Source organism: Hyla sarda, chromosome 2 (assembly GCF_029499605.1).
Source record: "Hyla sarda isolate aHylSar1 chromosome 2, aHylSar1.hap1, whole genome shotgun sequence".
In the NCBI taxonomy this organism is placed as follows: Eukaryota; Metazoa; Chordata; class Amphibia; order Anura; family Hylidae; genus Hyla; species Hyla sarda.
The window spans coordinates 330,812,018-330,956,196 of record NC_079190.1 but is presented as its reverse complement, the minus strand read 5'-3'; the positions used below and the strand labels follow the sequence as shown (position 1 = coordinate 330,956,196).

Here is a 144,179-nt window from a genome sequence, read left to right as displayed (position 1 = left end):
ACAGGCGTCTCATACAGTACATAAGGTGAGTATTCTAGTGCAGGGACTATCTAGAGTTATTCCACAAAGGTATATGAGTAAAAAGGAGCAGCTATATATATACATATTAGCACAATGCCCATAATAAGTACCTGAGGACTACCCGAATATACTGCACATAACAAAACAATAGGGGTCCCAAACATACAAGTGCAATCGTGCATAGAGCATATAGTGTCATAACCAGACAACTATACCCTGTAACCCTAGCACAGATTCAGGTGAGGACCCGCCAAAAAATGGCACATATCACCTCAACATGCCATGGTTCAAGAATAAGGAACGGTCAGATGACACATGATGCACAAGTTAGATCCGGACACCCTTACCAGCAGAGACCGCCACCCCCAGGGTGTTTTAAATCGGAATTTTTCAGGGACCAGTTCAGTTTTGAAGTGGATTTGAAGGGCCTTCATATTAGAAATACCCCATAAATGACCCCATTATAGAAACTGCACTCCTCAAAGTATTCAAAATGACATTCAGAAACTTTGTTAACCCTTTAGGTGTTTCACAGGAATAGCAGCAAAGTGAAGGAGAAAATTCAAAATCTTAATTTTTTACACTCACAGTTTTTGAATTTTTACAAGGGGTAATTGTAACCCAATTTCTGTCAAGTAAGGGAATACCTCATATGTGGATTGTGACAGTGTAACAAGGAAAGAGTGTATTTCCCTAGCTAACCCTGGAGAAACCTCCACCTGTGGCAGAATTAATGAGATAGCAGAAAGGGGAAGTGTGTTTAAAAGGAAGTCAAACAGACTAATCTGGGCTCTCCCTACAAGACAGCAAGGTGGCTGTAGGGAGAGGCAGGGGTCCTGCTGAGGAACACACAGCCCGAGCTCTGAGTGGCCCCAAGTGTGGACGAGACACACAGCAAGAGGTTGCAAATGCTGTGTGTGAACAGTGAGTAGTAGGTTGCAGGAGGCATAAGTTTAACTGGCTGGGAAAAGCCCACCAGTTGATAGACAGGCCACGCTGGATTGTTTAGTTAGTGACTGGACGGTTTAGAGTTTTGTTTTGTTACTGTGTTATGTTTTTATTTATCCTGCAACCTGTCTAATAAAGCTGGCAAGGGGCCAGACTTGCATAAAGTACTGTTGTTTGCTGGTTTATTGAAGTGGAAATGTGTCCTGTGGCGGTGTCAAGGATGATCCCAGAAATATCCCCAGGGAGAAATCCTTACAATTGGTGGAGGATGCTGGCAGCACGTTGCTAAGAGTAATCAACGGTCGAGTTGCAGTGAAGTTGTTGCTAGGAGCAACTCACCCTGCATGTTGCAAGTCAGACAAGCCCAGCTGTGGAGTACAAGAGTAGGACTGAGCCTGTGGTGAAAGCATTGCTAGGGGCAATGGATCACATCAAGCGAGTGAGCACGCTCTCAGCTAAGATGGGTTGACATCAAAATGCCGTTTCTAGAAGCAACCAACATGGACAGCAACCCGGTTGTCGCCAAGATGGATGCTATAGTGAGCACCTTGATGAAATTGGCTGCAGTTCAGCAAGAGGACGACTTCACACCTGATGATCCTCTTGTCAGGAGGCCAGAAAAGATGGATGTGAGGATCCGTTAGATGATAGTGGGTGGTATCCCACTGTACGTGGAATTGGACTGTTACCAGGCATTATCCAGAGTCATGCCGGACATAATACCGTTTGTGAAGATTCAACCAAAATCTGGTAAGACTGTTCTAATTGACTTTGAAATATGTTATGGGACAGTAAGCCATAAGTGTGCAGAGCTTAATGTGGAGTTTATACTGGGCAGAGACTTCCCATATTTTTGGCAGTTGTGGAATGAGGAGAGTTTGCCAGAGAAACCACACACAAAGGTTCCTGAGTTAATGAAGACTGATGTGTTACTACTTGACTGTGTGAACTGTCCTGTAAATTTTGAACCTATGCAGTGTGATAATGTTTTTTGTCAAAAATTCATGCCTATGTGTTCTGAAGTAATATTGCTGCCAACTCTGACAGGACAAAAGAAAACCTGTGTGAGCTGGTATTAGGTGGTAATGATTGCTTTGCTATAGCCTAGAGGTATAAGTCGTCTGGTGAAGCCTGACCCTGTCATAGTGTCTATATAGGCAGTTATTTGGGCTTGTAAAACTGTTTATGTATGTTTTTCTACTCCCTATTGTACTGTGAGTCACAAGGTTGCAATAGAGCCCTCCTTGGAGGATGTAGTACTGGGGATGGATTTTCCATTTTTTCAGTAGCTATGGGAAGGCTGTCAGGTAACTAGAGCAGGAACACCTGATAGGCCCACAACACTTGACTTGCACCACACACTAGTTGAGAGTTACTCAACAGAGGCTGAGGATAGAGAGTGGCAGCAGTCACTGGATATATGTCAGATAGGGGTCTGCCAGACTGCTGGGAGAGCTGAAGAACAGACCGGGAGTCAAGTCCAAGAGGATCCAGAGACTCAAGTGACAAGTGTGCCTCTGACTGAAACAAAATCTTCAGTACAACCAGAAACAGATCAGATACAGGAACCTGGGTTCCATCTGCCAGCTGAAGATAAGCCCAAGGTGGGGCTAGAATTGCGTGGTCATCTGGAATAGTTGACCGGAAAAGAAGCTACAGAGATGTCTGTGGGTAATACAGAAGTACTGAAGAGAGTTCATGTGGAGCTGGGTGCTGCGCTTAATGTCACAGAGTCCTGAGTGAAGATGTGATGTCTAGACCAGAGATGGATCGTGACCAGGAAGGTCGAACCACTGGACCAGATGTTGTTGCAGACCCAGGAGCTCTTGACATTTCTACTAGTGAGCAGAGAGAGGGTGGTGAAGTGAAGGAGAAGTCTGTTGGAGAGAAGAGAAACAGTCCAGAGAGACTGTCCAGGGACTACCCTTAGGCCCAAGGGGCCAAGATCCTTGCAAAGGGGACGACAACCCCTAAAGGAGGAGAACAGTTGGAACAAGTTGGCTTGAAACAGCAGGAAGAAAAGCTTCAGCTGCAGAAAAATTAGTTTGCAGCTCTGCAGGATGTACTGTCCCGCTTCCAGGATCTTGTGACCAGCAAGCAGAGAGAATTGGAGAATCTGGCCAAGCAGGTCTCATTCAAGGATGAAGAAGTGAATGTCCTGTGTGTGGCATATCTGGCTCTACAAAGTGATCATAATGCTAGGTTGGTAGCCATGGAAGAGCTGGAGAAGGAGAAAGTAGTAATGGCTCATAAGGTGCAGAGCCTGGAGGCGCAGAATGAAACGCACCTTAAGTCTCACGCAGCTACCTTGGATTCACTGGGAATGCAGCTCTATGAACAAGAGGCTCAGCTAAAAGTCTATGGCCAACATTTATCATTGTCTTCAGGGTGCGTTCACGCGCTATTACTAGCAGCGGGTTGCCTGCTGCGAGTTATGCTAGAATTGATTTAAATGGGTCCACAGACAGTCCGCAATACTGTCAGATTTGCGTACTGTCCGCGGACCCATTCAGATGAGTGGTAGCATAATTAACAGCGTGTTTCCCGCATTGGGAAACCTGCGGCTAGTTAGCGTGTGAACGCACCCTTAGACAGTTTTTTGGTGTCTAGAAAATGCACAAAGAAGAAGCAAGCAGGGTTTATTTGCGCCTTTTTTGTCTTTTAGTTTACACATTTCTGCTGATTTTGAGTTGCAATCCACTGATTTTGGCATTACACATGATATGGAAGGGTTTTGTAAATTGAGACTTTTTGTGAAAAGGCGCAAAAAAGGTGCAAAGCCCTTGAAAAGTCTCCAAAACCACACCTGTCCAGATTTTGCTTAGCTTTTTAATATATGTGAAGAGAGAAATTTCAGAAAATGTGACCTGCTCGTTGTGCTGCGCGCTATTAACCCTTTAGATGCGGCGTTCAAAGTTGCATCTAAAATGAAAAGCTTCCTGGCAGCTCAGTTGGGCTGATCGGGACCATCGCGGTGAAATCGTGATGTCCAGATCAGCTAGAACGCGAGCGGAGGTCCCTCACCGGCCTCTGCCGTGTCCCATCGGCGACCAATTGCTCCAAGCCTGAAATCCAGGCTTGAGCAATCGCCTGTCGATTACACTGATCTTTCCTGTGTCAGTGCACGGCAATGAGATTTGTATGTGCAGTGAAATAGCCACCAGGGGGGGCTATAACACTGAAAAAAAAAAAGTGTAAACATCTTCCCTAATTAAGTAAGAATCACCCCCCTTTTATAAAAATATATTGTTAATTAAACCAAACGGTCAATGGCGTACGCGAAAAATAGCGTATTTTTGGTCACTTTTTATATCATGAAAAAATGAATGAAAAGTGATCAAAAAGTCAGATCAATATAAAAATTGTACCGATAAAAACTTCAGATCACGGCGCAATAAGTGAGCCTTCATACTGGCCCATACATGGAAAAATTCTAAAGTTATAGGGGTCAGAAGATGACAATTTTAAATGTATACCTTTTCCTGCATTTTATTTAGAAGTAATACAAAATCAAACCTATATAAGTAGGATATAATTTTAACCGTATGGACCTACAGAATAAAGATAAGATATCATTTTTACCATAAAAAGCACGGCGTAGAAACAGAAGCCCCCAAAAGTTACAAAATGGCATTTTTTCTTCAATTTTGTCACACAATGAATTTTTTTTCACGGTGGATGTTTTGGTAAAATGACTGGCACTGCAAAGTAGAATTGGTGGCGCAAAAAATAAGCCAAAATATGGAATTTTAAGTGCAAAATTGAAAGCGTTATGATTTTTAGGAGGTGATGACGAAAAAATTTAAATGCAAAAACGGAAAAACCCTGCCTCCTTAAGGGCTTAATAAATCTGGTGCTCCTGCACATTACCAATACACACAAAAAAGGTGTAGAAAAATGCTTCACTTACACCTACAATGACAAATACTAAGCTCAAGAGTGAGCAGCAGAAACATTTTAAGCTACTGGAGACTGAGATGCTTTTTCTAAAAGTGGCTCAGCAATGGACTCAAGAAACGGTAGAGTCTGAAGACCATGAGAGGAAGCCATATGAGAAGTTCTCTTAAGCTGAGACTTAGGTAAAACCCTATGAAAGGTCCTCTGAAGCTGCAGATATATGGACATTGGATGGTGAAAAGGCTGAGGCAAAGAAGTTCTCTGAGGCAGAAGTTAAACCAGAGATAACTGCAGAAGTCCTGCAAATGGGTGATACAGGCTTGGTTGGCATCCAGCAAAGTTCAGTTGATGGCCGTACCGATGACAAAAGAAGACAAAGGCCTGGAGCATCTGCCTTGTCCGCACCTAGTGTCCAGAGCACAGCACAGACTAAAGTGAAGAAGCTGGCTTTGGAAAGGTGTGACATGAATAGAGCCTTTTACAAGGAATTTGTCAAAGGTGACCAAAAGTCTTGTGCTTGGTGGCTGATAAAAGTGCGAATGAAAGAAGGGTGCATCATTGAAGTGGTGCATATAAAATCTGCTGAAGAAGGATACCAAGTGCCTCATAACCTGTTGGACAAAGTTGGACAAAGGAAAAGAAAAGGCAGTTGGACTCTGCCTTTTGAATACAAGTGCTCCTTGTGGTCTGAGCAGGGGGGGGGGATGTGACAGTGTGGCAAGGAAAGGGTGTATTTCCCTAGCTAACCTTGGAGAAACCTCCACCTGTGGCCTAATTAATGAGGTAGCAGAAAGGGGAAGTGTGTTTAAAAAGAAATCAACAGAATAATCTGGGCTCTTCCTAGAAGACAGCAAGGTGGCTGTAGGGTATAGGCAGGGGTCCTGGTGAGGAACACACAGCCCGAGCTGTGACTGGCCCGAAGTGTGGACAAGACACAGCAAGAGGTTACATAAGCTGTGTGTGAACAGTGAGTAGAAGGTTGCAGGAGGCATAAGTTTACCTGGCCGGGAAAAGCCCACCAGTTGACATGCTGGATTGTTTAGTTAGTGACTGGATGATCTAGGGTTTGGTTTTGATCCTGTTTTATATTTTTTTTTATCCTGCAACCTGTCTAATAAAGCTGACGAGGGGCCAGACTTGCATAAAGTACTGTTTGCCAGTTTATTGAAGTTGAAACGTGTCCTGTGGCGGTGTCAAGGACGATCCCAGAGCTATCCCCAGGGAGAAATCCTTACAGGATGTAAAGTGCTCTGTGGGTGCACTAGAGGTCTCAGAAGGGAAGGAGCGACAATGGAATTTTGGAGAGTGAATTTTGCTGAAATGGTTTTTAGGGGGCATGTCGCATTTAGGAAGCCCCTATGGTGCTATAACAGCAAAGAAAACACATGGCATACTATTTTGGAAACGACACCCCTCAAGGCATGTAACAAGGGGTGCAGTGTTTGACGACTTTTCACTAAAGTCAGATGTATAAATGAAAATGATTTTTTTTCACTAAAGTGCAGTTTTTTCCCAAATTTACAATTTTTACAAAGGGTAATGGGAGAAATGCCCCCCAAAATTTGTAACCCCATTTCTTCGGAGTATGGAAATACCCCATGTTAGGACGTAAAATGCTCTGCGGGCAAGCAACAATGCTCAGAAGAGAAGGAGTCACATTTGGCTTATGGAAAGCAAATTTTGCTGAAATGGTTTTTGGGGGGCATGTCGCATTTAGGAAGCCCCTATGGTGCCATAACAGTAAAAAAAAAAGTAAAATGCTCTTCTGGCGCACTACAATGCTCAGAAGAGGAGAGCCATTGAGCTTTTGGAGAGGGAATTTGGTTGGAATAGAAGTCGGGGGCCTTGTGCGTTTACAAAGCCCCCCCCCCCCCCGTGGTGCCCCCCCTCAACTCCCCCCCCGTGGTGCCAGGACCCCCCACATGCAACCCCATTTTGGAAACTAAACCCCTCACAGAATTTAATAAGGGGTGCAGTGAGCATTTACACCCCACTGGCATTTGACAGATCTTTGGAACAATGGGCTGTGCAAATGAAAAATTACATTTTTCATTTTCACGGACCACTGTCAAATCTGTCAAACACTTGGGCGTAAATGCTCACTGCACCCCTTATCGCCACCGGTAAGTGACCGTCTGTCACAGCGCAGTTCCCCCGCTTGGGTGGGTAGAGCGGGGAACCAAATTTTTACCCCCCCATCTGCTATTGGTCGGTCGCTTCTGACCGACCAATAGCAGGGATAGGAGGGGTGGCACCCCCTTCAGGGAGATCGGGGGGTGTCTTTGACAGCCCCGATCCCCCTTATTTTCTGGGTCACCCGAGACCCGTATGACCCGAAATAGCCGCAATCGCCGACAAGGTGTGTGTGTGGGGGGGGGGTCTCAGGATTTCAGCAGGCATCCCGATCCAGACCCTGTCCGGTGAGTGGCGGGGACTGGAATTCCCACAGGCATACAGGCACGCCCTGGGTCCTTAAGTGGTTAAAGTTTGGAATAAAAGGAAACAGTTTGACCTTAAGGACTAGGTCAATTTAATTTTTGCATTTTCATTTTTTCCTCCTCACCTTCTAAAAGCCATAACTCTCTTTCTTTTATTTTTCCATCCACAGACCCATATGAAGGTTTGTTTTTTTGTGCGAACAATTGTACTTTGTATTGACATAACTCATTTTACCATAGAATGTATGCCAAAATTAAAAAAATATTATTTGTGTGGGAAAAAGTGAAAAAAAATATTTAAAAAAACATTATCTTGCAAATTTTGGAGAGTTGTTATGCCTTAGGCTAAGTTTCCACATCTTTTTTATTTTTATTTTCAAAAACAAAAGAAAAACACCCAAACTACCCTGTGGCGTTTTTCCATGGGAAAAATGCAGCAGCCAGATGTTAGCAGGGAGTCAATAGGGAAACAACACACCCCCTTTGCGTTTTTGGGTATGGAGTTTTTTCCCCTGACCCCGGTGTTTTCCTGTGATTAGGCAGTTTTACCAAATCACAGCATGCTGAAACGCCATAGCTTCAGCATCCTTGGAGAGTAGTGATGCATAGCATCACTGCTTCCCTCTGCAGCAGTACATTATTTCAGCGCAGCATGGTGCTGCCTGTATACTGTCCCTGCAGAGTTCCAGACTCAGCTGTGTTTTATGTGTATACAGTAAAAACAACGCTAGCTCGCTTAACCCCTTGCTGGGATGTGTATTATGTGCTAGCCCAGCAAGGAAAGAGTGAACCTACACTGATGGACAGTGTAGGTTTACCCTTTGGGTCGTATCCAATATATACAGTCATGGCCGTAAATGTTGGCACCCCAGAAATTTTTCAGGAAAATTAAGTATTTCTCACAGAAAGGGATTGCAGTAACACATTTTGCTATACAAATGTTTATTCCCTTTGTGTGTATTGGAACTAAACCGAAAAGGGAGGAAAAAAAGAAAATTGGACATAATGTCACACTAAACTCCAAAAATCGCTTGGACAAAATTATTGGCACCCTTAACTTAATATTTGGTTGCATACCCTTTGGAAAAAATAACTGAAATCAGTTGCTTCCTTTAACCATCAATAAGTTTCTTACACCTCTCAGCCGGAATGTTGGACCACTCTTCCTTTGCAAACTGCTCCAGGTCTCTTATTGGAAGGCGCCTTTTCCCAACAGCAATTTTAAGATCTCTCCACAGTTGTTCAATGGGATTTAGATCTGGACTCATTGCAGGCCACTTCAGAACTCTTGAGCGCTTTGTTGCCATCAATTTCTGGGTGCTTTTTGACGTATGTTTGGGGTCATTGTCCTGCTGGAAGACCCAAGATCTCGGACGCAAACCCGACGTTCTGACACTGGGCTGTACAGTGCAACCCAAAATCCGATGGTAGTCCTCAGATTTCATGATGCCTTGCACACATTCAAGGCACCCAGTGCAAGCGGCAGCAAAACAACCCCAAAACATAATTGAACCTCCACCATATTTCACTGTAGGTACTGTGTTCTTTTCTTTGTAGGCCTCATTCCGTTTTTGGTAAACAATAGAATGATGTGTTTTACCAAAAAGCTCTATCTTGGTCTCATCTGCCCACAAGACGTTTTGGCTTACTAAAGTTCATTTTGGCAAAATGTAGTCTTGCTTTTTATGTCTCTGTGTCAGCAGTCTGGTCCTCCTGGGTCTCCTGCCATAGTGCTTCATTTCATTTAAATGTCGACGGATAGTTTGCGCTGACACTGATGGTCCCTGAGTGTGCAGGCCAGCTTTAATATCTTTGGAACTTGTTTGGGGCTGCTTATCCACCATCCGGACTATCCTGCGTTGACACCTTTCATCAGTTTTTCTCTTCCGTCCATGCCCAGGGAGATTAGCTACAGTGCCATGGGTTGCAAACTTCTTGATAATGTTGCACAGTGTGGACAAAGGCAAATCTAGATCTCTGGAGATGGACTTGTAACCTTGAGATTGTTGATATTTTTCCACAATTTTGGTTCTCAAGTCCTCAGACAGTTCTCAGACTCTTCTCCTCTTTCTGTTGTCCATGCTTAGTGTAGCACACACAGACACACAATGCAAAGACTAAGTGAACTTCTCTCCTTTTTATCTACTTTCAGGTGGGATTTTTATATTGCCCACACCTGTTACTTGCCCCAGGTGAGTGTAAAAGAGCATCACATGCTTGAAACAATCTTATTTTTCCACAATTTTGAAAGGGTGCCAATCATTTTGTCCAGCCCATTTTTGGAGTTTGGTGTGACATTATGTCCAATTTGCTTTTTTTCCTCCTTTTTTGGTTTAGTTCCAATACACACAAAGGGAATAAACATGTGTATAGCAAAACATGTGTTACTGCAATCCATTTCTTTGAGAAATACTTCATATTCTTTAAAGATTTCAGGGGTGCCAACTAGAGATGAGCGAACTTACAGTAAATTCGATTCGTCACGAACTTCTCGGCTCGGCAGTTGATGACTTATCCTGCGTAAATTAGTTCAGCCTTCAGGTGCTCCGGTGGGCTGAAAAAGGTGGATACATTCCTAGGAAAGAGTCTCCTAGGACTGTATCCACCTTTTCCAGCCCACCGGAGCACCTGAAAGCCGAACTAATTTATGCAGGAAAAGCCATCAACTGCCGAGCTGAGAAGTTCGTGACGAATCGAATTTACTGTAAGTTCGCTCATCTCTAGTGACAACATTTACGGTCATGACTGTATATATAGATGGCTCTATATATTGGATATAGCCAAGGTCCACTTACCAAGGTCCACTTAGCATACTTGGATCCTGCTCCGGCTGGGTCTGTGTAGCACCGCTCCTACTGATGACTTCATTAGGGAGCCGAGCTATAGTCTGGAGCCAGGGTGGTAAGTCTGAGGCTTTGTTCACATTGTATGTTTTGTATAATGCGAACATATCCTCTGGCAGTGTTTTCCCAGACAGGGAGACTCCAACTGTTGCAAAACTACATCTCCCAGCATGCCCGGACAGCCAAAGCCTGTCACTTGCATATTTCCACACTGCACTTTACATTCACTTTTTTTTTATTATATTTTTTCTTTTTTTACATATTACCTATGAAGATATATTCTCACACTTCCACTATACGTTCACATCTATCATCCATTCATCTTTTTTTTTCTTTGTTCCCTGTATTATTTACCTCTCTTAAATATATACTAGCTGAGTACCCGGCGTTGACCGGTTTTTCCTTCCTCATCCTTGTTGGGGAGGAAAATCAACAAAGGAGGAAGCTTTTCACTTCAAATCCCATCCCCATATATTGTTGTCATATCCCAACCCCATATCCCGTCCTCATACCCCAACCTCCTATCCCGTCTTCCTATCCCGTTCTCCTATCTCGGCCTCCTATCTCGACCTCCTATCCCGTCCTCCTATCTCAACCCCTATCCCGTCCTCCTATCTCCACCTCCTATGCCGACCTCCCATCTCAACCTCCTATCCCGTCCTCCTATCCCGTCCTCCTATCTCGACCTCCTATCCCGGCCTCCTATCTCGACCTCCTATCTCCACCTCCTATCTCCACCTCCTATCCCGTCCTCATATCAGGACCTCCTATCCCGACCATCCTGTCCTCCTATCTTGACCTCCTATCCCGGCCTCCTATCCCGTCCTCCTATCCCGTCCTCCTATCCTGTCCTCCTATCTCGACCTCCTATCCCGTCCTCCTATCTCGACCTCCTATCCTGTCCTTCTATCCCGTCCTCCTATCTTGACCTCCTATCCCGTCCTTCTATCCCGTCCTCCTATCTCGACCTCCTATCCCGTCCTCCTATCCCGTCCTCCTATCTCGACCTCCTATCCTGTCCTCCTATCTCAACCCCCTATCCCGTCCTCCTATCTCCACCTCCTATGCCGACCTCTTATCTCAACCTCCTATCCCGTCCTCCTATCTCGACCTCCTATCCCAGCCTCCTATCCCGTCCTATCTCGACCTCCCATCCTGACCTCCTATCTCGACCTCCTATATCCACCTCCTATCTCCACCTCCTATCCCGTCCTCATATCCCGACCTTCTATCCCGACCATCCCATCCTCCTATCTTGACCTCCTATCTCGACCTCCCATCCCGTCCTCATATCCCGACCCGTAATATGTGTACCAGGTTTTGAAATATCTCCAGCCGTACAGAAGTTATGTGAGAACATACATTTCCCATTGATTTGCATGGAACTTTAAACAAAAAACCCGACCCTCACAAATGTGGGTAGTTAAGGGTTAAATTAACTATCCTATATTTTAAGTGAACATATAAGTAACATGTGACCAAGTATTATCGAAATATCTCCAGCCGTTTGTAAGCTATGCAGTAACATATATTTCCCATAGAGTTGTATGGGACTTTAAACATAAACCCCGCCCCTGGCAAATTGGGGTGAGTAAGGGTTAAATCATCTATCCTATGTTTGTTGCTGACATATAAGTAACATGTGTGCCAAGTTTCATTTTAATATCTTTAGCCGTTTGGAAGTTTTTGTGGAACATACATACACACACACGTTGAGTTTTATATATACATATATATATAGATACATATAGATAGATATATAAAGATGAATGTAGGCAGCACACCAGGATTCGTGCAAAATTAAAGTGCTTTTATTCCAAAGATAAAGACAAGGTTTCGGCGATCTCACACCACCATTTTCAAGTGGTTTACAAGTGATATATGCGGGGCTTAAATACACTCCCCGTTTTGTGACATCACCAACATCACCAACACCCCTGAGGAAGTCACAAACGGTGACGGAACGCGTGGGGCTCTAGGGGTCCCGTCCCGCTTTCCATCTTTTCGGCTCCTTTGTTTTGTGGTTGCTGTGCACTGGTGATATGCATTTATATACCTTCTCTCTGTACATCGTGTATTCCTTTTTTATTTGATGTTAGGATGATTTATTCGGTGACATAGTTTGATGCTGTATGTGTATTATCTTATTAGTTAGCACCACTGCCTGAGCCATTGTATTGTATTATAAAGGGACGGGACTTTGGCGAGAAGGGGGTTCATGGCCCCTCTCCTATGTTGTAGAGGTTGCTCAATTAAGAGCCTTTTAACTGATTTTAGCTCTTTCTGTCTTTTTTTCATCTTTATATGATATTTAATAAAATAAAACATGTTACTTATATGAATATTGATCCTGTGGTGTGCACTCTTTACAGTAAATCTTTACCTTTGTATAGAAAGTTCTTTGCTTACTGAGTAGTAGCACCCACTGCATGATTTGGTGAGCCCCCCTATTTTTGTACTAACAACATTAGCATATCACATGACATTTTGACATGTAAATAAAGTGCAAAACTTCTCATATCATAAGTAATTGTACAATCAATAAAGTGCAATATACAACATCTACAGTGGTAAACCTAAATAGTATATCCGATCTCTAATATTCATCAGTGATAAAACATATGTGAATACAGTGTTAGTGTCAGAAGTGACGTAATGAGAAGGATTAAAAACATTGACCCGGCAATGTTTTTAATCCTTCTCATTACGTCACTTCTGACACTAACACTGTATTCACATATGTTTTATCACTGATGAATATTAGAGATCGGATATACTATTTAGGTTTACCACTGTAGATGTTGTATATTGCACTTTATTGATTGTACAATTACTTATGATATGAGAAGTTTTGCACTTTATTTACATGTCAAAATGTCATGTGATATGCTAATGTTGGTGATGTCATAAAATGGGGAGTGTATTTAAGCCCCGCATATATCACTTGTAAACCACTTGAAAATGGCGGTGTGAGATCGCCGAAACGTTGTCTTTATCTTTGGAATAAAAGCACTTTAATTTTGCACGAATCCTGGTGTGCTGCCTACATTCATCTTTATTGGAAAACGGATAGGAGCACCGAGGTCTTCTGGGCTGGCACCCACCCAAAGAACTATTAGGAGGTGCTGCTTCAATTGGTATTTCTAGATAGATATATAGATATACTGGTCTGTATGTATATATATATATATATATATATATATATATATATATATATATATATGTGTGTTACAAATTGCGCTCCGGCGGTTAGCACCAGCCGTGAGCGCAGTAGCCCTGTGTCCCCGCTCCCCGGCCGGGAGCGCAGTAGTCCCGTTTCCCCGCTCACCGGTGGGGCCGGGATTCGCATAGCGGGACGCGCCCGCATGCGAATCCCGGCCCATCACTTACCCACCTCCACTGCTGCTGCTGCTCAGCCTCGGCGCGCGCGTCCCCGTCCCTTAGGGTGCGCGCACGCCGGTGCTTTGAAATTTAAATGGCCAGTGCGCCTATAATTAGTAAGTGCACCTGAACACTATAGTATAAATTCCTGCACCTCACACACATCCCTGCCGGATCTTCAGTGCTTTTTGCCTAAGAGAAAGCGTTCCCATTGCCTGCTCTGCCTACCCGTGTTACCCGACTTCCTTGCTGTTTTTTGACCACGAACCTTTGCCGCCTGCCTTGACCTTCTGCTAAGTTGACTACGCCTCTGTCTCACCCTCTTGTACCTCGCCTTGCCCAGTACCTGTGTGGTCGAGCCGTATCGGGGGTAGCGACCTGGGTGCCGCCTGCCGCAGCAAATCCATCCTGCCTTGCGGCGCGCTCGGATGAAGACCAGCGGCACCTTAGACTCCTCTCCTCGATACAGTCCGTGTCATCAGCCACACAGGTGGAGGATCCACTACCTGCTCTGTGACATCCGCATCCAGGTACGTGACAGCAAGATCCGGCCATGGATCCAACTGGGGTTCCTCTGCCTGACAACTCGGATCTTGCATCTATCGTGGCGCTCCAGCCCCAGCAGTTGGCCCAGCAGGCACAGCAACTTAACCAGCTATCCGCCATGATGCAGCAGTTGTTATCCGCTCAGCAGCAACCGCCACTGCCATAGCCTCCTCCAGCTCCAGTACAGCTGCTGCAGTCTCCTCTGGGACCAGACTCCTCTTGTCCCTTCCTGAAAAATATGAGGGGGATCCCAAGTCCTGTCGAGGCTTCGTGACACAGTACTCCATGCACCTTGAGCTCATGGCGGACCAGTTCTCCATGGAACGTGCAAAGGTGGCCTTCGTCATCAGTCTCCTGTCTGGTAAGGCTTTGGCCTGGGCAACTCCGCTATGGGATCGCAATGATATCATCACTTCAAATCTCAAGGCATTCCTTACGGAATTTCGCACTGTCTTCGAGGAACCTGCCCATGCTTCATCTGCCGAGACGGCCCTGCTAAGTCTCTCTCAGGGCAACTCCACTGTTGGCGAGTATGCTATCCGGTTCCGAACCTTGGCGTCGGAATTGTCCTGGAATAACGAAGCCCTCTGCGCTACTTTTAAGAGGGGTTTATCGAGTCAAATTAAAGATGTCCTCGCTGCCCGGGAATTGCCAGCCTCCCTGAATGAACTGATACAGATGGCATCCCGGATCGATAGCCGGTTCTCCGAGCGACGTGAGGAACTGAGACAAGAAAGGGAATCTGCACGACCTCGGCGCTTCCCTCGTCGGGCGCCTGTCTTCCACCAACCTCCGCAACCTACTTCGCTGCTTCCCGCTGCGGAGGCTATGCAAGTGGACCCTGCAGTAAAGGACACGCAGACGAACTGAAAAACTTTGTCTATACTGCGCCAGTGCTGACCACTTCCTCAAAGATTGTCCTCTATGCCCTCAGCCGCAGGGAAACGCTCGCACCTAGGCTACGTAGGAGAGGCCTCCCTAGGTGTAAATCCTTCCTCTCCACGCTTAAATTTGATGGTCCAGCTTCTTCTCCCCTCCAAACAGACTCTCTCAGTACTGGCCTTCTTGGACTCTGGCTCTGCAGGACACTTTATTTATATCTCTACAGTCAATGGAGAAAAACTGGACTGTACCGTGCTTTACCGCACTGAACCCCTGTTGATGCAGGTCGGAGTCTCCCATAGGGAGAATTTGTCCTTCTACGTGCTCCCACACTGTACTCCCCCTCTTCTGCTTGGTCTACCTTGGTTGCAGCTCCATGCTTCCCAGTTAAATTGGAAAACCGGAGAAGTCCATTGCTGGGGTCCGTACTGCAACGATCACTGTATTTACATACGTGTAACCAAGTTAGAATCCTTGTCTATTCCTCAACCTGGATTACCTCCGTTCCTCCAAGACTTTGCTGATGTCTTTTGCGAAAAGCAAGCTGAAGTTTTGCCTCCACATCGTCCATACGATTGTCCTATTGACTTGCTGCCTGGTACCATGCCTCCCAGAGGCCGTATCTACCTTTTGTCTCTTCTAGAAACCCAGGCCATGTCTACCTATATTCAGGAGAATCTACAGAAAGGGTTTATCAAGAAATCCTCTTCTCCTGCCGGAGCTGATTTCTTCTTCGTGGAAAAGAAAGATGGGTCCTTGCGTCCTTGCATCGATTACCGGGGACTGAATAAAATTACAGTTAAAAACCGCTATCCTCTTCCCTTAATCTCTGAGTTGTTCGATCGCTTGCGAGGTGCCAAGGTCTTCTCCAAATTGGATCTCAGAGGTGCCTACAACTTGATTCGTATTAGGGAAGGGGACAAGTGGAAGACTGCATTTAATACTCGAGACGGACATTTTGAGTATCTTGTTATGCTTCTCGGACCATGCAGTGAACCTGCAGTCTTCCAGGAGTTTGTCAATGACATATTTCGGGATCTGCTCTACTCCTGTGTTGTAGTATATTTAGATGACATCCTCATCTATTCTCCAAACTTCCACACTCATCGTCTCCATCTCCGTCAAGTATTACGTCTTTGTGACAACCAACTCTACGCAAAACTGGAAAAGTGTTCTTTTGTCAAGACCAGCCTACCATTTCTAGGATATATTGTTAACAGTCAAGGGCTTCAAATGGATCCTAACAAGTTATCCGCAGTACTGGGGTGGCCTCCGTCTACGGGACTGAAAGCAATACAACGCTTTCTTGGCTTTGCCAATTATTATCGCCAGTTTATTCCCCACTATTCCACCTTGGTCGCTCCCATCGTATCTCTAACAAAAAAAACGGCCAATTCTAAGGTCTGGACTCCAAAAACCGAAAAGGCCTTCAAAGAGCTAAAGTCTGCCTTTGCTTCCGCTCCGGTGTTGTCAAGACCTGATCCGGATAAGCCATTCACTTTGGAGGTAGATGCTTCTTCGGTCGGTGCAGGAGCAGTTCTGACACAAAGATCTTACAAGGGTAAGATTGTGACCTGTGGATTCTTCTCTAAAACCTTTTCCCCAGCGGAAAAGAATTATACTATAGGAGATCGTGAGCTTCTGGCTATTAAGTTGGCCTTGGAGGAATGGCGTCATCTCTTAGAAGGCTCTGTGCATCACATAACCATTTATACGGATCACAAGAACTTGCTCTATCTCCAGTCAGCCCATCGCCTCAACCCACGTCAGGCCCGCTGGTCTTTTTTCTTCTCCAGGTTTAACTTCCTCATTCATTTTTGTCCTGCAGAAAAGAATCTTCGGGCTGATGCCTTATATAGATCTACTGAGGTACAAGATCAGGAACCTCATCTGCAACACATTGTCTCTCTGGATCGTTTTATTTCCGCAGCACCAGCAGGTCTTCAGAATTTGCCACCAGCAAAGACTTTTGTTTCACCTCGTTTGAGACTCCGAATCCTGAAATGGGGTCATTCATCTTTGTTGGCAGGTCATGCCGGTATACGAAAATCCATGCAATTAATTTCCCGACAGTATTGGTTGCCCACTCTGAAATGGGATGTCATAGACACTGTCCGCTCCTGCTCTGTTTGTGCCCGGGACATTGCCTGTTCTTGAACAGCCCTGGTCCAACATTGCAATGGATTTTATTACGGATCTCCCTTCTTCCTGCGGCAATACGGTCATCTGGGTTGTGGTGGACCGATTTTCTAAGATGGCACATTTTGTACCGTTGCCTGGGTTACCATCCGCACCCCAACTTGCCAAACAATTCTTTACACATATTTTCCACCTCCATGGTTTGCCGACTAATATAGTCTCTGACCGTGGAGTCCAGTTTGTCTCAAAATTCTGGAGGGCACTGTGCTCACGGCTCAAAGTTAAGTTGGATTTCTCCTCTGCATATCACCCCCAGTCTAATGGACAAGTTGAAAGGGTGAATCAGATTTTGGGAGATTATCTTCGCCACTTTGTCTCCACTCGCCAAGACGACTGGTCTGACCTTCTACCCTGGGCCGAATTTTCATACAACCATAGGGATACCGAATCCACTGGAACTTCACCCTTTTATGTTGTCTATGGACTTCATCCTTGTCCGCCTCTGCCCTTGTCTACTCCCTCCTGTGTCCCTATGGCAGATTAATTAGTATGGAACTTTACCACCATCCGAAGAAGACTCAGCTCTCCCTTCTTCGTGCCACAAAAAGAATGAAAAGTCAAGCGGATAAGAAGAGGCGTCATCCTCCTGAATTTTCTCCTGGAGACAAAGTGTGGTTGTCTTCAAAATTCATCCGCTTTAGCAGAGTACCCTCCTACAAACTGGGACCTCGCTTTTTAGGGCCTTTCAAAGTCAAGAGACGTTTAAACCTGGTGGCTTATTCCCTACATCTGCCTTCCTCCCTCCGGATCCCAAATTCTTTCCACGTCTCCCTCCTGAAACCAGTTATCTATAATCGTTTTTCTAAAAAGGACATTTCTCCCACTCCCACTTGGCACCGGCCGTGAGCGCAGTAGCCCTGTGTCCCCGCTCCCCGGCCGGGAGCGCAGTAGTTCCGTGTCCACGCTCACTGGCCGGGAGCACAGTAGTCCCATGTCCCCACTCACCGGCGGGGCCGGTATTCGCATTGCGAGACGTGCCCGCATACGAAAACCGGCCCATCACTTACCCACCTCCACTGCTGCTCCGTCTCAGGCTCGGCGCGCGCGTCCCCGTTCCTTAGGGTGCGCGCACGCCGGTGCTTTGAAATTTAAAGGGCCAGTGCGCCCATAATTAGTAAGTGCACCTGAACACTATAGTATAAATTCCTGCACCTCCCACACATCCCTGCCGGATCTTCAGTGCTTTTTGCCTAAGAGAAAGTGTTCCCATTGCCTGTTCTGCCTACCTGTGTTACCCGACTTCCTTGCTAGGTTTTTGACCACGAACCTTTGCTGCCTGCCTTGACCTTCTGCTATGTTGACTACACCTCTGTCTCACCCTCCTGTACCTTGCCTTGCCCAGTACCTGTGTGGTCGAGCTGTATCGGGGGTAGTGACCTGGGTGCCGCCTGCCGCAGCAAATCCATCCTGTCTTGCGGCGGGCTCTGGTGAAGACCAGCGGCACCTTAGACTCCGCTCCTCGATACGGTCCGTGTCATCAGCCACACAGGTGGAAGACCACTACCTGCTCTGTGACATCCGCATCCATATACGTGACAATATATATATATATATATATTTTTTTTTTCTACATTTTACTTTTTATTCGGTTACCATACATTATTTTAAGTATTGTTGCTATGTATATGTTTCTGTGGTCACTTGAGTGGTGCTGTGGTGATTGTAGTAGTTTTTGTGTTCACCACATGTTCTATGTTTGTCCTGTCTTTGTGAATCTGTGTGTGTCTATGCGCCACGCATGCGCTTCGACGCATGCACTGCTTGCTTCTCTATCTGGATGACATAGTCTGTCATCCACTCGGCTTTTTTGCAGACATGTGCAGCGTGTCGGGCTGGACCTTGGGTCACATGATCCCTAGTTGTAATCATGTGACACATCTGCTGATTACCTGCATAGCCGAATATTGCATCACACGCTGACTTATGTTTGGAGCAGTGCGGCTCTACTGCACACTCACCCCCTGATATTTCAACACTGCTGTGGTTTTTATAAGGGCAAATGTTTAAAACGAACACTGTACTGAGAATACACTCCCCAACAGATGCTCAACAGGGTTTAGGTCTGGAGACCTGCTTGGCCAGTCCATCACCTTTACCCTTTCAGCTTCTTTAGCAAGGCAGTGGTGGTCTTGAAGAAGTGTTTGGGGTTGTTATTATTTTGGAATACTGCCCTGCAGATCAATGTCCGAGGTGAGGTGATTATGCTTTGCTTCAGTATGTCACAGTGCATGTTGCCATTCATGGTTCTCTCAATGAACTGTAGTTCCCCAGTGGCAGCAGCACCCATGCAGGCTCATGCCATAATACTCCCACCACCATGCTTAGCTGTAGGCAAGACACACTTGTCTTTGTACTCCTCACCTGGTTTTAACCACACAGGCTTGACACCATCTGAACCAAATACATTTCTTCTGGGACACCAGACATGCAGACCAATTTGATACAGTGTATGGCATATGGTATGAGCACTGACAGGCTAATCGCTCTACCCCTTCAACCTCTGCAGCAATGCTCGCAACACTTATACATCTATTTTTTCAAAGACAACCTCTACATATAACACTGAGCGGGTGCACTTTAGTTAACCATGGTGAGGCCTGTTCTGAGTAATACCGCTAATCTTGCCCAATGTGCTGCAGCTCAGTTTCAAGATCATGACAATGTTATAGCCTCGGCTATAAGAGTTCTTTGCAATGAGGTACCATATTGAACTTTCAGTGACCAGTATTAACCCCTTAAGGACTCATGGTTTTTCAGTTTTTTTGCATTTTCGTTTTTTCCTCCTTTTAAAAATCATAACCCTTTAAATTTTGCACCTACAGACCCATATGATGGCTTGTTTTTTGCGCCAGCAATTGTACTTTGTAATGAAATCAGTCATTTTACCCAAAAATCTAGGACAAAACCAAAAATTGAAAGAAAAAAAACGTCATTTTGTAAATTTTGGGACTTCCGTTTTTACGCAGTGCATTTTTCAGTAAAAATTACACCTTATCTTTATTCTGTAGGTCCATATGATTAAAATGATACCTTACTTATATAGGTTTGATTTTGTTTTACTTCTGGTAAAAAACATAACTACATGCAGGAAAATTAATACATTTAAAAATGTCATCTTCTGACACCTATTACTTTTTTTTTATTTTTCCGCATACGGAGATGTATTAGGGCTTATTTTTTGTGCTGTGGTCTGAAGTTTTTATTGGTACCCTTTTTGTTTTTATGGGACTTTTTGATCACTTTTTTATTCATGTTTTATGGTATAAAAAGTGACCTAAAATACGCTATTTTGGACTTTGGAATTTTTTTAAGTGTACGTCCTTTACCATGCACTTTAATTAATGATATATTTTTATAGTTCGGACATTTACGCATGCGGCATTACCACATATGTTTATATTACTTTTTATTTACATAGTTCTTTTTTTTATGGGAAAAGGGGGATAATTCTAACTTTTATTAGGGAAGGGGTTACATCACATTTATTAACTCTCTCTTTTTTTTTTTTTACATTTGTTTAGCCCCCCATAGGGGACTATAGCATGCAATACCTTGATTGCATACACTGATCAATGCTATGCCATAGCACAGCATTGATCAGTGTTATCGGCACTCCAGTGCTCCAGCCTAGGTCTCAGGAATGGAGCAATCAATCACTGATCGAACCCAGAAATGGAAGGTAGGGACCCTCCCTGTGTGTCCTCAGCTGATCGGGACACCGTGGTTTTACCACGGTGATCCCGATCAGCCCGTGTTCGGTGATATCCAGTATTAGCCACGGGTCCCGGCCGTTGCTAGGTGGCGGGCCCGACCCACTATGATGCGGGGTCACTGCATGACCCTGCATTATACCATGGGTGCGGATGCAGGGCGTACAGGTAGGGCCTGCGTCCTTAACAGGTTAAAGGAGTACTTTGCCACTAAACATGTTATCCTCTAATCAGATAACATGTCTGCGGGGGTCTGGTCGCTGGGGACCCCGGCGATCTCCACTGCAGCCCCCCAGTCATCCAGTGCACGGAGCAAACTCCACTCCTTGCCGGATGACTGGTGATCACAGTATGTACTAGCCGTCATGCCCCCTCCCATAGACATGAATGGAGGGGGTGTGGTGTGATGTCACGATCACAGAAGCCCCTGGCTTCCGTGACTGTAAAGTCACAGCGCTGGCACAAATATGGTGTGAGGTCCCAGCGGCCATGTCCCCCACGATCAGACATGTTATCCCAGACATGCCGGCGCTGTGACTTTACATGCCTAGGGACGGAGTACCCCTTTAAAGAGTAAGAGAGCGATGACACCAAATTTAAGACTCCTGCATCTCATTCATAGCTAGAACTTTAGCCACATGACATCAGGAGGGGAAAATGGCTAATTAGGCACAATTTTGACATTTCCACATAGGGGTATACATACTGCTATGCACTTTCTACTTTCAATTGTAGCAGAATGTCTGTTTGTTAGTGTTGTCACATGAAAATATGTAATAACATATTTTAAAAAAATGTGAGGGGTATACTCACTTATGTGAGATACTGGTATATATTGGATATCTTAAATATGGGAATTGTATGTAGGTGTACTGATTACTATGGTAGATTCCCTATATGCTATGTGAATTTTGGTAAACACTTAGGTGTTAACATTTCAACGCATATCTTTGTGCAAAGAGAGTTCAGTGCTACTGGACCAACAGTCAGTATGGTGCACTCAAACCTGTAACACAACAGTTATAATAAATAATAGACAACATACTTTCATTTGTCAATCATTTACTGAAAGAAGAAAAATGTAACATTACAAAAGTTTAGACATTTTGAAAATATTTTTGGAAATGCAAGGATGAACATTTAAAAAAATATGTTCACATTTAACACCATTTAACAGTTACAAAATATAGATGTAATCTGCATAAAACATTACACTATCAGTGCAGTGTGTGACATTTCTTGAATTAGTCTCATGTTACTGACTATTCTCAAGAATTTTATTCACATGTTTTCAGGCTTAAGAACTGAGACTTTTCAAGTGATTTGTTTCCTGAAAAGTTGTCTTTTTTAAGATTACATTTGAAGAGAAGTAAAGAAATCGGCAACTCACCATCTCAGCTGCTATATTCTTCTTTATTGAAGTATACTCACGTTACAATATAACAGAGGGAGAGGGTAGTGGGGGGATAGTGATGTGCGACCGAGCTCCTGTTTCGCACACATAGTGTGCGAAACAGGAGCTCGGTCGCACATCACTATCCCCCCACTACCCTCTCCCTCTGTTATATTGTAACGTGAGTATACTTCAATAAAGAAGAATATAGCAGCTGAGATGGTGAGTTGCCGATTTCTTTACTTCTCTTCAAATGCTATATGAAAATTCTACTGTGTCAGAGCACCACCAGCAGCACCCAGCTACACTGACGTATATCCAACACGATAGTTTCCTCCACTAACGCAGTGCCGTGCTACCTTTTGTATGAATTTTTTAAGATTACATACACATATATATATACTCTGTATAAATGGCAGTTAAAGATGGACATACCCTTTAATGCGTTCTCACTTATAGAAATATCAAATCTAAAAATAAAGTAACTAATATAAACAAGGCAGTAATAACATTTCACATATACATGAATGTTTTAAAAGCTTACTTTAAAGACAATATAGACCTGTGCAACCATATTTTTATCATCCCAATAAATATAAAATAAAAAGGAAGAACAACAATAACAACATGTACTGGTTTTATTCTACAGCTCCTATGTAGACTATGAGTATTAAGTACTATTGTGAATAAAAATTCACTATGAAAAGGTAGGGGGAAAAAAAAGAGGACTCAAAGTTACCATGGAGACATCTAAGGCCTCATGTACCAACAGAAAAGTAATTCTGTATGATCTTGCAATCTTATAGTTTCTTACATCTGTCCTCTACTTTGTGCTAAGTGACCGCAAGTAGGGAACAGATAGAAAAGAGTATGACTACGTGATCAGAATATTTATTTTTATTTAATATTTTTGGGGGATAAACTGAGTTAAAAAAAAAATGTTTGCAAAGGTGTATATAGCCCCTTTAAAGGGGTTTTGCAAGATTAGAAAAAAATAGTGCCATTGTTCCGAAAACAGCACCATTCAGGTCCTTGGGTTGCGTGTGGTATTACAACTCTGCTCTATTCACCTAAAGAGAAATCAACTGTCACCATAAAATTGCTATCTAATTTTTTGGCATCATGTTAGACACCACATAGTGATAAATAAATTGACATATCTATTTGTGGGAAAGATATAGTTTAAAATAACTTATTGATTCCAGTAGACAATGCAACTCAATGATAGGATCACTCACTGGATGGAAAGATCTGAGATTTTAATTCATAAATTACAGGATATACAGTGACCCCCCGACTTATGATGGCCCCGACATATGATCATTTCAACATATGATGGCCTCTCAGAGCCCATCGTATGTTGAAGGCAGCATCGAGATATGATGCTGCTGTGTGTCGGGGCCATCGTACAAACAGCTATCTGAGAGCGCTGACAACTTCAGCAACTGACAGATAGTTGTATAATGTGCCCCATGTGCCCCGTTCTGCCTCCTGTTACTCACATGCTGTCCTGCTAACTCATACAGACTTCCACTGTGAGCTCCGTGTAAGCCCCCCCCCCCCCCAGTGCAGCCTTAGCCAATAGCCTGGAGCATCTTGCTGCAGGCATCCAATGAGCTGCTCCCCTTCCTTTCCTATAGAGCTTTAGTTGGCAGGATCGTAATATAGGACTTTTTTTGTCCCCCCTGAAGGTATTTAAAGAACTGTACAGTACTGTATGCAATGTCACACATCACATACAATGCATATACACACTATACACCCCATACATCAATGTTTCCCTATCAGTGTGCCTCCTGCTGTTGCAAAACTATAACTCCCAGCATGCCCAGACAGTCAATGGCTGTACATGCATGCTGGGAGTTGTAGTTGTGCAACAGCTGGAGGCACCTTGGTTTGTTAAACACTCCCCATACACTCCACATACAATGGTCATCCCAGAACCAATTAGCAGTTTCCCATAGAGATATGTATTCAACATACAATGGTTCCGAGGCCCCAGAACCAATTACCATTTTTACATAGACATATGTACTCGACATATGATGGTTTCAACATATGATGGTTCTCCTGGAACCAATTAATATCATATGTTGAGGGACCACTGTACTAAATCTTTTTCCACAAAGATATATGTCAATCTGCACAGCTCTTCCTGATCTATAACATGATGCTGATAAATAAGAGAACATTTTCATGACAGGTTCCCTTTAAATAGAATGAAGCTGCACTACTGAGGACACAAACTAAGGACAAGCGTGGCATTGTTTGTGGAAGAAAGAAGCCATATTTTTCCATTACTGGATAACCTCTTCAATCTGCCAATAGTTTGAGATGAAGCTCGTCTTGTAGCAACCATTTACACAATGCACGCTAGATTTATTTTATTTTCACAAACTGTGGCATCAAATCTAATTTGATGATCATAGCAAAGAAAATGTAAATAACAAATAAAGTGAATGGCAGTGCCAACTGCCATTGTACATGAGTCTGTAACTTGATTTTATTGGTAACAGCACTGGTATTGGTTTTTGTACTAGTTTTAGACATAACCCCAACTTTCCTACATTAAGCAGTAACTATCCATTTAACAAATTTCTTTAATAGTGACATGTCAAAAGTTTGATCGGTGGCCAACCGAGTTCTGAGACCCCAGCAATTGCTAAAAACCAATGGGAAAAATAGAGTGTATGTATTTCTGTACAGTGTGTTCCACTCTTCAAGAAGAACTGAGTAGTGTCTAGCAGAAACAAAGCAATGTTCTGCCCACTTGTTCTAGTAATCAGTGGGGGTCTCAGCACCCAGACCCTGCTGACCAAAACTTCTGATATGTCACTATCACATGTCATGAGTTTATTAAGATATGTTAGTAAGTAATAAAAACAATTAGTGTGCAGGCTTCATCCACAGGTGATATGATGTTTATTTGTTTTTTACATATTTTTGCTGTAAATAAATACCAGTCTCACATGCCCTGTTTGTCAATGGTGGTTAACTTATCACAGGCAACTTAGAGTTGAAGATAAAGGGTAAACTTTCTTGGTGTCAACATCACCCAGCCTGTGCACATACTGCATCTTATATTCTAACACAACTTTGTTGCACTCACCTTTGATCAAGCCCCTGCAGACGGTTACCTAACATTATAACCATGGACAAGTAGTCATTTCCTGGTGTTATATGAATGTAAATGAATAGACTTAAAGTTTTTTTTTTTTTTTTTAAAGAAAAGGTCTGAATTCTTTTATTTTTTTTTCTCTCCAGAAACACTGCCTTTCTTGTCAATGGACTGTGTGTGCTAAGCAGCTCAGCCCCAGCTATAAGCACCAGTCTTCTGGTTGAAACCATTTAAGAAATTGGCTCTTGAACATAATACACTGTTATAAGTAAATTGACCTTGAGCTGTCCTTATTAATTGTACTTTGTAAATGTACTTGCAAATTATATGACTTATTAATGTGATTTTAAGCCAGGGCTCATATAGACACTTGTTTGGTCACTCAATCACACTCAATGTACAAGAATACATAAATATGGCTGAAGAGAACACGAATGTTAAACTAATTCTGTAGGTAAGTGAAAAGTCTAAGTGTTCTAGTCTTAGCTCTGGGCTTTGTGCAAATGGAATGTGCTTATTAAATACCATCTGATATGGGAAGACTTTATATGTACAGATGTGCAACTATTAACCTTACCATATATGATCCAAAGTGTGACTTAACATTGTTCATTTAATGTTGTCCAAGTAGGAACTCTTGCAGAATTGTCAAATGCCAAAATACCATCTATATCAATTGTACTTTATAAAAAAAAATACATGTCATGGTTTGTATTTACTAAACGATGTATACATTGCATCAATATGATATTTTTTCGAATGTATCCTTATTTTTTTCATTAATAATGTGAAAGCATATATGCATAGCTTACAATGTGTATATTACCCATTATATGTACATAAATACAGAAAAAGTTAAAGAACTTTATACATGATCAAAACTTCATGAATTAGTTACCAGGTTGAAATAGGCTATGCTTCCTGTGAGATGGTGGACAAACTTTTTTAGGGGTTTAAGTGTTAAGAATAAAGATAATACAAATGCTTTTCTATGCCTGTTTTATACTTTTCTGAATGCACCTAAATCTTCACATATGTAGGTAGAGTCTTTAGATGTTTGTATCATTAAAACACACTAATATGTTTGATGATTAAAAAAAATCAGTTAGGTAAAGATGATGCCTCAAGAAAACTTTTTTGTTATAAAGGTTTTTAGCAACCCATAGCTACCATAATCAAATAACAATTGGCATAGTCCGTATCTCCCTTGATGACCAAACAAAATTGTATGTATTCGTGTGTCCATCTTATAATTCAGTGTCAGAAGTTTGTTTCTTAGTTGAATGCCCATTAGTTGCAGCAGGGAGGACTGTTTGACCAGTTCCATTTTCCCGGGTCCCATTGTTTGGTTTGTCCTGAGCATGGGCAGATACAGACACCAGAGTGTTTCCTTGGCTATCCGTTTCGGCACAGTATGGGTCTTCACCCTAGACAAACACACAAACAGCAAGCAGGGTTAGTGTGGAAGACATCACAGCCAATCAGATTTTAAGCCATTTCATGCAATAAAACAGAAAACATGATGGCTGTTAGAACAACAGTATATCTAATGACTATGACTTGACATGCGCTAAGCATTATACGCCATATTAAGCAGAAAACAATGGAAATAGGCAAAATATAAGTAGTAGCGTGTTGTGCGCATATTTATAATGCATTTAATTTATTTACACCATTCACATTATTATGCCCAAGACTGCCTACATTATTGTTTGTTTAGAAGAACAGGATTCTGCTATTCACAGTGTACATTTTATTATGATTAATTTATGGCACATCATTTAATAAATGCATCACTTTTTCGTTAAAGGGAATAGGTCTTCAGAAAACAACCTATTGCTTAGATCAAGTTTTTATGTTAAACATGTGTGTGTGTATGTATATATATATATATATATATATATATATATATATATATAAACTAGCTGAGTACCCGGCGTTGCCCGGTTTTTCCTTCCAAATCCTTTTGGGGGAGGAAAATAAACAAAGGAGGAAGCTTTTGACTTCATATGCAGTCCTCATATATTGTTGTCATGTCCCAACCCCACATCTCGACCTCCTATCTCGACCTCCTATCTCGACCTCCTAATCCGACCTCCTATCCCATCCTCCTATCCCGACCTCCTATCCTGTCCTCCTATCCTGTCCTCCTATCTCGACCTCCTATCTCGACCTCCTATCCCGTCATCCTATCTCGACCTCCAATCCCGACCTCGTATCCCGACCTCCTATCCCTTCCTCCTATCTCAACCTCCTATCCTGTCCTCCTATCCCGTCCTCCTATCCCGACCTCCTATCCCGTCATCCTATCTCGACCTCCAATCCCGACCTCGTATCCCGACCTCCTATCCCTTCCTCCTATCTCGACCTCCTATCCCGTCCTCCTTTCCCGACCTCCTTTCCCGTCCTCATATCTCGACCTCCTATCCCGTCCTCTTATCCCGACCTTCCATCCTGACCTCCCATCCCGACCTCATATCTCGTCCTCATATCTCGACCTCCTATCCCAACCTCCCATCCCGTCCCCATATCCCGACCTGTAATATATGTACCAGGTATTGAAATAGCTCCAGCCGTACAGAAATGATATGGGAACATATATTTCCCATTGATTTGCATGGGACTTTAAACAAAAACCCTGACCCTCACAAATGGGGGTAGTTAAGGGTTAAATTAACTATCCTATATTTTAAGTGGACATATAAGTAACATGTGACCAAGTATTATCGAAATATCTCCAGCCGTTTGGAAGTTATGCAGTAACATATATTTCCCATTGACTTGCATGGGACTTTAAACATAAGCCCCGCCCCTGGCAAATGGGGGTGAGTAAGGGTTAAATTACCTATCCTATGTTTGTTGTTGACATATAAGTAACATGTGTGCCAAGTTTCATGTTAATATCTTTAGCCGTTTGGAAATTTTTGTGGAACATACACACATACATACATATATATATACACACACACACACACACACACACACACACACACGTTGAGTTTTATATATATATATATATATATATATATATATATATATATATATATATATAGATTCTGGTGATCTTTTTTTCTAATTTTCCATTTTACTATCTATATTATAAAATAATTCTGAAATCCGCTAAACTGAGACTTCCGGTTCTGTCTGTCATAAGGAGGAGGCTTCTGGAAAGTGATCTGTACATAGTAAAACACAAGGAGCTCAGCCTCCCCTCCCCTGCAGTATGACCTCTGCAGCTATCAGAGAATGCTTACAAACATGCCCCACAAAAAGAATAGGGTCTTGAGTTGTTATTGTATTTATGTCCATAGGGCTAGAAGCTCCTAAAAAAACAGATCAGAAAATATGGCAACCCCCATAATCTATATATATAAAACTCAACGTGTGTGTGTGTATGTATGTGTATGTTCCACAAAAACTTCCAAACAGCTAAAGATATTTACATGAAACTTTGCACACGTTACTTATATGTCAACAACAAACATAGGATAGGTGATTTAACCCTTACTCACCCCCATTTGCCAGGGGCGGGGTTTATGTTTAAAGTCCCATACAAGTCAATGGGAAATATATGTTACTGCATAACTTCCAAACGGCTGGTGATATTTCGATAATGCTTGGTCACATGTTACTTATATGTCCACTTAAAATATAGGTTAGTTAATTTAACCCTTAACTACCCACATTTGTGAGGTTCGAGGCTTTTGTTTAAAGTCCCATGCAAATCAATGGGAAATGTATGTTCCCACATAACTTCAGTACGGCTGGAGATATTTTAATACCTGGTACATATATTACAGGTCGGGATATGAGGACGGGATGGGAAGTCAGGATAGGAGGTCTAGATAGGAGGTCGGGATAGGAGGACGCGAAAAGAGGTCGGGATAGGAGGTCGGGATAGGAGGACAGGATAGGAGGATGGGATAGGAGGTCAGGATAAGAGGTCGGCATAGGAGGTCAAGATAGGAGGACAAGATAGGAGGACAGGATAGGAGGACAAGATAGGAGGACTGGATAAGAGGTCGGGAAAGGAGGACGGGATAGGAGGTCGGGATAGAAGGACGGGATAGGAGGTCGCGATATGACAACAATATATGAGGACTGGATATGAAGTCAAAAGCTTCCTCCTTTGTTTATTTTCCTCCCCAACAAGGATTAGGAAGGAATGGCTGGAGATATTTCAATACCTGGTACACATATTACGGGTCGGAATATGAGGACGGGATATGAGGTCGGTAGGAGGTCGGGATAGGAGGTCGGAATATGAGGTCGAGATAGGACGGGAAAGGAGGACGGGATAGGAGGTTTGGATAGGAGATCGAGATATGAGGACGGATAGGGGGATGGGAAAGGAGGTCGGGATAGGGGGACGGGATAGGAGGTCGGGATAGGAGGACGGGATAGGAGGTCAAGATAGGAGGTTGGGATAGGAGATCGGGATAGGAGGTCGAGATAGGAGGACGGGATAGGAGGACGTTATAGGATGTCGGGACAGGAGGTCAAGATAGGAGGACGGGATATGGGGTTGGGATATGACAACAATATATGAGGACTGGACATGAAGTCAAAAGCTTTCTCCTTTGTTTATTTTCCTCCCCAACAAGGATTAGGAAGGAAAAACCGGGCAACGCCGGGTACTCAACTAGTAATGTAATAAAAATAATTTAAAATAAACAGATTTAAAAATATGTATTTGTCTTTAATCTATAAAAAAAAAAGCTAGGTGACACATTAACTTTAAGAAAAATGTTATCTTGGTCTGACAATGAATCATGATGACTTTTTTATTTTTCTTGAGGTGGTTTTTGATGTGAACATTTTTCAGGTATGAATGAATTTAGCATGCCTATCCTGGGCTGTTTGTGCATTCAATGATCGAATAAATGCATCTTTAACATAAAGCAGACCACCTCAAGGACTACAGAACACAACATCTTATCTATCTTCAAGGGGTAGACTGGAGAATGATTGGCATAGGATGAGGCTTCCTTCTCTTTTTATGGGGGCACTTCACACCAACCTGATCAGCAGTAACTTGCATAATGCCCCAGCTAATCATACAAAAAGCTGTGACTGTCAAAAGGAAGACAGCTCTTTCTGTTGGAAAAATGAATTGAGAGAAATTGAGCCCCTGGCAATTAAGGTACAGGCGACAAATTATCTTATGTTGTTATCTCCCGAAAATTATTTTTTATGTAATATCTACATTGTTTATTTCCTTGTAAAATGCTGGATTAATATTCTGAAATATTCTGAAACACCAGTGTATCTATTTTCAAATGGATGCTGATGCCCTATTGGGTTTCTTCAAGTCTTTATTCCAGTGTTTCTTATGACAATTATAGCACTAGAGACTACGGCATTCTTAAAAAATGTGAAAACCTCTGATAAAAAAACAACTAGTTTCCCAGGTGAAGAAAAAAAAAAACTTGGATCAAGAGTAACCATTAAAATTTGTGAATATATGTATATTGTTACTTAAAGAGTTTTCTTGATCTTCTATTTCGTGATCTTCTATGAAGGCAACATTTTGTTAAGCTTCAGCTGAGTTGGAATTCCAGAAGTTAGAAATACCTTATTCATACAGTGTTAGCTTTGTGAACACATTAACCTGATTCTGTATTTTAGGTGATAACACAGAGAACACAACATGCTGCCTTAACTGCTACTTTGCCAGCTGTATAAACTAACCAGTCTTTGTCTTCCAGGACTCCAGCTCTCTCTGTTAGAGAGAAAGTATCCAGCTAGAATAAAAGCAGCCAACAAGACACCACAAGTGACTAAGGCAATCATAGTCTTCTGTGATCTTGTCTGATGATCAGAAATCTGTCCCCACATTATCTGGGTGTGTAACTGTAAATGAGAAATGATATAACATGGTTTACCGTCTGTTGTATTTTTACTTCTAGTCAATACACATGTATATAACATAGAAAATATCTTTATATAATGAAATACATAATATGAATACATACATAAATACATAATATGAATTTCATGGTGACACTATCCTTTTATTGTGTACAGTATCTATTAAATAAATTATGGAATACTACCTTTGGCTTACAGTTATTACATCTCACCATTTTTCTCACAATTTTTAACTTGTTTAGTGTTTGAACAGAGTTAGCGCAGAAGGTAAGATTACAGTTTTCTCTTCTCAATAACCTCTGACCTAAACGTTGGAGTATTTGCTATATTTTACTCTATATCTTTTTAACTTTTGGAATCCTAAACAACCTGACAAAGTGTCTTGTCTGGATACAAAATACAGTTTGCTACATGTTTGTATATTGATCATTTATATTATTGAAATAAATGTATGAATTCAGAACCAGTAGTCTGGGATTACACCACAGGGTGAAACAGCATCAGCATGCACAACCCAGCTATCCCACAAGGATCCACATTTCCCAAAACCCATGCAGTATTCCTTTACTGAACACCTATAAGTAGTTACCAAAAGTGTTGTATTGACCAGCAGTTCCACAATAATTAACTATGAACTTGAATGTTATGCCTAACCTAAGACAACTTGAACAGGTGGAGCGCTTTCACATTTGTGAAATATGTTCGGGAATATGATCTTGGTGAAAATTGTTAAAAGTTACACAGCCAGTAATGATGGATTGATCAGTGGAACCCAGTCATTCTACAGGATTCAAACAGATGCTAATATTTGTTCACATTAGACCTCATTGTTTCATTCATAATATGCTGTATACAATTAGTCATTGAGCTCAATGGCCCATGGACTGAAAATTGTTATGGAGACTTGTGCTGGGCAATATGACCAAAAATGCATATCACGGTATTTTTGTAAGTTATGGCAGATCCATGGTATTTAACAGTATTCCCCCCCACCCCCTACGCTGGGGAACTAATCATATGTGACCCGCGGGCGCTGCTCCGCCATCCTCCTGCGAGCCGCAGACGCTTTAAATGAATGAGTTGCATGCTGCGGCGCTGGAAATGATTAAAAGACATCTGTACTGATGAATTTTACATATTCCTGTGCCCGGGCTGCAAAAATAAACAAAATAAACTTTGACTCACCTTCCTACGTCCCCTGTTGCTCCTGTATCGGCCTCACGGTCCTCCACTGCGATCCTCATGATGCTTCCTGGGGACTGGAACGTCACAGAGCCATCAGCGTATCACTGACCGCAGCGATATCCTGCCTCGGCCGGTGATAGGCTGAGCTCACTGTCATGTAAGGACCCGGCCGGCAGAAAAGCAGAGCAGTGCCCGCGGGTCACCTATGAATAGTTCCCCGATGTGGGGACAGCTGCTGCGGCTGATAATTCATTCATTCGAAGGTGGGGAGGGGCCCAACCGGTATTGCAGTATAGGAAAAATTCATATCGTACAGAAAAAACATACCGTTATTCAGTATGAACCGGTATACCGCCCAGAACTAATGGAAACAGATATTTGTAATCAGTTTTTTTTATTAATCAGAAAAAACTTCTTTCTGTATCTAAACTTTTACCAATCCAAGCCATTATTATCATAATTGTTCTAAGTAACAGTAATAATCTTACATAACTATTTCAACATAAATTAAAACCCTAAAATTCAAAATGAACAAATTGTCTGATATCAAAATTAAACAAACAGGCATGTTTACACATTGATAAAGCAAAAATATTTCATACATTACACTTTAGTACAGTACACAAGTGATATTAGGGCAGGGAAGACAGGTAGGAATAAGCCCTCTTTGAATGCCACAGCTTACCTGGCCCATGTGGACACAGGTACTACCAGTTCCTATCACAACACCTCTGTCCATGTCATGAACTGTCTAGAGCAGAAGAGGTTTGCTATGGGGATGTATTCCTACTCTGGACAGTTCCTGATATGGACAGAGGTGTCAGCAGAGAGCACTGTGGTCAGACAGAAAAGAACAACTTAGCTACCTCTGGAGCATACAACAGCTGATAAGTATTGGAAGGAATAAGATTTTTTTTTATATAAGTAATTTACAAATCTGTTTAACTTTCTGGAACCAGTTGATTTGAAAAAACGTATTTTCCACCGGAGTACCCCTTTAAAGGGGTACTCCCGTGGAAAACTTTTTTTTTTTTTTTTTTTAAATCAACTGGTTCCAGAAAGTTAAACAGATTTGTAAATCACTTCTATTAAAAAATCTTAATCCTTCCAGTACTTTTTAGGGGCTGTATACTAAAGAGAAATCCAAAAAAAAGAAATGCATTTCCTCTGATGTCATGACCACAGTGCTCTCTGCTGGCCTCTGCTGTCCATTTTAGGAACTGTCCAGAGCAGAAGAAAATCCCCATAGCAAACATATGCTGCTCTAGACAATTCCTAAAATGGACAGCAGAGGTCAGCAGAGAGCACTGTGGTCATGACACGGGAGTACCCCTTTAACAGTTGACCTAAATTCTTAGGTGAGCGAGCTCCACTTTTAACTGTATATGCATCACTAGGATGCTTGTGCAGTTGAAAGCTGTGATGGAGGAGAGAACACTCAACTCCTTGCCCAATCACTTTCTCTTGTAAGTCACACTCTGCTTTAGGGAAGAAGACCCTACCAATTGCCGTGGGAATGGGTAAAGGGTGAGTTTCTGATTTTTGTGGATACTGTTGGTAAAAATGAAGCATTATTAACCCCTTAACAACCATGGACGTAAATGTACATCCGGGTACGGCGGTACTTAGCGCACCAGGATGTACATTTACGTCCTGTGTATGACCGCGATCATCGGAGCGGTGCTCGCGTCATACATGGCAGGTTCAGGGGACCCACCGGTAATGGCCGACATGCGCAATTGCGTGGATGTCCGCCATTGACCCCTCAGATGCCGTGATCAGTACAGATCACTGCATCTGCGGCAGTGCACATGTTAAAATAGATGATCGGATCACCCGCAGCGCTGCAACAGGGATCCGATCATCTGTAATGGCGGACAAAGTTCCCCTCACCTGCCTCCGTCCGTCTTCCAGCGTCTCCTGCTCTGGTATGAGATTGAGCAGACCAGAGCAGAAGATAGCCAATATTACTTATCAGCGCTATGTCCTATGCATGAACAGTATTAGAAAATCAAATGATTGCTATAAATAGTCTCCCATGAGGACATAAAAAGTGTATAAAAAAAAGTAGAAAAATGTGAAAAATCCCCTCCCCAATAACAATTTAAATGGTCCGTTTTTCCCATTTTACCCCCAAAAAGCATAATTTTTTTAAATAAACATATTTGGTATCGCCATGTGTGTAAATGTCCAAACCATCAAAATATGTTAATGATCCCGTAAGGTGAACGGCGTAAACGTAAAATAAAAAAAAGTCCAAAAATGCTGCTTTTTATCATATTTTATTCCCCCAAAAATAATGTTCTAAAAGTTTTATATATGCAAATGTGGTATCAATAAAAAGTACAGATGATGGCACAGAAAATTAGCCCTCATACCACCCTATATACGGAAAAATGAAAAAGTTATAAGTGGCCAAAATAGGGTGATTTTAGATTACTGATTTTGTACAAAAAGTCTTTTTAGATTTTTTTTACGCGGTACAAAAATATAAAAGTATCTAGCCATGGGTATCATTTTAACCGTATGATAAAGTGTGAAAACAAAACAAAAATTTGGATTTTCATTTAAATTTCCTCCCTAAAGAAATTATTTTTGGGGTTTGCCATACATTTTATGGTAAAATGAGAGGTTTCATTACAAAGTACAATTGGTCATGCAAAAAACAAGCCCTTATATGGGTCTGTAGAGGGAAATATAAATGAGTTATGGATTTTAGAAGGCGTGGAGGAAAAACGAAAACGCAAAAATAAAATTGGCCTGGTCCTTAAGGTTAAAATGGGCTTGGTCCTTAAGGGGTTAATAGGGAGGGGACCAAACCTACTGGATAAAGCTACCTACCTAATGGGGGGACCTACCTACTGGAGGACATATCTAGTGGAAGTATCTACTTACTTGGAAAATGTACCTACCTACTGGGGAAAACTACCTTCTTCCTGAGGAGGCCTACCTACTGGTAGAGACATACCTACATACTTAGGAAATACCTACCTAGTGCCGGGATGTACCTACCTACCGTATTAAACTACCTACTATGAGACAGGAACCAGATTGGTCATCTAGGAGTGCTATATTTCCACAAGTTACCTGTAGTTTGTGGAGACAAGATTTTAGGAAGCACCATTCTCAACAGCATTGTCATAGGGGAACTTATCCAAATGTGTGTAGAGAAACAATGAAGCAGTTGCCCATATCAAATCAAATTCCAGCTTTCATTTTTCAGTCTTTTTAAATCTCCCATTGACTCCTGATAAGCCGGGTGAATAACTTTTTTACTTTTTCATCTATGGAGCTGTATGTGGCTCATTGTTTGCGTAGTGACCTTTACCTCGCATGAGTACTATTTTGGCATTGATGTGACTTTTTGATCACTTTATTATTACATTTTTTTAGTAATGTAACAAAATTGAGTAAATCCGGCATTTGGTATTTTTATGTTTACACTATTCTCCATGCAGGATCACTAGCATTATATTTTAATGATATTATATTTTTCGGACAAGAGAATTTGCCATTTCAAGAATGGAATCCTTCAGAAGGTCTCCGGCTGCCATGGTAACTGATTTGCGATTGTGTCGCGGGGGCGCCAAATGGACAGTTCACTCTCTGCATGCTCAAATTGCAAAATATTTAACTGCCTAGATATGATTAAAGTCCGATGCCGGCAGTTGCAGCATCCTGAGACCGCTCTATAGTGAATGACTGCCAAGTTCTGTAAAGAGCGGATCAGCCATCATTGTAAAATAAAACCTGGAATTTGATTGGTTGTTATGGCCAACTGCTCCACTGCACAAGTTTTGATAAAGCTCCCGCATAACAATATTGTTGAGAATGGTTTTCAGGCATGGAGCACAGTCATTTCAAGGGCCCTACTATTCAAATTAAATGTAATGAAATCATTTGGCAAACCCTTGTAGGTCTTGGGTAGACATGTTATGCAAGCACTGGTGTTGTTTAAATGCCTGCACTGATATTCATCAGAGACATTCAGGCACAAACCCCAGGGATTATGCCTGAATGTCTCTGAATATTCATAACAGGAACAAAAATGAACCCAAAGATTAAATAGAAATGTCAGTAGGATGTCCTAAATTTTGTGTGAAATAAACAAAATGAATTTAACATAGTATATACATAACATAAATCCACCCAAATGAATAAGTTATGAAAACATGAAGTTCTTAGCTTGCAGCCAATGCAAATTGCTAACAGATTTTCATGAGCTAAATGTTACCAGTGTCTTTATTACTGTGAATCCTGTACAGCATTGTTCTATTTGTCTAGGTCGTTGTATTAATTTGCTCTTTGCCGAAGAGCCAAAGATGTTGGGCGGATCCATCAAATGCAAAGGTTATTGAACTAGTCATACTGTGTGTAATAAAATAAACTGTGTTTACTGATGGGAACTGTAGAAGTACTCTGCTGACAGATCTGCTATGCTGTACTGCCCTCAGATGTCAAACATACTTTAATAACCTTTGTCTTATTTTGTAGCCCTTGTTAGTGTTCATGGATCTGATCTTTAGAAGAGTCTTTTTCCTCATTTACTTGTCCGTAAAACAGCTATCCGGTGTGTCAATTATTTGAAATATATGTAAATTATAATCATACAATCATAAAGCTGTTATGCGACCAGTACTGGTTGATCCCATCCCCTTCATTTCTGGGTGGTGAAAACAACTGAAATGCATTGTTAGCAAACAATAGGCTTAGGCCTGATGGTTTTGGAAAGGTTGTAAATGGGGTAAACGTTTTGCCTTTCTGTCCTGGGTGGCAAAAGTTGGCACTATAATGGTTGGACCATTTTTTTTTAAACTTTGTTGTTTCCCCTTTTATTCTATGCATGTCATTGCAAATTATCTTGGGGTTGAATAGCTTGAGGATATCACAGGAAAAAAATGTTAAAGAATTAGGAGATAAAGACCATGACTATGCTCACCAAACAACAAAATCACTGTCGCATAACACATTTAGATATATTAAAATGTATACTGTTGTTAAAAAATTATCCTCCAGAAAAGCTACATATAAACAGACAATGGTTTAACATTCATTCATCTTACCCAAGAAACACATGACAAACTGCAGTGGTCCCTCAACATACGATGGTAATCCGTTTCAAATGGACCATCGTTTGTTGAAACCATCGTATGTTGAGAGATCCGTGCAATGTAAAGTAAAGGACAATGGTCTACAACCTGCGGAGCTCCAGATGTTGCAAAACTACAACACCCACTTGTATTGGAGGTTATAGTCACGTGTCCCTGCCGCTCCGGACCATCACCGCTCGTTACCGCTGCCCTGGATGTTGCCTTCCATCGCTGTCACCGCGTCTCCGAGGTGTCCCCGACGCTCCGGCAAGGCCTCTGCTTCCCCGGCATCCTCGCTCTCCGTTGCCACCATCACGTCGCTACGCACGCCGCTCCTATTGGATGACGGGACAGCGTGCGCAGCGACGTGATGACGACGATGGAGAGCGCTGACGATGCAGGGGATCCCGGAGAGGACGCGCCGGAGCCCCGAGGACAGGTAAGTGATCGTCAGCGGAGCACACGGGACACCGTAAACAGCTATCCGGTGGCAGCTGAAGCAGTCTGCGCTGCCGGATAGCCATTTATGCGATGGCCCCGACATACAAAAGCATTGTATGTTGATGCTGCCTTCAACATGCGATGGCCTCTGAGAGGCCATCGTATGTTGAAATGATCGTATGTCAGGGCCATCGTAGGTTGGGGGGTCACTGTAATTCCAAGTATGCAGTCTATACTATAACAATGTAACCCTATGCAAAGTTCAGTTAGGATATAGAGAAACAAATATAATGTCAGGGGTATAATGTCACAAAACCAAGTACACATCCCTATGCATTTCATAGGATGGTACTGGAATCATCAGAGGACAAACGGGGAACAAAAAAAAACAATGTAGAATCATGGTTTTGTGTATATTATCTTTACCTGGCACTGGGTGATTTTACTTCCTATATCTAGTGCTAAGATCAGGATTCCATATATCCTACCTTTAATTTGCGTAGGGTAATATTGTTATGATATTGCCGACACACTTGGCCCTCCCCAGTCAATAATTGTTTGATTTAATGTATCTTTTCTGGCAGGCCTTATTTTTGCTTCAGAATACATTTTAATATGTCTAAATAAAAGTTATAATTTTATGCAATACGTGATTCTGTGATTTTGTTGAATAGCTTGAGACTATTCGGCCTCGTTCACATGTCAGTTTTGACATGAATTTCTGCACACATTCTGTGCTGAAATCCATGTCAAATCGTATGCATGATAATAGTGTTTCCACAACACTGTTGCAATTGAAAATTACCATGGGGGAGATTTATCAAAACCTGTCCAGAGAAAAAGTTGCTGAGGTGCCCATAGCAACCAATCAGATCGCTTCTTTCAATTTTGAAAAGACCAGTGAAAAAAGAAAGAAGCAATCTGGTTGCTATGGGCAACTCATCAACTTTTCCTCTGGACAGGTTTTGATAAATATCCCCCCATGTGTTTTGTTCTCACAGTGGGAAAAAAAAAACGCTTCGGAATAAAGTAACATGTCACTTATTTTTCAGGCAGAAGCTGCAAATAAACTCGCCTGTCCATGGTCAAGCATTGTCTCCTCTGCCTTAGCTGATGCTGTGCGGTGTCTCAGGTAGCCACTGCTCCTCATGCTCTATCATGGCAGTCAGCAGCGGCAGGCAGGATATTAAAATTGCTGCAGTGTGTCTGAGCCCTGTTTGCAATTTTTATGCTTACACCTCTATCAGCATTTGTTCCAACCTATTTTGTGTATCTGACTTCTGGCAGCCTTTGACTATTCTTTTGCCTGCTGTCTATACCTTGAAGTCGTCCTGGTTTTGTACCTTAGCTTGTGACTGCTCTCTTGTTAACCCTTTGTGTCTTGACCTGCTCCCTGACTTTGCCACTATGTTTGTTTAATTGTTTGTCTTTTCTTTGCCCTGCACCTTACTCAGAGTAGGGGCTGTCATCAAGTTAAGCATCTGTTGCTTAGGGAAAGTGGGTGTGGGCAAGCTCAGGGCTGCATGTATCCCCGCAACACATGACAGAAGCACTGAGGAAGAGCAATACTGAATAACAAAGAGAACAAAATCTGTGTAAATATGCTGTGAATATGCTGTACCAGGACTAAATTGTATTATTAAAAAAAGGAAAGTAAAATAGTCATTGTTATCCAGTTTTAGCTTTGCATGAGGCTCGAAAAACAGTGTGTGAACAAAAACTATGATTTTTTTAATATAATATTTAAAACATACTATTTATATGAGACAGTGGCTCACTCTAAGGCAGGTTTCCCATTGACATTGTGGTTCTATTTTGTGAAAGTTTAAGTGATGAATATGGCAAATTCATTCTGATGAGTTTGGTTAAAGATTCTTATAGATCCATTTGTTGTTGTGCTTTTTATTGTTTGTTTTTATTTGTAGGCGTAAGTGAAGCATTTTTCTACACCTTTTTTTTGTGTGCTGGTAATGTGAAGGAACACCACATTTATTAAATGGTCACAGAGCATTTGATAAATTTTGTGCAGGTCACATTTTCTGAAATTTCTCTCTTCTCATACACCAAAAAGCTAAGCTAAGTCTGGGCTGGTGTAGTTTTAGAGACTTTTCTGTGGCTTTGTGCCTTTTTATGCGCCTTTTCACAAAAAGGCGCAGTTGATAAAACCCTTCCATATCAGGTGTATTGTCAATATCAGTGGATTGGAACTCAAAACCTCAGAAATGTGTAAACCAAAAGGTGCAAATAAACCCTGCTTGCGCTTTTTTTGCACCTTTTCTAGACACAAAAAAACTGTCTAATAACAATGATAAATGTCAGCCTTTTTTTTTTTTTATACAGTGTTTACACTAAAAACCTAGATCAAAATCTTGACATGGTGAACAGAACCCTACTGATTAATGTGATAAGCCAATGCTATGTAAAATAATGTGTTACTATGATTTATACCATTACAGGAAATCATGGATCATGGATTTATACCATTGTAGGAAATCATGATGTTCTTAACAAATGATATATAAAAGAATAAAGTGGATACAAAATGCCTGTAGCGTGACAGGGTCAAACTCCCTGTATCTTTTGGCATGTCAAGGGTACAGTAATCCACATATAACAGAAACATGCACTTGTTAAGTATTTGCATTCACACAGGAGGAAGGAAGTTATTCTTATGATAAAAGCCGGGATTCACTGTGAGATTCTTACTGAAAAACATTCTTCAACAATGAGACTTTTTTTGTCTTTAGAGGGGAAGAGTGTTTTTATTTCCCTTGACCTATTAGTTGTTTTGGTCTCTGAGAAACTTGGTATGTGCTGTTGGACTGAATTCAAAATATTTTTTTAGAATGAACATGTATAAATTTGAGTAAAGGCAGCCATAGATAAAATTACAGAATGGATCATCATGAGCCAATTAGCTGTTAAGCATACACAATAAATGGGGCTAGAAGCTAGTGATGGTGTCGGGTCAATGTAGCCCAGCTCATATTCACTACAATGGGATCTGCACTACATATTAAATGGAACCATCTGCTTCTGGCCCTGTTCATTGTGTATATGCCAGATCCACAACTGTGCCAAACAGATGATAAGCAGGGGTGCTGAGTATTGGCACTAGAGATGAGCAAATTTTAGGAACATTCTATTCTGCCGATTCGCTGAATTTCCCGAAAAAATTTGGTTCGGTCCGTATTTATTTGCGGCAAATTGCTATTAAAAACGGCTATTTCTGGGCTACAGAGAGCCTCGATAGGGGTGTAGAACACTTTGCCTTGTCGTAACATGCATAGGGAGTGTGCTGTGTTAGTGAAATAATACTGTTATTCAGTATGACATGCAGATTACAGGCATCGCTATTAGAATCACTGTTGCAGAGCGTCTGGATGTGGCAGACCATATGGAGTCACAATTGAAGAGATTAAAGAGATTTTTTTAATTTAATTTTTACAATTTATATGGTAATTTATATGTTACGCCGAGCGCTCCGGGTCCCCGCTCCTCCCCGGAGCGCTCGCTTCACTCTCGCTGCCGCAGCGCTCCGGGCAGCTCCACTGACCCGGTGCGCTGCGATACCGTCTCCAGCCGGGATGCGATTCGCGATGCGGGTGGCGCCCGCTCGCGATGCGCATCCCGGCTCCCGTACCTGACTCGCTCTCCGTCTGTCCTGTCCCGGCGCGCGCGGCCCCGCTCCCTAGGGCGCGCGCGCGCCGGGTCTCTGCGATTTAAAGGGCCACTGCGCCGCTGATTGGCGCAGTGGTTCCAATTAGTGTGTTCACCTGTGCACTCCCTATTTATACCTCACTTCCCCTTCACTCCCTCGCCGGATCTTGTTGCCATTGTGCCAGTGAAAGCGTTTCCTTGTGTGTTCCTAGCCTGTTTTCCAGACCTCCTGCCGTTGCCCCTGACTACGATCCTTGCTGCCTGCCCCGACCTTCTGCTACGTCCGACCTTGCTTCTGTCTACTCCCTTGTACCGCGCCTATCTTCAGCAGCCAGAGAGGTTGAGCCGTTGCTAGTGGATACGACCTGGTCACTACCGCCGCAGCAAGACCATCCCGCTTTGCGGCGGGCTCTGGTGAAAACCAGTAGTGACTTAGAACCGGTCCACTAGCATGGTCCACGCCAATCCCTCTCTGGCACAGAGGATCCACCTCCTGCCAGCCGGCATCGTGACAGTAGATCCGGCCATGGATCCCGCTGAAGTTCCTCTGCCAGTTGTCACCGACCTCACCACGGTGGTCGCCCAGCAGTCACAACAGATAGCGCAACAAGGCCACCAGCTGTCTCAACTAACCGTGATGCTACAGCAGCTACTACCACAGCTTCAGCAATCATCTCCTCCGCCAGCTCCTGCACCTCCTCCGCAGCGAGTGGCCGCTCCAGGCCTACGACTATCCTTGCCGGATAAATTTGATGGGGACTCTAAATTTTGCCGTGGCTTCCTTTCTCAATGTTCCCTGCACTTGGAGATGATGTCGGACCAGTTTCCCACTGAAAGGTCTAAGGTGGCTTTCGTAGTCAGCCTTCTGTCTGGAAAAGCTCTGTCGTGGGCTACACCGCTCTGGGACCGCAATGACCCCGTCACTGCCTCTGTACACTCCTTCTTCTCGGAAATTCGAAGTGTCTTTGAGGAACCTGCCCGAGCCTCTTCTGCTGAGACTGCCCTGTTGAACCTGGTCCAGGGTAATTCTTCCGTTGGCGAGTACGCCGTACAATTCCGTACTCTTGCTTCAGAACTATCCTGGAATAATGAGGCCCTCTGCGCGACCTTTAAAAAAGGCCTATCCAGCAACATTAAAGATGTTCTGGCCGCACGAGAAATCCCTGCTAACCTACATGAACTCATTCATCTAGCCACTCGCATTGACATGCGTTTTTCCGAAAGGCGTCAGGAGCTCCGCCAGGATATGGACTTTGTTCGCACAAGGCGTTTTTTCTCCCCGGCTCCTCTCTCCTCTGGTCCCCTGCAATCCGTTCCTGTGCCTCCCGCCGTGGAGGCTATGCAGGTTGACCGGTCTCGCCTGACACCTCAAGAGAGGACACGACGCCGCATGGAGAATCTCTGCCTGTACTGTGCCTGTACCGAACACTTCCTGAAGGATTGTCCTATCCGTCCTCCCCGCCTGGAAAGACGTACGCTGACCCCGCACAAAGGTGAGACAGCCCTTGATGTCAACTCTGCTTCTCCGCGTCTTACTGTGCCTGTGCGGGTATCCGCCTCTACCTTCTCCTTCTCTACTATGGCCTTCTTGGATTCCGGATCTGCAGGAAATTTTATTTTGGCCTCTCTCACCAACAGGTTCAACATCCCGCTGACCAGTCTCGCCAGACCTCTCTACATCAATTGTGTTAACAATGAAAGATTGGACTGTACCATACGTTTCCGCACGGAGCCCCTCCTAATGTGCATCGGATCTCACCATGAAAAAATTGAGTTTTTGGTCCTCCCCAATTGCACTTCCGAAATTCTCCTTGGACTACCCTGGCTTCAACACCACTCCCCTACCCTGGATTGGTCCACTGGGGAGATCAAGAGTTGGGGCCCCTCTTGTTCTAAGGACTGTCTTAAACCGGTTCCCAGTACTTCCTGCCGTGACCCTGTGGTGCCTCCTGTAACCGGTCTCCCTAAGGCCTATATGGACTTTGCGGATGTTTTTTGCAAAAAACAAGCTGAGACTTTACCTCCTCACAGGCCTTATGACTGTCCCATTGACCTCCTTCCGGGTACTACTCCACCCCGGGGCAGAATTTATCCTCTCTCTGTCCCAGAGACTCTTGCTATGTCTGAGTATATCCAGGAAAATTTAAAGAAGGGCTTTATCCGCAAATCTTCCTCTCCTGCCGGAGCCGGATTTTTCTTTGTGTCCAAAAAAGATGGCTCTCTACGTCCTTGCATTGACTACCGCGGTCTTAATAAAATCACTGTAAAAAACCGCTACCCCCTACCTCTCATCTCTGAACTCTTTGATCGCCTCCAAGGTGCCCACATCTTTACCAAACTGGACTTAAGAGGTGCCTATAATCTCATTCGCATCAGAGAGGGGGATGAATGGAAAACGGCATTTAACACCAGAGATGGACACTTTGAGTATCTGGTCATGCCCTTTGGCCTGTGCAACGCCCCTGCCGTCTTCCAAGACTTTGTTAATGAAATCTTTCGTGATCTCTTATATTCCTGTGTTGTTGTATATCTGGACGATATCCTGATTTTTTTCTGCCAACCTAGAAGAACACCGCCAGCATGTCCGTATGGTTCTTCAGAGACTTCGTGACAATCAACTGTATGCCAAAATGGAGAAATGTCTGTTTGAATGTCAATCTCTTCCTTTCCTAGGATACTTGGTCTCTGGCCAGGGACTACAAATGGATCCAGACAAACTCTCTGCCGTCTTAGATTGGCCACGCCCCTCCGGACTTCGTGCTATCCAACGTTTTTTGGGGTTCGCCAATTATTACAGACAATTCATTCCACATTTTTCCACCATTGTGGCTCCTATCGTGGCTTTAACCAAAAAGAATGCCAATCCTAAGTCATGGCCTCCTCAAGCGGAAGACGCCTTTAAACAGCTCAAGTCTGCCTTTTCTTCGGCTCCCGTGCTCTCCAGACCTGACCCATCTAAACCCTTCCTATTGGAGGTTGATGCCTCCTCTGTAGGAGCTGGAGCGGTCCTTCTACAGAAAAATTCTTCCGGGCATGCTGTTACTTGTGGTTTTTTTTCTAGGACCTTCTCTCCAGCTGAGAGGAACTACTCCATCGGGGACCGAGAGCTTCTAGCCATTAAATTAGCACTTGAGGAATGGAGGCATCTGTTGGAGGGATCAAGATTTCCAGTTATTATTTACACCGATCACAAGAACCTCTCCTATCTCCAGTCTGCCCAACGGCTGAATCCTCGCCAGGCCAGGTGGTCTCTGTTCTTTGCCCGATTTAATTTTGAAATTCACTTTCGGCCTGCCGATAAGAACATTAGGGCCGATGCTCTCTCTCGTTCCTCGGATGCCTCGGAAGTAGAGCTCTCTCCGCAACACATCATTCCCCCTGACTGCCTGATCTCCACTTCTCCAGCCTCCATCAGGCAAACTCCTCCAGGGAAGACCTTCGTTTCTCCACGCCAACGCCTCGGAATCCTCAAATGGGGTCACTCCTCCCATCTCGCAGGTCATGCGGGTATCAAGAAATCCGTGCAACTCATCTCTCGTTTCTATTGGTGGCCGACTCTGGAGACGGATGTTGTGGATTTTGTACGAGCCTGCACTGTTTGTGCCCGGGATACGACTCCTCGCCAGAAGCCCGCTGGTCTTCTTCATCCTCTGCCTGTCCCCGAACAGCCTTGGTCTCTGATTGGTATGGACTTTATTACGGACTTACCCCCATCCCGTGGCAACACTGTTGTTTGGGTGGTCGTTGATCGATTCTCCAAGATGGCACATTTCATCCCTCTTCCTGGTCTTCCTTCAGCGCCTCAGTTGGCAAAACAATTTTTTGTACACATTTTTCGTCTTCACGGGTTGCCCACGCAGATCGTCTCGGATAGAGGCGTCCAATTCATGTCAAAATTCTGGAGGGCTCTCTGTAAACAACTCAAGATTAAATTAAACTTTTCCTCTGCATATCATCCTCAATCCAATGGGCAAGTAGAAAGAATTAACCAGGTCCTGGGTGATTATTTACGCCATTTTGTTTCCTCCCGCCAGGATGACTGGGCAGATCTTCTACCATGGGCCGAATTTTCGTATAACTTCAGAGTCTCTGAATCCTCCTCCAAATCCCCATTTTTTGTGGTGTACGGCCGTCACCCTCTTCCCCCCCTCCCTACTCCCTTGCCCTCTGGTTTGCCCGCTGTGGATGAAATATCTCGTGATCTTTCCACCATATGGAAAGAGACCCAAAATTCTCTTTTACAGGCCTCATCACGCATGAAGAAGTTTGCTGATAGAAAAAGAAGAGCTCCCCCATTTTTTCTCCTGGAGACAAGGTATGGCTCTCCGCTAAATATGTCCGCTTCCGTGTCCCTAGCTACAAATTGGGACCACGCTATCTTGGTCCTTTCAAAATCTTGTGCCAGATTAATCCTGTCTCTTACAAACTTCTTCTTCCTCCTTCTCTTCGAATTCCTAATGCCTTTCACGTTTCTCTTCTTAAACCACTTGTCATCAACCGTTTTTCTCCTAAGTTTGTTTCTCCCACTCCTGTTTCCGGCTCCTCGGACATCTTCTCCGTTAAAGAGATACTGGCCTCCAAGAAGGTCAGAGGGAAAACCTTTTTCCTGGTCGATTGGGAGGGTTGTGGTCCTGAAGAGAGATCCTGGGAACCTGAGGACAATATCCTAGACAAAAGTCTGCTCCTCAGGTTCTCAGGCTCTAAGAAGAGGGGGAGACCCAAGGGGGGGGTACTGTTACGCCGAGCGCTCCGGGTCCCCGCTCCTCCCCGGAGCGCTCGCTTCACTCTCGCTGCCGCAGCGCTCCGGGCAGCTCCACTGACCCGGTGCGCTGCGATACCGTCTCCAGCCGGGATGCGATTCGCGATGCGGGTGGCGCCCGCTCGCGATGCGCATCCCGGCTCCCGTACCTGACTTGCTCTCCGTCTGTCCTGTCCCGGCGCGCGCGGCCCCGCTCCCTAGGGCGCGCGCGCGCCGGGTCTCTGCGATTTAAAGGGCCACTGCGCCGCTGATTGGCGCAGTGGTTCCAATTAGTGTGTTCACCTGTGCACTCCCTATTTATACCTCACTTCCCCTTCACTCCCTCGCCGGATCTTGTTGCCATTGTGCCAGTGAAAGCGTTTCCTTGTGTGTTCCTAGCCTGTGTTCCAGACCTCCTGCCGTTGCCCCTGACTACGATCCTTGCTGCCTGCCCCGACCTTCTGCTACGTCCGACCTTGCTTCTGTCTACTCCCTTGTACCGCGCCTATCTTCAGCAGCCAGAAAGGTTGAGCCGTTGCTAGTGGATACGACCTGGTCACTACCGCCGCAGCAAGACCATCCCGCTTTGCGGCGGGCTCTGGTGAAAACCAGTAGTGACTTAGAACCGGTCCACTAGCACGGTCCACGCCAATCCCTCTCTGGCACAGAGGATCCACCTCCTGCCAGCCGGCATCGTGACATTATACAAACAGAGAAACAGAAACTTAGCCGCACATCCACAACTGCTCCTTAGCATAATTTCAAAAACTAACAGGTTGTTATTGTACCTTTTAATCAAAACATGAAAGCCCACTCGCCACATCAAGGCCTTCTGACAAGAGTGAGTCCCTCCATGGCCAGCACTCCACTCCACCCATTCGGACCCGGCGTTTTTAATCAGCAGGAGACTGCATAAGGCTATGTTCACACTACGGAATGCTCGCATGGAGAATCTCCGTGCGGACATTCCACAAACTGCAGATGCCAGCATAAACATGCCGACGCTAGGACTGCCCTGGAATGCTCCATCTCATAGACAGCTATGCATTTCATGCGGTGTCTGCAGTAAGAATAACTGTGCTCCATGCCGGAAACATCTGGCATGGAAATTCCGCCGTATCCACAGTGCAGCAGAATCCCGTTGCATTCAACAGGACTCTGCTGCAGCAGAATCTCAGTGCCGAATTCCAATGTGGAATTCGGCATGGAAATTTAGACGTGTGAACATGGCCTAAGGCTTTCTCCCAGACCTCTGGCAAGGAGCACATGGTAGGTGTTCACACTGGTGTGGTGTTCTGTGGCCATTGTTGGTGTGGTGCTTTGTCTGTGGGGTGGTGTGGCCCAGAGCCGGGGGCTTGGTCAGGTAACAGTGGGGCTGCCTGGCCACTGGTTCATTGACCAGCACAGTGTGAGTTTGACGACCCACTCTTATCAGGTGGCTTTGACGTAGCAATTGGGCTTGCACGTTTTGATCAAAAGGTTCACTAACAACCTGTTAGTTTCTGAAATTATGCTGAGAAGCGATTAGATCATAGTAGAAGTTGTGGATGTGCAGCCATTTTCTATTTTCTATTTCTATTTTATTTGTAAGTTACTATTATGCAAATAACATAGACTAATACACTATTTAAACAGAGTGGAAGTATAAAAATCTTTTGTTGTGTAAAAAAGGTGCAAGTTTGGCACATTAAAGTAGAAGTATCATGCCAAAAAACGTATCCTTTATCCGCAGGAGAGGAGATAAGTTTTAGATTGCGAAGGGGGGACAAGAGCAGATGCACCAATCACCTACCATACCCCCTTCCCCTGAGAGGATTTCTAACACTGTGAGCTAATGAAAATAGGTATTTTATAATAAATATAGGTGCCAGAGGCATAAACATTAGATATACATGGTCAGCAGTGGGTACTGAGTAACATATTACTATTATTTTTTTTTGTGGGATCTGACAAGTACGCTTTAACAATATAGTCTCAGCATTTCCCAAAACACACAAATATCAATACAAAATGCATAAAACACCATACAGACCAAGAATGTATCGCCCCATAGAGAGAGATATATTTTTGTGCATACTTTTTATGCATGACCATACAACCAAGACACAACTTTTTTATATCTTGATGAATTGTAATAAGGATATACAGTATATTATACTGAAATTTACTGTTTGGTGGGGTTCCTTAGTATAGACCAGTGTTTTTAGAACAGCGTGACTCCAGCTGTTGCAACAGCAGAAGGCACACTGTTTGTAAAACACTGGAATAGACAGTAGGCTACATTATGCCATAATGTTTAAAGGTTTTTTAAATATACGTACCTGGCTATTAGCTATATGTTCTTCATTTTTAATTCTGTCTTTTGCATCTAAAAGAATAATCATATGGTTATAAAAATTGCGAGAATATGCAATAACTGTATATATGAAAATATCAGTTATCAAATATATTAAATTACATTACCACATATTATATTTTATTTTGCATCAACAATTTGATGGATTTCTAGTATTTGATCTTCATATCCTGTAATCAATAATATGTCTGCATTTGGCCAGTTACAAGGATTGGGCCATAGCTTTTTTTTTTTTTTTTTCTCTCTTTTTTTTTCTATTATCGTAAAGATGCTAGTTATTAATTATTAATTATAGACAAAAATCATGGACTTACTGAAATTTGTAAATTTACTTGGTCTTCAGTACAAATATATTTATATTATATATCTATATATATATAGATATATAAATGTATGTGTGTGTGTGTGTATGTATGTATGTATGTTCCAGCATCACGTCCAAACAGCTAAAGATATTAACATGAAACTTGGCACACATGTTACTTATATGTCAACAACAAACATAGGATAGGTGATTTAACCCTTACTCACCCCCATTTGCCAGGGGCGAGGTTTATGTTTAAAGTCCCATACAAGTCAATGGGAAATATATGTTACTGCATAACTTCCAAACGGCTGGAGATATTTCGATAATATTTGGTCACATGTTACTTATATGTCCACTTAAAATATAGGATAGTTAATTTAACCCTTAACTACCCCCATTTGTGAGGGTCGGGGTTTTTGCAGCATATGTTTGCTATGGGGATTTTCTCCTACTCTGGACAGTTCTTAAAATGGAAGGAGATGTCAGCAGAGAGCTCTGTGTTCAAAAAGAAAATAATTTCCTCATGTAGTATTCAGCAGCTAATAAGTACTGGAAGGATTAAGATTTTTTAATAGAAGTCATTTACAAATCTGTTTAACTTGATTAAAAATCACTTAAAAATCACTTAAAAATCCTATAGGAGGGGGATTATAAATTAATAGGGGTTTCATAACCCGTCACTTTGGTGACTGGGGTTTGGTGCTGCAATTTTGTTATTAGTCCTTCCCCACTCTGGGCCTTTGTTAATATTTAGCTCATCCAGGATGCCACATTGTCACGATGCCGGCTGGCAGGTAGTGGATCCTCTGTGCCAGAGAGGGATTGGCGTGGACCGTGCTAGTGGATCGGTTCTAAGTCACTACTGGTTTTCACCAGAGCCCGCCGCAAAGCGGGATGGTCTTGCTGCGGCGGTAGTGACCAGGTCGTATCCACCAGCAACGGCTCAACCTCTCTGACTGCTGAAGATAGGCGCGGTACAAGGGAGTAGACAGAAGCAAGGTCGGACGTAGCAGAAGGTCGGGGCAGGCAGCAAGGATCGTAGTCGGGGGCAACGGCAGGAGGTCTGGAACACAGGCTAGGAACACACAAGGAAACGCTTTCACTGGCACAATGGCAACAAGATCCGGCGAGGGAGTGAAGGGGAAGTGAGGTATAAATAGGGAGTGCACAGGTGAACACACTAATTGGAACCACTGCGCCAATCAGCGGCGCAGTGGCCCTTTAAATCGCAGAGACCCGGCGCGCGCGCGCCCTAGGGAGCGGGGCCGCGCGCGCCGGGACAGGACAGACGGAGAGCGAGTCAGGTACGGGAGCCGGGATGCGCATCGCGAGCGGGCGCTACCCGCATCGCGAATCGCATCCCGGCTGGAGACGGTATCGCAGCGCACCGGGTCAGTGGAGCTGCCCGGAGCGCTGCGGTAGCGAGAGAGAAGCGAGCGCTCCGGGGAGGAGCGGGGACCCGGAGCGCTCGGCGTAACAGTACCCCCCCCCCTTGGGTCTCCCCCTCTTCTTAGAGCCTGAGAACCTGAGGAGCAGACTTTTGTCTAGGATGTTGTCCTCAGGTTCCCAGGATCTCTCTTCAGGTCCACAGCCCTCCCAATCCACCAAAAAGAACCTTTTTCCTCTGACCGTCTTGGAGGCCAGTATCTCTTTCACTGAGAAGACGTCAGAAGAACCGGAGACAGGAGTGGGAGAAACTAATTTGGGAGAGAAACGGTTGATGATGAGTGGTTTAAGAAGAGAGACATGAAAGGCATTAGGAATACGGAGAGAAGGAGGAAGAAGAAGTTTGTAAGAGACAGGATTAATTTGGCACAAGACTTTGAAAGGACCAAGATAGCGTGGACCCAGTTTGTAACTGGGGACACGAAAGCGGACATATTTAGCGGAGAGCCATACCTTGTCTCCGGGAGCAAAAATGGGGGGAGCTCTTCTTTTCTTATCGGCAAACTTTTTTATGCGAGATGAAGCCTGTAAAAGAGAATCTTGGGTCTCTTTCCATATGGTGGAAAGATCACGAGTCACTTCATCTACAGCGGGCAAACCAGAGGGCAAGGGAGTAGGGAGGGGGGGAAGAGGGTGACGGCCGTACACCACGAAAAATGGGGATTTGGAGGAAGATTCAGAGACTCTAAAGTTATACGAGAATTCGGCCCATGGTAGAAGATCTGCCCAATCATCCTGGCGGGAGGAAACAAAATGTCGTAAATAATCACCCAAGACCTGGTTAATTCTTTCTACTTGTCCATTGGATTGAGGATGATATGCAGAAGAAAAGTTTAATTTAATCTTGAGTTGTTTACAGAGAGCCCTCCAGAATTTTGACACGAATTGGACGCCTCTATCTGAGACTATCTGTGTGGGCAACCCGTGAAGACGAAAAATGTGTACAAAAATTGTTTAGCCAACTGAGGCGCTGAAGGAAGACCAGGAAGAGGGATGAAATGTGCCATCTTGGAGAATCGATCAACGACCACCCAAACAACAGTGTTGCCACGGGATGGGGGTAGGTCTGTAACAAAATCCATACCAATCAGAGACCAAGGCTGTTCGGGGACAGGCAGAGGATGAAGAAAACCAGCGGGCTTCTGGCGAGGAGTCTTATCCCGGGCACAGACAGTGCAGGCTCGCACAAAGTCCACGACATCCGTCTCCAGAGTCGGCCACCAATAGAAGCGAGAGATGAGTTGCACAGATTTCTTGATGCCTGCATGACCTGCGAGATGGGAGGAGTGACCCCATTTGAGGATTCCGAGGCGTTGGCGTGGAGAGACGAAGGTCTTTCCTGGAGGAGTTTGCCTGATGGAGGCTGGAGAAGTGGAAATCAGGCAGTCAGGAGGAATGATGTGTTGCGGAGAGAGTTCAACTTCCGAGGCATCCGAGGAACGAGAGAGAGCATCGGCCCTAATGTTCTTATCGGCAGGCCGAAAGTGAATTTCAAAATTAAATCGGGCAAAGAACAGAGACCACCTGGCCTGGCGAGGATTCAGCCGTTGGGCAGACTGGAGATAGGAGAGGTTCTTGTGATCGGTGTAAATAATAACTGGAAATCTTGATCCCTCCAGCAGATGCCTCCATTCCTCAAGTGCTAATTTAATGGCTAGAAGCTCTCGATCCCCGATGGAGTAGTTCCTCTCCGCCGGAGAGAAGGTCCTAGAAAAAAAACCACAAGTAACAGCATGCCCGGAAGAATTTTTTTGTAGAAGGACCGCTCCAGCTCCTACAGAGGAGGCATCAACCTCCAATAGGAAGGGTTTAGATGGGTCAGGTCTGGAGAGCACGGGAGCCGAAGAAAAGGCAGACTTGAGCCGTTTAAAGGCGTCTTCCGCTTGAGGAGGCCAAGACTTGGGATTGGCATTTTTTTTGGTTAAAGCCACGATAGGGGCCACAACGGTAGAAAAATGTGGAATAAATTGCCTGTAATAATTGGCGAACCCCAAAAAACGTTGGATAGCACGGAGTCCGGAGGGGCGTGGCCAATCTAAGACGGCAGAGAGTTTGTCTGGATCCATTTGTAGTCCCTGGCCAGAGACCAAGTATCCTAGGAAAGGAAGAGATTGGCATTCAAACAGACATTTCTCTATCTTGGCATAAAGTTGATTGTCACGAAGTCTCTGAAGAACCATACGGACATGCTGGCGGTGTTCTTCTAGATTGGCAGAAAAAATCAGGATATCGTCCAGATATACAACAACACAGGAGTATAAGAGATCACGAAAAATTTCATTAACAAAGTCTTGGAAGACGGCAGGGGCGTTGCACAGGCCAAAGGGCATGACCAGATACTCAAAGTGTCCATCTCTAGTGTTAAATGCCGTTTTCCATTCATCCCCCTCTCTGATGCGGATGAGATTATAAGCACCTCTTAAGTCCAGTTTGGTAAAGATGTGGGCACCTTGGAGGCGATCAAAGAGTTCAGAGATGAGGGGTAGGGGGTAGCGGTTCTTTACCGTGATTTTATTAAGACCGCGGTAGTCAATGCAAGGACGTAGAGAGCCATCTTTTTTGGACACAAAGAAAAATCCGGCTCCGGCAGGAGAGGAGGATTTACGGATAAAGCCTTTTTTTAAATTTTCCTGGATGTACTCCGACATAGCAAGAGTCTCTGGGGCGGACAGAGGATAGATTCTGCCCCGGGGTGGAGTAGTGCCCGGGAGGAGGTCAATAGGACAATCATAAGGCCTGTGAGGAGGTAGAGTCTCAGCTTGTTTTTTGCAAAAAACATCCGCAAAGTCCATATAGGCCTTAGGGAGACCGGTTACAGGGGGAACCACAGAGTCACGGCAAGGGGTACTGGGAACCGGTTTTAGGCAGTCCTTGAAACAAGAGGGCCCCCAACTCTTGATCTCCCCAGTGGACCAATCCAGGGTTGGGGAATGGAGTTGAAGCCAGGGTAGTCCAAGGAGGATTTCGGAAGTGCAATTGGGGAGGACCAAAAATTCAATCTTCTCGTGATGAGGTCCGATGCACATTAGAAGGGGCTCCGTGCGGAAACGTATGGTACAGTCCAATCTTTCATTGTTTACACAATTGATGTAGAGGGGTCTGGCGAGACTGGTCACTGGGATGTTGAACCTGTTGACGAGAGAGGCCAAAATAAAATTTCCTGCAGATCCGGAATCCAAGAAGGCCATAGTAGAGAAGGAGAAGGCAGAGGCAGATATCCGCACAGGCACAGTAAGACGTGGAGAAGCAGAGTAGACATCAAGGACTGTCTCAGCTTTGTGCGGAGTCAGCGTACGTTTTTCCAGGCGGGGAGGACGGATAGGACAATCCTTCAGGAAGTGTTCGGTACTGGCACAGTACAGGCAGAGATTCTCCATGCGGCGTCGTGTCCTCTCTTGAGGTGTCAGGCGAGACCGGTCGACCTGCATAGCCTCCACGGCGGGAGGCACAGGAACGGATTGCAGGGGACCAGAGGAGAGAGGAGCCGGGGAGAAAAAACGCCTTGTGCGAACAAAGTCCATATCCTGGCGGAGCTCCTGACGCCTTTCGGAAAAACGCATGTCAATGCGAGTGGCAAGATGGATGAGTTCATGTAGGTTAGCAGGGATTTCTCGTGCGGCCAGAACATCTTTAATGTTGCTGGATAGGCCTTTTTTAAAGGTCGCGCAGAGGGCCTCATTATTCCAGGATAATTCTGAAGAGTACGGAATTGTACGGCGTACTCGCCAGCGGAAGAATTACCCTGGACCAGGTTCAACAGGGCAGTCTCAGCAGAAGAGGCTCGGGCAGGTTCCTCAAAGACACTTCGAATTTCCGAGAAGAAGGAGTGTATAGAGGCAGTGACGGGGTCATTGCGGTCCCAGAGCGGTGTGGCCCATGACAGAGCTTTTCCAGACAGAAGGCTGACTACGAAAGCCACCTTAGACCTTTCAGTGGGAAACTGGTCCGACATCATCTCCAAGTGCAGGGAACATTGGGAAAGAAAGCCACGGCAGAATTTAGAGTCCCCATCAAATTTATCCGGCAAGGATAGTCGTAGACCAGAAGCGGCCACTCGCTGCGGGGGAGGTGCAGGAGCTGGCGGAGGAGATGATTGCTGAAGCTGTGGTAGTAGCTGCTGTAGCATCACGGTCAGTTGAGACAGCTGTTGGCCTTGTTGCGCTATCTGTTGTGACTGCTGGGCGACCACCGTGGTGAGGTCGGCGACAACTGGCAGAGGAACTTCAGCGGGATCCATGGCCGGATCTACTGTCACGATGCCGGCTGGCAGGTAGTGGATCCTCTGTGCCAGAGAGGGATTGGCGTGGACCGTGCTAGTGGATCGGTTCTAAGTCACTACTGGTTTTCACCAGAGCCCGCCGCAAAGCGGGATGGTCTTGCTGCGGCGGTAGTGACCAGGTCGTATCCACCAGCAACGGCTCAACCTCTCTGACTGCTGAAGATAGGCGCGGTACAAGGGAGTAGACAGAAGCAAGGTCGGACGTAGCAGAAGGTCGGGGCAGGCAGCAAGGATCGTAGTCGGGGGCAACGGCAGGAGGTCTGGAACACAGGCTAGGAACACACAAGGAAACGCTTTCACTGGCACAATGGCAACAAGATCCGGCGAGGGAGTGAAGGGGAAGTGAGGTATAAATAGGGAGTGCACAGGTGAACACACTAATTGGAACCACTGCGCCAATCAGCGGCGCAGTGGCCCTTTAAATCGCAGAGACCCGGCGCGCGCGCGCCCTAGGGAGCGGGGCCGCGCGCGCCGGGACAGGACAGACGGAGAGCGAGTCAGGTACGGGAGCCGGGATGCGCATCGCGAGCGGGCGCTACCCGCATCGCGAATCGCATCCCGGCTGGAGACGGTATCGCAGCGCACCGGGTCAGTGGAGCTGCCCGGAGCGCTGCGGTAGCGAGAGAGAAGCGAGCGCTCCGGGGAGGAGCGGGGACCCGGAGCGCTCGGCGTAACACACATCAATGCGAGCTGTGGCAAGAAGGTTTGCTGTGTCTGTCAGCGTAGTGTCCAGAGCATGGAGGCGCTACCAGGAGACAGGCTAGTACATCAGGAGACATGGAGGAGGCTGTAGGAGGGCAACAACCCAGCAGCAGGACCTCTACCTCCGCCATTGTGCAAGGAGGAGTGCTGCTACAGCCCTGCAAAATGACCTCCAGCAGGCCACAAATGTGCATATGTAAACTCCAATGATCAGAAACAGACTCCATGAGGGTGATATGAGGGCCCGACGTCCACAGGTAGGGGTTTTGCTTACAGCCCAACACTGTGCAGGACGTTTGGCATTTGCCAGAGAACACTAAGATTGGCAAATTCGCCACTGGCGCCCTGTGCCCTTCACAGATGAAAGCAGGTTTGCATTGAGCACATGTGACAGACGTGACAGAGTCTGGAGACTCCCTGTAGAACGTTCTGCTGCCTGCAACATCCTCCCCCATGACCGGTTTGGCGGTGGGTCAGTAATGGTGTGGGGTGGCATTTCTTTGTGGGCCGCACAGCCCTCTATGTGCTTGCCAGAGGTAGCCTGACACAAAGTGCCATTAGGTACCGAGATGAGATCCTCAGACCCCTTGTGAGAACATATGCTGGTGCGGTTGGCCCTGGGTTCCTCCTAATGCAAGACAATGCTAGACCTCATGTGGCCTGAATGTGTCAGCAGTTCCTGTAAGAGGAAGGCATTGATGCTATGGACTGGCCCGACCGTTCTCCAGACCTGAATCCGATTGAGCACATCTGGGAGATCATGTCTTGCTCCATCCACCAACAATCCAGCGACTATCCAGGAGTTGGCAGATGCTTTATTCCAGGTCTGGGAGGACATCCCTCAGGAGACCATCCGCCACCTCATCAGGAGCATGCCCAGGAGTTGTAGGGAGGTCACACGGGCAAGTGGAGGCCACACACACTACTGAGCCTCATTTTGACTTGTTTTAAGGACATTACATCAAAGTTGGATCAACCTGTAGTGTGGTTTTGCACTCCATATCCAGACCTCCATGGGTTGATAAATTTGATTTCCGTTGATAATTCTTGTGTAATTTTGTTGTTAGCACATTCAACTATGTAAAGACGAAAGTATTTCATACGATTAGTTCATTCATTTAGATCTAGGATGTGTTGTCTTAGTGTTCCCTTTATTTTTTTGAGAAGTGTCCACACAATATGTATAATGCAGTTGGTAGCTTGTCATAGAGACAAGGGTGTTACCTTGCCTGGCTTGTATGTTGCATAAAATTGCCAGATGTTAACCCCTTAACGACGCAGGACGTATATTTACGTCCTGCGCTGGCTCCCGCGATATGAAGCGGGATCGCGGCGCTAATCGCGTCGGTCCCGGCGCTAATCAACGGCCGGGACCCGCGGCTAATACCACACATCGCTGATCGCGGCGATGTGCGGTATTAACCCTTTAGAAGCGGCGTCAAAGCTGACCGCCGCTTCTAAAGTGAAACTGAAAGTATCCCGGCTGCTCAGTCGGGCTGTTCGGGACCGCCGCGGCGTCCCGAACAGCTGATCGGACACCGGGAGGGCTCTTACCTGCCTCCTCGGTGTCCGATCGACGAATGACTGCTCCGTGCCTGAGATCCAGGCAGGAGCAGTCAAGCGCCGATAATGCTAATCACAGGCGTGTTAATACACGCCTGTGATCAGGATGAGCGATCAGTGTGTGCAGTGTTATAGGTCCCTATGGGACCTATAACACTGCAAAAAAAAAGTAAAAAAAAGTGTTAATAAAGGTCATTTAACCCCTTCCCTAATAAAAGTTTGAATCACCCCCCTTTTCCCATAAAAAAAATAAAACAGTGTAAAAAAATAAATAAATAAACATATGTGGTATCGCCACATATGTGGTTCGGACATGCGTAAATGTCCGAACTATAAAAATATATCATTAATTAAGCCGTACAGTCAATGGCGTACGCGCAAAAAAATTACAAAGTCCAAAAAAGCGTATTTTGGTCACTTTTTATAACATTAAAAAATGAATAAAAAGTGATCAAAAAGTCAGATCAAAACAAAAATCATACCGATAAAAACTTCAGATCACGGCGCAAAAAATGAGTCCTCATACCGCCCCGTATGTGGAAAAATAAAAAAGTTATAGGGGTCAGAAGATGACATTTTTAAACGTATAAATTTTCCTGCATGTAGTTATGATTTTTTCCAGAAGTGCGACAAAATCAAACCTATATAAGTAGGGTATCATTTTAACCATATGGACCTACAGAATAATGATAAGGTGTAATTTTTACCGAAATATGCACTGCGTAGAAACGGAAGCCCCCAAAAGTTACAAAATGGCGTTTTTTTTTCGATTTTGTCGCACAATGATTTTTTTTTTCGTTTCGTCGTGCATTTTTGGGTAAAATGACTAATGGCACTGCAAAGTAGAATTGGCGACGCAAAATTTTTTAGGTGGAAAATTGAAAGGGTTATGATTTTTAAAAGGTAAGGAGGAAAAAACGAAAGTGCAAAAACGGAAAAACCCTGAGTCCTTAAGGGGTTAAATAGACAACCAGATTTTGCATTGAACTGCATTGCCTTTGGTGCCAGTATTATTGTAAAATTGCTACTAAAATAATTCTCTAAATTCTCTTAGCAGTTTACTGTGTAATATGTGTGCCTCATGTTCAGTTTAGTTCACAGTGAGCAGGTTATGTGAACCAATAATGAAATAAGCCTCAAAACACATGTATAACACTGCATAGGCTCTAAAGCCTCATATAAGACTGATAGTGTCACCCAGAAATGTAGTAGTTTTAAAGTGGTTTTAAATTCTTCCTTTGAGGAGTTTCAACAAGATTGGTTTCCCAATTAGTGAGCAACAAATCCTTTTTTGGGGATTATGGGTTGTGTATGTGTAGACCTGGCTGGTAGTAGAAGCAGCAAAGGTGATGGTGGGAGTTGTAGCCTGTAGACAGCAGGCTGTAGTGGACTGGTTGACAGTGGACAGCAGACAGTGGACAGCAGACAGTGGTGGACTTGTGGGAGTGTAGTATCAAGCAAGCAGCAGGCAGTGGTGGACTGGTATGAATTTTTGTAGAAAACAGAGAGCTGGCAGCGGTAGACTGTTGGCAGTTGAAGTATCCAGCAGACAGCAGGCAGTAATGGACTGGTAGAGGAACCTGGCAGAGGAAATTACATGAATGCTCTTTTCTCTACCAACCATTCTATTAGTAGACAAGTTTTATTGAAAAAGATTTTACAGTTAAAGGGGTACTCCGGTGGAAAACATTATTCTTATTTTTTTAATCAACTGGTCCCAGAAAGTTAAACAGATTTGTAAATGACTTCTATTTAAAAAAAAAATCCAGTACTCATTAGCTGCTATATACTGCAGAAAAAGTTCTTTTATTTTTGAATTTCTTTTATTTTCTGTACACGGTGCTCTCTGCTGACACCTCTGTCTGTATCAGGAAATGTCCAGAATAGGAGCAAATCCCCATAGCAAACCTATGCTGCTGGGGACAGTTTCTGATACAGGCAGAGGTGTCAGCAGAGAGCACTGTGGACAGAAAAAAAAATTCAAAAACAAAAGAACTTTCTCTGTAATATACAGCCGCTAATAAGTACTGGAAGGATAAAGATTTTTTAATAGAAGTAATTTAAAAATCTGTTTAACTTTCTGGCACCAGTTGATTAAAAAAAATTGTTTTCCATCGGAGTACCCCTTTAACCTCTTAAGGACGCAGGGCGTATGGATACGCCCTGCATCCCGAGTCCTTAAGGACGCAGGGCGTATCCATACGCCCGTGGGAATTCCGGCCCCCACCGCTAGCCGGTTGGGGACCGGAGCCGGATGCCTGCTGAAATCGTTCAGCAGGCATCCCGGCATATCGCCCAGGGGGGTCATTATGCCCCCCCATGTCGGCGATCGCCGCAGATCGCTGGACAATTCAGTCCAGCGATCTGCGGCGATTCCGGGTCAATCGGGTCTCCAGTGACCCGGTGACCCGGAATTACTGGCTGTTCGGGGCCGTCTCTGACGGCCCCGAACAGCCAGAGCCTGCAGGGGTGAGGTGGCACTGATGCCACCTCATGATCGCCCTGATTCGTCGGCCGGATTACCGGCCGACCAATCAGGGCGCCTGCTGCGGGCGTCACTCCCGCACCCGCTCCGCCCCTCTTCCGGAGGACATGAGCGGGTGCGGGAAGACGACCCCGGGTGCTGGGGACCCCGATCCCCGGCGTCCATGTTGGGATCGGGGCCCCAGGAGCGACGGCGGCGGCGAGGGACAGTCCAGCGATGAAGCAACAGCAGGAGGTGAGTGACAGCCTCCTGCTGTTGCTTAGCAACAGCTCCCAGCATGCAAAAAGGGCATGCTGGGAGCTGTAGTTATGCAACAGCAGGAGGCAGACCACCACAACTCCCAGCATTCCCTTATGGGCATGCTGGGACTTATGGTTTTGCAACAGCTGGAGGCACATTATTTCTATGGAAAAGTGTACCTTCAGCTGTTGTATAACTACAACTCCCAGCTTGCACAAACAGCTAAAGTGCATGCTGGGAGTTGTAGTGGTGCATCTGCTGGTTGCATCACTACAACTCCCAGCATTCCCGTTGGCTGTCGGTGACTGCTGAGAGTTGTAGTTTTGCAACAGCTGAAGGCACACTGGTTGTGAAACTTAGAGTTTTTTTTTTTACCTAACTCAGTGTTTCACGACCGGTGTGCCTCCAGCAGTTGCAAACTACAACTCCCAGCAGTCACCTTACACCATGCACCGTACATGCTGGGAGTTGTAGTTTTGCAACAGCTGGAGGCACACTGGTTTTGAAACACTGAGTAAGGTCACAAACTCCGTGATACATAACCAGTGTGCCTACAGCTGTTGCAAAACTAAAACTCTCAGCATGTACAGTCTGTCAGCGCATGCTGGGAGTTTTAGTTTTGCAACAGCTGGATGTCCCCCCCAATGTGAATGTACAGGGTACACTCACATGGGCAGAGGATTACAGTAAGTATCGGGCTGCAAGTTTGAGCTGCAGCAAATTTTCTGCAACAGCTCAAACTGCCAGCGAGAAACTACTGTGAACCCCCCGCCCGTGTGACTGTACCCTAAAAACACTACACTACACTAACACAAAATAAAATAAAAAGTAAAAAACACTACGTATACACATACCCCTACACAGCCCCCCTCCCCTCCCCAATAAAAATGAAAAACATCTGGTACGTCACTGTTTCCAAAACGGAGCCTCCAGCTGTTGCAAAACAACAACTCCCAGTATTGTCGGACAGCCGTTGACTGTCCAGGCATGCTGGGAGTTTTGCAACAGCTGGAGGCACCCTGTTTGGGAATCACTGGCGTAGAATACCCCTATGTCCACCCCTATGCAATCCCTAATTTAGGCCTCAAATGCGCATGGCGCTCTCACTTTGGAGCCCTGTCGTATTTCAAGGCAACAGTTTAGGGTCACATATGGGGTATCGCCGTACTCGGGAGAAATTGGGCTTCAAATTTTGGGGGGTATTTTCTGCTTTTACCCTTTTTAAAAATGTAAAGTTTTTGGGAAAAGAAGCATTTTAGGTAAAAAAATTTTTCTTTTTTTTACATATGCAATAGTCGTGAAACGCCTGTGGGGTATTAAGGTTCACTTAACCCCTTGTTACGTTCCCCGAGGGGTCTAGTTTCCAAAATGGTATGCCATGTGGGTATTTTTTGCGGTCCTGGCACCATAGGGGCTTCCTAAATGCAGCATGCCCCCAGAGCAAAATTTGCTTTCAAAAAGCCAAATGTGACTCCTTCTCTTCTGAGACCTGTAGTGCGCCAACAGAGCACTTTTCACCCCCATATGGGGTGTTTTCTGAATCGGGAGAAATTGGGCTTCAAATTTTGTGGGGTATTTTCTGCTTTAACCCTTTGTATAAATGTAAATTTTTTGGGAAACCAAGCATTTTAGGTAAATTTTTTTTTTTTTTTTTTACATATGCAAAAGTCGTGAAACACCTGTAGGGTATTAAGGTTCACTTTACCCCTTGTTACGTTCCCCGAGGGGTCTAGTTTCCAAAATGGTATGCCATGTGGTTTTTTTTTTTGCTGTCCTGGCACCATAGGGGCTTCCTAAATGCGGCATGCCCCCAGAGCAAAATTTCCTTCAAAAAAGCCAAATGTGACTCCTTCTCTTCTGAGACCTGTAGTGCGCCAGCAGAGCACTTTTCACCCCCATATGGGGTGTTTTCTGAATCGGGAGAAATTGGGCTTCAAATTTTGGGGTGTATTTTCTGCTATTACCCTTTTTAAAAATGTAAAACTTTAGGGAAACCAAGCATTTTAGGTAAAAACATTTTTTTTTTTTTTTACATATGCAAAAGTCGTGAAACACCTGTGGGGTATTAAGGTTCACTTTACCCCTTGTTACGTTCCCCGAGGGGTCTAGTTTCCAAAATGGTATGCCATGTGGGGTTTTTTGCAGTTCTGGCACCATAGGGGCTTCCTAAAAGTGACATGCCCCCCAAAAACCATTTGACGCTCCTTCCTTTCTGAGCCCTCTACTGCGCCCGCTGAACAATTAACATGGACATATGAGGTATGTCCTTACTCGAGAGAAATTGGGTTTCAAATACAAGTAAAAATTTTCTCCTTTTTACCCCTTGCAAAAATTCAAAAATTGGGTCTACAAGAACAAGCGAGTGTAAAAAATGAAGATTGTGTATTTTCTCCTTCACTTTGCTGCTATTCCTGTGAAACTCGTAAAGGGTTAAAACGCTTACTGAATGTCATTTTGAATACTTTTGGGGGTGCAGTTTTTATAATGGGGTCATTTATGGGGTATTTCTAATATGAAGACCCTTCAAATCCACTTCAAACCTGAACTGGTCCCTGAAAAAAAGCGAGTTTCAAAATTTTGTGAAAAATTGGAAAATTGCTGCGGAACTTTGAAGCCCTCTGGTGTCTTCCAAAAGTAAAAACTCATCAATTTTATGATGCAAATATAAAGTAGACATATTGTATATGTGAATTAAAAAAAAAAATATTTTGAATATCCATTTTCCTTACAAGCAGAGAGCTTCAAAGTTAGAAAAATGCAAAATTTTCAAATTTTTCATCAAATTTTGGGATTTTTCACCAAGAAAGGATGCAAGTTACCAAAAAATTTTACCACTACGTTAAAGTAGAATATGTCACGAAAAAACAATCTCGGAATCAGAATGATAACTAAAAGCATTCCAGAGTTATTAATGTTTAAAGTGACAGTGGTCAGATTTGCAAAAAATGGCCGAGTCCTTAAGGTGAAAAAGGGCTCAGTCCTTAAGGGGTTAATGTTATGTGGTGGAGAGACTGCCAGTCAATGATTTTAATGCATATTTGTGTTAAACTCAGGTAGAAATACTTTATGTTTAATGAAACAAAAAAAAACAAAAAACAGGCAACTTGGCCTAAAATGTGTATTCCACATTCTCTCTCAACATTTTAAATCCTTATTTATGATAAACCTAGGTAGAAATGCTTTGTATTATATGTTTGATTAAACTAAGAAAATACACATATCTTACATGTGTATTCCATGTTAAACATGTATGGCAAAAAACAAGGAATCATGAAAAATTGTGGTGGCCCACAATACTTAGAATAAAAAAAATGGTAATACTATAGTAATACATAATATTTCTGCACTGATTTCCATATTATTTCTATTGTTTCCATCAACTCTTAATGTGTACTTTCCTTTCCATTTGAGAGACAATTTGTCTGGTTTGCTACAATAATTTAGAAACCTATTCACCTCTATCAATAAATATGGATAATATTCTCTAATATGGGGAAATAACAGGGCACCAGGGCCAGCCCTACCATGGTACCTGGTGGGACCATGGTCCCAGGCGGTACTTTTTCAGGGGCAGCATTTTGTGCCCATTTTTTTTTTGTGTACCTGGGTTCATGGTTGGGCTGGCCCTGCCACTGCGCCGCCGCAGCTCACTGATCCAAAATGGCCACAGTGCCGGCGCAGTCTGAGCTGCTTAATAGCGAATCAGCTACTTTTACACAGTGAGCCTGCGGCCGGCCGGCCTGGGTCTAACGAGGGACGTCACGCAACACCGATGCAGAAGGACGTCAGTGACGTCACTCGTAAGGCTGCCGGCGGAGAGGAGAAGCACTGTGCAGGCCAGGTGAGTCTATGTGTGTGTCGGGGGGGGGGGGAGACTATGCTACCTAATGTGCAGAGACTGCTACCTAATGTGGGAAAACTGCTACCTAATGAGGGGAATCTATGCTACCTAATGTGGGGAATATATGCTACCTAATGTGGGGAAACTATGCTACCTAATGTGGGGAAACTATGCTACCTAATGTGGGGAAACTGCTACCTAGTGGTGGAAAACTGCTACCTAATGGGGGGGGGGATACTACCTAATGTGCAGAGACTGCTACCTAATGTGGGAAAACTGCTACCTAATTAGGGGAATCTATGCTACCTAATGTGGGGAATATATGCTACCTAATGTGGGGAAACTATGCTACCTAATGTGGGGAAACTATGCTACCTAATGTAGGGAAACTGCTACCTAATGGCGGAAAACTGCTACCTAATGGGGGGAATGCTACCTAATGTGATGAAACTGCTACCTAATGTGGGGAAACTGCTACCTAATATGGGGAAACTGCTACTTAATGTGGGGAATCTATGTTACCTAATGTGGGGAATCTATGCTACCTAATGTGGGGAAACTGCTACCTAATGTGGGAAAACTATGCTACCTAATGTGGGGAAACTGCTACCTAGCTAATGTGGGGGAACTGCTGCCTGCCTAATGCTTTTTTTTGGGGGGGGGGGGGGGGGGGGGGCGGGGGCAGCATTTCACTCTTGGACCCAGGCAGCACAATGTCTTGGGCCGGCCCTGCAGGGAACTATTATGCATTCCTTTCTTTATCAAACCTATTAGTTTCAGTGCAGTTTTAATTCACATTGGAAATCAGATTTATTTTTTCTTACCTTTTGAGGTTGGGACCCAAAGGATACACGTTGGCTTCACTTCTGAAGAGTGAATGGTTATATTACACTGCGTAGTATTCAGTATTTCACACAGAAAAGACCTTAATTCTTCTTTCTTTTCTTTATCAAGATTTTCCTGCAAAATACATTTTATATACAGTATTATTTTGTACATCCCAAAGGTAGAAAGTAGAACAAAGTACACACCATGCGTTGATAGTGGGGGTGTTCAAATTATTATTTTGACTGCCATCACAACCATAGAAATAGTCAAGGCTAGAAGATTCTAAGGTGACTTATGTTGCCTTGCAGCAGTGGGTTCCTGGACTCAGATCCTACCAGGGACAGCATCTGCATATAGTAGGAAAGTTCTCACTGCTTTGGATGGGTATCATCTGGGTACTCCCACACTCCAAAAATATATTTATAGCTGAATTGGCTCCATTTTACACTTGCCCTTCTTTGTTTGTGCCTGAAAAATAGATGTAGATCTCCATTTGGGATAAGGAAGAAATGAATTGTGGTAACTGAAGCTGACAATCGAAAGCCTGTACCCTTCAAATAAACACAAGGAACTTCTATAATGCTGTAGCATTTACATCAAAGTTAAGTGAAATGTTTTCTTACTGAGCTGTATGTGCGTTGTTGTTGTTGTTGTTGTTGTAGCAAAGGGTCCTCCCACTAGCTAGTCATCTCCACCAGTGATATTTTATATCAAAATTAAAGCAGCAATAGTGTTAGTTATAGTGATTTTTTTTATGTTTTACTCCCCAAACAGGTAAAATATAACAAAACTAAAGCAGCAATAGTGTTAGTTATAGTGAAAATCTTGTTATATTTTACTCCTCAGACAGGTGAAAAAAAATTGGTTGTACAGGTGAAGAAAATCACTGGTGATCCTACGCTCTTCTGTCTCAGGAACCTGGTGTCATGTCTGAATTTTAAAGGTATAACAGAAGTTACAGGGGTTTTCCTATCTTGAACTTTTATGGCATATCCAAAGAAAACACTTTAAATGTCTGATAGATGTGGGTCCTGTCATTAGGACCCTCACCTATGTTTAGAACAGAGGCCCCTGACCCCATCTGACCTGCCTGCAATGACTGGAGGGGGGCAGAATTACAAAAACAGCAATTCCCATAGATGTTAATGTTAGTTATGGAGCACAGCACCATATACTACGGAAACAGAGTAACTTGTTGTACAGTAAACCCACCACTATAGTGTCTATGATGAGACTATCCCTTTAAGAATGATATTTTCCTATAACACCTGCATTTACTCAGCTCATTTCCAGCCTTTGTTCTTCAAGTAAACAAATCATTTTAATGACATTATTATCAGCTCTAAAAAAAAACGTAACACTCCATTTGTTTTGGAAATTATTATAGAATTAAAATAACATTATGCTGTACACATAACACTGAACAGAAACAGACATGCCATTATGTTTCTTTACAAGGGTCTAGGCTTTCTTCCATGTCCTTGTGTCATTTATAGAACAATTATAGGAAGGAGGTAAAAACTGCCACAAGGGAATATTTACTTGTGAAACATTGCAAGAGCTAAGAGCAAGGGAACTTGTGTTTACAATATGTCTGACTGGAAAATGTTCAGAAGGTTTTGATTTTTCACCTTCAGCTAAAAGGGGTATTCCACAATTCCTTTTCTTTCAGCCTTTGAGCCCATGATTTCAAGTTATAATACTGTGTAATATGCTTCTATTACTTCCATGTGCTTCTTTGTCCTGTTTTCATGCATAGGATCCACACCAGAAGTGCTGTAGTGCAAGTCTTTTTATTTTACTGTTGTCTCTCCATGTGGGCAGATACAATAAGTCATGAATCTCATGGTCTCCAGGGGGACATGGCTATGCCGCAGTGGGTGGACGGATAGCAGAGTATAAGGGATTGACTGAAGTAATGCTATCCACCCACTGCAGCATCCACGCTCCCCTGGAGACCATGTGACTTATGAGATATTGTCCCTGGCCACATGGAATGCTGGGAAAGGTAAGAGACAATAGTAAAATAAAAAGAATTTCACTACAACACCTGATTTTTGTTTCATACATTATTGCTTTAGCATCAAGAAACTGGGCGCAGAAAATGCCTTATTTAAAAAAGTTATTTGACAGCAGAAAAATATAGCATCAATCCTGTCCATAGACTGTGTCTGGTATTGCAGCTCAGATTCCTTCAAATCAATATGTAACCTCAATACCAATTCAATAACAACCAATAGACAATGCAGATCAGTTTTGTCATCTCAGAAAACTATCATTTTCTTCCTTTTCATTTGGCCCTATCTCCAAAAGGACATAGATACTCTAGAGAGAGTGCAGAGAAGAGCTACTAAACTAGTACATGGATTGCAGGATAAAACTTACCAGGAAAGGTTAAAGGGCCTTAACATGTATAGCTTAGAAGAAAGAAGAGACAGAGGGGATATGATAGAGACTTTTAAATACATAAAGGGAATCAACACGGTAAAGGACGAGAGCATATTTAAAAGAAGAAAAACTACCACAAGAGAACATTGTTTTAAATTAGAGGGGCAAAGGTTTAAAAGTAATATCAGGAAGTATTACTTCACTGAGAGAGTAGTGGATGCATGGAATAGCCTTCCTGCAGAAGTGGTCACTGCAAATACAGTGAAGGAGTTTAAAAATGCATGAGATAAGCATAAGGCTATCCTTCATATAAGATAGGACCAGGGACTATTGATAGGATTCAGATTATTGGGGAGACTAGATGGGCCAAATGGTTCTCATCTGCTGACACATTCTATGTTTCTATGTTTTAGGTCTCCATTAAATTTTAGTTTTGTATTATGAGTATACACACCTTTTGCAAGGTTATCAAAACTCTTCTGAACACAATGTATTAAAAGCTGCTCTAACACTGTGGCTGCTCTAACACTGTCCCCTATAGTCATGAGAGTTGGGTGGAGTTTTTTTTTTCAGTGTTCAGGTGGAACGGTTTAATTTTTGTAAGTATGCCTTTAATTTCTATAGAGATTATTGTATGGATTTACAAACAAATCAAAATCTAAAAACTGCAGATGATAGCACCTTTGCCAATCACACAACTCTTACTTTTAGGGTAAGTTCACATGCTAGTAACTGGCACCGGGTTTCCTGCTGCGGGCAACCCGCTGCGTGTTACACTGCCATTCATCTCAACGGGTCTACAGACAGTAAACAATAGTGTCAGATTTGCAGACTGTCTGTGATCCCATTCAAATGAGTAGTAGCGTAACTCGCAATGGGTTTCCCACAGCGGGAATCCTACTGCTAGTTACTAGCATGTGAATGCACCCTTAAAGAAAAAAAATAAGCTAATATTTTGTGCACTGAAATTGTTTCCAATGTGTCGATGTTTTACCATATAGAGGAGTATTACGTTTTAGCTACAGATATAGCAACTTACACAAGTAGGTTTTTCTTCATACTGAAAGCAAGCAACTTGTGAATTTGACGGGATGCTTCCAAGGCCTAGGCAGATCTGTAAGTTGAAAAAATGTTTGAACAGTTTATGACCAGTAGTAAGTATTATATACATGGCTCTGAAAACAACCTGTATATTCACAGAATACTAATATGCAAATAACTCAATGAAGCATTGGATAAAATGTCAAAATGTGTTCATGCTGCACTGCCCTAACAAGGCCAAATTAGGGGCAGCATAAGGACAGGCCTGATGTCATGATCACTCAAATAGCTTATTGTGTCTTTTGAATACTATGCTTAATGAAAGAACCTACTACTGTTATAACTATAATTCATGAGGAGAGCTCTTCTTTCACCTATCAACAGTGGATTAGCGAAGAGGATGGCTTCAACAGGAATCCCGGTTCCACGTGACGAAGGACACAGACAGCAGAGATAAGAATAAAAACAGGGGTAGTTTATTTCCCAGAATGCAACGCATTTCACTGCTTCCGCAGCTTCATCAGGCATTGATGGAAACAACAGTGTGAGCAATAAAATAAACTACCCTTGTTTTTATTCTTTGCTGTCTGTGTCCTAAGCCACGTGGAACAGGCGTTCCTGTTGAAGCCACCCTCCTCTCTACTACACTTTGCCGGGGGTCTGCGGACGCTATACATTTATGTGCTCACCACTGTTGTGTATGTTGTTACACAACATTTCCAGGTGAGCGGCTATACAGCCTTTTTATGAAAGTTTGTCTCTCTTTTATTACACCACGGAGCGCTTGTCTTCTCTTTTTACAATCAACAGTGGATGACAGGCTGCTCCCATAAGGAATATACCAGACTTATAACTATGAATCTGCTGTATTCTTTTTTTTTACCTCCTATTAGCTAAATGGCACAATACTTTTAATGTGATTTTCGCTAACATGAGAGCACCTATACTACTCATAGATCTGCTTGAAGTAAAAAGAAAATTAATCATAAAATGTTAATCTTCTTGGTGTTTTTCCTAGGATCAAATCAGAGTAATGATATGAGAGGTACAAGATAGTTTCAGGCTTCCATCTTGAATCAAATGGTTCAGTTTAATTAATTAATTACTATTAATATTAATACATTTTCCAAACATGGCCATACAGAATGGAATGTTTCAGGTAAGCAGAAAGTGGATTAAAAGACAAACATGAGACAATATGCATACTAAGTGACCAATACTGGTAACAGGTGGATACAGGTGTGGGTTTTATTGGTTTATTGTAAATAGAATTTGTCTCTCTCAGGTAATTTATTTGAGATGGCGGAGAAGGTAATCCATGATTATTATACTGGATTTAAAAACAAAGATGTTTAATGATAGAACAAGTGATTATAGTGGCCATAAATTTAGTCACATGACATTCATATATGTATAGCTATTATAATGAATTAATGTGTAGCTGTCATGTCATGTAACTAGACCCCAATCTACATACTCACATGCAGAGGTCATCATTGGATAATCTTATATATTTTGGGGTGGGAGGTGTAGATAAGGAATAAACTAAAAGCATGTGTAAGGGAGACACAGGGGGGGCATCACAGGATCCCCATCAAAGAGGCATCACATCACAGAAGTTCTTAGTAGCTACCTGAAGGGGTGGAGCCATGAAGAGTCAGGGGGAAAATATTTTCCCAAAGTCCTCTCTTCTCTGATGACTGGTTATGACTATAGGCATTTCCATGGACCCCAGGCAGCCATCTTTCCTTTATCCAGAAGTGCAACTATGCATACTCCCAGTAAGATACACAGGTTTCCTTTCTGATTAAGTGTCTCATTTTTAAAGTGGGTGGCATTATATCATGAAGATAAGCAGAACTGGCTTCATATAATCTTCATACTGAGATGGTAAAGTTAGTTTATAAGCCACACCCCCTTCTATTGCAGATGAACAGGGCATGTCTTATGAGGATCAATGCACTGACATATTGCATATAGCATAGTCTATGGATCTTTCTCTGCTCCCCCACATGATATAATAATTCTCATAAGAAAACTCAAGAAGACTTAAATTATTAGTACTGTATCTGACTACCAGAGATAGTTGTGATTAGAACTGGGCAGGGTTTACTCACACTTTGTATATCTAGTGATTAGATGCCCATTTGATATCATGAGATGTGAAGTTCTCTTTTCAGAGTAATACCAATATGATATCTGAACTAACCAACCTTTGTGATGTTGATGTTTCTAACTAAACTTATTCATGTATATTCCTGTATATCATATTGTTTATATTACTCTTCTATGTTAAAGGACATCTGCAGCAAAAGACAACTTATCCCCTATCCACATGATACGGTGAGCGGCTAATACGCATAACCTCCACGCCCCCTCCCCATATAGTTCTATGGGAGAGGTGGGGAGGCACTAATGCTGCCTCCCCACCTCTCCCATAGAACTACATCTAGGAGGCGTGTTGGCCACGATGTCACTCTGCGGCCGATATTCCTGGCCCCGTGTAAGGAGATCGCGGGGGGTCCCAGCGGTCAGACCCCCCGGATTCAGGCACTTATCCCCTATCCTGTGGATAAGTACATAAGTTGTCTTTTGCTGCAGATGTCCTTTAATGTTTTATAACCAATAAACCTGCAAATCATTTTTATAATAACTTTGTATTTATTTTATTATATTGCAAACGTTACTTTTACCACTACTTCCTAAAACTCATATCTGGGAAATAGTCAAGCCCAGATATGGTGAATTGCATTGTTTTGTATATTTTTTGCAATTCATAACGGTCATATTTTTTATGTTGTTGACCATAAATAATCATTCATAATTGAATTATGATATTATGATTATTATATCTTCTGACAAAACGGAGACCTTAGGGAGATTATTTCTCCTACATATTAGGCCCTAGTGTCAAAGATATTCCCCGACATAGGGCATGATCATTTTCACAATCCTAGACCACTCATACTATACTGCACCTAATGTGGGGGGAACTATACTGCACCTAATGTGGGGAACTATACTGCACCTAATGTGGGGAACTATACTGCACCTAATGTGGGGAACTATACTGCACCTAATGTGGGGGAACTACACTGCACCTAATGTGGAGAACTATACTGCAACTAATGTGGGGGAACTGTACTGCACGTAATGTGGGGGAACTGTACTGCACTTAATGTGGGTTAACTGTACTGCACCTAATGTGGGGGGAACTGTACTGCACCTAATGTGGGGGGAACAGTACTGCAAACCTAATGTGGGGGGAACTGTACTGCCAACCTAATGTGGGGGAACTGTACTGCCAGCCTAATGTGGGGGAACTGTACTGCCAGCCTTATGTGGAGGAACTATACTGCACCTAATGTGGGGAGCTATACTGCACCTAATGTGGAGAACTATACTGCAACTAATGTGGGGGAACTGTACTGCACCTAATGTGGGGGAACTGTACTGCACTTAATGTGGGTTAACTGTACTGCACCTAATGTGGGGGGAACTGTACTGCACCTAATGTGGGGGGAACTGTACTGCAAACCTAATGTGGGGGGAACTGTACTGCCAACCTAATGTGGGGGAACTGTACTGCCAGCCTAATGTGGGGGAACTGTACTGCCAGCCTTATGTGGAGGAACTATACTGCCAACCTAATGTGGGGGAACTATACTGCCAACCTAATGTGCAGGGACTTATACAGCACCTATATGAGTGCAGGTCTGTTTATGTATGTGTGCATGCAAGCAAGAGTGTATTTGTGTGTGTGTGTGTGTGTATGTTTATGTATATTTATATATAAATATATACACACGCACGCGGCGCGAGTTTGTGCTTTAGGGTGCACACCCTAATGCAATAGCCTGCGCACGCCTATGTAAAACTTGCTTTTTTATTTATTTCTCAGCCATGTGTCAAGTAGGCAGAGCCAAGGTACTCAAGTGCCACAATCTGGCACACCTCCCTGCTTGTCTTCATGTTCCAGCACTTCCTTGAATGACATACAAGGCCTGGCTTACAGTCTAAGCCGGTGGCATGTAAGTAGCCCATAACCGACTCCACATTCGGCTAAGAAGTAAAGAGATTATTTTTTTAAGTTTGGCAAACACCATCGGCTCTAATAAAGGTACAATTTGATTTTTAACTCTAACAGCTATCCAACCGTGTCTGCAGCTCTTCACAGTAAATAGAGTGGACAGATTCCCTTAAATTTTGTGACCAAATTCAGCTTAACCACTTCCAGACCGGGCTTATTACCCCACTTCCTGACCAGAGACATTTTCAGATTTTTTTGTATATGCATACTTAAAAGCTATAAAGCGCCTTTTATTCAGTTATGTGCCATTTTCCTGTGCTACACAAGGCTTTATTTTTAGGTAATTTTTATCTTAACCCCTTGCCACAAATGAACGTTCATTAACGTCCATTTGCGGCTCTCGAGGTATGAGGCGTGCTCAGCAGGAGAGCGTGCATCATACCCGGTGGGTCCCGGTTGCTATAAGCAACCAGGACCCACGGCTAATGCCGGACATCGCCGATAGGGCTGATGTCCAGCATTAACCCTTTAGACGCAGTGATCAAACTTGATCGCTGTGTCTAAAACGAAAGTAAACATTGCCGGTTAGCTCAGTGGTGCTGTTCGGTACCGCCGCAGTGATATCGCGGCGTCCCGAACAGCTTGCAGGATGCCTGAGATCCAGGCAGGAGCAGTTGAGCGGCGATAACACTGATTAATGCCATGCTATTGCATGGCAGTGATCAGTGTAGGAAATCAGTGTGTGCAATGTTATAGTCCCCTATGGGGGCTATAACATTGCAAAAAAAAATAGTGAAAATAAAGTGTTAATAAATTTGATTTAACCCCTTCCCTAATAAAAGTTTGAATCCCTCCCCCCTTTTCCCATTAAAAAAAAAGTGTGTACATAAAAATAAACATATGTGGTATTGCTGCATGCGTAAATGTTGGAACTATAAAAATATATTGTTCCTTAAACCGCATGGTCAATGGTGTAGACGTAAAAAAAAAGTCCAAAATAGCCCTCATACTGCCCCTTATACGGAAAAATAAAAAAGTTATATGGGTCAGAAAAGGACATTTTTCAACGTATTAATTTGGGTGCATGTAGTTATAATTTTTTTAGTAGTAAAATAAAATTAAACCTATATAAAATGGGTATCCTTGTGACCGTATAGCCCTCATATGGATTTTTAGGTGGAAATTGAAAATTAAAGTGTTATGATTTTTAGAAGGTGAGAAGGAAAAAAACAAAAGTGCAAAAATCAAAAATTGCCACAGAGGGAAGGGGTTAAAAAAATGTTTGGGTGATGAGTGTGTTTTCATTATTAACTTAGTTTATTTTTTTAATTTATTTAACTTTTTAGCTAATTAAAAGCACAAAGTGATGCTAAAATTTTGTTTTAAATTATGTTGTTTGTCTGTTAGGCAAAACAAAAATTATGAACACTGCCTGCAGCAGGGGGCAGCGGAGTATCCCTTTAAAAATATATAACGGGTGTATAAAGGAGTGGGGCTAGATTTATAGTTTTTTTTTTTATCTTAGATTTAATTTATATTCAATATAATTATACTTTTTTATTTTATATATTGTGCCTCCATAGGGTCAAAAACAAATTTTGGGGTGCATTTTCACACCAGAATATATTTTTTTTTTATTATTGCTGATTTATCCTGTAACTGTGACTGACTAAGTAGCCCCTGTAGCAGGGGGAATACAGCCCCTGACATTTTCAGCAAAGCAGCTCACTGTAGGTACCTGATCAAATGATCACATGCCTCATTGGGAAGAAGCAATAAGAAGCAGTATTAATTCCTGTTGAGCACTGTGTATACAGCCATAGGGAAGTAGGGACGCTTATACTCTATCCATACCTTTCCGCTCTAGCAATGGCACAATCTCTTTGCCGCCCCTTTTTTAGAATGACCATGTAGAGATAATTGCCGAACACCGAATGTTTAAAGTCTTCAGGTGGTTGACAAGAGGTAAGCTGTTCAAAGACAGACATACTTGTCCAAGATATAACAATCATTCTGATTTGTAATCAGAATCAAAACCAAATCAAAACAGTCATTGACATCTTACATAAAGGAGCACTCCAGTGCAGCAAAACGTATTCCCTATCCAAAGGCTAGGGGACAAGTTTTAGATAGCGGGGGTCCAACCACTGGGACCTCCGCGATCTCCTGCATGGCAACCGGGCACTTCCCAGGAGCGTGTCGACCCCTGCAAGAAGCGACGGCCGACACGCCCCCACTATGTATCTCTATGGAAATGCCGGAGATACCTGAATGCTGTATTTCCATACAGATACATGGAGGCATGGAGGGGGTGTCGCCCCCCCCCCCACCCGGGGCTGGCAGGATGCCGTGCAGGAGATCGCTAATCTAAAATTGTGACAAAGAACAGTTTTAAAGCAGAAACAATAATGCTGCTCTGACCACTGGAACAGATTGATGTAGCTCAGGAATTAATGTTTTTTAATACCGCAGACATAGCAATTGTTGAGCTGGTTAATGATTCTTGTTATATCAATGACCAAATTTAACGTAGCCTATACTATACAAAGACACATTTTAACGCATACTCACAATGTTGCCAGGTACCGCTGTTGTCTGTGCGGATAAAACGTTCGTCCCTAAACTTGTAGACTGTGGCGTTGTTGCATTGTCAGTTATTTGCACAGTTTGAGTCGTAGTTTCAGGCTTTGTAAATGTGGGGCTTTCACTTCTCTGCAAACCTGGTTGACTGCTATTACCCATGTGAGGAGACAGAGTTGTGAAGATTGCTTCAGGAACTGGTGACTGAGTAGCATTTTTGTTATCTGGTTCAATTGTTTCAATTAATGATGATGATGTTGTTCCTGAAACAATATAACCACAGAGGTAAAGTAAATTATAATTCTACTGATGCTATACATATAAATATAATTTCAATTTAAGGGTGCATTCACACCACGTTTTTGCAATACAGTTCCCGTATCAGAGTTTTGATGAAAAACTGATTCCTCAAAACTGGACTAAACTGTATCAAAACGTGTGTACAAATTTTAACTGGTATACAGTTAAAAACCGTATACGGTTTAAAAAATGATGTCCGCTTGCATCCTTTTTTAAAGAAAAAAACGTATACGTTTTTTACTTTTCACTCCATTATGACTAAAGTTTCACTTGTTTGATTGAAATTCCAAGAAAAATACAGTATACGGTACAGTATACGGTTTCATACAGTTTTTCACCCGGACCAAAAACCGTGGTAGGCTACGGTTTAGGGTACAGGAAAAAAACTGGCAAAACCGTACAGAATACAAAACAGACACAAACTGATGCATCTTTTGGGATACGGTTTTCAATGGAGAGTCAATGCATACGGTTTTCAATACGGTTCCATATGGTTTTCACATAGAAAACGTATACGGGAACTGTATTGCAAAAACGTTGTGTGAATGCACCCAAAGATTAATAAACAAGAGCATATGTATTTATGTAACTACTATAGGGCTCCTGGAGTTAGGTCTCCTGCCTTAAATGGCCTAATTCCCTTTTCTATTAGACCATTTTTTACTTCACTGTTACGATAAGGCTAAGTTTCCACTTGGTTCTTTTTCTGGCAGTTTTTGGACATCTGCCACTGCAGTTTTTGAGCCAAAGCCAGAAGTGTATTCAAAAGGAATAGGACATATAAAGGAAGGACTTATACTTCTCCTCCCTTATGGATCCACTTCTGACTTTGGCTGAAAAACTGCAGTGGCAGTATTCCAAAAACTGCCAGAAAAAAAAAACAAGTGGAAACTTAGCCTAAGAACTTGCCTCCCCCTTCCAGAGTGCATTAGTAAATTTGGGGATTGGCCCAAGTGTCATCAAAAGGACATGGAGGGTGAAACAAGTAAATATAATGGACAGGCCAGTGTGTCCGCTATGCAAAAATGAATACTGTGTCATATAGTGGCGTAGTGGAGGCACCCGGGGGGGGCGACTAGGTAGGGGCCCCCAGCAGTGGTGTTGCAAGGGGGGCCTGCCTGAGAGCATCTTTTCTTGCGCTGTACACTATGTGCGGCCCTCACTCTCAGAGCTGGGACTGTGGGGCTGGCCGGGTGACTGATGCTGTGGCCCCTAACCATGACATACCCGATACTCCCCCCCCCGCCCCCCCACCCCTTGCGCTGCTGTGGCACGGGCGGATGCAGGTAAGGAGGAGGCAAAGGCGGGCTGAAGGGTCGGACACTGTTCGAGGGCCGTTCCTGGGTGGGGGCCCGCAGCTGCGATCATTTAAAATTCTAAATCTTCCCCTGCATCGTGCAGGTCCTGGTCGGCAGTTACAAAGAAAAATCAATCTCCACACACACAACATAAATGACCGACCAGGAGCTGCTCTCTACCTTCTGAACGCTGGAGAGGGTGATATCTTTGAGGACCTGTGGTGATGTCACGATCATGTCACTTATGAGGGCGGAGCTAAAGATCATGTTATCCAGAGCAGTCAGAAAAGAAGAAAGTGCCTGTGAGTCCTGTAAACTGTCTTGTGAAGTCACTGTATAGATCAATGTTTCCCAACCAGGGTGCCTCCAGCTGTTGCAAAACTACAACTCCCAGCTTGCTGGAGGCACCCTGGTTGGAAGACACTGATAGACAGTATATACATCTGAGCTCCAGATCTGTACTCACTATTCTGCTGGTGGGTTCACTGTGTACATACATTACATTACTTATCCTGTACTGATCCTGAGTTATATCCTGTAGATCTTTTATTAAAATTTCAAACATAACAATAAAAAAATTACAAAACATAAACATATCATATCCGACAGAACATATCAATATAACGATCATAAAACCAACACCATAGCATAAAATACAACACCGGTCCACCCCACACTCATTCCTGCACACAAACAAATATATACAATATTTACAAAAGACATATTCCTATAATACCCATAATACCCATACCATACTAATAAACTATATACACTAATACTAAATGTGAATTTCCTGGCCCAGTTGCAATACCAAAAACCCAATACCAGTAATATACCAAAAAGAATAACAACAACAACAATAATAATATATACAAAATAATAAAAACCAACACAAACAAAATAAAACCCCTTTTTTTTTTTTTTTTTTTTTTTTTGGCCCTGAGCTGGTCCCGCATCCCATGCCCCCAGTACATGTTACCAGACGTCCATGAACCAGTCCAGGATTTTCTGTATATATAAAAGTCCCATACAAACCCCCTCCCCCTTTTTAACCCACCACCCAACCTAAACTAAACCCAAACCCCAGGTGGCATCACACAATATATACAATATATACATTACATAAAATACACACAGACTAACAATATATACAATACATAAGAATACAAATAGACTACAACAATAAATACAATAACAAATACATATAACACTATAAGCCAAACAACAAATCCCTAAAGCTCAAGTTCAGCGCCTGCAAGCCCTATATTACCATAAACCAACTGCTCAAAACAAAAAGACTAATGTGCCAGCATCAGCCCACCACCAGGGGGGACAACAGGCTAAGGCACTTTAAAGGCAGAGCCCCTCCATAGACGAGAGGCCCTGCCAGCACCCAGCCTCTCGTACTCCAGAGAACGCACCTTCACCAGGTCACCGAGAATGTTCCTAACCACCACATCCACAGGGAGGATTTTACGCTGCGTCGACACTAAACACCGTGCGTTCCACGTGTAGTACCTAACCACTGAGCTGACTAGGAATAAAGTGCACCGGTCCCAGCCTCCAAGGTTTCTGAATGCCCCATAGGCCCATTCCGCATAGGAGAGACTGGCCAGCCAAGGCCAACCAATGGAAGCGCCCACCCTGGTGTAAACCTCTGTGTTAAAGGGACAATGAAGCAGAAAATGCTCCATGCTTTCCAGCATGCCTCCACACTCTTCGCGGGGACATCCCCGGTCATCAGAGCTCCTGCACTTCAGATTGTCCCTCACACACAGTTTCCCGTGGAAGCAGCGCCAAGTCAAGTCCCAAAACTTCAAGGGGATCCTGATAGAATTCAAAAGCTCTAAACCCACCTCCAGATCCCGACTTGGGCAGTCCTTGAGCGCCAATGGCCTCTGGAAATGAGAAGACAGGACCCTCTTGTCAAGGAATTTCCTCGACAGAGTCCTAATCTCCACCATCCCCAGACCCCACCGACGAATAACCTTCAGAACCGGGGTAGTGTAAGCCGGGAGATGCCCGTGTGGTGTGCGAAGATCCTTCACTTGCCCTCCTGTCTCCCATTCCTGGAAGAAAGGCCAAAACCATCCCCTACAGGAGGATACCCACGGAGGAGCCCTCTCTGACCAGAGGTTTGCTATATTGGTCTTAAGAAAGGTATTCACTAGGAACACCACAGGGTTGACCATACACAACCCCCCTAGTCTCCTCGTACGGTAAGTAACCTCCCTCTTCACTAGGTTCAGTCTGTTCCCCCATAACATCTGGAAGAACACACTGTAGACCCGGGTCCAAAGAGGTTCTGGCAACATGCATACACTGGCCAGATATATCAGTAAAGGGAGCAGGAATGTTTTGATCAGGTTAACCCTTTCCCCGAGGGTCAAAGACCAACCCTTCCACTGATCCACCTTCTGAGCGGCGATCTTAAGCCTGCTGTCCCAGTTTTGTTTGGGGTAATCCCCTTGGCCAAATTCGATGCCGAGAACTTTTGCAGATTCCTGGGGCTCTGGAAGGGCGTCCGGGAGATCAAAACCAGGATCTCCCCCTCCCAGCCAGAGACTCTCGCACTTATCCCGGTTGATCTTGGACCCGGATGCCTCCGAGTAGCGGTCCACCTCTGACATCACCCATTGGCCTTCCTCTTGTGAGGAGACAAACACGGTGACATCATCAGCATACGCTACCGCCCTCAGAGCCAAATCCGGCACCGCCAGGTCCATTCTCACCCCCGCCAACGGTCCACAATCAATCCTCCTAAGGAAAGGATCAATTGCAAACACGTACAGCAACGGGCTCAAAGGACAACCCTGACGGACGCCAGACCCAACCTCAAAAGAGCGGCCAATCCAACCATTCACAAGCGGGAAACTCTCTGCCCCTGCGTACAAGGTCTTAAGCCAATCAACAAACCCCCTCGGCAGGCCATATCTCAGAAGAACAGACCAGAGGTATTCATGGTTAACCCGATCAAACGCTTTTGCCTGATCCAAGGACAGCAAGTACCCCTTCCAGTGGCCAGCCCTACCCTGCTCCACAGCCTCTCGGACACTGAGCACAGCACTAAATGTACTGCGGCCCGGAACAGAGCAATGCTGAGCCCCCGAAAGGAGCTGGGGTGCAAACTCCACCAGCCGGTTAAACAGCACTTTTGCCAGAATCTTTCGGTCCACATTGAGAAGCGCTATGGGACGCCAATTCTCAATGTGGGACGGGTCTTTACCCTTTGACAGGATGATCAGCGCTGACCTCCTCATTGACTTTGGCAGAGTGCCCGAGGATAGACACTCATTAAAAACCCCAGTCAAGAGGGGAACCAAAGTGTCCTTAAAGGTCTTATAGAACTCAGATGTTAAGCCATCCGGACCGGGTGACTTCTTGAGGGCAAGCCCATCAATAGCCATCCTGACTTCCTCTTCCCGGATCATCTCTGTCAAAACGTCAAGAGAGGAGTCTACTCCTGGTTCAGGGACGGTTTCAGCCAAGAAAGCTGATACCTTATCTCGATCTAGATCCTTCCTTCCCAAGAGGTGCGAGTAGAAGGATCTGACGACCTCCAGGATCCCTGATCTGGACCTTTTCAAGGATCCCGTACTATCAATCAGTCCTGAGACTATTTTACTATTCACTGACATCTTGCAGTTTCTGTAAGGGTCGGGCGAGCGGTACTTCCCGTAATCCCTCTCAAAAACCAAAGATGCGTGTCTGTCATACTGGCACTTCATCAACAAGGACTTCACTCTGGAGATATCGTCACGACTACCTCCAGTCGAGACAAGGTTCTCAAGTTTCTTCCTCAGGCCCTGGTACAAACGGTACCTGTTTAGGCTTCTGAGGCCCGAGAGCTGGCGGAAGAATCTCGCAACCCTTTCCTTGAAGATCTCCCACCACTCTGACTTACTGCTACAAAGGCCCAGCAATGGTACCTGGCTCTGAAGAAAATCCTCAAAGGACTGTCTTATCTCCACTTCTTCCAAGAGAGACGAATTCAGCTTCCAATAGCCTCTGCCCATCCGGGGGGTCTCTGTGACATTCAGAGAAAACAAAATTAAACAGTGATCGGAGAACTCCACCTCAACAACAGACACTGCTGAAGAGACGGCCTCCTCCTTTAAAAAAAACCTATCTATCCTAGACCTACAACTACCCCTATGATAGGTGAATCCCGCGTGGCCTGGGGTGTGCCGGATGTGGACATCCACCAGGCGAGCCTCACTCGCTATGCTATTAAGGGCGACGCTATCATAAGTCAGCTTGTCTCTGGCACCTCCCCTGTCTTGGGGCCTCGTGACAGCATTAAAGTCCCCTCCAAAGACCACCTGCCGACTTGTAAAAAGATAGGGCTTGATCCTCATAAAGAGACACTTCCGGTCCCACTTAGACTGTGGGCCGTAGATGTTAATAAGGCGAAGTTCTTGTCCCTTCATGAGGACATCTAAGATCAGGCACCTCCCCATTTCTAACTCGATAACCCGTCGGCATTCTACCGCTGCGGTAAAAAGGACCGCCACTCCGCTATACGGCTCGGCCCCAAGAGACCAGTAGGAGGGCCCATTCCTCCACTCTCTTTTAGCCTTGTAGATAGATGACATATCTGTTAGCCTGGTCTCTTGCAAAAATAAAATATCAGCATTAATATGGGCAAAAAAATCATAGGCCGCAAATCGAGCCGTATCTGACTTTATGCTGGCAACATTAATGGATGCCAGAGTCAACGGAGAGGGTGCCGCCATCAAGGGTGATTGAGTTAGACAGCTTTCTTTTTCCCACCATCCGTCCCATCCACCCCACCACCCTCCTCATCAGATGATGGTTTACCCCTTTTTAGTGAGATGGATGTGTCCATTTTCCCTTTATTTACATTTTTCTCGTCCCCTGACTCTGAGCCAGTCCCCCCCCCTGAAGACATAGGTTCCCCAGGGAGAGAGGACTCAGGGTCCCCTGTGGGCCCCACCGCAACATCCGGAACCTCACCCCCAGCCTCCTCCTCCGAAGAGGAAATGTCGCGGAGGGCTCGGAACCGGTTGGAGAGACCAATCAGAGGGGGGTCAGTTGTACCTTCCTTTGGCATCTGGCGGGTGGGAGAAGATTTTAAATCTCCCTTTTTCTTATTCCTCCGAGTACCCCGCTTTGTTTCTGCCCATCTCCCTCTGTCCTCATCCGCGCTCTCACCATGGGAGGACAGCGAGGAGACAGTATCCTCCTCTTTGTGGATCCTTCCAGTCTCCTCATCCAGTTCACTATCCCCCAGGGCCTCAGCAGTAACACTGGTCGCAGGGACAGGATCAGAAGCCACCTCAGCTGGCTGATGCTCCTGTGACTCCCGAATCTCCCTATCCCTTTGACGCTTCTTGAGACGCCTCAGTTGGGCAGGCGTCTTCTGCTTACTTTTCTTCCCTGGCCCCTGCACCCCTTCATCCCCGCCAGCCATCCCCCCAGCAGAGTTCACCTCATGGCTTACCCCCACTGGGGCAACAACCGCGTTGACAAAGGAACGAGGGCAGCGACTGAATGGGTGACCTAAGTCACCACACAGGTGACACCTAATCTCTGCACAAGATGCAGCGAGATGGCCTATTTCCCCACACAGAGTGCACTTCTGCACAGTGCAATTGGCACTAAAATGTGTGGGGTCACCACATCTGTGACAGAGCTTCGGCTGACCCTGGTAGAAGATCTGGATATGATCCCTTCCGAGGAAGGTTGCAGATGGTATATGGGTAACGGTGTTTCCTGAAAGCTTAAGCTTGACCATAAACGTCCAGGCCCCTGACCAGATGCCATATTCATCCCTGTTCTTTTTTGGGACCTCCACCACCTCTCCATACCGACCTAGCCACGTCATGATGTCAATACAAGAAAGTGATTCGTTACGGGTTAAAACGGTCACTTTCTTGACATTGTTTTGGCGAGACACCGCCTGAATGGCAAAGTCTCGCCAGCCGGGCTCATTCTTTACCAGCTCATAATTCGACCAGAAGAGCTCAAGCCCCTCTGGCCGAACAAAGCTGATATCGAACTCAGGGGTACCATAAGGATGTATCAAGGCGTAGATGTCAGCTGCCTTAAAGCCCAACTTCAGCAGAAGCTCAACAACTTTAGATCTTGGAGGACATGTATCACTGCCTCTCCACCTCAGCCGGACCACATTCCTTCGGAGACCACCTGGCCCGGCTGTTGGGAGGGACCACACAGTATCCCCCCCTCTTTCCTCTCGGAAGGCTGAAAGACCATGTCATTCTATCCAAAAGGATAGATCAACCTCCCTACCCTCTACATTGATTGATCTCTCCCCTCTCCTTAAGGCCCCCAGGAGACGCTGCTGCAAATTGCCCCCCCCAGAGCCAGAAGACGAGGAAGGTGCCCCCCTCCCCCCAGCGGTGACATTTGCGTAGCTGCGTACCGGTGCTGCCACCGCTGGGGGTGCAACTGGACCAGGCCCTACATCCCCACCACTAATCTGTGCCCCTTCACCACCCTCCTCCACATAATCCATACTCACACCATTATTGCCTGTTTTAGCTGATGTGCCCCCCATACCTCCACCCGTGCTACAGCCCATACTACAATTCACTCCAACATTAACGTCCTCATTCATACTGGCTGGACCGGTGCGTTCTGGTGCAGATAGTGTACCATGAGCATCACTGGGTACCAGAGCTGGAGCCACCACCACAGGACAGGTCACCAGTCCTTTATACAAGGACCGGGAAGCCTGCCTAGCCTGTTTATTAGCGGCCCCAGCCCTGTTTTTACTGGTACCCTCCGCCTCATCAGTACTGGAGTTTTCTGCTCCTGGGCGCCGCTGTTCTGGATTAGCGGCGCCAATACAAAATAAAGGTTTTAGTCCAGTCTTTCTGGGAGGCGAAGACATCTTGGCCCCAGCAGCTCTTTCACGACGACACCGCTGCTCCAAAGGAACAGCAGTGTCAACGTTCAGAGCCACCGGAGCTCCCGCAGCTGACTCTGGCACAAAGCCGCCCCCCCTCCCGTTAGGGAGCAGCCCAATGTGCCAGAGCCATCCATGCCCATCGCTGGGCAAATATCACTGTCCGACCTCACAGCCGATACATTGTCTGCTCCACCACTGTTACTACAAACAGCGATGGAGCTCACCGCCACACTAGACTCCATACTCTCCCCACTCTCCTGCACTTAGTCCACAGCAGAACTCAGGCTGGGCTGAGAAATGGGGTTCACACAGTGAGCTGACCCTGCGGCCAGTCCGGGGGGTATATACAAATGTTACCTGCTCCTGGAGCTTGGTCTTCTTTAGCTTCTTTTTCCTTCCCCCAGGTGCCTCCTCTGGTAACTCATCCCCAAACGTGAAGTCCTGGAGGCGACCTGGGGACTCCAGGAGCTGGATCTGGGCCATCAGCGCCCCTCCCTGGTGACTGGTGCTGCTCTCATCCCCCGAACCGCCAGAGCCACGGCCAGATGACATCGCCACTTGCCCTGCAGGGAGCCCACTGTATGGGGTCAGATGTTGCAGACCCCCGGGTGGATTTGGCTCAACATTATCGGCCTCCGCAGCGTCTCCTTCCTCCTCCACCCGTGGCTGAAGCCCCCTCAGCCATCTCTGCTTCTCTCTCTCCATTGTATGAAAGCGGTCTTCATTTAAAAGTTTTTCCCTAAATGGCCCGCTGTTCTCTAAAATAAAAGTTCTCTTCTTCTCCAGTATCCTTATTTCATTTTTCAGCTGTTTAATCCGGGCTGACAGCTCAGCTTTCTGTCGTTTCGCCGCAGTTTCCATCAGGGCTTTTGCTTCCCGTACCTCCTCCTGGAGCCTATACAAGCTGCCCCTTGCTTCCTCATATCCACGGATGTGTTCTGCCACACGAGAGTTATGGGGGACTCCAGACTCCCGGGCCCTAGGCATCCCCCAATCCTCCTCCACACATCCGTGGGCATTTAGCTTTGCTCCAGGAGGAGTATCACAGTCCACATTGTCAGGCCTTGTTGTCACAGTACCTGTGCTTCCGGAACTTCTTGCATTTGTAGTCCCACAACTTGCAGGGCCAGCCTTGCGGCTGCTCTTTGTCTCTACGGGTTCAGGGGTGGCTGGAGATGCATCGCTGCACCTCCTGGCAGAGCGACTCAACCCGGAGACCTCTGATGCACTTCCTGAGGCTGGTCCCTCCACACCTGGTCGCTGGCTCCCCCTGCCCCCCGCGGACCTGATTCGGGGGGCAGGTGTTGGGGTTCTCCTCTCCTCGCTCATGCCTGAACACACGCTCTCCCTCTGGGGAAGGAAGAACATTGTCCGGCACAGATGACACGGCAGAGCTCAGAGCGCACACACACCAAACAATCCAGCAAACGACTTCCTCCACACTCAGCAGACTCACAGGAAGATGCTCCCTCTAGTGGCCAGACTCCAGAGCTGTACTCACTACTCTGCTGGTGGGGTTAATGTGTACATACTTTACATTACTTATCCAATACTGATCCTGAGTTATATCCTGTATTATACTCCAGAGTTGCACTCACTATTCTGCTGGTGAGGTCACTATGTACATACATTACAGTGGAGATCAAAAGTTTGGGCACCCAAGGTAAAAAATTTGGATTAATGTGCATAAAGAAGCCAAGGAAAGATTTAAAAATCTCCAAAAGGCATCAAAATACAGATTAGACATTTTTATAATATGTCAACAAAAGTTAGATTTTATTTTCATTATTTACACTTTCAAAATAATAGAAAACAAAAACATGGCGTCTGCAAAAGTTTGGGCACCCTGCAGAGTTAATATCTTGTACTGCCCCCTTTGGCAAGTATCACAGCTTGTAAATGCTTTTTATAGCCAGCCAAGAGCCAATTCTTGTTTGAGGTATCTTTCCCATTCTTCCTTACAAAAGTCTTCCAGTTCTTTGAGATTTCTGGGCTGTCTGTCACGCACTGCTCTTTTAAGGTCTATCCATAAATTTTCAATTATGTTGAGGTCAGGAGAATGTGAAGGCCATGGCAAAACCTTCAGTTTACGCCTCTTGATGTAATCCCCCGTGGATTTAGAGATGTGTTTAGGATCATTATCCATTTGTAGAAGGGATCCTCTCTTTAACTTCAGCTTTTTCACAGATGGCATCAAGTTAGCATCCAAAATTTGCTGAAATGTTATTGAATCCATTTTTTCTTCCACTCGTGAGATGTTCCCTGTGTCACTGGCTGCAATACAACCACAAAGCATGATTGATCCACCCCTATGCTTAACAGTTGGACACAGGTTCTTTTCATTAAATTCTGTTCCCCTTCTTCTCCAAACGTACCTTTGCTCATTCCGGCCAAAAAGTTCAATTTTAACCTCATCGGTCCACAGAACTTGTTCCCAAAATGCATCAGGCTTGTCTATATGTTCATTTGCAAAGTTCAAACGTTGATTTTTGTGGTGAGGACGTAGAAGATGTTTTCTTCTGATGACTCTTCCATGAAGACCATATTTGTACAAGTATCTCTTTATAGTGGAATAGTGTACCACAGCTCCAGTGTCTGCCAGATCTTTCTGGAGGGATTTTGCAGTCAAACGTGGGTTTTGAATTGTTTTTCTCACAATCCTACGAGCTGTTCTGTCTGATATTTTTCTTTGTCTTCCAGATCTTGCTTTAACTTCCACTGTTCCTGATGACTGCCATTTCTTAATTACATTCCAAACAGAGGAAATTGACATCTGAAATGTTTTGCTATCTTCTTATAGCCTTCTCCAGCTTTGTGAGCGTCAACTATTTTCAGTTTCAGATTTCTAGACAACTGCTTAGAAGAACCCATGGTGCGGATTGTTGGGGCAAGGTCAGATGAGTCTGAGCATTTAAAACCTTTGAGATTGACATCACCTGGTCTTCCCAGATGATGATTGAGGACAATCCATGACACTGGCAAGTCTCAGCTTTGCACAGGGGGCAGTGCATGCTATAAATTCTGCAGGGTGCCCAAACTTTTACAGATGCCATTTTTTTGTTTTCTGTTATTTTGAAAGTTTACATGATGGAAATAAAATCTAACTTTTTTTGACATATTATAAGAAAGTCTAATCTGTAATTTGATGCCTTTTGGAGATTTTTCCATCTTTCCTTTGCTTCTTTATGCACATTAATACAAATTTTTACCTGGGGTGCCCAAACTTTTGATCCCCACTGTACATGACTTATCCTGTACTGATCCTGAGTTATATCCTGTATTATACTCCAGAGTTGCACTCACTATTCTGCTGGTGAGGTCACTGTGTACATACATTACTTATCCTGTACTGATCCTAAGTTATACCCTGTAGATCTTTTATTTAAAAGTAATCAGTCCATATAAGTCCTTAAATGTCCATCAAAGTATTTCCTGGTCCAGCCATATTCTCACCAAACACACCACTATGACAACAACCCCACAAATGTAAACTGCTAAACACTACTTAATAATAATAATAATAATAAATAATAATAATAATTCTAACCTTAATACGGTACTAATAATTAAACTAAAAAACCCTGGCCCGGTTGCATTTTTCTCACCCAAAATAAATAATTAATTTGTGTCACAAACCACCAAACACCACAAACGGAAAATATATATTTTTTTGTTTTAGGCCCTGAGCTAGTTCCGCATCCTATGCCCCCAGTACATGATAACAGACATCCATGAACCAGTCCAGGATTTTATAGTATATATAGAGTCCCATAGAAACCCCCCTCCCCCTTTTTACCACTACTCAACCTAAACTAAACCCCAACACAATGTGATAAACCAACCCCTAGAAAAAAAAAATGCTAATATACAAACACTAAATATATATACACTTAATATATATAAATACACAAACTGAAAAATATACAAAAATAGTACAAACTATACAAACCAAACAACATGCAACAATGAGGCTTTCCAGCCACAAAAAGCCCAAGTTCAGCGCCTGCAAGTCCTATATTACCATATACCTACAGCTAGAGATGAGGGAATTTACAGTAAATTCGATTTGTCAGTTCGATTTGTATTAACACGCCTGTGATCAGTGTTATCGGCGCTTGACTGCTCCTGCCTGGATCTCAGACATGGAGCAGTCATTCGCCGCTCGGACACCGAGGAGGCAGGTAAGGGCCCTCGCGGTGTCCTGTAAGCTGTTCGGGACGCCGCGATTTCATCGCCGGGGTCCCGAACAGCCCGACTGAGCAGCCGGGATAGTTTCGCTTCAGACGCGGCAGTTGGAGACGCTTCAGATGCGGGAGCCGGCGGAGGACGTAAATATACGTCCTTCGTCGTTAAGGGGTTAAACTCACCTGGGGCAAGTAACAGGTGTGGGCAATATAAAAATCACACCTGAAAGCAGATAAAAAAGGAGAGAAGTTCACTTAGTCTTTGCATTGTGTGTCTGTGTGTGCCACATTAAGCATGGACAACAGAAAGAGGAGAAGTGAACTGTCTGAGGACTTGAACCAAAATTGTGGAAAAATATTAACAATCTCAAGGTTACATCCATCTCCAGATATCTAGATTTGCCTTTGTCCACAGTGCGCAACATTATCAAAAAGTTTGCAACCCATGGCACTGTAGCTAATCTCCCTGGGCTAGGACGGAAGGGAAAAATTGATGAAAGGTGTCAATTCAGGATAGTCCGGATGGTGGATTAGCAGCCCCAAACAAGTTACAAAGATATTCAAGCTGTCCTGCAGGCTTAGGGAGCATCAGTGTCAGCGCGAACTATCCATCAACATTTAAATGAAATGAAACGCTATGGCAGGAGACCCAGGAGGACCCCACTGCTGACACAGAGACATAAAAAAGCAAGACTACGTTTTGTCAAAATGAACTTGAGTAAGCCAAAATCCTTCTGGGAAAATGTCTTGTGGACAGATGAGACCAAGATAAAGCTTTTTGGTAAAGCACATCATTCTACTGTTTACCAAAAATGGAATGAGGCCTACAAAGAAAAGAATACAGTACCTACAATGGAATATGGTGGAGGTTCAATGATGTTTTGGGGTTGTTTTGCTGCCTCTGGCACTGGGTGCCTTGAATGTGTGCAAGACATCATGAAATCTGAGGATTACCAACGGATTATGGGTCACACTGTACAGCCCAGTGTCAGAAAGCTGGGTTTGCGTCCGAGATCTTGGGTCTTCCAGCAGGACAATGACCCCAAACATACGTCAAAAAGCACCCAGAAATGGATGGCAACAAAGTGCTGGAGAGTTCTGAAGTGGCCAGCAATGAGTCCAGATCTAAATCCCATCGACCACCTGTGGAGAGATCTTAAATTTGCTGTTGGGGAAAGGCGTCCTTCCAATAAGAGAGACCTGGTGCAGTTTGCAAAGGAAGAGTGGTTCAACATTCCGGCGTAGGGAAGCTTAGAGGTGTAAGAAGCTTATTGATGGTTATAGGAAGCAACTGATTTCAGTTATTTTTTCCAAAGGGTGTGCAACCAAATATTAAGTTAAGGATGCCAATAATTTTGTCCAGCCCATTTTTGGAGATTGTTGTGACATTTTGGCCAATTAGCTTTTTTTCCTCCCTTTTTTGGTTTAGTTCCAATACACACAAAGGGGAGAAACATGTGTATGGCAAAACATGTGTTAATGCGAACCTTTTCTGTGAGAAATACTTAATTTTCTTGAAAAAATTCAGGGGTGCAAACATTTATGGCCATGACTGTAGTTATGATTTTTAATCGTATGGACCTACAGAATAAAGATAAGGTGTCATTTTTCACGAAAAATGTACTGCGTAGAAGCGAAAGCCCCCAAAATTTACAAAATTTTGTTGAACAATGATTTATTTTTCCGTTTTATCGTCGATTTTTGGGTAAAATGATTGACCTCATTACAAATTGGTGGCACAAAAAATAAGCCATCATATGGATTTTTAGGTGCAAAATTGAAAGAGTTATGATTTTTTTTAAGGAGGAAATAATTAAAGTGCAAAAACGGAAAAACCCCTGATCCTTAAGGGATTAAGGATATAGGGCATACAGGAACACCCTCGTTCCCTGTGGCTTTGAAGCGAATGCAGGAGCTACGTTCGCTTCAAAGAGGTAAGTGTCAGCTACTATCTGTAGCCAGACACTCATTATACAAAAAAAGAAGGTTGCAGCAGAACTCTTGGTCAAAAAACGGAAGCTCTTAGCGCACTTTTTGATCAAAACGTGTCCCCCATCCACCATGCGGAGGTGGCGGTAGATGGAATAAGTGTTAGGGTCCCATCCAAAATAAGGCCACCTCCGTGTGGTGGATGGGGGACACGTTTTGATCAAAAAGTAAGCTAAGAGCCTCCATTTCTTGACCAAGAAAGCTGCTGTAACCTTTTTTTTTGTATACTTAGTATTTGCCACAGTAGTGTGCATCCATGTATTAGGTAGTTGTTCTGACAATTTTTGTTTTTGCCAGACACTCACTGCTTACAGCGGGCAGCGGCGGGATAATTTAACCCCTTAGAAGCCGTGATCAATGCCGATCACGGCGTCTTAAATGAAAGTAAAAATCTTTTGGTATCTCAGAGGAGCTTACTGAACCCATGCACCATGAAGACAGAGCGCCAGTGTGTGTTAGTTCTTTATGCAGAGCTAGCAGTGGGTGGTAGTATTATATTTAAAGTGCACAGTGTATAGTAGTAGTATATTTTGAGACCACAGTGTGTGGTAGTATTATAATTAGATGTTGCAGTGTCTGGCAGTATTATATTCAGAGGGTACAGTGTGTGACAGTATTATATTCAGAGGGTGCACTGTGTGGCAGTCCTCACTTATTTATTTACTTAGGTTGTAAAACAGATAATTGTTTTATTTTATCTACGATATATATTGTACTCTAGAGTGGCATGGAATGCTGGTAAAGGTCAAAGACAACAGTCCAAAAATACTTCACTAGAGCACTATCAGGTGTAGATTCTGTTAAGAAAATCAGGACACTAGACATGTTCAATTCGGTTCGGCACGAATGTCTAATTTACCGAATGTTACCGTTTTCGGGCATTCGGACTGATCAGAATGCACGAAAACATATTTTGAGCATTCCCGAATAGCCACTATAATAATAATAGCAAAGTAACGAATGCATTCGTTATCCGTACACGAACGTAAAGAATTCATTCTAATAACAGAAAAATAATAAAAAAGATACAGTAGTGATGGAAACAATTGTATCTAACGAAATGTATCTTTTTTATTATGAAATGTTTATTAATTTTTAAACAGGGATCAATTTATGTGAGCGGGTAAAGCACTAATAATGTAGCCAACAATAATAAAAATGTATTGTGTGCGTGTTTTTCACTTTTTTTAAAAACATTTTTTAGGTAGTACTACTACTCCCAGCATGGGACACACTGTTCCATGATGGGAGTAGTAGTTACCTGTACTAATTGACAGATCGCCGGGGTCCCTTGCGATCCTCTTGTATAATGTATAGATGCGGCGGCTGCTCTTCTATGGTCCCCTGCACTCACGTATATATACACATATTCATATTTCCCGCAGAGCTGTGATTGGCCAGATGGTTCCAGCCAATCACAGCTCTCTGTGTGAAATAGGAATATGTGTATATATATATTCGTCAGTGCAGGGGACCATAGGAGAGCGGCCGCCGCATCCATACATTATACAGGAGCATCACAGCGGGTGTCAGGAGTCATACCCGCAGTGATCTTTCCTTTACTACAAGTACTACTGCTCCCAACATGGAGTACACTCTGCTCCATGCTGGGAGCTGTAGTACCTGCATTAATAGACAGATCGCAGCGGGTGTCAGAATTTACACTCGCTGCAATATGTCTATTAATGCAGGTACTACAGCTCCCAGCATGGAGCAGAGTGTGCTCCATGTTGGGAGTATTAGTACCTGCAGTAAGGGACAGATCCCATCGAATGTCACTCCTGCTGCGATCGTCCTTATGTGAATGTCGGGATCAGCTGTTCTCAGGGCTACAGAGCCGGGAGAACAGCTGATGCTGAGCCGTAGGTATACATCATATATCTACTGCCCAGCAAGAACTTACAGTGAGCCTGCAATGTGTATACAGTATACACATTGCTGGCTCACTTAACCCCCTGCTGGACAGTGTAGGTTAACCCTTTGGGTGGTATACACTATATACAGCTGTATATAGTGTATACAGAAGGCGAAGTCCAGCTTACTTCCCTCGAGTACTGGGCAGGTCAGTGTAGCTCCGCCCCTAGTGATGATGTCATTAGGGGGCGGAGCTACAGAAGGGAACTAGGCTAGTTAATCTGAAGCTCTGTTCACATTGTCCGTTTTGTATAATGTGAACAGACCCTTCTGGCAGTGTCTACCCAGACAGGGAGACTCCAGCTGTTGCTAAACTACAACTCCCAGCATGCCCAGACAGCCAAAGGCTGTCTGGGCATGCTGGGAGTTGTAGTTTTGCACCAATTGGTGGCTCTCTGTTTGGGTAGACATTGCATCATGGGTGCTCTCCCCAGCGGACAGCGCCAAAAATGTCATAACCAATTTTTTGTGTTTTTTTTCTTCTCGTTTCAGATCCGTGTATGCAGACGATTACTGCGGATTCGATGGATTACGGCGGATTATTATTTTTTTCTTTTAATAAAATGTTTAACGAGCGCTGTGGGGGAGTTTTTTTTAAATAAAATAATTTTTCCAATGTGTTGTGTTTTTTTTTTTATTGAATTTTCAGGCTTAGTAGTGGAAGCTGGTCTTATTGACTGAATCCATTACTAAGTCAGGGCTTAGTGCTAGCCCCAAAAACAGCTAGCGCTAACCCCAAATTATTACCCCGGTACCCACCGCCACAGGGGTGCCGGGAAGAATCGGTACCAACAGGCCCGGAGCATCAAAAATAGCGCTCCTGGGCCTAGGTGGTAACAGGCTGGCGTTATTTAGGCTGGGGAGGGCCAGTAACAGCGGTCCTCGCCCACCCTGGTAACGTCAGGCTGTTGCTGTTTGGTTGGTATTGTGCTGAGAATGAAAATACAGGGAACCCTATGCGTTATTTTTTTATTTTTTATTTAAATGAATTTAAAAAAAAAGCATAGGGTTCCCCGTATTTTCATTCTCAGCACAATACCAACCAAACAGCAACAGCCTGACGTTAGGGTGGGCGAGGACCGTTGTTACTGGCCCTCCCCAGCCTAAATAACGCCAGCCTGTTACTGCCTAGGCCCAGGAGCGCCATTTTGACGCTCCGGGCCTGTTGGTACCTGCTCTTCCCGGCTCCCCTGTGGCGGTGGGTACCGGGGTAATAATTGGGGGTTAGCGCTAGCTGTTTTTGGGGCTAGCACTAAGCCCTGACTTAGTAATGGATTCAGTCAATAAGACCAGCTTCCACTACTAAGCCTGAAAATTCAATAAAAAAAACCCACAACACATTGGAAAAATTATTTTATTTAAAAAAAACACTCCCCCACAGCCCTCGTTAACCATTTTATTAAAAGAAAAAATAATAATAATAATCTGCCGTAATCCATCGAATCCGCAGTAATCCTCTGCATACACGGATCTGAAACGAGAAAAAAAATAATAAAAAATTGGTTATGACATTTTTGCCGCTGTCCGCTTGGGAGAGCACCCATGATGCAATGTCTACTCAAATAGGGAGCCACCAATTGGTTCAAAACTACAACTCCCAGCATGCCCAGACAGCCAAAGGCTGGGAGTTGTAGTTTAGCAACAGCTGGAGTCTCCCTGTCTGGGTAGACACTGCCAGAAGTGTCTGTTCACATTATACAAAATGGACAATGTGAACAGAGCTTCAGATTAACTATCCTAGTTCCCTTCTGTAGCTCTGCCCCCTAATGATGTCATCACTAGTGGGGGCGGAGCTACACTGACCTGCCCGGTACTCGAGGGAAGTAAGCTGGACTTCATCTTCTGTATACACTATATACAGCTATCTATAGATAGCTGTATATAGTGTATACCGCCCAAAGTGTTAACCTACACTGTCCAGCAGTGTAAGTTAACTCTTTCCTTGCTGGGCTTGCGCATAGCGCCCAGCTCAGCAAGGGGTTAAGTGAGCCAGCAATGTGTATACTGTATACACATTACAGGCTCACTGTAAGTTCTTGCTGGGCAGTAGATATACGATGTATACCTACGGCTCAGCGTCAGCTGTTCTCCCGGCTTTGTAGCCCTGAGAACAGCTGATCCCGACATTCATATAAGGACGATCGCAGCGGTGTCAGGAGAAGTGACATCCACTGGGATCTGTCCCTTACTGCAGGTACTAATACTCCCAACATGGAGCACACTCTGCTCCATGCTGGGAGCTGTAGTACCTGCATTAATTGACATATTGCAGCGAGTGTAAATTCTGACACCCGCTGCGATCTGTCTATTAATGCAGTTACTACAGCTCCCAGCATGGAGCAGAGTGTACTCCATGTTGGGAGCACTAGTACTTGTAGTAAAGGAAAGATCACTGCGGGTATGACTCCTGACACCTGCGGTGATGCTCCTGTATAATGTATGGATGCGGCGGCCGTATATATACACATATTCCTATTTCACACAGAGAGCTGTGATTGGCTGGAACCATCTGGCCAATCACAGCTCTGCGGGAAATATGAATATGTGTATATATACGTGAGTGCAGGGGACCATAGAAGAGCAGCCGCAGCATCTATACATTATACAAGAGGATCACAAGGGACCCCGGCGATCTGTCAATTAGTACAGGTAACTACCACTCCCATCATGGAACAGTGTGTTCCATGCTGGGAGTAGTAGTACTACCTAAAAAATGTAAAAAAAAAAACACGCACACACTACATTTTTATTATTGTCGGCTACATTTTTAGTACTTTACACGCTCACATAAATTGATCCCTGTTTAAAAATTAATAAACATTTCATAATAAAAAAAGATACATTTCGTTAGATACAATTTTTTCCATCACTACTGTATCTCTTTTATTATTATTTTTTATGGTACCCTACGAAATTTTTATAAAAATGGTATCTCCATAATTTTTGAGGATTGCTAAAGTCCAAAAAGGAATAAAAAGATTTACCGAATGTACCCGAATACCGAATGTATCTGAAAAATAAGACCAAACACCCGAATACCAAATGTATCCGAAAAATCAAAACCGAAAATATTACCGAACCGAAAAATTTTTCCAAAACGAAAAAATGAAACGAAACCAAAATTTTTCTAGTGCACAAGTCTACAGGACACAGCAGTGCATGGATGTAATAGAAGCATATTACACAATATTATATCTGGATACAATGTTAAGATGTCACTAAAATGTTGTGCATACTAAGCTATTGTGATATAATCTTTGTTGCCTGATTTATCTGTTTATAATTCTGAATCATCTCATGCAAACAAATCTGAATAGGAGCCAATAAAAAGAAAGTTGCCTATGTTTTTAGTGCTCGGTTGTTTAGACACAAATTGAAAAGGAACCTTTTACATTTTTAACGTAGAGGCATACTGATATTGGGGTTTATATAGAAGGGCTTAATAGGGATTACACAGAGTGGTGTAGTCAAAATTGCATGGGCTCTGCTTGGAGGGAAACAGTGACATTTAAGAAACCATTAGCAGTATTAAAGGAAACTCAAGTGGAGCACTTAGAGGGGTACTCCAGTGGAAAACTTTTTTTTTAGATCAACTGGTGCCAGATTAGTTAAACATATTTGTAAATTACTTCGATTAAAAATTCTTAATCCTTCCAGTACTTATTATCTGCTGAATACTACAGAGGAAATTCTTTTCTTTTTGGAACACAGAGCTCTCTGCTGACATTATGAGCACAGTGCTCTCTGCTGACATCTCTGTCCATTTTAAGAACTGTCCAGAGCAGGAGAAAATCCCCATAGCAAACATATGCTGCTCTGGACAGTTCCTAAAATGGACAGAGATGTCAGCAGAGAGCACTGTGCTTGTGATGTCGGCAGAGAGCACTGTGTTCCAAAAAGAAAAGAATTTCCTCTGTAGTATTCAGCAGCTAATAAGTACTTGAAGGATTAAGGTTTTTTTTTTTAATAGAAGTAATTTATAAATCTGTTTAACTTTCTTGCACCAGTTGATAAAAAAAAAAAAAAAAAAAAGTTTTCCACCGGAGTACCCCTTTAACCTTCCAAAAAATCTAAGTGGATACTGGCTGCACCTGAGTGCATTTCCTTTTGGATATATTTAAAAAAATATATATTAATAAGATGTATTTTCACATTCAGGTTTCTTATGCAGCTTTAAAAGCCAGAATCAGATCATCTGTTGAGTAGATATGTATGGTTTAGATGTCTTTTGAGTAAAGGTCAAGTTCTAAAGTAATTCTGTTGTTTTTAACCCCTTAAGGACGCAGGGTTTTTCAGTTTTTGCATTTTCATTTTTTCCTCATCACCTTCTAAAAATCATAACGCTTTCAATTTTGCACATAAAATTCCATATGATGGCTTATTTTTTGAGCCACCAATTCTACTTTGCAGTGACATTAGTCATTTTACCAAAGAATCCACGGCGAAACGGAAAAAAAATTCACTGTGCTACAAAGTTGAAGAAAAAATGTAATTTTGTAACTTTTGGGGGCTTCCGTTTCTACGCAGTGCATTTTTGGGTTAAAAAAAATTAACACCTTATCTTTATTCTGTAGGTCCCTACGGTTAAATTGATACCCTACTTGTATATGTTGGATATTGTCGTACTTCGGAAAAAAATCATAACTACATGCAGGAAAATTTATACGTTAAAAATTCTCATCTTCTAACCCCTATAACTTTTTTATTTTTCCGCATACGGGCCGGCATGACGTCTTCTGACGTTTGCACCGCCTTCTGACGTTTTTATCGGTACCATTTTTGTATTGATCAGACTTTTTGATCGCTTTTTATACATTTTTTCATGATATAAAAAGTGACCAAAAATACGCTATGTTGGACTTTGGAATTTTTTTGCGCGTACGCCATTGACCGTGTTGTTTAATTAACAATATATTTTTATAGTTCGGACATTTCTGCACGCGGTGATACCACATATGTTTATTTTTTTTTTTTTACACAGTTTTTTTATAGGAAAAGTGAGGTGATTCAAACGTTTATTAGGGAAGCGGTTAAATGACCTTTAACTTTTTTTTTTTTTTTGCATAAGGGGTTATAACACTGAACACACTGATCTTTTACCCTGATCCCTGCAAAGCCATAGCTTTGCATGTATCAGTGAGATAGGGGCTCGATTGCTCAAGCCTGTAGCTCAGGCTTGGAGCAATCAAACGCCAATCCAACGCAACAGAGCAAGGTAAGGGGGTCTCCACTCACGTCCTAGCTGATCGGGACATCGTGATTTTATCGCGATGTCCCGATCAGCCAGACTGAGCTGCCGGGCAGCGTTTACTTTCATTTTTAGACGCGGCGATCAACTTTGATCGCTGCGTCTGAAGGGTTAATAGCGCGCGGCACAACGATCGGTGCCGCATGCTATTAGCCCAGGGTCCCGGCTATCGTTAGAAGCCGGGACCGACCCGGTGTGACCCCGTTTTAAACACCGGGCGTAGGGCGTACAGGTACATCCTTTGTCCTGAAGGAGTTAAAGATTGATGACTCTAAATTAGTAGTTTGGTAATTTGGGCTAGTGGTTAAGCCCTTGCACTAAATCTGTAAATTAATCTATCATACAGTGAATCCAATGGGATTGTGTCAAAGTGTTCATCAATTTCACGGAAAGAAAAACTGTGAAAAGTTGACCATGTTGTTAGTGTGAACAGTGTACTCCTAACATTTCATGTACTGTATACACATAGCAAACTGGTAATGTCTACTTGGTATATAAATAAACAAGTTATTGTGATATATAATTTACAGTATATTATAAGAAACAATGGCCCTGATTTACTAAGAGTGGAATGTAGTTTTCTTCGTGAGTTTTAAATTCCCTACAAGTTTTTTCCATGTTATTTACTAAGGTTCCCCTACATTTTGAACTTTTCCCATTTTGCTTTTTTTACACATGCTCTGATCTGTCGGGTTTTCCTCAGCTAAAATCCACCACATTCTCTGTGGAAACCTTAGTAAATATGTTGGTTTTTTGTGAAAATGTCAGGAACATGCCCCCTTTTCGTCGACCATGCCCATTTTCCCCTGGGGGACACGCCCCCTTTTCAGGTTTCCTCAGTAAAATGGAGAGTTGGTCGGGTTTTTTTCAATTCTGGTGTAAAATCTGGCGCACATTCTGGCACAATGCGACAGAATCTGGCGCACAACCCCTCAATACATGTGAAATTTACAATAGTAAATCAGGGACATTGGATATATTTATTACCTGTCAGATCATGGGCTGGGGGTCCTGTTAACATTGAGGTAGCATCTGTTTGGTTCAAGTCACTTCCCTGCTCAGGCAATACTGAAGAGTTTTTTCCTGCTAGACTCTGTGTTGAAACAGCATCTTTAACAGAAACTACGACAGGAGATTGTGTAGTTTGTGGAAGTACTGTAGTACTCTCCGCGGTGGCATCTGCAAAGAGAGAAAAATAGGGTTCCAGTAAGATTAATATGAGTAAGTTAAGTCTGGATATACAGTCTGTACATATACGGAAGGTAGAACGATAGATAAAGATAGATAGATAGGATATATTTTGTACCTATATATTGCACAGGTAGTACTAATTGTTTATGTGTACTAATTTACCTTACATTGGCAGACTACTTTGAATTGTATAACTACTGCAGTTTTTTTTTTTTTACCACTTAAGGACACAGGGCGTACAGGTACGCCCTGGCTCCCTGGTACTTAAGGACCCAGGGCGTATCTGTATGCCCATGGGAATTCTGGTCCCCGCTGCTCACCGGGCAGGGACTGGACCGGGATGCCTGCTGAAATCATTCAGGAGGCCCCCGTGCAAAGCCCTGGACAGGTCAGACTGGCGATCTGTGGCGATTCCGGGTCATACAGGGTCTCCGATGACCCAGGAAATAAGGGGGATCAGGGTTGTCCAAGACACCCACGATCCCACTGAAGGGTTTGGAGTGAGATGGAAGGGGTGCCACCTCTCCTATCCCTGCTGTTGGTCAGTCAGAAGAGACCGACCAATAGCAGATCAGGGGCGGGGGGTTAAAGTTTGGTTCCCCGCTCTGCCCACCCACTGTAGTCCAGGGGGAACCGGCGGTGACCTGCACCAGAGGTCACTTACCAGTGGCGGGCGGCAATGACGTGCGGCTCCCTGGTGCAGTGATCCTACAGTGGTCTCTAAACTGTAACCCTCCAGATGGTGCAAAACTACAACTTCCAGCATGCCCATGTAGTTTTGCACCATCTGGAGGGCCACAGTTTGGAGATCACTGTGTGGTGGTTTCTAAACCGTGGACAACTCCAAGCATGCACGAACAGCAAATGGCTGCCTCACTATGTTGGGAGTTGTAGTTCCGTACCTCCAGCTATGGCATAATTACATCTCCCATCGGCGATCAGTACATGCTGGGAGTTGTAGTTTTGCAAAAGCTGGAGGCACATTGGTTAGAAAATACCGAGTTAGGTAACAGAACCTAACTGAAGGTTTTCCAACCAGTGTGCCTCCAGCTGTTGCAAAAGTTGGAGGTACATTCACTCAGGTGGGGATTTACAGTGAGTTCCCTGCTTCAAGTTTGAGCTGCGGCAAATTTTCCGCCGCAGTGCAAACTCCTAGCGGGAAACTAACCGTGAACCCGCCCATGTGAATGTACCCTAAAAACACTACACTAACACATAATAAAGGGTAAAACACTATATACACCCCCTTACACTGTCCCCCCAATAAAAATAAATAACGTATCGGACAGCAGTGTTTCCAGAACGGAGCCTCCAGCTGTTGCAAAGCAACAACTCCCAGGATTTCTGGACAGCCACTGACTGTCCAGGTATGCTGGGAGTTTAGCAACAGCTGGAGGCACCCTGTATGGGAATCATTGGTGTCGAATACCCTTATGTCCATCCCTATGCAAATCCCTAATTTAGTCCTCAAATGCGCATGGTGCTCTCTCACTTCAGAGCCCTGTCGTATTTCAAGGAAACAGTTAAGGTCCACATATGGGGTGTTTCCGTACTCGGGAGCAATTGCATTCCACATTTTTGGGGGCTTTTTCTCCTTTTACCCCTTATGGAAAGGGAAAGTTGGGGTCCACACCAGCCTGTTAGTGTAAAAAAAAAAAAAAACATTTTATACTAACATGCTGGTGTTGCCCCATACTTTTCATTTTCACAAGAGGTAAATGGAAAAAAAGACCCCCAAAATTTGTAACACAATTTCTCCTGAGTATGGAAATACCCCATATATGGGCATAAAATGCTCTGCGGCCGCACAACAAGGCTCAGGAGTGAGAGCGCACTATATACATTTGAGGCCTAATTTGGTGATTTGCACAGGGGTGGCTGATTTTACAATAATTGTGACATAAACGCAAAAAAATAAACCCATGTGTGACCCTATTTTGGAATCTACACCACTAATGCAACGTAACAAGGGGTATAGTGAGCCTTAACACCCCACAGTTGTTTGACAAATTTTTGTTAAAGTTGGATGGGAAAATGAAAAAAAAAATTTCAACTAAAATGCTGGTTTTACCATAAATTTTTCATTTTCCCAAGGGAAGATAGAAAAAAGCTCCCCAAAATTTGTAACCCCATTTCTTCTGAGTAAGAACATACTCCAAATGTGGGTGTAAAGTGCTCTCCTGGCACACTACAATGCTCAGAAGAAAAGGAAGACCATTGGGTTTTGGAGAGAAAATTTGTCCCCCCCCCCCCCCACCATTTTGAAAATTGCACCACTCACGAAATGTAATAAGGGGTGCAGTGAGCATTTATGCCCCACAGGTGTCTGACAGATTTTTGGAACAGTGGTCCGTGAAAATTAAAAATTTAATTTTTCATTTGCACAGTCCACTGTTCCAAAGATCTGGCAAATGCCAGTGGGGTGTAAATGCTCACTGCACCCCTTATTAAATTCTGTGAGGGGTGTAGTTTCCAAAATGGGGTCACATGTGGGGGGTTCCACTGTTCTGGCACCACAGGGGGCTTTGTAAACGCAAATGGCCCTCGATTTCCATTCTAAACAAATTCTCTCTCCAAAAGCTCAATGGCGCTCCTTCTCTCCTGGGCATTGTAGTGTGCCAGCAGAGCACTTGACATCCACACGTGGGATATTTCCATACTCAGAAGAAATAGGGAAAATTGCCCCACAAAATTTGTGACCCCATTACCCCTTGTAAAAATGTAAAATTTGGAGGAAAAAACGAATTATAGTGAAAAAGAAATTGTTTGATTTACACATCTGACTACCAAAAAGTCGTCAAACACCTGTGGGGTGTAAAGGCTCACTGGATCCCTTGTTATGTGCCTTGAGGGTGTAGTTTCCAAAATAGTATGTCATGTGTTCGTTTTTTTTTTTTTTTGCTCTTATGGCTCCATAGAGGCTTTCTAAATGTGACATGCTCCCCAAAAACCATTTCAGCAAAATTCCCTCTCTAAAATCCCATAGTCGCTCCTTCACTTCTGAGCCCTCTAGTGCACCCACAGAACACTTTACGTTCATATATGAGGTATTTTCTTGTTTGAGAGAAATGGGGTTACACATTTTGGGGGGCTTTTTCTCCTTTTACCCCTTGTAAAAATTCAAAAACTGGGTGAAAAATTCCGATTTTGATTAGAAAATTCTGCGAAAAATTGCTGCTGAGCTTTGAAGCCCTCTGATGTCTTTCAAAAGTAAATACATGTCAACTTTATGATGCCAACATAAAGTAGGCATATTGTATATGTGAATCAATATATAATTTAATTGTTATGTTTATTTTCCTTACAAGCAGAGAGCTTCGAAGTTAGAAAAATGCTAAATTTTAACATTTTTCATTAAATTTGGGAAATGATGCAAGTATCAACAAAAATTCACCACTATGTTAAAGTAGAATATGTCACAAAAAAAACAAACTCAGAATCAAATTCATAAGTAAAAGCATTCCAGAGTTATTAATGCTTAAAATAACAGTGGTCAGATGTGCAAAAGATGCTTGGGTCCTTAAAGGGGTACTCCGGTGGAAATTTTTTTTTTAAAATGAACTGGTGCCAGAAAGTTAAACAGATTTGTAAATTACTTCTATTAAAAAATCTTAATCATTTCAGTACTTTTTAGCAGCTGTTTGCTACAGAGGAAAATCTTTATTTTTTTTATTGCCTTTTTGTGTTGTCCACAGTGCTCTCTGCTGACACCTGATGCCCGTCTCAGGAACTGTGCAGAGCAGGAGAAAATCCGCAAAGCAAACCTATGCTACTCTGGACAGTTCCTGACACGGACAGAGGTGTCAGCAGAGAGCACTGTGGACAACACAAAAAAGAAATTCAAAAAGTAAAGAATTTCCTCTGTAGCATACAGCTGCTAGAAAGTACTAAAAGGATTAAGATTTTTTAATAGAAGTAATTTACAAATCTGTTGAACTGGTGCCAGAAAGTTAATAAAAAAAAAGTTTTCCACCGGAGTACCCCTTTAACCCCTTAACGATAAAGGACGTAAATGTACGTCCTGGTGACGTGGTACTTAACGCACCAGGACGTACATTTACTTCCTAAGCATAACCGCGGGCATCGGAGCGATGCCCAGATCATGCGCAGCAGGTCCCGGCTGTTGATCGCAGCCAGGGACCCGCCGGTAATGGCGGACACCCACGATCCCGCGGATGTCCGCCATTAACCCCTCAGATGCCGTGATCAATACAGATCACGGCATCTGCAGCATTGCGGTCACTTAAATGGATGATCGCATCGCCCACAGCGCTACCGCGGCGATCCGATCATCCAGCATGGCAGACGGAGGTCCCCTCACCTGCCTCCGCTGCCTTCCGGGAGTCTTCTGCTCTGATCTGCCTTCCTGCAGACGAGAGCAGAAGATGACCGATAACCCTGATCAGTGCTATGTCCTATACATAGCACCGAACAGTATTAGCAATCGAATGATTGCTATAAATAGTCCCCTGTGGGGACTATTAAAGTGTAAAAATAAAAGTAAAAAAATAAAGTAAAAAAAAATGTGAAAAGCCCCCTTCCCCAATAAAAACGTAAATTGTCCCATTTTCCTTATTTCACCCCCAAAAGTGTTAAAAATATATTTTATATACATATTTGATATCGCCGCGAGCGTAAATATCTGTCTATTAAAATAAAATGTTAATGATACCGTACGGTGAACGGCATGAAGGTTAAAAAAAAAAAAAAGTCCAAAATAGCTGCTTTTTTATAACATTTTATTCCCCAAAAAATTAATAAAAAATTTATTAAAAGTTTTATATAAGCAAATATGATATCAATAAAAAGTACAGATTTAGCCCTCATACCGCCGCTCATATGGAAAAATTAAAAAGTTATGGGTCTTCAAAATAGGGGGATTTTAAACGTAATAATTTGGTTAAAAAGTTTGTGATTTTTTTAAGTAATAGAAAAGTAGGTTATCATGGGTATCATTTTAATCGTATTGACCCAAAGAATAAAAAACACATGTTATTTTTACCGTAAATTGTACGGCGTGAAAATGAAACCTTCCAAAATGAGCAAAATTGCGGTTTTCTTTTTAATTTCCCCACACAAATAGTATTTATTTGCTTGCGCCATACATTTTATGGTAAAGTGAGTGATTGCATTTCAGCGGACAACTGGTCGCGCAAAAAACAAGACCTCATACTAGTCTGTGGATGAAAATATAAAAGAGTTATGATTTTTTGAAGGCGAGGAGGAAAAATCGAAAACGTAAAAATAAAATTGTCTGCGTCCTTAAGGCCCAAATGGGCTGCGTCCTTAAGGGGTTAAGTTGAAAATGGGCTGGGTCCTTAAGGGGTTAATCTATGTCAAAAATCTGGAGCACAGAAACCTCCACACCAAGCTATTGCACCTTTCCCCATATTCTACTTAATAAATAGTTTTGCTACATCTAACGGTGAGTGCCACACGTTTGTTCTCCATGTGAAAGGTTGCTGCAATTCACTGTTAAAATAAACACCCTGTGAGAGTCTGCATGAGTGGCGTGAACATTTTTTACTTTGGGTTGAAATACTACTTATTAATTATTATACTGTTATGGTAGTGTGACTGGTTTATTTATTGTATATATTTATTTATGTTGTCTATATTAAGCTAATATCTATATTTATTTTGGCGAGGGAGCTTTGTCTTATATCACACTGGATTTGCACATGGGCTATATACTGGTAATGTGCAAATTATGCCCATATACAAATGAAAATGTGCAATAGTTGGATGTGGAGGTTTTTCTATGCTCGAGCTAATTTCATGTTTTTCAGTGTGCATATTATAATAAATATTATAGAGTCAGCTAATGCCACACAAAACAGAATTTTAAATGATAAAATAGTTTTATTTAAGTATGCATTGTTAAGGTAAGTCGTCATATCTTATAATTATGAGGATGTTATTATTTGAAGGAGTGTCCATTGGGACTTTTTGTGTCAATAGTAACCTATGACTCACTTACAGTATAAGCTTAAATAATTTGACAGTGTTTTTGAGACTTGGTATTGGACAGAAATGCATATTGGAACAGCTTTTAGTAAATAAATAAATAAATAAATAATAAAGCATTCATGGACCCCTCTGCAAATCTATAACTAGCATCATTGTTGGACAACCAACACTAGTTGGTTGGGAGATAAGCAGTTTGAACAATAGCCCCAATACTGGACAGTCAAGTATTTACCAACTTACCATGCCTAATGGTGACTAAGTCATATATATTATGAGGAGGAGGTGGCTTTTCATCAGACCCGTCACAATGCCACTCAGCGCACACTTTAATTGTAACTGCTATCTTCTGTAGCAATTCCAAATAGAAGGCTGAATTCAGGCTTAATTCTCAAATGCTGTTTAGGTGCAGTTTGTAATGGAGTGGATCCAAAGGAAGGAAATTCATAATAAATGAATAGAATAGATTCTCTTTTATATGAATTGAATTTGCATAAAAGGAGGAATGTTGACCCTGCAAGCCATCTATTTAGATGTGCCGTTTTCTACTATAATCAGAGCAATGTTTTGTAGACTTTTGTGTATATATAGGAGTGCCCACTAGGCCCATGCCAGACTTTAGATCTTTAGCATATATCTAAATATAACCACAGTCCACCATTATGTTATTTTTTTTTTTTTATGGTGACGACAATCTTGTTTGTAATGAAGGAGAGGCTGTCATTGCCATCATTGACTAGTAATATAATCTTGTTTAGAGTGCTGACCTGTAAAATTATATGTATGATTAAAGGATTATTCCACACAAAACGTATCTTTACCATCATGCTGATCTTTGCCAGATGTGTTTCTTCAACATACTCCAGATGCTATATAAACATAAGCTCTAGGCTTGTTCTATGGAATGCCATTAACCTTTCTTTGACCCTGTTAATTTATGTTTTCTCCCCTCCCCCTTTTTTTTTTATTTTTCTGTTAACTAAGACTAACATTTTTATTACTGATCTACAGTACATGTGCTATTTACCAAACAATTATGACTTATAAAGAATACAAGCCCGTATTATATGATCCATGCACACATTACACTTTTTATGAATTTCTTACAAAATGTGTAATGAAAGGAAAAAGAAAACCTCAGTGAAGATAAGGAACAGGAAGGTATGTGTTAGGGAATTTTCCAAAAGCCATGTTAAAAACCAGTCATTCCTAAACTACACCATGTTCCATCAGCCCTACGTCAGCATAATGCCTGAGCTTTTCAGGAATATGCTACCTCCTAGAGAAGCATGGGGGATGTACCTGGTAATATTCATACTAATATTTTTCATAGTTTACATGCTTGAAATATCTTACATAGTTTAAAATATATTGATATAGAAACTTAAAAGTAAATCAGTAAACATTTTCTAGTTGTTCTGTAATCTAGTTGTTCTGTAATCTAAATTACTAAAGAATTTTACAACATGGTTTGTTTTTGGCCTTTGCTCCCCCCTGGGGAAATTTCTTACTATTGGTTTCCCATACAAATGGTGGACTGTTTCCCCCCCCCCCCCCCCCCTTAATACAGTGTACAACACATTCACCAACAAGGCACATACTCTGTCACTGAACCTAATGAAGGCTGAAAACAATGCAAGGCAGACTTGGTATTGTTTAAAGATGAGCGCATTTTTGAAAAATTCAATATGGCCGATTTGCCGAAAAAATGTGGTTCGATCTGAATTTGTTTGCAACGAATCGCTATAAAAACGGATATTTCTGGGCTACAGAGAGCCTCAATAGGGGTGTAGAACACTTTGCCTTGCCGTAACAGGCATAGGGAGTGTGCTGGGATAGTGAAATACAGTGGGGATCAAAAGATTGGGCACCCCAGGTAAAAATTTGTATTAATGTGCATAAAGAAGCCAAGGAAAGATGGAAAAATCTCCAAAAGGCATCAAATTACATATTAGACATTCTTATAATATGTCAACAAAAGTTAGATTTTATTTCCATCATTTACACATTAAAAATAACAGAAAACAAAAAAATGGCATCTGCAAAAGTTTGGGTACTCTGCAGCGTTAATATCTTGTACTGCCCCCTTTGGCAGCTTGTGAACGCTTTTTGTGGCCAGCCAAGAGTCTTTCAATTCTTGTTTGAGGTATCTCTGCCCATTCTTCCTTACAAAAGTCTTCCAGTTCTTTGAGATTTCCAGGCTGTCTGTCACGCACTGGTCTATCCATAGATTTTCAATTATGTTGAGGTCAGGAGATTGTGAAGGCCATGGCAAAACCTTCAGTTTACGCCTCTTGATGTAATCCCCCGTGGATTTAGAGGTGTGTTTAGGATCATTATCCATTTGTAGAAGGGATCCTCTCTTTAACTTCAGTTTTTTCACATATGGCATCAAGTTAGCATCCAAAATTTGCTTAAATTTTATTGAATCCATTTTTCCTTCTACTCGTGAGATGTTCCCTGTGCCACTGGCTGCAATACAACCCCAAAGCATAATTGATCCACCCCCATGCTTAACAGTTGGACACAGGTTCTTTCCATAAAATTCTGTTCCTCTTCTTCTCCAAACGTACCTTTGCTCATTCTGGGCAAAAAGTTCAATTTTAACCTCATCGGTCCACAGAGCTTGTTTCCAAAATGCATCAGGCTTGTCTATATGTTTATTTGCAAAGTTCAAACGCTGATTTTTGTGGTGAGGACATAGAAGAGGTTTTCTTCTGATGACTCTTCCATGAAGACCATATTTGTACAAGTATCTCTTTATAGTGGAATAGTGTGCCACAACTCCAGTGTCTGCCAGATCTTTCTGGAGGGATTGTGCAGTCAAACGTGGGTTTTGAATTGTTTTTCTCACAATCCTGCGAGCTGTTCTGTCTGACATTTTTCTTTGTTTTCCAGATCTTGCTTTAACTTCCACTGTTCCTGATGACTGCCATTTCTTAATTACATTCTGAACAGAGGATATTGACATCTGAAAAAGTTTTGCTATCTTCTTATAGCCTTCTCCAGCTTTCTGAGCGTTAACTATTTTCTGTTTCTTATTTCTAGGCAACTGCTTAGAAGACCCCATGGTGCTGATTGTTGGGGCAAGATCAGATGAGTCTGGGCATTTAAAACCTTTGAGATTGACATCACCTGGGCTTCCCATATGATGATTGAGAACAATCCATGACACTGGCAGGTGTCAGCTTTGCAAAGGGGGCTGTGCATGCTATAAATTCTGCAGGGTGCCCAAACTTTTGCAGACGCCATTATTTTGTTTTCTGTTATTTTTGAAAGTGTAAATGATGGAAATAAAATCTAACTATTGTTGACATATTATAAGAATGTCTAATCTATAATTTGATGCCTTTTGGAGATTTTTTCCATCTTTCCTTGGCTTCTTTATGCACATTTTTACCTGGGGTGCCCAAACTTTTGATCCCCACTGTAATAATGTTATTCAGTATGACATGCAGATTACAGGCGTCGCTATTAGAATCAATGCCGCAGAGCGTCTGGATGTGGATGCAGAGTCGGGATACCATATGGCGACACAATTGAAGGGATTAAAGAGATTTTTTAAATGTTAATTGAAGATTTTGAAGAGATTAACAAATTTAATGTGCCAGCAGCATGAGGAGATCACATGGCGGCAAGGGCAAGTCTGGTGCCAGCAGCCATGGTAATTCCAGCTCCAATAGTGTAAAACTGCTACATTATAAACCATGAAAAAACTTGTACTTGTATCTTAAAATCGGTCTGCCGCAAGGAAAGCCACTCTCTGTTCCAGTCCCTTCCTCTCAGAACCCCCCCTGATGCTCATGATTGAGTGTTCCGAATGCCTGAAGCGTTTACTTTGAAAAAATACTGGATTACCACAAAATCAATATAACAAGGAAATCACATGGCAGAACAATGACAGAGCCTGGAGGTGGCAGCAGCATGACAAGACCATAGTGTGGCACTATGATAGAACCTGGATGTGGCAGCAGTATGAGGAGACCATATGGTGGCACAATGACATAGACTGGAGGTGGCGGCAACCTATGTAGGCCGCAGAGCGGCACAATGACAGAGCCTAGAGGTGGTGGCAGCCTATGTAGGCCACAGAGTGGCACAATGACAGAGCCTGGAGGTGGCAACAGCCTATGTAGATCACAGAGCAGCATTATGACAGAGCCTGGAGGTGGCGGTGGCAGCCTATGTAGGCCGCCAAGTTGCACAAAGACAGATCCTGGAGGTGGCTGAAGCTTATGTAGGCCGCAGAGCGGCACAATGACAGAGCCTGGAAGTGGCGGAAACCTATGTAGGGCACAGAGTGGCAAAATGACAGAGTCTGTAAGTGGCGGCAGCCTATGTAGGCCGCAGAGCAGCACAATGACAGAGCCTGGAGGTAGCATGAGGAGACCATATGTCGGCAGAACAACACAGCCCGGAGGTGGCGGCAGCATGATGAGACCATATGGTGGCAGAATGACACAGCCCGGAGGTGGCGACAGCATGAAGAGACCATATGGTGGCAGAATGACACAGCTTGGAGGTGGCGGCAGCATGAGGAGACCATATGGCGGCACAGTGATTCAGCCTGGAGGTGGCGGCAGCCTGTGTAGGCCGCAGAGCGGCTCAATGACGCAGCCTGGAGGTGGTGGCAGCATAAGGAGACCATATGGTGGCAGAATGACACAGCCTGAATTTGGCAGCAGCATCAGGAGTCCTGAAAGTAACCCGGTGACAGAGTGGGTAGCAATACAAGTACCCGTTGACGAAGGTGGGGGAAAGAATCACTTGGCATCAGATGTGTGTCATCAGGCAGGTGGCAAGATCAGAATAGTAGCTGAGGCAGATAGGCAGAAGAAACAGGTCTCTTTTGTCAAAGTGTTGGTGTGCATAAGTAAGTATTGAGGATATGCATTAGCTAAAACTTAACTTTTAATAATATTCTTAGGATAAAATATGTGGACCCATTTTTTTTTTTTTATCAAACAAAAGGAAAGTTGTGCAAAAGACACCATGTGCCACCTACACCAAGTATTGATGTGAGGCAAAAACCTCTTAAAGGTGGAAGGGAACAATGTATGGTCCATTGTAACAGTTGTGGGTAAAAACTGACCCTATACGGCCCTACTCTTGCCCTATTAATTCCCTTCTTGGCAAGTGTAACTTGCCCTAAAAAGGGCAACCCCACACAGGAACCTCTCCCTATTTCCACATAAAACCCTGGGAAATAGCAAGTGAGCATGCATCGTGCCATTTATGCAAGTGACTCGGAGGGACTCCCTGCCTCCATCTACACTGCATACTGCCACGGTGTGTCTGGGTCCTCTGTCTCATTTTCCTCATCACCATGTGGCTCCTCTAGCTGCTCCTGCTCCTCCTCTCTAGATTGTTTTTTTTTTTTTTTTGTTTTGTTTGGCAAACCACTAAAGAGGATCCAAAAAAGTATGAAGGAAAGGCATCTATATTTTGATGCACTATTAATTATGACTGGATACACAATACTGCTTTGTGTGCTAGTATGTGCTTACAAAAAGCTTTAGCACAATGCAAGGTAATGGTATTTTGAAAATCCCCATTCAAATACAGCAAAAAATAAAAATCTGCAGCTTATTATAGGCTTTCCATGTCTGTAGCATGCCCAATTGGTTGCAGATTTTTTCCACCAAATGTATTCACTGTAATGAAAACGCTGAAATCTAACAATCCTGTAAAGAAAGTCCTTATGACATGTGAAATTTAGTTCAAATTTTGGAGGAATGGCTAAATTCAGTGGTTGCCATGTCAGCCTGCAAGAAAGCTACAGGCCCACTGCAAAACATAGGTAAGAGGTAGGAGACCAGTTTTTCCTTGTAAAATTACTAACAAATTTTGGCACATGCTGTACTGAATATGTTCAAATATGTGTGACTTTATATTTCTGACCACTTTTGATGACAATAGTGATGACAAATTGGGTGGGTCATACCTGACAATTTACTATAGTTTATTACATAATTTGGCATACACTATAGCAGAAGTCAATTTCAATTTGTGGCAGATGGACAGTCAACAAATGTAAGAGGAGACATACATTTTTCTCTAGCCCTTTATTTAAAACTGCTGTATAAAACACCAATTTTATAAATCTCCCATAAATGTGATATGGACACATACAAATACCCCCCTTAAACTAAGTTTCTACTTGTTTTTTGGTTTTCTAGGTTTTTTTTTGTCCTGAAATTTGTTTGAAATAAACGCAAGAAAAAACAACTGAAAAAACGCCAGTGCGTTTTTACATTTGTGTGGAAATAGCATTTTTGGCACCTTGGCAGTTTTTCCAGTCTTTCCAAGTTAGATTTTTGGAATTTTTTGGCTGACTCCAGAGAAAATGGCTCCTCTTCCTGGGAACAGCCCCTTTTTATGACAGGTGAAAAAACGCCAAAGAAAAACGCCAAATGCAAAACATGCATGGCGTTTTTAATGGCGTTTTTTCACTCCCATAGACTTCTATGGGAGAAAAGCGCCATGATTTTGAAAAAAAAAACACCAGAGGCTCAACATGCTGTGACTTTGGAAAACTGCAACGGAGCTGAAAAACGCCAAAAAAGGATAAAAAAGAAATCTGCCAACATTAAAAACGCCAAGTGGAAAAAGAATTTTACGATTTCTCATTGATTTACAGCTAACATCTGGCCACAGCGTTTTTTGGCTAAAAAAAAAAACGACATGCGGCAGATTTGGCGTTTTCCCCACAAAAAAACAAGTAGAAACTTAGCCTTACAAGTGAATCTTGAAGGATCTTTCAAAATCTTCTTACTCTTTGCATAAAAAAAAGACTATAGAGTAGTAACAATTTTAAAATCTGCCGAATTCCATATTAACTGTGACTGTTAAAGCAGAAGATACTGTAGGTGGAATCTTTCCATAGACTTCCACTCATTTTCAAATATGTTTATGTTCTTGTGCCCTTTCCCTAAAATATTCCCTGTGAACTAATTAAATCAATGAAGTAAGCAAAAAAAACCTTTTATTTCTATTTGGTCAAAATTGATAACAGCTTCCACTATGTTCTCTGGAGACATAACAATTAGAGAAATATTCCAACACAAACACATTACACAGAAAAGTTTATTTAATGATTTAATTGTTCTCAAATCACGGGCATCTATCATAGAAACACCAGTGACGTCAACGACAAAAAATTGCCCCACTCCATCAGTTTCTCTGCTTTGTTAGAAAGCTCATTAGATTGTGATGCAAGCATTGTATTAGAGCTACAGTCATGGCCGTAAATGTTGGCACCCCTGACATTTTTCAAGCAAATGAAGTATTTCTCACAGAAAAGGATTGCAGTAACACATGTTTTGCTATACACATGTTTATTCCCTTTGTGTGTATTGGAACTAAACCAAAAAAAGGAGGGGGGAAAAAGCAAATTGGACATAATGTCACAACAATCTCCAAAAATGGGCTGGAAATAATTATTGGCACTCGTAACTTAATATTTGGTTGCTCACCCTTTGGAAAAAAATAACTGAAATCAGTCACTTCCTATAACCATCAATAAGCTTCTTACACCTCTCAGCCGGAATGTTGGACCACTCTTTCTTTGCAAACTGCTCCAGGTCTCTCTTATTGGAAGGCGCCTTTTACCAACAGCAATTTTAAGATCTCTCCACAGGTGTTCAATGGGATTTAGATCTGGACTCATTGCTGGCCACTTGAGAACTCTCCAGCGCTTTGTTGCCATCCATTTCTGGGGGCTTTTTGACGTATGTTTGGGGTCATTGTCCTGCTGGAAGACCCAAGATCTCGGACGCAAACCCAGCTTTCTGACACTGGGCCGTACTGTGCGACCTACAATCCATGGGTAATCCTCAGATTTAATGATGCCTTGCACACATTCAAGGCACCCAGTGCCAGAGGCAGCAAAACAAACCTAAAACATCATTGAACCTCCCCCATATTTCACTGTAGGCACTGTGTTCTTTTCTTTGTAGGCCTCATTCCGTTTTCAGTAAACAGTAGAATGATGTGCTTTACCAAAAAGCTCTATCTTGGTCTCATCTGCCCACAAGATGTTTTCCCAGAAGGATTTTGGCCCACATTTATGATTGTAGGTGTAAGTGAAGCATTTTTTTACACCTTTTTTTTTGTGTGCTGATAATGTGTAGGATCACCAAATTTATTAAATGTTCACCGAGCATTTGATTAATTTTGTGCAGGTAAACATTTTCTAAAATTTCTCTCTTCATATACACTAAAAAGCTATGCCAGGTCTGGGATGGTGTAGTTTTAGACACTTTTCAGTGGCTTTGTGCCTTTTTACAAAAGGCGTAGTTCATAAATCCCTTCTATATCATGTGTATTGCCAAAATCAGTGGATCGCAACTCAAAATTTGTGGATTGCAACTCAAAATCAGCAGAAATGTGTAAACAAAAAGGCGCAAAAAAGGCGCAAATAAGCCCTGCTTGCGCCTTTTTGCGCCTCTTGTAGACACAAAAAACAGTCTAAAGACAATGATAAATGTCAGCCTTTGGCTTACTCAAGTTCATTTTGGCAAAATGTAGTCTTGCTTTTTATCTCTGTGACAGCAGTGGGGTCCTCCTGGGTCTCCTACCATAGCGTTTAATTTTATTTAAATGTCGACGGATAGATCGTGCTGACACTGATGCTCCCTAAGCCTGCAGGACAGCTTGAATATCTTGTTTGGGGCAGCTTATACATCATCCAGACTATCCTGCGATTACACCTTTCATCAATTTTTCTTCCGTCCACACCCAGGGAGATTAGCTACAGTGCCATGGGTTGCAAACCTCTTGATAATGTTATGCACTGTGGACAAAGGCAAATCTAGATATCTGGAGATTGACTTGTTACCTTGAGATTGTTGATATTTTTCCAGAATTTTGGTTCTCAAGTCCTCAGACAGTTCTCTTCTCCTCTTTCTGTTGTCCATGCTTAGTGTGGCACACACAGACACACAATGCAAAGACTAAGTGAACTTCTCGCCTTTTTATCTGCTTTCAGGTATGATTTTTATATTGGCTACACCTGTTACCTGCCCCAGGAGCATCACATGCTTGAAACAATCTTATTTTTCCACAATTTTGAAAGGGTGCCAGTAATTTTTTCCAGCCCATTTTTGGAGTTTGGTGTGACATTATGTCCAATTTGTTTTTTCCTCCCTTTTTTGGTTTAGTTCCAATACACACAAAGGGAATAAACATGTGTATAGCAAAACATGTGTTACTGCAATCCTTTTCTGTGAGAAATACTTCCTTTTCTTCATTATAAGCCATTTATGTCCAAAAAAGACCACAAATTATGAATGTCCAGAAGCAAAGTAAGATGTGTAAGAATATCTTAGTGTAAAGATTGCACTGTAATGTGATCCCTGAATCCTTAGACTTATACTCAACTACCACAGTTCTAAATCTGAAAAGACACATACACTAAAGATACATATTTTCATGCAGGCATATGACATCTCCAAATTGGTCTGCCTTACTAGCTATATGTCTCGACCCTTCTACCCCCCCCCCCCTCCCTCCTACTGCCACTATCATTCAGAAATGCTTTCTATGTTGTATGCATTTTAGACATTTAAAGGTTGGTTGTTTACTGGTTCACACCCACCTTTATGGGATCTACCCAATTTATAAACCATGGCTGGGTATTCTGCATTTTGTCTCAACCCAATTTCTCATAGATTGTAAGCTCTTGCGAGCAGTGCCCTCACTCTTCTTGTTGAATAATTAGTGTTTAAAGGGGTACTCCGGTGGAAAACTTTTTTTTTTAAATGAACTGGTGCCAGAAAGTCAAACAGATTTGTAAATTACTTCTATTAAAAAATCTTAATGCTTTTAGTACTTTTTAGCAACTGTATGGTACAGAGGAAATTCTTTACTTTTTGAATTTATTTTTTGTGTTGTCCACAGTGCTCTCTGCTGACACCTCTGTCCGTGTCAGCAACTGTCCAGAGTAGCATAGGTTTGCTATGGGGATTTTCTCCGGCTCTGTACAGTTCCTGAGACGGGCAACAGGTGTCAGCAGAGAGCACTGTGGACAACACAAAAAGGAAATTCAAAAAATAAAGATTTTCCTCTGTAGCAAACAGCTGCTAAAAAGTACTGAAAGGATTAAGATTTTAATAGAAGTAATTTACAAATCTGTTTAACTTTCTGGCACCAGTTCATTTAAAAGAAAAGTTTTCCACCAGAGTACCCCTAATGTTGTAATGTCTGATAACTGTCTTCATTTGAAACCTAAAATTTGTAAAGTGCTGCGGAAATTGTTGGCAGATAATGTTGATAATAATAATGATAATAACAATATTATTAATAAGAATTGTAAAGAAGCTATATTATACTTTAGGATTAAAGGGGTACTCCACTGGAAAACTTTTTTTTTTTTTAATCAACTGGTGCCAGAAAGTTAAAAAGATTTGTAAATTATTTCAATAAAAAAATCCTTATCCTTCCAGTTCTTATCAGCTGTTGTTATGATCTACAGGAACTTCTTTTCTTTTTGAATTTCCTTTCTGACTGACCACAGTGCTCTCTGTTGACACCTCTTTCCATGTCAGGAACTGTCCAGAGTAGAAGCAAATCCCCATAGAAAACCTATCCTGCTCTAGACAGTTTTCAAAATGGACAGAGATGTCAGCAGAGAGCATTGTGGTCATGCAGAAAGGAAATTCAAAAAGAAAAGAACTTCCTGTGGATCATAACAGCAGCTGATAAGTACTGGAAGAATTATGATTTGTTAATAGAAGTAATTTACAAATCTGTTTAACTTTCTGGAACCAGTTGATAAAAAAAATGTTTTCCAGTGGAGTACCCCTTTAACCCCTTAAGGACGCAGGACGTACTCAAACGGCCCCTTTTCCGAGTCCTTAAGGACTCAGGACGTTTGAGTACATCCTGTCAAATCCCGGCCCCCCGCCGCTAGCTGGAGGGGAGCCGGTGCCCGATGCCTGCTGAAATCGTTCAGCAGGCATCGGGGCATATCGCCCAGGGGGGTCATTATGCCCCCCCCCCATGTCGGCGATGGCCGCAGATCGCTGGACAATTCAGTCCAGCGATCTGCGGCAGATTCCGGGTCAATCGGGTCTCCAGTGACCCGGTGACCCGGAATTACAGGCTGTTCGGGGCCGTCTCCGACGGCCCCGAACAGCCTGAGCCTGCAGGGGTGAGGTGGCACTGGTGCCACCTCACGATCGCCCTGATTCGTCGGCCGGATTACCGGCCGACCAATCAGGGCGCCTGCTGCGGGTGTCACTCCCGCAACCCGCTCCGCCCCTCTTCCGGAGGACGTGAGCGGGTGCGGGACGTGCACCCCAGGTGCTGGGGACCCCGATCCCCGGCGTCAATGTTGGGATCGGGGCCCCAGGAGCGACGGCCGCGGCAGCGACGACGAGGGGCTGACCTGTGCGGCGAGGATCGTTGGAGGTGAGTGACAGCCTCCTGCTGTTGCTTAGCAACAGCTCCCAGCATGCAAAAAGGGCATGCTGGGAGCTGTAGTTATGCAACAGCAGGAGGCAGACCACCACAACTCCCAGCATGCCCTTATGGGCATGCTGGGACTTGTAGTTTTGAAACAGCTGGAGGCACATTTTTTCTATGGAAAAGTGTACCTTCAGCTGTTGTGTAACTACAACTCCCAGCTTGCACAAACAGCTAAAGTGCATGCTGGGAGTTGTAGTAGTGCATCTTCTGGTTGCATAACTACAACTCCCAGCATGCCCGTTGGCTGTCGGTGACTGCTGGGAGTTGTAGTTTTGCAACAGCTGAAGGCACACTGAGTTATGTAGCAAACCAGTGTGTCTCCAGCTGTTGCATAACTACAGTCCCCAGCATCCCCAGCCAAAGTAGTATGCCTCCAGCTGTTGCATAACTACAAGACCCAGCATGCCCTTCCGCTGTCCGTACATGCTGGGGGTTGTAGCTTTTGCAACAGCTGAAGGCACACTGGTTGCAAAACACTGAGTTTATTACCAAACTCGGTGTTTCACAACCAGTGTGCCTCCAGCTGTTGCAAAACTACAACTCCCAGCATGCACTGATAGACCGTACATGCTGGGAGTTGTAGTTTTGCAACAGCTGGATGTCCCCCCCCCCCCCAATGTGAACGTACAGGGTACACTCACATGGGCGGAGAATTACAGTAAGTATCCGGCTGCAAGTTTGAGGTGTGGCAAATTTTCTGCCGCAGCTCAAACTGCCAGCGAGAAACTACTGGGAACCCCCGCCCGTGCGACTGTACCCTAAAAACACTACACTACACTAACACAAAATAAAATAAAAAGTAAAAAACACTACATATACACATACCCCTACACAGCCCCCCTCCCCAATAAAAATGAAAAACATCTGGTACGCCACGGTTTCCAAAACGGAGCCTCCAGCTGTTGCAAAACAACTACTCCCAGTATTGCCAGATAGCCACTGACTGTCTAGCCATGCTGGGAGTTTTACAACAGCTGGAGGCACCCTGTTTGGGAATCACTGGCGTAGAATTCCCCTATGTCCACCCCTATGCAAGTCCCTAATTTAGGCCTCAAATGCGCATGGCGCTCTCAATTTGGAGCCCTGTCGTATTTCAAGGCAACAGTTTAGGGTCACATATGGGGTATCGCCGTACTCGGGAGAAATTGTGTTACAAATTTTTGGGGGTATTTTCTGCTTTTACCCTTTTTAAAAATGTAAAATTTGGGGGAAAAGAGGCATTTTAGGTAAAAAAAAAATTTTTTTTTTTACATATGCAAAAGTCGTGAAAAACCTGTGGGGTATTAAGGTTCACTTAACCCCTTGTTATGTTCCCCGAGGGGTCTAGTTTCCAAAATGGTATGCCATGTGTTTTTTTTTGCTGTCCTGGCACCATAGGGGCTTCCTAAATGCGGCATGCCCCCAGAGCAAAATTTGCTTTCAAAAAGCCAAATGTGACTCCTTCTCTTCTGAGACCTGTAGTGCGCCAGCAGAGCACTTTTCACCCCCATATGGGGCATTTTCTGAATCGGGAGAAATTGGGCTTCAAATTTTGTGGGGTATTTTCTGCTTTAACCCTTTGTAAAAATGTAAATTTTTTGGGAAACCAAGCATTTTAGGTAATTTTTTTTTTTTTTTTACATATGCAAAAGTTGTGAATCACCTGTGGGGTATTAAGGTTTACTTTACCCCTTGTTATGTTCCCCGAGGGGTCTAGTTTCCAAAATGGTATGCCATGTGTTTTTTTTTGCTGTTCTGGCACCATAGGGGCTTCCTAAATGTGACATGCCCCCAAAAACCATTTGTCGCTCCTTCCCTTCTGAGCCCTCTACTGCGCCCGCCGAACAATTAAAATAGACATATGAGGTATCTGCTTACTCGAGAGAAATTGGGTTTCAAATACAAGTAAACATTTTCTCCTTTTTACCCCTTGCAAAAATTCAAAAATTGGGTCTACAAAAACATGCGAGTGTAAAAAATGAAGATTGTGAATTTTCTCCTTCACTTTGCTGCTATTCCTGTGAAACCCGTAAAGGGTTAAAACGCTGACTGAATGTCATTTTGAATACTTTGGGGGGTGTAGTTTTATAATGGGGTCATTTATGGGGTATTTCTAATATGAAGACCCTTCAAATCCACTTCAAACCTGAACTGGTCCCTGAAAAAAAGCGAGTTTCAAAATTTTGTGAAAAATTTGAAAATTGCTGCTGAACTATGAAGCCCTCTGGTGTCTTCCAAAAGTAAAAACACGTCAATTTTATTATGCAAACATAAAGTAGACATATTGTATATGTGAATAAAATAAAAAATTATTTTGAATATCCATTTTCCTTACAAACAGAGAGCTTCAAAGTTAGAAAAATGCAAAATTTTAAAATTTTTCATAACATTTTGGGATTTTTCACCAAGAAAGGATGCAAGTTACCACAAAATTTTACCACTATGTTAAAGTAGAATATGTCACGAAAAAACAATCTCAGAATCAGAATGATAACTAAAAGCATTCCAGAGTTATTAATGTTTAAAGTGACAGTGGTCAGAATTGCAAAAAATGGCTGAGTCCTTAAGGTGAAAAAGGGCTCAGTCCTTAAGGGGTTAAATTTCCATTATTCTACTGTAAGTACTATCAATGAGAAATGCAATGCAGATAATGGCTGGTCATGGGTTCAGAGAAGATGCTATCAGGCAACTGTCACATTCAAGAGTTCAAGGCCACACTCAGAAATGCAAATCATACTGCATAAAATAGTGTGGATTTGTCATAGACTGTTTGAAAACAATGTAGGAAGGATCTAAGTATAAACTTTTCATTTACTTTTATTTAACACACGGGTAAGCGGATTTATTTTCTATACACACAGGGCCTAATAGAGGCTGAGTCTGAATTCCCATCACATATAGGCATCACATTTAGAGGTCGCAACTGAAATGCTATGCTAAATGTATGCCCTAAATATATGCAACTATATGTGTATGTATAGCATGTATGTCATTGACCACAATATAAGGGTATGTTCAGACATATGCAGATTTGATGCGCAGAATTTGATGTACAGGATTTTCTGCTGCAGATGTCAATGTAAACTAAATGACTGAGCACAGCTTCTAATCGGCAGTTACAAATCCTGCGCATCAAATCTGCGCAGTATCCTGTATATGTGAACATACTCTAAAAAGGATACTGTGCAGTATACATTTTCGTGCACAACTGTAAGTTACATTTGTATTAAAAATGTAGGTAACTGTCCTTTTAATACAGTTGAAGCACATGATCACTGATGTACACCAGCAATATGTAACCCAAAAGGTCAGTCTTGGCAGGTATTTGCATTAGGGCACATTAGCTGCTGGGAGAATTCCCCATCTTATCCTTCTAGCTAAAAAAAACTGTAGTGAAATCTGTTTATTTTACTCTCTTCACACCCTTGATTCTGATTTATACCCCCTCAGCCTCATATTCACACACTCACAGCCTGATTCACAACCAGGGTAAAGATCGGTGCAGACCTGATCTAACCCCAGCCACTGTCCTTACCTGCTTAGACAATCTGCCCTAAATGGCAGCCCCCAACTGGGCGATGGTCCCTACACTGAACTAGTGCAATGGCATTAGGAAGCATCAAAAAGTCCAAGTCATTAGCACATGGGTATCTGAGACAGAACTTGTCATGACCGACTGGGGGGACAGGGAGAGTGAGCCCTAAACTGACCCTAAAGCATCTCTTCCTGCCTACTTGCCCATACATCCTAAACGATGGATCGACAACTGGGTGCCGGTCCCTTCCTGCGCTAAAGTGCAGTGGCGTAAAAACAATTAATATACATAGTCGGTCACAGGCCAGAAACTGTACACTATTAGACAACCAGATGTACCAAACAGATACAAATACTAACAGGGCAGAATATATACAGGAAAACTGATAAGGAAACATAAGACACTGTTCACACTGGGACGCAGAACAAAAAAAACTGGACACGCCACTCCACAAAAGGAGTAGCCATTAATAATAAAGCCAAATAGGCTACTGGCCAGCAGACACACTCCACCATGTGGACAAAATGCTGACCCAGTAGGAAACGGAAATGTAATACATGAAACACTAGACTAGAACCGGAGGAGTCTGAATAGACTCCAGAATACCAAACAGGAATATAACATACAGAGCACAGGGTATAAGCAAGACTCAGACACAGTGTGAACACAGACAGAGCAGAACGAACAAACATAATCCTAAAACCGACTAATGTAACACAGACTAAATTACAAGGAGCATGCTATATTACCATGACTAAAAACCCAGATAAAATGACAAGATAAATACAAGGCAAATGCTCAAGCAGACATAGTCAGACTATTGCACAATATTGCATTAAACTAACAGACATAGTATTGCACTGAATAACCAGCCCTAGAATGCAGGAGAACTCTGGTTAAATAACCACACCTGAGTTTTCATTCGTTCAGAGCATTAACTATTCCCTATCCAGGTAGAATAGCAAACTGCTCTAAACAAACTAGTGTGTGAATACACACCTAAACAGAAAAATACAAAAAACAAATAAATGGACATTACAGGACTCTTATAGGATTTGTGACTTTGTGACAGATACTTTATGGGAGCATCATTACCAGTCACTTAATAGAAGCCTCTCATTTAGGCACGTGATGTTTTGTAGTCTTACAATATTTGTGCCACAGACTGGGGAATTGCTTATATACTTATTGTTGGAAGACATATGACTAGGACAATTAAGGCCTTGTTCACACAAGCATTAGGAGCTGCGTTAGGGAGCTCTGTTTGCTGACTCCACTATAATGATGAAACTTTAGCAGAGAAAAAAATCCTGCACGTCATAGTAAAGTTTTTTTTTAAAGTATTTTAAGCTTAAACTTTTCTTAAAAAAATATTTCAAATAAAGCAAATGCTATATAAATGATAATCACTGTAGTCATATTGACCCACAGAATAAAGATAAAGGCCCTCATTTACTAAGAGTGGAGTGTAGGTTTCCCTACAATTTATTTTCCACTGTATTTACTAAGGTTTCCCTACATTTTCCACTTTCCCTACACTTTGCTTTTTTTACACATGCTCTGATCTGTCTGGTTTTCCTCAGCTCAAATCCACCACATTTTGTGTGGGAACCCTAGTAAATAAGTTGTTTTATTGTGAAAATGTCAGGAACCATGATCTTTCTGAGACCATGCCCCCTTTTCCCAGTGGCCTTTTTTGGGTTTTCTCAGCAAAATAGAGAGTTAGTCAGGTTTTTTTTTTTTCAATTCTGACGCAGACAGAATGTCTGGCGCAATGCTACAAAATCTGGCGCACAACCTGACAAAACATGTCGGGTTTGCAATAGTAAATGAGGGCCAAAAATGTCAGTTTTACCATAAAGTCCACTGTGTAAAATCAGTAAAACTGATACTGCCCTCACAAGGCAAGGGGAAAAAATTAAACACAAAAATGAAAATTGGCCATGTCAAGACCAAAACAAGCTGTGTGCTCATGGGGTTAAAAAGTTTAACTTGTCCTACACAAAACAAGCTTTCTTATGGCTCTTAAAGAAGAGATTAAATGTATCAAATAAAGAACTAAGAAAATTGTTTGGTCATTATGGTCCAGAATGCATCCAGAGGGAAGGAGTTACACAAACATTGTTTTGCATCATGTACGTTATTTGGCAATTTCCTCCCAATGAAAATACAAAAGCTAGGTCCACATCCTTTAAGCGGGGTAATTCCATATTTTTTGCCAGGGGGTTTAATCTTCTAGCCAAACACTGAGGGTGAGTTCATTTCTGCCAACAGGAAGCTATGGTGTTGTGGATGGTACAGTCTTGATCAGAATAATAAAAGTGCTGAGTTATGCTGTAGATGCGAAACAGTACCCAGTTACATTAAAATGAATGCAGTTATATAGCAGCATAAGCACTTTTCACCCTGCAGATAGCATCTGATTTGCCTGTCCTTGTTCTCCTGAGCTGTGAGGTCTGATGGGCCTAGATCTTGGTGATGGAGCTCAGCTTCTAATCTTACAGCTGTTTTTTTATGCACATTTGTTTTCTTAGCAGGAGATTAAACTGAATCCAAAACAAAGCTCATAGTTAAGGCATGGCGATGACGTTATGGAAGGAATGGGCAGCCAGGTCTGGGAGAGCTGCAGACTCAGCGGTCTCACAGTGAGCGAGGGATAAGGTGGGGTGGGCTAGTAGTGTCACATAACTGCTGTCTGCCTGAGGAAGGGGTCAGAAGGATACCTACCTTCATTATTCTACTATAGACTCACTGCTGAAATAACCCTATAGAGATAGCTAGTAATTACACTGCCTTCAAATGTGCTCAGTTTATAATGTTAGCAATTATTAAAGTTATAGGGGGAGATTGATCAAAATCTGCCCAGAGGAAAAGTGGCCGAGTTGCCCATAGCAACCAATCAGATCGCTTCTTTTATTTTTCAGAGCTATAGCTGTGTGAACTATTAAAATATAATCTTACTCATCCTGGTTGGTTATTGTCATAAACAAATTGATGTTTTTTTGGTCACATTATATATAAGATTTTTTTTTATGAAAAGCACTAGTGCAAGGGACTTATGCACAGAACTTCACTAAGAGTGGCATGGTTGCCTAGGCAACCGCACCACCCAGACTGGCCTGCATCTCCCTACGCTGGAGCTAAAGAGCACACAGAAAAAAAAAGTATGGGACTTACACTTTAAAGGGGTACTCCGGCGCTAAGACATGTTATTCCCTATCCAAAGGATAGGGGATAAGATGCCTGATCGCAGGGGTCCCGCCGCTGGAGACCCCCGTGATCTTGCACGCTGCACCCAGTTACAATCAGTCCCCGGAGCATGATCGCTCCGGATCTGATTACTGGCGGTCACGGGGCTGGAGGATTGTGACGTCATGGCTCCGCCCCATGTGACGTCATGCTCTGCCCCCTCAATGCAAGCCTATGGGAGAGGGCGTGACAGCTGTGCTCCGGCCCTGTGATCGCCAGTAATCAGACCCGGAGCGATCATGCTCTGGGGATTGATTGTAACGGGGTGCAGCGTGCAAGATCACGGGCGTCTCCAGCGGCGGGACCCCTGCGATCAGGCATCTTATCCCCTATCCTTTGTATAGGGGATAAGATGTCTTAGCGCCAGAGTAGTGTTGCTCACGAATATTCGCAATTCGAATATTATTCGCGAATATCGCATATTCGCGAATTCGCGAATTTCGCGAATATAGCGCTATATATTCGTAATTACGAATATTCTTTTTTTTTTTTTTTTCACAGTACACATCACAGTGATCATCCCTCTCTGCTTCCAGCTTGTGTGGTGTAAAGAAGGCTGTAATACTACTGTGTGAGACTGGCGGGCGAAAATTTGCATATGCGAAACTTCGCGTATGTGAAAATTAATTAGCATATGTGAATTTTCGCATATGCGAATTTTCGCATATACTAATTTTGTATGTACTAATATTCACATATGTTAATTTTCGCATGCGCGAATTTACGCATATGCGAAAATAAAACGAGACTATGCGAATATGCGAATATTCGCGAATATATGACGAATATTCGTCCATATATTCGCGAATATTCGCGAATTCGAATATGGCCTATGCCGCTCAACACTACGCCAGAGTACCCCTTTAAAGTGTGAGTCCCATACTTTTTTTTCTGTGTGCTCTTTAGCTCCAGCGTAGGGAGATGTAGGCCAGTCTGGGTGGTGCAGTTGCCTATCCTTTGGATAGAGGATAAGATGTCTTAGCACCAGAGTACCCCTTTAATTGCTCTAGAATTTTTAGGGATATTCCAGTGGAAAACTTTTTTTTTTTGTTATCAACTGGTGCCAGAAAGTTAAACAGATTTGTAAATTACTTTTATTAAAAAATCTTAATCCTTCCAGTACTTATTAGCTACTGAATACTACAGAGGAAATTCTTTTCTTTTTGGAACACAATGCTCTCTGCTGACATCTCTGTCCATTTTAGGAACTGTCCAGAACAGCATATGTTTGCTATGGGGATTTTCTCCTACTAAAATGGACAGAGATGTAAGCAGAGAGCACTGTACTCGTGATGTCAGCAGAGAGCTCTGTGTTCCAAAAAGAAAATAATTTCCTCTGTAGTATTCAGAAGCTAAGAAGTACTGGAAGAATTTAGATTTTTATTTATAGAAGTAATTTACAAATCTGTTTAACTTTCCGGCACCAGGTGATTTAAAAAAAAAAAGAAAAAAGTTTTCCACCGGAGTACCCCTTTAATCCACTCCCAGATGGGCTCTTACAAAAACCCCTGTTGTAGAGATAGAGAGATATGTACTCCGCAATGTTTCTGTGGTAAACATAGCTTTCATGTAAGATTACTAGTTCCTTTAAGGCTTCTTTCACACTAGCAAATTACTCCATTTAGCAAGTTCCGTCGCTAGTTCCGTCCTACAATCAGCTGTTACCGGCAGTAACCAAATCCTATACGTCCGTTAGAAAATCCCATTATAGTCTATGGGATTTTTTTAACATCTGTTTTTGTCCGTTATAGTCCGTTATTTTGTGACGGAAGATAGTACTGACGAAAATAGTTCATGAACTATTTTCTTCCGCACTATCTTCTGTCACAAAATAACGTCCTGTTACGCCGAGCGCTCTGGGTCCCCGCTCCTCCCCGGAGCGCTCGCAATTTCCTCGCATTTGCAGCGCCCCGGTCAGACCTGCTGACCGGGTGCGCTGCAATGTCTCTCTCAGCCGGGATGCGATTCGCGATGCGGGAGGCGCCCGCTCGCGATGCGCGTCCCGGCTCCCGTACCTGACTCGCTCCCTGTCGGTCTTGTCCCGGCGCGCGCGGCCCCGCTCCTTAGGGCGCGCGCGCGCCGGGTCTCTGCAATTTAAAGGGCCACTGCGCCACTGATTGGCGCAGCAGGCTTAATTAGTGTGTTCACCTGTGCACTCCCTATTTATACATCACTTCCCCTGCACTCCCTTGCCGGATCTTGTTGCCATTGTGCCAGTGAAAGCGTTTCCTTGTGTGTTCCTAGCCTGTGTTCCAGACCTCCTGCCGTTGCCCCTGACTACGATCCTTGCTGCCTGCCCTGACCTTCTGCTACGTCCGACCTTGCTCTTGTCTACTCCCTTGTACCGCGCTTATCTTCAGCAGTCAGAGAGGTTGAGCCGTTGCTGGTGGATACGACCTGGTTGCTACTGCCGCTGCAAGACCATCCCGCTTTGCGGCGGGCTCTGGTGAATACCAGTAGCAACTTAGAACCGGTCCACCAACACGGTCCACGCCAATCCCTCTCTGGCACAGAGGATCCACCTCCAGCCAGCCGAATCGTGACACGTCCGTTGTCAATAACGGACTAATAACGGAGTAATTTGCTAGTGTGAAACAAGCCTGAGACTGAACTCCTTGAGTGACCAATAATGAAAAATAGTGTTCTAAGCTTTAATCAATAAAAAGCTTTATACAAGACTCCTTTACTTGGCTGCCAGACACAGGAGCCTGTTCATTTTCAAATTCCTAGTTGCAAGAGCAGGACTTGTAAAGGTTTTAAAGGGGTACTCCGGTGCTTCGACATCTTATCCCCTATCCAAAGGATAGAGGATAAGATGCCTGACTGCGGTAGTCAGACAGCTATCACGCCCCCTCCCGTAGGCTTGCATTGAGGGGCGGAGCGTGACGTCACACAGGGGCGCAGGCATGATGTCACACGCCGCCCGCCCTGTGATCGCCCGTAATCAGACCCGGAGCGAACACGCACCGGGTCTGATTACAAACGGGGTGCCGCGTGCAAGATCACGGGGGTCCCCAGCGGTGGCACTCCCACGGTCAGGCATCTTATCCCCCATCCTTTGGATAGGGGATAAGACGTCTAAGCACCGGAGTACCCCTTTAACCTCTGAATATAAATAAAAATATTTCCATTCACTGACAGCAAGAAAACTATAAGAAGCAATTGTGGTGAGACATTGAAAAACAAAATAAACATAAAAAAGCATTGCATAATTTTTTCTGATAAAGCTTTGTTTACAGGAAACTGTGCATCCAATTTTTAAAATATAATTTTATTGGTTTTAGAGAGGAAAAGGCGCAAATTGCTTATGTAAAGCTCAATTCTCTATGTGTTAAACACAACGTGCACCGTTTTCCTAAAAGAAGTTTACCTCACTTTTAATTGTCCATGTTCGGCTATTTGTGGCAATGGGAAATTACTAACATTATCCCAAATGCTGACATTTGTTATGTGCCATCAATCAGTAAGGTTGATGAACGGCCGCAGATTTTCTGCTCACGTTTAGACTGAATCCAATGTGGCCGTAGACGTATCTTGTTTAAAATGTAATATCCTGTAGCCCACCCATGAAAGGCTGATGTGTTTATTTAGTGTAGGTATCCCCCAATTAAACCATGCACACATGCTAAACATTTCTAGCATCCAGCTGAAGGGTAGATAGGCCTCTATGTGGGAATCGGTTACTGGTACAATTCACTAGTAGAGGTTGGCATTGCAGTCACAACAAAGCTTGAGTCTTTTAGTTTGGTTTGTATCATAAATGTGTAACACTGAAGGTTTCGTGAGAAACATGTTCAATTATTATGTTTACATTTTACCAATCTATTCCCAATCTGTATTGTAAACAGATATATTTACTTAGTAAATCTTGTCAATTTATATAAATATTTTGGACACATCACTTATCATGTCAAAAGTAAGTCATATAGACCCCGCTTGTCAGTTTTAATAAAGATTTTGTATTCATTTTATTCATGTTTTCCCATTGTCTAATATTTCAAAAACTGTTTGATCAAACAACACCTGTCAATCAGATTTAAGGCATGACTAATAGATTCATAAATAATCCCTCATATTGGAACCTCATGCAGGGTCTCAGTCTAAAGAAAATAAACAAATGCAACATGAAAGGCTAATACCATAGCGTGGCGACTCCAAATGTATGGTTCTACATAAGAATGATTTCTGTGTGAGCTGGCAGGGTTAGGATTTGTTCACACACTGTTTGTTTTTCCAATTTTTTATTTTTTAGCCATGAAAATCGGCAAATTTTTATGCAGAAATGGCTGTAAAAAACAAGTCATATTTGTGCAGTTCTTGTATAACTATTGGCCATTTATGATGTTTACAGCCAATTTTTTTTGTTTAGGACCGATTTGTTTCCAACAATGTCTGAAAATAAAGAACACACGATTTATTTATCGGCTATTATTATGGCAGACTTTTTTTAAACCTTTTTTGTGCACTAATCAGTAGATTTTTTTTTACCTGCAAATATGCCGTTCTAGGGAGAGAAAAAAATGACCAATTTTACTGTGTGTGAACATAGCCTTATAAAGAATCATATGTTGTATAGCTACAAATTATAAGTAATGGTCACTTTTCAGAGTTTAGGGAAAAAGTTTGTGAGCCCTTCAGGCTCCAAATTTAGTACAGTGGTCCCTCAACATGTGATATTAATTGGTTCCAGGAGAACCATCATATGTTGAAACCATCATATGTCGAGTACATATATCTATGTAAAAATGGTAATTGGTTCTGGGACCTCGGAACCATTGTATGTTGAATACATATCTCTATGGGAAACTGCTAACTGGTTCTGGGATGACCATTGTATGTGGAGTGTTTAACAAACCAGGGTGCCTCCAGTTGTTGCACAACTACAACTCCCAGCATGCATGTACAGCCATTGACTGTCTGGGCATGCTGGGAGTTATAGTTTTGCAACAGCTGGAGGCACACTGATAGGGAAACATTGATGTATGGAGTGTATAGTGTGTATATGTATTGTATGTGATGTGTGACATCGCATACAGTACTGTACAGTTCTTTAAATACCTTCAGGGGAGACAGAATGTCCTCCATTACGATCCTGCCGACTACAGCTCTATAGGAAAGGAAGGGGAGGGCAGCCAGCAGCTCATTGGATGCCTGCAGGCTATTGGCTATAGCTGCACTGGGGGGGCGGGGCTTACACAGAGCTCACAGTGGAAGCCTGCGTGAGTTAGCAGGACAGCATGTGAGTAACAGGAGGCAGAACGGGGCACACGGGGACATTAAACAACTATCTGTCAGATGCTGAAGTTGTCAGCGCTGTCAGATAGCTGTTTGTATGATGGCCCCGACACACAGCAGCATCATATGTCGATGCTGCCTTCAACATACGATGGGCTCTGAGAGGCCATCATATGTTGAAATGATCATATGTCGGGGCCATCATAATTTGGGGGGTCACTGTATAGGGAAACCATTTTTATATACACTATTAAGGAATGACACTGTTAGGTAACACAGGGGTTCCCTATTCAGGATGTTATCTCATCATGACAGCAGAAAGCGGCTACAAAGAGCATCTAATGCCTTAGAGGTCCTGTCCTTAGACAACCTAGGGATTTGAAGGGGTACTGTGAAATACCTAATTAACCCTGTGGTTGCTGTGGAAATGTAATACTTACTGCCAGCCTGCCCCACAGATTACATTTGGTTATGGGGGGTAGAAGGAGCAGGGGGACATTTTATGGCCAACTTCATGTCAAGGGACTTGCAACCCCATATTATAAATGAGTGGGAATGTATGATGGTTTTCTTCAGGCAGTCATGAGTAAAAGTTCCAACATCATCTCCATGACCAGTGTAGACTGGAGATTAGTCACTAAATATAACTTTTATTCAATTCACCACAGTCCATGGTTCCTTCTCTATAGCCTACTATAACCTAGTTTTCTTCTCGTTAAGGGTTGGTGCTGTTTTCGACCTGACATGTCAATTCTTTCTGTGGAGGCCAGAATCAGGCAGATGTTTCCACCATGGAAATTCCACTTTGTTCACAGTGCAGCAGAATCCCATTGAAAACAATGGGACTCTGCTGCAACGGAATTTCTAAACAGAATTTTGCAGCTGGATTGCGCTCAGAATGCTCTGACTGACTAAAATACAGTAATGAAGTTGAGTCCTGTACATCAATAATGTAGGGCAGGGTGTGGAAGGGAAAAGGCACTGAATTACACTTTCTGCGGTGTGAACTCCTACCATTAGTGTGAATGGGTCTTCTGCATATCCATTCACACTGCGGAAATTCAGCGGCGGAGAATTCCGCCACTGAAATTGATCCGTGCAAAGAAAGAACATGTTCTTTCTTTGCACAGAAGTCTGCGAGCACTGCATAGCCATCAATGGTGACGGCGCAGTGCTGCGCGGCCCTACTGCCGAAGTATCTCGGCGGCAACCGCCAGTATGGAATCTCTGCTCGTGGAATTCTGCGAGCGGAGATTCCATTCGAAATCCATCATGTGAACATACCCTAAGACTGTCTAGTCTCAGTTTAAGCCAACTATTAGTTGGCTTAAACTGTGCCAGGATTTTGTGCGAGAGTTTTGGTGCATTTTTGGCACATGATGCTGCATCTTAAAGGGGTTATCCAGGAAAAAAAAAACTTTTTTATATATCAAATGGCTCCAGAAAGTTAAATAGATTTGTAAATTACTTCTATTAAAAAAATCTTAATCCTTTCACTACTTATGAGCTGCTGAAGTTGAGTTGTTCTTTTCTGTCTAAGTGCTCTTTGATGACACCTGTCTAAGGAACTGTCCAGAGTAGAAGCAAATCCCCATAGCAAACCTCTTCTACTCTGTGCAGTTCCCGAGACAAGCAGAGATGTCAGCAGAGAGCACTGTTGCCAGACAGAAAATATAATAGAAGTGCTTACTTTACAAATCTGTTTAACTTTCTTGAGCCAGTTGATATATAAAAAAAATAATAATAATTTTCCTGAAATACCCCTTTAAGCCATTGTCAAATTGCCCCAGAATTCTGCTGTATTTGCACAAGTAAGTCTGGGTCAGTGGCGTGACCTTGGTAAAGGGGCATGGTTGATGTGTGCCACAAAAGTGGCAAGATTTTGGCACACAATTCAGGTTTAAAGAACACCTACTAATAGTTGGTGTAAACTTAAACTAGACAGTCAACCAATTAATTGCTTCTTTTTAAAAGTGAAAGAAGCAATCTGATTAGTTAGTTGCTTTGGCAACTGATCAACTTTTCCTTTGTAAAGGTTTTGATAAATCAGGGTTTGCATTGTCAAGGAATTACACTTGGCCACAGTTTTATGTTATCTCTGATTTTTGTATTAATACAAAGTATAAAGACTGGTTGAATATATTGTCCCTGCTTTCATTACATGCTTCCAAATATCAATACTTTCTACTAATTTAAAGGAGTAGTGTAGTGAAAGATAGCTCATATAGATTGCAGAGGGTCCGGCCACTGGGACCCCCGCAATCTTCTGAACGGGGCCCCGGCAGCCTGCTGGAAGGGGGCGTGCCGAACCCCGCAAGGAACGGTGGCCGACACGCCCGCTCAATGTATCCCAAAGAGATACATGGAGGGGCATGTCTGCCGCGGCTTCCTGCGGGGTCGGGACAGCTGCTTCTGGCAGACTACTAAGGCCCTCTTCAGGAGATCATGGGGATCCCAGATGCCGAACCCTCTGTAATCTATAACTTAAAACCTTAAGTTATTTTTCACTGCACTACTCCTTTAAAACATAAAAGGTATGTATAGGTATAGGAGGAGCTAACATATTTTTAGTGAAGTAAATGTATTATATGTCTACAACCCTAGTACCACTCTTTACATATAGTATATGATACACACATTGCATTGTATAATGCCCATGCTGTGAGATGTAGTGCCCACCATGTTATAATACTAAGACACAAAACATGTTCTCATTAAATTATCCTCCTTATGGACTAGTCTGTCTCTCTTTCTGGGTACAGTGCCCATCCCAACAGCTAGGTATCTTTAGGCCACTACTATCTCAGTTTTAGCAGCTAGAGAACCTATTTAAGAGGCAAATGCTTACAAAACTGGTGCCAGGAAGTTAAACAAATTTGTAGATTACTTCGATATAAAAAACGTAATCCTTCCAGTACTTATCAGCTGCTGTCTGCTCCACAGGAAGGTGTATAGTTATTTCCAGACTGACCACAGTGCTCTCTGCTGACATATCTGTCCATGTCAAGAACTGTCCAGAGCAGGAGCAAATCCCCATGGCAAACCTCTCTTTACAGTTCCTGACATGGACAGAGGTGTCAGCAGGGAGCCCTGTGGTCAGACAGGAAAGAACTACACAACTTCCTTTGGCGTATGCAGCAACTGATAACTATTGAAATGCTTAACATTTTAAAATAGAAGTTATTTACAAATTGGTTTAAATTTCTGGCACCAGTTAATTTTTCCACCGGAGTACCCCTTTAATACTCTTCTAGATTTCAGACTATGTTCTCTGCCACCTTTCCAGACATAGCCACTCTGACCATACAGTCTGGCAATAATGGTCTGTGCCAATAAAAGTTATCATTTGCTTTCACCAAAAATGTATGCAGACGCAAAGAAATACTATGAATTTTAAATATGTATAAACATCCTAATGTAACACATGCAGTGGATTCCCATTTAGAAAGGGATTTCAGGCAGTCTCCACAGTTGGAACTTGACCTATTACTTCTTGCCCAATGTGATCTTTTAAGGAACTGAAAAAGATCACATTGGGGTGGGAAGTTTTTGGGGTAAGTTCAGTTTTAAATCTAGCTTTTTATTTATTTTTTACACTTTTTACTGTTCTTGGTATTCAGTAGGCATATGATTTCTTCTAAATACAAGCTCTTTCCGACATGTTGTTTGTCTTATTTTAATGATATCTTACTCCCTAGAAATAATCTTTCATAACACAGATACTAACAGCGAAGACACTTATAGTATGAATGATACACGTTACTAATGGAAAAGAGGGATTGTCATAGGAAGCTCTAAAATAGACATCATTGTCCGACAATAGCAGCAAGCTGAGAGTCTGTTCTAAATTAGTCTTCTAGACTTCAAGTATGACATGTGGAAGGAACCAGAAGGGTGGGACCTTCTGCCCTCTGGAAACAACTGATAAAATACGTCCTCTTTTCACTCTGTGCCAGACAGGATGCTGCTAAAGTGTGTTCAAAGGCACGCAGGAATAAACAAAGGAAATCAATCTACACTATGACATCACTCTGGCCTGGTCCATTCTCCCATCAGGCATCTACCCAGCCTGCATTGTCACTGATAAGACAAAGGAATGTGAGATGGATCACACTAGGTGTGTCATGCCCCAAGTGCTCATTTGTCACATTACCACAAAAGATACCATAAAAACATATATTTTATATAGACTGTTGTCTTTAAAAACAATTATATCAAATAAATTCAGTTTTTCTACAGAGATCTGTAAACACAGAAGCAAAACTCTTTTTACAAAGTCATAATTGACGGTATGGCACTATGAGTGACTGTCAGACTTTCAATATCTGATATATATATATATATATATATATATATATATATATACATATAGTAAATTTGAGGAGCCGTATTAGTCCAGTGATGCAGATGCAAATCATAAAATGTTGCAGTATCTTGTAATACCTTTTTTATTGGACTAACAACATTTTGTAGAGACAAACTTTCGGGATTCCTCCCTTTATCAAGTCCACCTGTGTCTTCTACTTGTGAGCTTAGATTTGCTTTGGATTTGATAAAGGGAGGAATCCCGAAAGCTTGTCTCTACAAAATTATGTTAGTCCAATAAAAAAGGTATTACAAGATACTGCAACATTTTATGATTTGCATATATATATATATATATATATATATATATATATATCTTTGCTGTGTTATTCTGTGATAATATAGTATACGTTTAAAATAGTCAACTGCCCTGGGGGTTCTACCACAGGAACGTTCCAATAAAAGATAAACTTTTTGGGGGCTATAGCTTTTCCTGTAGCCACAGAAAATAGCTGCAAATACAGCCAAAATAAGACCAAATAGGTTTTATAAAAGGCAAAAATTATAATAATAATAATTGTCCCAAACAAAAAATAAGTCAACTGTTGCCAGAAAGTTAAACAGACTTGTAAATTAAAAAAGTAGCCAACCCCTCTAGGCTAGCATCAGTTGCCTGATACAATGATGTAATGGTAAAAATGATGACTGGATCGTGCTTCAATTATAATATGAAAGTGCAAATTTATTACACAATATAAAATACATATAAAATATAAACAATAACTCCTCGAAACACAAGGGCCCTTGTGCCGAGGAAAATTACAATATAAAACTTATACACTCACCAATAGCTAGCATTGAGAATTTTTTAACAATGCAATAGTACTTTAAATCCAGCCTCCGATATTTCAAATGGGTTAAATGTCCCTTAAAAGGTATGGATTCCAATTATACGTAAGGTACGTCAAGTCCCATATAGGATATAGATTCCAAATTTTAAACGTGGAATAGGTAAATTATAGTTACCAGTCTGCAATACATCCCGATAGAAAGTCACCTTGAAAATGTGGAGTCCACACGGTTAGGTGGTACCAGACGCTGGCATGCGTCCTCGCGGCGGTCTACCTGCGACAGACCGGCTGTGATGATAGCCGCTTGCTGATGTTTCGCTGCAGATGGTAACCACACGATGAAGCAGGTGCGGACTTCTAGGTAACTCGATGGTGGGTGACATCACAGGCGCTGGGCAATGCTGCCTGGAAGATGATTCCGGGAATGGTGTACTGCTTAGCAGAACTTGATCGGAGTTCGCATTTGAATAGTCAGGTAGCGGTGATGTATTATATTCTTATACCTAGACGCGTTTCTGGGCTCACATGTGCTTTATACACGGCCCTTTCCTCAGTAGGCTTGCACATTTTCAAGGTGACTTTATATCGGGATGTATTGCAGACTGGTAACTATAATTTACCTATTCCACGTTTAAAATTTGGAATCTATATCCTATATGGGACTTGACGTACCATACGTATAATTGGAATCCATACCTTTTAAGGGACATTTAACCCATTTGAAATATCGGAGGCTGGATTTAAAGTACTATTGCATTGTTAAAAAATTCTCAATGCTAGCTATTGGTGTGTGTATAAGTTTTATATTGTAATTTTCCTCGGCACAAGGGCCCTTGTGTTTCGAGGAGTTATTGTTTATATTTTATATGTATTTTATATTGTGTAATAAATTTGCACTTTCATATTATAATTGAAGCACGATCCAGTCATCATTTTTACCATTACATCATTGTATCAGGCAACTGATGCTAGCCTAGAGGGGTTGGCTACTTTTTTAGTTTTGTTTCCCTTATCACAACACCAGGTGTAGGTGTACAGCCCTCTTACCTCGGCTAGTTAATTGTGAGCTGCACATCCCCAGTTTTTTAGACTTGTAAATTACTTCTATTAAAAAATCTTAACCCGTCCAGTACTTATCAGCTGCTGTATGCTCCAGAGGAAATTGAGTAGTACTTTTCAGCCGGACCACATTGCTCTCTGCTGACACCTCTGTCCATGTCAGGAACTGTCTGGAGCAGGAGAGGTTTGCTATGGCTATTTGCTCCTGCTCTGGACAGTTCCTGACATTGACAGCGGTGTCAGCAGAGAACACTGTGGTCAGACAGAAAGGAAATATACAATTTCCTCTATATTATACAGCAGCTGATAAGATCTAAAAGAATTACGATTTTTTTTAATAGAAGTAATTTACAAATATGTTTAACTTTGTGGAGGCAGTTGATATGAAAAAAAAAAATAGTTTTGCACTGGAATACCCCTTTAAGCTATTGGCACTGGCACCTTTGATACCTAGTGCCCAAGGCTTCATTGTCTACTGGATGCCTGGAAAACCATTGTCAGATAATACTAATGACAACCAGCTTATGTGACAGCCAGCTTAGTTAAAATGCATAGTATAATAGGATATTGTCATTTTGATCATTGTAAATACATACAGTAAGTTACATGTGATAGAATATATTGCATAACACATTTATTGTGTTAAGACAGGGCAATCTGTGGCTTTTGTATTTGTACTGTATGTATTCTTATGGCTTTTGTATTTCTATATGTTAATATTACAGTTTTCTAATCAGTGAACCCAATATGTAAGGGAACATAATAACTCAAAGGAATAATAGCTGATTCTGTCATGTAGGGAAACACAATATGCACTAAAGTGCACTAGTATTTTACAGCAGTTTCATCCATCTTCCAGTTTTATAATTAAAATTATTTATCTGAATAGGGTTTTCCACTGTTATTTGATTTATTGAAATGAGCTTCGTTTAGCTAACCTTTTTTGGCAACTTTTCTTTTTTTTTTTTTTTTTCCAAAGCTAGTTCTTTGGCAATTCTGCCTAAGGATTGATACACACATGTAGTGAGATTTATCAGAACCTGTGCAGAAGAAAAGTTGACCAGTTGCCCATAGCAACCAGATTGCTTCCATCATTTTTAAAAAGGCTTTTAAATTGTAAAAGAAGCAATCTGATTGGTTATTTGGACAACTGGTCAGCTTTTCCTCTTCATAGGTTTTCATAGATCTCCCCAATGGTGTTGTTCTACAAAAGTGCTACCTAAAATGCTCTTTTATTTGTGGCTTTTTTCTCCTTTCAGTGGCATTTTTAGGGTGAGTTTCCTGTGGACATTTTACCTGTGCTGTAAAGTCAACTTTTATAAAGGGATATTCCAGGCCCAGAAAATAAAAAAGGAGAACTGAATCAGGGTGCTTAAGAAATGAAACAGGAAACCATACTCACCATACTTACCTGCCCAATGTCCTGTCACTGCCATTCCAACAGCTCCCAGTCCCCAACTTCTTCCTTGTTCCTATGACAGTAAATGCCCACTCAACAAACCACTAACCACAGCAATGGACTGCCTCAGCAGACACAATGCGTCACAGTAACCAGAAAGCAACCTTGAGTGACAAGGACAAGGAACCATTGAAATTGCAGCAGGAGGTCAGGCAGGTGAGTATAGTTTATTTTTATAGCACCCTGACTTTTTAGTTCCTACAGAATTAATGCATATATAAGTATACTATTCAATTCAGTGCCTCTAGGTAGAGAAATTTTTATGACTAGGTTATAGTTCTTCTAAATGTATGTTACATTCTTGCTAACAGAAATGTATATTTATTACAATTGAATTAAAACTATTGCAGTAGAAAGTATAATCCAGTAAAGATGAGACATATAACTGTCCATTATATGTTTAATGTTTTTACAAAATATAATTTAACTGTTCAAATGTCAACATATGCTACATGGGAGAGATCTAAGCTCTCTCCAGAGCCGCAATATTTCCACAGTAGAGACACCATTCGTGCCAAACTTGTTTTAAGTTTTCTTAACTTCAAAGCAAAGCTAAATTGGATGCAAGTGGTAAGTTTTGTTCCATTGCAGATTTTTTTTTATCTAGTTCTGGCATTCTCAAATTCATTTACACATTTGTAGTGTGATGCCAAAACAACTTATTGGAAACATAGAACAGGAAGGGAGTGCCTTGACTTTGCAATGTTCTTGAGAAATATTTGAGACTGGACAATGTTTGCACATGTCTATCCACATGGGCTACAGATTTTTATTGTTAACAAACTGTAGTTTATAGGATATACAGAGAGTCCAGCATAGTTACACAAAACAACAAATTACACGGAGTGAAAGTATATTCAAAGGGATACAAAATAGGCAGAAAAATACTATACAGAGGAGAAAGTAAAAAAAAATTGTCAGTTTCTATGAAAAAATATATAATAAAATATCTAACAAAACACAATTGAGCAAAATTAGTCTAAGATACTCAAGATTTATCACAGTCACTCTGTTGTTTGATAAATATGGCATGTTTAGATTATGTAGCCTAAATTTAGACCAATTATTAGTTTACTTACTTTACTCCAAAATGTTACCTCAGAATTTCAGCACATTTTTTGGCGCAAGCCATCCCCCTTCCCCACAAAGCCGTCCTCTTTTCTAGTAAGCTACAGCCCTTATCAACCAAGGCAGAAACATATCTTACAAGTGTTTAAAACTTAAAATACTGCATAAAAAAGGCCTGGCAAAGTTACATGTAAAGATAACAATTAGCTATATAAAGGAGCAGGAAATAAGATCCCGACATCTGTGGGTAAAGCAAGGGGTTGTTGATCTGCATCCTATTTTATGAAACTTATTGGTGCATTTTATGTGATATTAGATCAAATACTGTGCAGAGGAAAAACTGCCCAGTTGCCCATAAAAAACAATCAGTTACGGTAGCTTCTTTCATTTTTTAGAGGTCTCTTTAAAAATGAAAGAAGCATTCTGATTGGTTGCTATGGGTAACTGGTCAACTTTTCCTCTGGACAGGTTTTGATAAATCTCCCCCATTGTCTTTGAGTGTTGAAGTAAAACTAGCCATATAGTATAGTATAGTGGTTATGGTCCATAAATAAATGGCAGGGTTTAGGTTCATTCACAACTGGCTATCTCATTGTATCAATTAGTAAATAACTAAAGTAGACAAAAACTGTCGATGAGTAACATTTTGGGCATAGTTTAGAAGTGTCAGGTTGAAATTTATTTGTGTTGCTATCGGGCTGCAATATTAGGTGTTTGTTAACCTTCTGAAATGTTTCACACGTTGGCCTATTTTCCTGATACAGGCACTTTAGTTTTTGTTCTAAAGGCATTAGGTAAATAGGTGTACCCTGTCTATTGCAGGGAAATGAGAGACATGTATGGATAGGGGAAGTCATAAAATGCTGGAGGGCATGCCAGATCTGTTGATTTAAAAAAACAAAACTATTCTCAAAATGTAGTATGTGGTAGATGAACAATTAAATGTCCTAAAATTTCCTTGTTTATACAAGGAAGACATGTAGACCACATCCACTTGCTTCCAGTAGAGTCATCATAATGCCACAGGGCCTAATGGATCCACCACAACAGAAGAGAAAATGTTGTAAAAGAGGTTGGCCACTTCTACTGTTACTAATCTTTGCCTAGGCATCCGTTATGAGTAATGAGAAGCCCTGCTCCCAGATCCCACATCTTCTCTCCTCAGCAGAGATCCCGTCCATGACCTGGAGGAGGAGCATGGGGCCACTACAACATCACTCAGCCTCCTCCATTGCACCTGTGCTACTCTCATGCAGAGCATTCCAGTGACGTTATGGTCAGATGCTTCTCCATAAGATGTCAGGGATGGGATCTTTGCGAGGGATACAGAGGACAGGAGATTGGGGCAGAGTTTCCTATTACACATAACAATGACTGAGGCAAGGACAAGTAACAACAATAATGAGTTGCCTATAAGTGGCATACCACCTACTATAGAAGAAATTATTTAAAAATGGCCTACCCCCTATTTACCATATTAGTGTACTTGATGTAAGACTGAATGCATGAAAGAAGTTTTGGATAGGATAGGACAAGCAATGAAAAGTAGAAGGCAAGTTGACTACAAACAAAGCCAGTAACCTTTGGAGTAAGTTGAGGTTAGCAGCAAGATGTAGAGGTGGGGTAACAGGGAAAACCCTTACGTTCCTCTATGGAAGAAAAGGAGCCAGAAATACATTCATTTAAAGGCACATGTGCTGTTACATAGCTAGTATCATTGAAATCAGACAAAGTTCTATCAAGTTCATTCAAGTGAGTTGGAAGTGGGGATGTGAAAGGGGAGGAGTATGGGATGGAGGAGAGGAGTATGTACAGTCAGGTCATATACAAAAGCTTTACTCAGCCAGTTAATGAAAACCTCTCAAGAGTCCAAATTTATGTATGAGTAGAGCCCATAGATGAACCCATTCAATTGAGGCTTTGTAAGCATTAAAGGAGACAGGGATCCTAGAGCCAAGGTTCAAGAGTATATGCTTCTTTAAATAGTATGTTAAACCCCAGCACACTCAGTAAAATTATAAAACTATTTCTCCATATTAAAAACACATCTACCATGGTTAAAAAAGTTCCCCCACAAAAAAATGAAGGATGTGGAAAATTGGTATAAAAATCTAACAACACAGGTGAGACTTTCACTTTGAGAGAAAGCATAGACTTTTGAGAGAAAGCATAGAAGTAACTGGGGCTTTTGGGTTATTAGTCAGGAGTACAATTGTGAATGATTATGTAAGATTCACAAATCTTACGTAGGATGTCATATATAAAAATATGTTTTTGTGGTTGTTGCTTTTCTATTATCAAGGTTGATGTTAAGATTTTACTAAGAGTCTGCTGGAATTCATATTATTTGTTTTTGTGAGACTTTGCTATGTCCACCTTTGTAGAGCCATGCAATAAAATTAATAGGGGACAGCCAGCTCACAAAGGTAAGCTGGCTACCCTCTATTAATTTCATTGTATGGCTCTACAAAAACTCTTGAGCTTCAAGGTGGTTAATATGCCTGGCATAAAGGCAAATTGGATTAGGTTAATCACATAGCAAGTACTTTCATATGGAATTTACCATTATCATGGTGTAAAGGGATGGGTCTAGAGATTGAACATTTGCTGGGATCCTTGCTTAGTTCGGGTATGACAACAATTAATGCTTCTGTCATAGATGTAGGATGGCTAGATGACTCAAATGCTTTTATGTAAAGTCTGAGTAATGTTGGTGTAAAGTATTCAGAGTCTTGTTTAAAGAATTGGGATTGGGAGTCTATCAGTCCCAGGGAATGCATTCTGAACACGGAAACTTGAAGCACATAGCCGTCACGCCTCCTCCCATAGACATGAATGGAGGGAGTGTGACGGCTGTGGTCGCCTTTCATCCAGCACAAAGTGGAGTTTGCCCCGTGCACCGCATGACTGGGGTGCAGCGTGGAGATCGCAGGGGGTCCCAGCGAACAGACATCTTATCCCCTATCCTTTGGATGTTTAGGAGCAGAGAACCCCTTTAAGTGTTTGAATAGTAAGTTTTGCTGGTAGGATATAAGCACTGGCAACTACAAATTGGTATACAAATCTAACAACACAGGTTAGACTTTGCTGGTTCTTCAATTACTTCTCTGAATGGCATAGAAAGCAAAGAAACTGAGCCTACAGGATTATTAGTTATGAATAAACTGTACTTAACACATTTCCTGTAAATACATAAATGGCTGTTAGATTCAAACATTTTCCCAGATGTATGAAACTGTGTGAGAGAAAGAGTGGAGAGATTTTTTCTCATCAACCAATCACAGCTCAGCTAATGAGTTCTGGTAAAGTGAAAACTAAGCTGTGATTGGTTGCTGTGGGGAAATCACACCACTTTTTCTTTCACACAGTTTGATAAATCTGGGCCATTGTGTACAACAGAGTAGGGGTTATAATGAAGAATATATATATATATATATATATATATATAGATAGATAGATAGATAGATAGATAGATATATATTATATTTAGGAATATAAATGAATGTTTTTTTTGTATTAGGATAGGGCATCAATTTATGATAAGTAGGCATCAAGTCCCTTTATGAAAGAGGATGGGATATGTGTCCACTTGTTGTTTGTACTGTATCTATTATCTTTGCGACTGATAAAAATCCCCTTCCATGAAACCTCTCCAAAATACCACCTCTTTGAGATGTGGACCAAATTTTTTATGACAAGCTTTTCAGTCCATTTTTATTGTTGCCAACTGTCCTGAATTTGCCGGGATTGTCCCGATATTGTCCAGGACATGGCTCAGGATGCACGTCCCCGTGATGAGACTTGATGGTAAAATAACTATGCCCCAATGACACAGCTATGCATTACACTGTCACATCACTTGCCTGCTATGAAAAGAGAACAGGAGAAGCAGTGGCCTTCAGAGAATGAGCTAATGTACTGGGTAAAGGCTGGTGCTAAAACAACTGATAGCAGTGGAGTGAAGGATGGGAATGATGCCTGATGAAGCTGCTTTCCCGCAGCGAAACGCATTGCATCTTGGGAAATAAACTACCTCAATTTTATCTGATCTCCATTCCTTTTGTATCCTGCACCACATGGAGCCGGCATTCTCCTTGCAACCAGACCGATTGAATACATTTTAGGAACTGTCCAGAGCAGGATAGGTTTTCTATGGGGATTTTCTCCTACTCTAGACAGTTCCTAAAATGGACAGAGGTGTCAGCAGAGAGCACTGTGGTCAGGTAGAAAGGAAATTAAAAAAGAAAAGAACTTCCTGTGGATCATGACAGCAGCTGATAAGTACTGGAAGGATTAAGATTTTTTAATAGAAGTAATGTACAAATCTGTTTAACTTTCTGGCAATAGTTGATTTAAAAAAATATATGTTTTCCAGTACCCCTTTAACACTTTAGCTTAGCACTAGGGGAAAGAAGAACTACTGCACACATCCCTGGTAAGACAGAAGGAGTATGCTTTCCCTCCCCATTGAGGTGTACCAGGTAAGGAGGAACATGAGGGACGTCACTGCTAGTTTATCATTGAAGAAATGGGATTCCACAGGTTCTTTTTGATTCTCTTGAACCAGTTGTTAAAAAACAGCCAGTTCAGAAACTAGGAAAAAGAAGAAAACCAGAGCTGGTTAGGATGTGTTTACAAGTTAAAGATCGCCAGCCAGTGGAGTAAGGGAGTGCTTGTCCCTGCTCTACCACACCCCGTAAGATGCAGGCGATCTGAGTATGTGATCATACCACCTGCATCCATTCCTTGTCAGGCCTCACTAGCCATGGTCAGAGCTACAGTACATCTGAAGGGACATGGGGTCAGGTGAGTATACTGCTATTCTGGAGGGGTGTGTATATTGAAGTTTTAAGTTAATGAAGAAGGCACAGTGTATTATCATTAATCCTGGGGGCGCCCATGATAAAAATAGGTTTCAGTAGCACAGGATGTTAAAATTAATTCAGGGACACAATGTATTATAATTACTTCAGGGGGCACCTATGTTATAATTAATTCAGATGGCACAGTATATAGTAATTAATTCAAAGGTCACAGAATAGTATATTTAATTCAGGCGACTTTATTTATCTGTATGAGGACACAATCACAGCACAACAACCAATCACAGCTCAGCTTTTATATCTCACGGAGCTCTGGAAAAATAAAAGCTGAGCTGTGGTTTGTTTCCCTTGGCAGATTGAGAAAAATGGGCCAGTATGTATTATAATGAATTTCAGTAGGCACTATATATGGCAGTATTTTATTCAGGGGGCATAGTGTGTGGTAGTAATATATTAAAGAGCACAGTTTGTGGTAATTTTATATTCAGGGGTACACTGTGTGAAAGTTTTATGTTAAGCAGGCATGATTTGGGACAATTTTTAATTCAGCAGGCACTTTGTGGCAAGTATAAAGCACAGTGTGTGGCAGTATTATATTTAGGGGGTACAGTGTGTGGCACTAAAAATATATCATCCTAGTATAAAATAATGTGGATTTGTTGCAAAAGTGAGAGTCTGGGCTGCAAAGTCTAGAGAAGCAAGACAAGCTAGAAGTCATGGTGATCAGAGCCAGATTGAGAGGAAAATGAACAAATAGTGTGTTAACCTTAACCTATCTTGGAAATTGGTAGATTTAATTAGGAGTAGAAATACTTTTCTGCTGTGCATAAACTGTTACATTCCTATGACAGCTTTAATGTCCAAAACATATAGCTAGGGTCTTGTATTCTGGGTCTAAATTAAAATAGTTTTCCATGATTTATAAAAAAAAAATATTTACAAAAACTATACTGTCCTAAAATAAATGCTGAGAATATTAAGGAAACATGTGTTTATGGGAAAATCCACACGTGACAAATTCACAAACACAAAGCCAAACTCTTCACAAACCATACCCCAACAAACCACACCTCAAAAGACCACTTCCACTGCAAACCCGACCCCAACAAACCACTTAGACTGCAAATTGCACCCAAATAACCCACTTCCACCACAAACCAAACCCCAACATAACACTTCCACCGCAAACCACCTACCATTAAAACCCCTTCCACTGCAAACCACTGCCCAACAAACCACTTCCACTGCAAACCACGCTCCAATAAACCACTACAACGGCAAACCACACCCCAACAAACCCCTTCCCTGCTAACCACACCCCAACAAACCACTTCCACAGCAAACTACACCCCAACAAACCCCTTCCCTGCTAACCACACCGCAGCAAACCACTTCCACTGCAAACCACACCCCAACAATTCACTTCCACTGCAAACCACACCCCAACAAATCCCTTCCACTGCAAACCACACTCCACTAAACCACTACAACGGCAAACCACACCCCAACAAACCCCTTCCCTGCTAACCACACCACAACAAATCCCTTCCACTGCAAACCACTGCCCAACAAACCACTTTCACTGCAAACCACACCCCAACAAATCACTTCCACTGCAAACCACACCCCAAAAAATCACTTCCACAGCAACCCATACCCCAACAAACCACTTCCACGGCAAACCACACCCCAACATAACACTTCCACTGCAAATCATACCTACAAAAAACACACCCCTACACTGTCAACACCAAAGTGTCCCTAGAAAAAAGAATGTTCAAATGGCTGGCAAGCATGCATTTTGTATAGTGGCCATTTTTTATTGAGAAGACTGTTCCCATAAAATCCAAAAAGTTTTCTTTGTATTTATGTTAAATTAAATGGTATTTTAAATTCTTCAAATAAAAAATAAATAAACCAGACAGGAAGAGTTCTGATACGACCAGACATTTTCCTGGACTTCCTGTCAGTAATCCCAATGATGACTGCTACAATCTCCTAGCCTAATACATCCTCTTCACATAATAGACTGAAGAAACAGAACAAATAGTCACAGACTACTAAATACATCCAGATTTGGTACTTGTATGATACTGACTTATTCATTCAATGGGGGATATGTATCCATGCATTTACATAAACAAGCATGGTGTTCAGAATATGCACAATGGCCCTTATTTATTATTCTAAACCCGACTTGTTTTGTCGGGTTTTCTTGGTGCATCTTTGTCTGCGACATGTCGCAGACATCGTGCACCAGTCTGCGACACAATGCAACATTTTTTCCCGACGGACCCGATGTGGATTCTCCCAAACCCGAAAAAGGGGCGTAACCCGACATTTCTGAGCTTTCCCACGTATTTATAAAGGTTTCCAACCCGAATTTGTTGAATTGTTGTGGATTTTTTCCCGACAACTCAGAGGAGTTGGAAACCAAAACCTACAAAACCCACGTGCGACAAACAGGATGCGACATAATAATAAATACCAGGGGGAAAAAGCAGTCGGGTAAGAAAGCAACATAGACTTACAACCCGATTATGTTTATCATCCCTACCAACACTTTCTGTGATACATACAATTTTTTCATAAGTACCGGTATGTTGAAAGGTGGGTGACTTATTTTTGTAAAGATTTCTACCACCTTTCGTTACACAGTAAGTGATTCCAGGCACAGTGTAGCATAGGTCAGTAGCTGTCCCCCATTCCTCAATCACTTTGCATTAGGTTCATGAATACAGCGCTAGTGTTAGTAAATTGCTCCAGAAAGACTTTTTCTTATTGTAAATAACACGCTATATTGCATTCGTTTCAGTATAAAGAAACACATTCACTTTATCATATGTGTAATATTCTCTTCTGCAAAACTTTGACTAAACCTTAAGATCTCTATCCACAAAACAAACCTTTATCCCAAACTTTATAATCAGTAAGTGACAATATATCAAGGAAAGCAAAAGAAATAAACCTAGGAAGTATGTATCAGATTTGCTGTGGATGTCACTAATGTATATTTACCAGTTTATAATATTACTGCTTGTTCACATTAAGGAATAACTGTCTACCTTTCCAGTGCTAAGCATCTACAGCAGCGGTCTTCAAACTGTGGCCCTCCAGCTGTTGCAAAACTACAACTCCCAGCATGCCAGGACAGCCTTCGGCTGTCCTGGCATGCTGGGAATTGTAGTTTTGCAACAGCTGGAGGGCCACAGTTTGAAGACCACTGATCTACAGTTATCTATCATTTCATGTCAATAGGATTACTCACCAAGGACACACAGGATGCTTATCATAGCAAGCAGGATTTTCCCCCTTGTCCAAGTGATAACATTGCAGGGAAGCATCTTTTTGTGTCAGTAGTAGAGGAGAGGGAACCAGGTCCTGCCTTGTTAGTGCCCTGTGAGGTCAGAGCTGCAGAGAGAGAGTGAGTGGTCTATGTGTTTCAGCCTCAAGCTCAAGTGAGGTGGAGTCACAAAGGTCCAATGTTTCATATGATATGTTTATGTGCCCCCCTTCAATGCAATTACGTAAAGTAGGGGGAGGACTAACTTTCTAGGCAAGAGAATCTACTACTTCTGCAACTTATAACACACCACAGAAAAGTGAATACCGCTACAGGATTAAGTGTGGTGCTATTTCTTCGATTTTTTCACCCTACTATTGTGAAAGTTTTATTTTTATTTTTTTTAAGTTAAAATTTAATAGGTTCCTTGA

General features: G+C 42.7%; 1 protein-coding gene across 1 annotated transcript; it reads right to left on the bottom strand.

Moving 5' to 3' along the window:
• Positions 1 to 25,502: 25,502 nt before the first annotated feature.
• On the bottom strand, positions 25,503 to 143,923 carry CD34 (CD34 molecule). Its single transcript, XM_056557954.1, has 8 exons — positions 143,734 to 143,923; positions 97,263 to 97,454; positions 74,439 to 74,710; positions 67,836 to 67,910; positions 64,405 to 64,540; positions 48,683 to 48,729; positions 31,068 to 31,229; positions 25,503 to 26,803 (listed from the first exon to the last, which is right to left on the bottom strand). The coding sequence occupies exons 1-8, from the start codon at positions 143,807 to 143,809 to the stop codon at positions 26,624 to 26,626; spliced, it is 1,140 nt and encodes a 379-aa protein (XP_056413929.1). The 5' UTR covers positions 143,810 to 143,923; the 3' UTR covers positions 25,503 to 26,623.
• Between the last annotated feature and the right edge of the window lie 256 nt (positions 143,924 to 144,179).

Bases quoted from the DNA above. Each gene is read 5' to 3' on its own strand.
- CD34 (XM_056557954.1), bottom strand. From the start codon at position 143,809: ATGCTTCCCTGCAATGTTATCACTTGGACAAGGGGGAAAATCCTGCTT. The intron at 67,911-74,438 runs GTGAGTATGCGT...TTCAACTTACAG, and splicing joins CAGCGGTACCTGGCAACATT to ATCTGCCTAGGCCTTGGAAG. The intron at 26,804-31,067 runs GTTAGTTTATAC...GTGTTTGTCTAG, and splicing joins GTCCTGGAAGACAAAGACTG to GGTGAAGACCCATACTGTGC.